The sequence below is a fragment of the Hydractinia symbiolongicarpus genome, chromosome 14 (genome assembly GCF_029227915.1).
Source record: "Hydractinia symbiolongicarpus strain clone_291-10 chromosome 14, HSymV2.1, whole genome shotgun sequence".
Classification (NCBI taxonomy): Eukaryota; Metazoa; Cnidaria; class Hydrozoa; order Anthoathecata; family Hydractiniidae; genus Hydractinia; species Hydractinia symbiolongicarpus.
Genome location: NC_079888.1, coordinates 17,877,860 through 17,987,963, shown reverse-complemented (window position 1 = coordinate 17,987,963; position 110,104 = coordinate 17,877,860). Strand labels below are relative to the sequence as shown.

Below are 110,104 nucleotides of genomic sequence, written 5' to 3'. Positions count from 1 at the left end.
TTTCACAGATGCCACACAAAGATAGCGTCAGTTTTCTTCATACTATTGCAAAAAACTGACGCATATCGCGCCTTTACTATTCGTGTCAACAAAAATGTATTTCGGCGGTACGGTTGCAACGTGACACAAACATACGAAGCGAATTAAAAGCATGGTGAATCCAATTATGCTACAGGACTTATTGGACGAAATGAATCTCGAGATGAAACAAATATCTTTCACAAACTTAAAACGTCCAAGACCATGCTTAGATAGACTTCAGCCTAAAAGACATATCAGAAACCACTAATTTCTACCTGTTCTATAAATTCAGCGAAAAACCACATGTCGCAACAAAGGGGATAAACATATATCTCATTTGCTATTTCATGTATCAAAATACAAATAAACTCTACTAAATCTTTCCAAGTAACTTCTTTCAAATATCTTAAACTTGATTAAACAACAAAATGACCACATAGCTATCGAAGCTGTTAATTTTAAATAGCCCTTGTTGAATGCTGACGCCATTGTTAAAGCCTACGCGATTTCTTGTTTATATATCGGCCATTTCGCCCTTATGCTTTCTCTTCGTTTTTATATTTTAAAGATGGCGTATCCAATTTAAATTTAAATTGACATATTCTTTATTTATCTTTTAATATCCAAACAATATACAGTCCTAATCTCACAGCCCTAAGTGCGTACACAAAGCATCTTATTGGTAATAACGTTTGACAACGTGAAGAAAAAAACTGGGAACCCGAGGTCTTAATTACTTAAGTCAACGAAAATAAAAAACGGATTATCGATAAAACAATATGACAATAAACAATTAGTCTCCTGCATTGAGTGGGTGGTTCCCACATAACATTGTTCTGACGTAACTAAAAAATGTCGAAATTTTATAATGTACAAGCGTTCAACCTCGTCCCAGGGCTTTTTAGGTATTTTCATTGGAACAGAACCTGAACCTTTTCAGATTCTGTCTTCATATTTAAAAGATATTAATAGCAGGACAATGGTTTTTTGGAGCTCTTGTTGTGTGCAATTGTAACTTTCACAATCACTACTGTATCAAGGGGAATTGCTGGGCAAAAATTTGACATTTTACTAACCCACTTTGGTTTATAAATAATTATTTTTGTAAAATTAGTTTAACTTGCGTTCTAGTCAGTTCAGTGTGCCGTAATCAAATTGTATCGTCTGATTTGCATTTTTTTATAAATGTTTTCTCCAAGGTTGGTTCCCTAACTTTCTAGAATCGTTTTTATAGGCTCGCTTTCCATTTAATATTTCTTGCATTTGTAAACCAAAAGCTTAATACGCAAAAACGTTTTCAAGGATATTATATATATTAGAATTACAATGAAATATTTTAAGATTCCATTTTACAATTCTTGATAAGAAGCCTAAATTGCTCAAAAATTTAAGCATTATCAAAAGCATAACTTTGGGAAGGTGGTGATAAAAAAGAACACGGGACTTAAAAATGTTTTATATGTAAGAAATGCGAAGATATTAAAGGGTTAGTACAGTTCCATTCAAATTTCTAATGTACCATGAAATTTAATTGTTATTTCTAACTTTTTAATCCGTTTCGATCCTACTTCTTCCGTTCGATGACAACTGTTTATCAAGACCATGTAATTTAAGTATCTTCTGATATCAAAAATGTAAACAAAGGGCCTACTTTGTTTTGCAGAATTTCACTTGAACTCAAACAGGTAGACAAAAAACAGAATCGCAAATTTTGTCAATTTCACCCAATTGGTGTAGATTGCATTTTTATTTTGTTTATCCATAAGACATGGAAGAAAACTTATATTAGATAAAGAATGATGAAAGACTAGTTTTTAAGTAAGTTGATAAATATAAACATAAATAAATAAATATACGACGTAAAAATTGTAAACAAAGGTAAGAGAGCACTTGACATAACCCTTACGAATACAACAATAATAGCGTTGTGAAAAAATGCTACAAAGCAAGATGTTTTTTTAGTTGTTCCAATACTGTTACGAAAAGTTGGTTTTCTATAAAAAGAAAAACGAATCTGTTTTGCTGGTGGCTGGCATGAAGTTGCTGTTTCTGTCTTGTTGTTTCTCCTTTGCGTTAGGTATTCTAATTGATATTATGATGCGCATAAAACTTGTTTGTGTTTTGAACACAAGAAATATATGTTTCTCTCTTGTTTCACTTCCTGTTTATTCATTTTGTTTTCTACGAAGGTTTGTTAAGTTTTTAAGATTCATACCACCATCGTGTTAATGTCCTTGAAAGTTTTTGATCAAATGCCCAATTCTTTTTTAGGTTTATTTCCTATAGTAAATTTTCATTATTCCTGAAAGTGTTAAAAACAAAACCGAGTTGGAATTAATGGAATTAATGGAATTAATAAAAAGGTTGTGCTAGATAGCATGAAGTGCAACTCCCCATTATCGAGATTTTTTTATATAAAACTTAATAAAACCACATATAACATTGAAGCAGACGAGTTACAGATAAGTGTTGCTTAAAACAATTTTTTTATACGGCGGTGAATGATGACCTCTTTTGGAACTACCTCGATTTAAAGATCTGTATAAAGCTGTCAGTTAAATTGTATTCATGTTGGAGTATTTTATTAGCAGGTTGGAAGTATGACGTCACAATATACACTGGCAGTGAGGCTTGGGCATGTTGAAAATAGGCACTCTTGCCGCAAGAACATTCTAGAACCTTGTGTACTATCTAGAAATATAAGGGACATTGGAGAATATTCCAGAAATAAGATAACTATACTAGAAACTACTAATAGTAAATATAGAACATCTGGAATATACTAGAACATTCTAAAGTATCTTATCTTTAATATATAAATAGGAGAACGTCTTGTAAATTTTAGAGTCATAGAGTCATAAAGTTATTGGAGCAGTCGAAGCAACTCTGCAAATATATAAAGTTTACATTTCAACAGGTTATGGGCCCAGTCTATGCCCAAGAAGATTGAATATTTACAGAAATAATATTCAAGAAGAAGAAGCCATCTTGTGTGTCCGACGAGTTTGTTTTGATTTTGGTTTGGATTGGTGTAAAGTTCGCACGAAAAATCGTATTGTGGAAACCTGAAACGGATTATCCGGATTAGTTGAATACGGAACAAATGGCGATGGAAAGCACCAAAGTATTGATAAAACCATTGAATGGAACAAACTATGCTACCTGGAAGGTACAGTGTAGACTGGCGTTAATCAAAGATGGACTTTGGGGAATTGTTGATGGAAGAGAAAATGCTCCAACTGAAGAGAGAGAAATTCCGAAATTTAATTTGCGTAGAGATCGTGCGTTAGCAACGATTGTTTTGTCGGTGGAACCAACGCTGTTATACTTGCTTGGACCAGATCCAGAAGATCCTACTGAGGTTTGGAAGAAGTTGGCAGACCAGTTCCAAAAGAAGACATGGAGTAATAAATTGACACTACGCAGGAAGTTGTATGACTTGAAGTTGAAAGATGAGCAATCTGTTCAAAAGCACGTTAAAGCTTTGACAGAAATTTTCGATGAACTTGCAATTATTGGAGACCCGTTGGATGATGAAAGTAAAGTTGTTCATTTGTTAGCAAGCTTACCAGACTCGTATGATATGCTAGTTACAGCTCTGGAGGCTAGTGCTGAAGTACCGAAGCTTGAAGTCGTAACTGAACGATTGTTACACGAGGAAAGCAAGCGGAAAGATAAGGACACTTTGGAAACGAATGTCAAAGCAATGACATCGAATCATGGAAAGCCAAGAAAGGGACCCAAATGTTATCACTGTGGAAAGATTGGTCATGTGAAACGATATTGCAAAGAATTAACGAAGAAGTTCGAGAGACAGACTCCTTCGACGTACGGTAAAAATCGAATGAAGCCGCAAAATGTGTGTACGGCTGAAGAAGAAGAAGATGATGACGAAGAAATCATCAGTTTAGTTGCTGAAAATACTTTGGCAGTCAAAGGAAAAAGTAACTGGATAGTTGATTCAGGCGCAACATGTCACATGTGTAACGAAGAGGAATTGTTCGAAGAAATTTCGTCACTTGAAATACCAAGATATCACTGTCGGTGATGGATATTCAGTACAAGCAATTGGAAAAGGAACAGTAACCTTGGAAATGAACATTTCAGAAAACAGAAACGTTGTATGCAAGTTATCTGATGTCTTATTTGTACCACAACTTTCGTACAATTTACTTAGTGTATCAAAAGCTGCAACAAATGGAAAGAAGTTTCAGTTTGAAGATTTCAAATGTGACATTGTGGATGCGAAACACGGAATCATTGGTACAGCAACAAAGCATGGCAACCTTTACCATCTCAACTGTAATGGATTGAGAAATAAGAAGAATCACACAGTTATGAAATGTGATAATAACGCTACAACAAAGGAAGAAATTTGGCATAGAAGATACGGTCATCTCGGTGTGCAGAATCTTAAACGATTGGCAAGGGACAAACTTGTTAAAGGGTTTGATTATGATGCAACAAAGAAACCGACATTTTGTGAACCGTGCATTGATGGGAAACAAAGCAAAATACCGTTTCCGAAGACAGGAGGAGATCGATCGAAAAATCTCCTTGGTATAATCCATAGCGACGTTTGTGGAAAGATAGAAACAAAATCACTTAGTGGTGCAGAATATTTTGTTACATTCATTGACGATAAATCAAGATACGTATGGGTATATGTCATGAAACACAAAAGTGAAGTGTTTGAGAATTTTAAAGAATGGAAAGCAACTGTGGAAAAATCGACTGGAATTCAGATAAAAACGTTTAGAACTGACAATGGTGGAGAATATACATCCAAAGAGTTCGAAGACTATTTGAAGAAAGAAGGTATTCATCATGAGTTGACAATTCCGAAAACACCGCAGCAAAATGGAGTTGCAGAGAGGATGAACAGAACACTCATGGAATCTGTAAGATCAATGTTAGCAGATTCAAAGTTACCAAAACGATTTTGGGCCGAAGCCTTGGCTACAGCAACGTACCTTCGTAACCGATGTCCAACGACAGCAGTTAAAGGGAAGACACCCTTTGAAGTATTAACTGGAAAGAAACCAAATGTCGAAAATCTACGAATTTTCGGATGTGATGCGTATGCTCACGTACCAAAAGATGAAAGAAAGAAACTTGATTCAAAAACCAAGAAGAGTGTATTTCTTGGATACGGTGATGGAATCAAGGGATATCGTCTATATGACAACGACAAGAAGAGAGTCTTTTACAGCCGAAATGTGACATTCAATGAAATCTGTGGTGAATTGAAAGACGACCGTGACATAGACGAACCAAAAGTAGAGATCGAATTACAACCTCGTGAAGAAAACACAGATAATCAAATACAGGAGGAGCAAGAGCGACAAGTAAGAGAACGACGGCCTCCTGATCGTTACGGAGAATGGGTATACATCACTCAAGAAGAAGATCCAAATACATTTTCTAAAGCAATCAAAGTGGAGATATGATCGCAGATATAATGACGAAAGGAATCGGACGAGTACAGTTTGATAAGTTGCGAACGATGATCGGATTGAAGAACCTTACGGACTGCGAGTGAGGAGGAGTGTTGAAAATAGGCACTCTTGCCGCAAGAACATTCTAGAACCTTGTGTACTATCTAGAAATATAAGGGACATTGGAGAATATTCCAGAAATAAGATAACTATACTAGAAACTACTAATAGTAAATATAGAACATCTGGAATATACTAGAACATTCTAAAGTATCTTATCTTTAATATATAAATAGGAGAACGTCTTGTAAATTTTAGAGTCATAGAGTCATAAAGTTATTGGAGCAGTCGAAGCAACTCTGCAAATATATAAAGTTTACATTTCAACAGGGCAGGTACTACTTCGTCAGTCTTCATCAATCTTCGTGGTGTGAAACGCTGCTCGTCGTGGATAACGCTGATTTCCACCAGAAGAAATTTTCAAAGAAATGGGTATTGTTGTTTAGTTTGGCTAGTAAAGACAAACAATAACAACGAGAAAGCAGTAACATTAAGTCTAAGATAAAAAAAAAAAAAATCTGTTAACGAAAATGTTTTCTTGACGTAACTCAGTTTTAATTTCGTCCATTTAGTGTCGACAAATTTGTAATCGATATTCCACAAGATCTAGGTCCTCTTACGCGTTTATATATTGGACACGACAATAAAGGAAAGATTGGTCCAGGATGGAAATTAAATAAGGTAGGAATGAAAAACCAAACTTACACAGATGACTAGTAGAATTATGGTCTCATTGTATTTATGTGAAGATGACTGACTCTATTTTGAAATCTGTTGAATGGAATTTTGCGCTTTAGTTGGACATACAAATATTTACATCGACATGGAGATAAATTTTCATTTTCGATAACGGCCTACAAGAGAAAAATTAACATTGCTTGCAGCTTGATTCACTTTTCTTGTCAACAACTCAAAAGTATTACAATATTACGATAAAAGAATCTTTTATACTTTATATCTCATAACTTTTACGCAGTTTTTAAACTTTTAATTCAAGGTTTCAGTAATGCTGATGCAAAATATTGGAACTCTTTTAGAATTGCAAAATTGGAACATATATCAACAGCAATTAAATTCAGTTTAGGCAACCCCTGTTTTTCTTTTCGTTTAGCTATATTGTAATTAGATATTTTCCTGCAACAGGTGGTTATTGAAGAAAAACAAGCCAACAAGATATCTGAATTTATAGTCCACAAATGGCTGCGTAAAAAGACTGGACAAACAACATACGTATCAGTAGAAAAGAAGATAAATGGTAATTGTGGCAGTGTTTCTACCGTAAGAATAGTTAATGGGAATGTTGCCAAAACTGGTCAGTTCCCTTGGCAGGCACAGTTAGCAATACCGAAACAGGATCTGTATCATATATGTGGAGGAACTTTGATCCATCCTTGGTTTGTGTTGACCGCAGCCCATTGTGTTAATAAATACGATAACAAAGATATGGTCATTACATTGGGAGAGCATGATCTATTTAAGTAAGTCATTATCCCGTGTTTGTCATAATTAAAATTGCTTATGTGGTTGTGTCTTGTAATTCCTACCTGCATTTTTTTTAAACATAAACTCCTCTTTCACGATTTGTTGCCAGACTAACGCCTTATTTCTATAAATCTTTCTTGCAGCACCATTTAGCGACATTGTATTGATCCTCTCACTTTAGCGTAGTTATTTGACGCAATTGCAACATTAATTGTAAAGACAATATATAGGCAATTAATATAAAAAAACTTTAAATTTTGACTTCTAAATGCTTCATATAATAACATAAACTGCATTCATATTAAAGAAGAACTACTTTGCTCATTACTAACATACTACCTGGCAGCGAGTGAATTCAATCTGCTGTCCCCAGAACTGGAATTCGCAGACGAATCCACTACACTGCGGCAATATGAAATCAGATAGTTTATCGCAATATTGTGTATACATCTTTATTGTAGCACATTCGTATTTTTAATTCTCAACAGAGATTATTGTGAATGTAAAATACGGATGATATGAACTGGATTGTTATTGAATTACTTTAACATATCATACATTATAGCCACGATGGAACAGAACAGAAGTATGGCGTAAAAGAAGTCATCATACACAGCGAATTCAGCGCTGATACTTGGGACGAGGACATTGCCTTAATTAAACTTGACAGACCAGCTATGTTAACATCAGCTGTAAAAATTGCTTGCTTACCATATCAAGGTTACCACCTCCAATCAGGTTTGAACTGTTTCGTTTTAATATTCTGCTTATCGTAAAATGAGGTAGAAAGGAAAATTTATTCTTTAATTTACAGGAAAAACATGCATTATTAGTGGCTGGGGAAAACTCAAAGGTGGAGGAAGATATTCCATGAAATTACAATATGCAGCCTTGCCTACAATTGAAAACAGCGTGTGCAAAAAAGGTTTGCAAGTTTTTTTATGCTTTCTCCTTCAGTGTTGTTGTTTTATCTGCTCAAAAATTATCTACGTAATTTTGTTATTGGCTTTAATTATACTTAACGTGGCGTGTGTTCAACACACCGTGTCCTATGATTTTGCCGAAAATATAAGACCCTAGTTTTCACCATTTCTGCTTGAAGTTTAACCAGAACTAGAGCTGTAGAAATTTTAACACTAAAAATATCTTAATTACTTCTTATTTTAGCAATGAAGGATATTAATCCAAATGGAGGAGTTACTAACAACATGCTTTGTGCTGGCGGGAACCAAAAATCAGGTTGTGAGGGAGATAGCGGTGGTCCGGTCGTGTGCATGAATTCTGGTGGTCAATATATCTTACAGGGTGTGGTTGCGTGGGGCAGTCCTAAGTGCTCTCTCGCAAAGGACCGATACAGCGTGTTCACACGCGTGGCTAGATATATCGATTGGATCAACTCGTCTATCTACTCAAAATATATTCGGGCATTTTAATACATTGTTTTCGTAAATAAAAACTTTATAAAGATTGTAAGATTTGCGAATAAATTGATTAAAATTATGAGTTTATTTCTGTAGTTCTTTTTATTCTTCGAAGTTCCATTCCTCTCTTTATTTTAAAGAAAGATCGCATCTGTTCTATCAAGTGGAGCAAACAAAGCAAAATTGTCTTTTAAAAATTTTGTTCTATCGTTTTATCTCTATAATAATAGTCGTATTTTTTCTGTCCCTGCACGGATCCCCCGCTGAGGTAGAAAATGATGCTACGGAAACACGAATATCAAATGCGATATATTTTTATCCACTTTGTCGCGACGAGTAAATATAAAGGACGGACCAACCCGTGGATTTTTCCACGGGCAACGAATAGTCTATATTATAATACCCGTATACGTCTGTCTGTCTGTTTGTCACGCAAAATGTTAGCTTAGCTGCGCAATAGCGAGAAACATGCAATGCGGTATAAAAAGGACGGGCGAACCCGTGGATTTTCCACGGACTAACGACTAGTCTATATTATGATACCCGTATACGTCTACCCCAAGTAGCGAGACGCGCTGAAGGTGGTATAATAAAGACGGGCGAACCCGTAGATTTTCCACGGGTCACCGACTAGTTTGTAAAAATATCTTAAAAAAAGTAACTAAACTGTTATGTGACATCTGTGAATAATCTCTTTACGCATGTTGGATTTAAAGCAGTGTGCGGTGGAATGCAGAAATGTAGTTTTCATTGGCGAAGGAAAATAAGACACAGATAATTAGAAAAATTTAATTATCTGTTTTGGATTAAATTTGACAAGGAATCATCCGCTGTTAAAAACTGCCACGGGTTTGCCAACAAATGTTTAAAATAGCGAATGTTAAGGGCATTATATAAGTGAAAGTGCCTGAAAATGGCCTAAGGGGCCTTAAAAATTGCTGCACATATTTGAAACTTTTCTATATTATTAATTATTATTAAGACCTAGTTCAACAGCCCGTGGGAGAACTCACAAGATTTGCGAAGCAAACTGTTACATAGATATATCTTGATGATTTTATCATATACAAAATGTTGTTTTAAAACTTTGTTAACGCGTTGCTTTTATTTTGTAGGTCTTAAAATGCTGATCAAAATAATGTATTATGCCATGCAAAACGAATTTTCGTGGAACTGAAAAAAACACGGATTACTAACTAGTCTTCAATAATATTTTACTTTGTTTTTTTAGCATGAACGACATACAGTGTTTACCATGCGTTATTATGTCAACCTTACTAACAATCACCCAGTTAGCAGGCAGACCACATGTAAACTATTGTGGTGATATTTTTTTTGTGAAAGTAATGTAAGCGTTCCGAAAAGGTGGAGGTGTGACCACGAAAAGGATTGTAGCAATGGATCTGATGAGAGGTGTTGTGCTGAAAAGACATCATTCTACAATCCAATTGGTAGGATACAAATTATTTGTCTCTTTGCATCAGCACTACAATATGATCAAAAAAAGATCTGTACTAACAAGTTCCTGGCTTACGTATTTCCAGCCGCTTTCCTATATATAACTTATTCGTGGAAAAAAAACTGCTAGAAAAATTTGTGCGAGGTCAGATGCTCGCTTTTCGCCATTCCGCCAATTTAATTTCCGCAGGCTAAATTATGAAATATTCAGCTCGCCTCACTTTTCAAGAATAGACGCTTGGATGAAAGATTTTGCGAATTGAATTTTCGCTTAAAATGCCAAAAATCGCAAATAATTGCAAAAACTTCTTTCGTGTTATTTTCTGGGGTTAAAGTAATAACTTAAGCAAGTTTAATGACAGTTGATGACTGTTGATTCCGTGGTAACATTGTGGACAGTTCCAGGTTATTTTGACCCGCATTACGTCCGTAACACTGTCGCAGGAATAAATAACTTAGGGGCATGGTGTGGAAATTCCAAAAGTGATCAAAACTGGATTCAGTTGAACTTACTGAAAAAATACAAAATAACAGAGGTCGTGAGAAAGGGTAAGCATCCTCACTATTAGCGCAAATAATCTCATATTTGAATTTCAGGAAAAGCACGATTTTCTATAATCCAAGCCATTTTTGGGATCAGTCATATGGTTTTGAAGTTAAGCACAGAGAACTTTTTTTGCGATGTGTTTCTTTTGAAAAAGATTTCGCCCTAGTATAACCTGGAAGGTTGCCAAAAGAGGGAAATAATGTGAGGCCTAAAGGTTGCTAAGCATGTTGCTAGGTTGCTTATAAAATTACGTCATAATTATTTGATTACTGATTTTAAAATTGAGTTTATATTATCTATATAACAGTCTGTGGAAAAATCCACTCAGGCAGGTGAGAACCATTACTTCAATTTTGACCCATCAGGACACAAAAAAACCTTTTTTTAGGGAATTTGTATACCCGTTGCCTCGTAGAGCTTGAAACGCTGATAAAAATAACGTATAGAATCATGTGCTTTTGACGAACGCCTAAGAAGATAAGGGTGTTAAAATCTTGCTAGGTTAAATAACTTGGAAACAGGGTGGTGACGTCTATTTTTCACCGCGTGGGTAATTAGGGATACCCTGGATCAAATTTTCCAAACCTAGGACTGAATCCGTTTTGGAATGGACGGGTTGTTGGTGTCATTAAAAACCCTTTTCAATATCTCTGCAACCTGGAAAGTACACGATGCTATACATTTTCTTGATCAGCGTTTTAAGATACTATGATACTATGAAGGCAACGGTTAATACCAAATACTTACTGACTGCACCAAAATGTTTAACGTAAATGTCAGTTTACCAGATCGTTAATTGTACATGTTCACACATTTTGATTAGAGTTTTAACTCTTTACAACAGATGCTACGTGTTGTGAATATCAACGGGTCTCTGTTGATGTCTAAATGCAACTCCTTTCTATTTATCTGCTTCCAAGTGGATTTTTCCACGGCCCTTATCGACTACTGTAAAATAAGAATTAGTGCCATAAACATGTTTAGATTTGGTGAGATTTTAACCAACTTACAAAAGATAAAAACAAAAAAACGGATACAGTTTTTTGAAAATGTATTCAAGGTCTCTCAATTAAGGTAAATAAAATCATTACAAGATTGAAAGTAGTGTGCAATCAACTACATTGGTACGACGCTTTCAAATACTTAAATACTCCCTTGCAGTGGTCACGAAAAACTTCATTTGAAGCAGAGATGGAACAAGAAGATCTTCCATTGCATTTTCTTGCGACTATAAGAAACGATGAAGGGTCTCTGCAATTGGTGGTGCTGCGAGAATTTGAACCAGGACAAATAAATGTCGAACGTCTACCGTAATTAGCAGATGTAATCATAATATTGGAGTAAGGAGGACAAAATAACTTTAATTTTCGACCTTCACAAGCTGTTCTAGAACGACGAGGTAATCCTTTAAAATGAAAAAACAGTAAAATTACAAAATTCAAATTACTTGGTAAGGTTACTGGATAAACTATACTTACTTGCACATGAAGGTGACTTTCAAGTACTTGAAAACACCATAACATGGATCACCAAATATTTCATTTTTTGCAGGAATTCTACACCATCGTTTGCCATTACAAATCGCTTTAACTATACTTAATGATGACGGTGCCTTACATGTGGTTGTACGTCGTGAAGTGGGACGTCGTTTGAAAGTCGTCCGTAGTTTGCGGATGTTATTGTAATAGTTGTTCTGCGTGGGCATGTGATGCTCAAAGTTTTGTGTTCGCAGACAGTAATGCCTATGAAAGAGTTAGTTGTCAAGTAACATGTGTAGCTAGGGCAACTTTTAATAATTTCATCGTTTTTACGTAGGAATAAAAATACCTGACACAACGTAAAACATCGAATACAACGCGATCAAGGAAGCTGAGGTCTTCATTCTAAAAAGAATTTAGTCGATTGATTTACGTTTCTAAATTTGATGAAACTTTAAGCTAATTCATTTTAATCTTTTGAATTTGCCATCAAAGACAGCTGAAATTATGAGGAAAACATACTTCCTGGTTTCTCAAATAACTTGCTTCTTTGCTTGAAATACGAGAATGACATATTCTGATAAATATTTACCATTTATAGATAGCAAAAAATGTTCCGTTTTTGACTGCAGGTCGTTAAAAATCTCTGCAGATTCTTTAGTGCATTAATTTATAATAGTTTTTATATGGTGTATGCTTAAGTTTTTTACATTTTTACTACTATGATGTTATAGAAATTCTCAAATCATCTGTTAAATTAATTACCCGTTGACTGTCTGTGAGCCAATTAAAAAATAGGGGGGTTTGTAATTGGAAACACCATTATAATCACACCTATAACCATAGTAACAACCGCCGTCCAAGTAAATCTCAGTAAGGATCCACGAAGTATGTCTGAAATATATACGACGGGCGAATTCCCCTGGAGTTCTTTATAGGCTAACGACTTGTACGTATTTGATAAGGCTGATTCACAAGAAAAAGCCTGTGTGAAGACTTTCGACCCATAAACGCAAACATCTAAAAAAAGCTCCACTCAACATATTAAAACTTTTAGTAAAGATGCACGAAATAGTTATGACATATGTACGACGGGCAATTCCCCCTGGAGTTCTCCATAGGCTCTCCACAGTCTATTAAATTAACAAACCGGAACAACATATGCCAAAAATTTATTCGATTGTTTGCCACGGTTACATGTTCTCAGGAAATACGCTCAATGCCAAGTCAAATTGTTGAACAGCTTGAGCGATTAAAATGCATGTTAAACTTTGAGACCAAATAACTTGGAAACGGACTGTTAAGTTCAGTCATTTTTAAAGCTTTATGTCTTGGGAACAGCTAAAAATAACCGCCGTTATATTCCGCGACGTCAGTTATTGGGTAATTTCCCTAAAGCTGTGTCATACCATTTGTTTCAGAACAGACGGGTTGATGACGCCTTCAAAATATCTTTACACCACATAAAAACTTTTCATATTTTTACGTTTGCGTCTGCGCTTCCAGGACAATGTTGGTAGTGCGAACCAGAAAACGAAAGTAAACACATTGTCAATGATAAAAAAAAAGAAAAGTGTTATTTGAAACCAGAAATATTATAAAAATACGGAACAATTAATTTCTTCTCTTTGTTTTTTTTTCACCCATATCTCCTAAAACTAATTCCAACAAACTTCTTGATAAAATTGTGGGGTAATATAAGAGAGTGATAACGTTATGTTTTGAGAGATATTCGTTACCAATAAGTACAAATCTGTTGCTAAAGTAAGACTTTTTTTTACCCGACAGTCTCTTTAAATGCACATGAATTGCACATTTAATAGCTATCAAATGAGCGTTCTCTTCGAGCACTATTTTATCAAATGAGCGCCCGCTCGTAATACCATTTTACTGAATGTGCGCCCTCTTTGGGCAACATTTGCCGAATGTGCGCCCTGTCTGAATACTCGTTTACAAATAAGCCCCCCTCACCGAACACTATTTTACTGAATTAGCGCATTTTTCTTAGAAATAGGAAGCAAGACGGTCGTTCATTAAGCAGAACATGTGTTCTATTGAAAAAGCTGAATTAAAAGGAAAGTAACGGGAAAGAGTGAGAGGGTAAGTTGGGCGGGGTTTGGCTCTGTTGAGGAAAGTAAGTGCGTGCTGCGCTTATTCCAATGAATACTGTACATAACGGTTTTAATCTTCGTCTATTGTTAAAACTTAAAAACGTTAGCCTTTTCCACGTGCTAGGGAGGAAAGTTTTTATGTTTACTTTCAGAAGGTATGTAAACTTCATGGGTAAACAAAAGCAAACAAAAATAAAGCCATCATATATATGGTTTCTATGCACCTCCCTATAACTTCTATACCACGAAATAAAACATCTGCAAAACCAAACATTTCTCATTTCTCTGTTACTGAAAGTTGAAATATCTTTAAAAGTGAAAAGACTGTTGAAGACAGACAAAAAGGCCATACACTTTGTGCAGAAGGGCTGACATTAGATTGATTTTGTAGATCTCATTACATAGGAATGTAAACAAAGATATTAAACTTCTAGCCATTATATAGAAACTGTGTATGATAAGGAAACGCAATTCGTCTAGGTAGAGCAGAAGATATGAACTAAACTACTGGCTAAATTACATATCCACAGAAATTGCTGCCAGGTATTAAATACATTTTATTTCTTTTTCCTTATGTTCAGTGTAACTTTATATATTGAAGTGATATGATACGAGTAGGTGCTTAATGTTTCAAAGAATGTTCTTAAAATTGATAGTCCCTTCTTACATATAACAATAAAACATTATAAAAATAACAAGATAGTATCAGCGCCTTATAAATGTGGTCAGCTTATCGCGAACCACTTGATGTGATATGCATATGAATTAGGTCATGAATTTTGTGTCTCTCTGACGGATGTTATAACTACAGTAAATGACCAATTAGACGCCCAGTCATTAAATAACCGCCCGCTCGGAATAACCACCCACCTTAAAGCTAAATACACTCAAAAATCGCCTAGTGTCCGAATAACTGCCGGTCCAATTTAGCACTCATGTTATTCGGCTAGGTGCATATTCGTAATAAATAGGGTAGCCATGTAAATCATAACATGCAGCTTGTTTATAGGTAAACGATCGTTGCGGCGATCTCTTGAATTCTCAGGTCGAAATCCTTACTCGAATTCTAATACATTAGCGCTTCCACCTCTAACATCGCAAAATTCATCGCTCGTTTACGGTACAGTAAACTTCTGGTAATAAGAACGTTTGCAAAGCAAAAAAAAAACAGCTTGGATTTTTTAACAAAGAAATTTTCATCTTGCAAAACTGCAACTACCGTGCGATAACTGTTTTGTCACAGACGTGAGATGTTTTGTTTAACGACAGCTTTGTTTACATAACACATGTCATGCGACTTGTTTACAAACATTTGTAGTTCTAATTCGAAAGTAAATATATATTGTGTGAAAAATAATAAAAAGCTACAGAACGTACTTGTAGAGCGAGAAAACGTTTTTCCAAAGCACATATCATACTTGTAGAGCGGGAAAACACACATCCGACAACATAGTTCAAAACTTGTACGACAAGTGTTTACAACCCGTCGTCAGATTGTCGTACGACTGTAGCGCGACAGCTGCAGAAAAAAGCTTTGTTGTTGGAAATCAATTCTTGTTAAATCAGGGTTTTTTTAGGGGATTCTAAGTCTGGAGGAAGGAAGGGGTGTGTGAATTTTTGTTCAACATAGCCCTAAACCTTTTTTTTTGTTTTGACAGTCATTGGCAAGTATGTTCTCCTAAAACGTCTGTTACTTAGCTATTATGTTGCATATATAATAAACCTTCAATAATAATAGTTTATTGCAAAAATTATTTTGGCAAGATGTTCTCACAACTATATATGAAAATTCACTTGGAACGGGGCTTACCCTCATAAAGTCCTTTCCCTTTTTTGCTCAAACGTCTTATCAATAAAAATTTGATAGAAAAAGCACAATATAAAACTAATATTAAAACGATGCTCAAAAAATTATCTTTTCATCAGATAGTCTACTGGATAAGAATCACTAACAACTGTAATTGGTGTCACTCAAGGTGCAACTCTCACATCTAAAATCATCAAAGCACTCATTTTCTGTTTAACGATTACTCTTGTAAAATAAAAATGGAATTAAGAAACCCTTACATCTATGTGTGAGAAATTTTCAGATAGAATTGTATCCGATATTGTCTAAAATAAAACACCTTTGCCCCAACTTTGACTGACATATGAAATCGTATATCAGGAATATTAATTTTGATTTTTAGTAAAAAAATATAACATAATGGCGTTATCCACTGTATACAAAATTTGGTGTGAAAACATAGAAGATGCAAGTAAAACTCCGACAAGGTGGATATTTTTTCATCAAGTTTGTTTCCGTACAGACATAATTCTTTACTTGCGTTTTTTGCTGCAATTTCCTAATACCAAGATGTCTTCTTTTTCTAAGTTGTTTTATCAAGCAAAAGTCTTTTTTTTCTGAGTTGTACGATCTATTTATCGCCATTGTTTGTCTGCGACGAAAATTAGCGCAATAAGTCGAAGAAGAATTATTTTTTTACATCAAAATTGTTTTCAAACGTACTAGTGGTTTCGTTGACGCTATTGTCGTTGGTTAATTTAGTCTAGTTTTCTCGCCAGGTGTAGTCTGGAGAACATATCAATAAATTGCACCATTTTTGTTTGTCTTTTTTTATTTAAAATTGTTTTTTTAGAATCAATTGCATCGAATTCACTCCAGACTCAGATAAAATACTAGTTGCTGCGGGAAAGTTGATTTTGGTATCGATTTGAGATTTGTGCATAATCAATACGTGTGTTATTATTGAGCTGCATTCTGTTACTTTGCATGTTTTTCGTAGGTGTATGACGTCGATGGAGATTTGATGGAGATGTTGAAAGGACATAAAGATACAGTGTTAACAATTAGTTGGTCAAAAGATGGTATGTACATTGTTGATAGCCCTTCTGTTATTTGTGTTTTTGTTAATTTTCTTGTTGTTATTGTTCTTGTTGTGTTTTTTATTGTTATTGTTGTCGTTGTTGTTGTTGATGTCTTTGTTGTTGTTGTGCTTGTTGTTGCTGTGTTTGGTTGTTGCGCCTGTTGTTGTTGTGTTGTTGTTGTTGGTGGTGGTGGTGTTGCTGTTGTGGTTGGTGTTGTTGTTGTTGTTGGTGGTGGTGGTGTTGTTGTTGTGGATGTTGTTGGTGTTGTTTTCATTATTTAAGGAGGTATTTAGAAATTTTTTAATGCTAACTCAGACTTCAGATTTAGGTGATGTAAGATAAAGCGGATTTTTATCAGAGATTCTTGCTGCGATATTTGTTCGAGGAAAAGCCACTGTTGCCCTACTTGCGCAACCTCGTCCCCAGTGCAATAATATTTATGTAAGGCTAACTTTCAAAAAGCTCTATTTTACCTATGGCAACAACAAAATAAATTGTGAACGAAGTTTTTCAGCATTGTCGAATACTATCTTTCTGGTATTTAACATACCATATTGCCACTACTTATTATTTTCGATACACATTTTCGTTAAAGGATTTTCACCCTCGTCCCTAGTGTTTTTTGCCTTTTCGATATGATATCAAAATGGCAAAAAACACCTGGGGACGAGGGTGAAAGTCCCTTTTGTCTTTCTGATATCATTCGTACTCGGAAAATTGTGATATTCGTCAAACAAGTAACCGGTCAGGATCAAATAATCAACGGATCTCTGTTTTAATTTTTTATGGTGTGGAAAAATGATTGGTGTCTACCACCAGCGTATAAATACACACTTGGATCTCAGGCTTTTGAGTGTCGGTCATATCAGAAGGTTTCTAGGAGTACTGTCGCTATTTTGTATATTTTGTAATCAGGAAAAGAGAAAAAAACCCACATTAGAGCCCTTCCACAATCCAAGTTAAAAAAATGTTGAAACTCAACAAATATACAACCCTCTACAAAATTAACTGAAACAGGTTTTCTCTTACAAATTTGAATAAAACTACACAAAAGCCCCCTCCCCCTTCAATCAATGTTGTGATGCATAATAACTGGTGGAACGGTCATGCAATAGTCTAGCTAGCCAAAAACCAACAGCAAAATTGAAATAGGGAGGAAGGGGGGTTTGTCTCTTTAATCATATGGAGGAGGGTTGAAAGGTCGCTGACAAAAGGGTCCCGGTGACTAAAGTGTCGAATTGCGTAAAATAACTTGGCAAAAGACTTCGCGTTGCGCTCCTCTATTCTGTTTATGTTGTTATGTCTCGCTTACTCGGTTGTAACTAATTGAGACAATGCGAGGATTCTTAATGATCAAGACAAACAAATCGAGATAATGGCGGCCTGGTTATCCTGTCGCGTTCTAGTTCAGACATCAGGCAATATTAATTCTTTTTATCTGTGTCTATATTTGAATTTTTGTCTTCAAACTAATCTACATAAATGGTTGAAAACTCTTTTGTTATCTCGGTAAACTGTAGCAAAGAATTCTCCAATACAGCTAGCTAATTGATACCTTTCCAACAGAGTCTATTGGTTTTACTTTTAGAGTTTTTCTCACCCAATTAACGGACTACTTCTCTGACGTGCATACTTTCTCTGCTCCGTACTTTTAGTTAGTTTTTGTTGATATTTATATAAAATCATATATATCTTTATTTTTTTGAAACAGGACCTGTGTGGGCTGTTTGATGTTCTGTGTGGGCCGTTGGGTGTTGCCAGGAGTTGTCTAGTAGAGAGCGGCCCTAATTAGGTCTGCGTAGCTCAAAATGAGCATTAAATACTCTAGGTCTCTCCATCTAAGCCATGGCTCCTCCTGGAAATAATAGACAGGGTTTGATATTTGTGAGGCTAGATAGCCATGTAAAATATGCACATCTATCGCACCGTGGCTGGTTCATAATGGGAACAAATATATTTTTATATGTTATTTATATATGTTAACTTCCAATATTCTCAGATCCAAGGTTAACGTCATCAAATTTCAAAAGAATAAACAAAACACTTTTGGAAAAATGACATATTTTTGGTTTTATCAACAAAAATTATGTAAGCTATGAAATTTTGAATACCATATGATCACATTGAAACAGTATTGCATTTATTTTGATTTAAAGTTTTTAAAGTTTGACAGTAATATTCAACTTTAGTGCAATTGTTTAATTATGATGCTGAATTTAAATGTGTTTTTCACAAAAATGATTAAAACATTTTAAACATGTTACCTCAGATCTGAGTATTATTTGTGCTGTCAGAGGATATATCATTTAGTTTGTTTTGATTTAAGAATGCATACACTTTTTTATGGCTTTTTTTGTTTTTTGTTTGCCAACTATCATTAACTCTGGAAAATGGCTAAATTTCCTGCAGGATGATTTTAAGATTACTGAACATAGCCAGCCTAACTAGTCTATTTCTAGTCTAATTAGCCAATGCAAATACTTTTGATGTAAACTTGCTTGGACAAAGATGACTTAGCTACAAAAACTACAAAAAAATGTGACAAAACATGCAACATGACTAGCATGACTAAAACTGTAAAATTATTATCACAAGAGAGCCCAATAACGAAAATTACATACCATGCTGGCAATACAAAGCCAAAGTAGTACTCACCTGATTAAGACATGGCTTACTTGATTGAGAAGTTGAGGGCTCTTCAAGCGAAAATTCTTACCTGTTTGGGCTTAAGTGCTGTACTTCATCGTTTGTGAACTAGCCACAATCTGAACATCCAGTTCACGTATCAAAAAAATATAGTACTGTAGTGAATATACTAACCCATATTCGCCACAATTCACCATTTTCATGGAGAAAAACACATCCATTCACTTTAAAAGCCTGTAGCATAAATAAAGTATGTTCCTTTTGCGATTGGTACATATATTACATTACAAAATCCACCTAACCTAGCTCTGCAAACTCTCCAGCAAGAAATATTGTTTGAACTGACCTAATTTCGCAACACAAGCCAAGAAAACATCAAACTGTTGTAATGTGTCCTGAAGTGCCCTTAACACACCAAAGCCTGCATGGCGAGTGATCAGGACAGCACATCATAAAAAATTTCTATGTTTTGACTTTATCACCCCACTTACAACATTATCATAACATTATCATTTCCAAAACAGAACCCTATGGCGTACGATAAATCGCTGGTCCGAGCTTTGATAATTTTAAAAGCGTAAGCATAGAAATTGAGAAAAAAGTTTAAAAAAGTTAAGTAACAACTGTAAGTGGAGTCATTAATTAAACTTTGTAACTATTTGTGGAACAAAAACATGTAAATATCTTGCGCAAAGTTGATTGGTGGCTTATGATGACAACTGTGATGAACTTCCAAAAGACAACCATACTAGCGCTTAAAATAACGTTTCAAACCTGACAATCATAAAATCGTTATTTTCTAAATCCTAGCAGTCATACTTTTCTAACAAACATAATGCAGCCTGGTGGTGGTAAACACATATTCTCTGAACCATACTCAAAGGATTACATTTCTTAAAACAATTATATAAATTGAAAGAAAGTATTGAAAAAGAAAAAAAATCTAACAGTTTTTTTACAGTTCGATGCCACAAAAAAGTATTGAATTAAATAAATTTTAGCGCTTTCCACAATGATTCAGTTTAAGTGGTTATGACTGTTGTTAATGATGTAGTTAAAGTGTATATATTACTAAATTTATTAATGTTTGTGCAAAATGTCTTTTCTTGTGATTGGTTCAAAACAAAAGTTGGAAATTATTTTTTAGGGATATACACGTACATGTTTCTTTATCTGAAATAGCTATTCTAGTCAGAACAGTTGTTCCAGATTTGTTCTGTTTTGCCATAATTTGTTTCGTTGGTATATAATTCTGTTGTTTCATTATTCCTGAGTTCCGTGCTTTACTATATGCCTAGTGAAAGAAGTCATTGCATAGTTTTAATAAAAAGATGTCATTTTTTCAATTTCTTGTAATCAAAGACACTGCCTGAATATTTTTTATTTAGTAAACCTGTATTTGTGTTAAAGAGATTTGTATTATCAATTTTTGATTAACCATCTTTTTATAATATGGTTGATGGCTACAAGATAAATCTTCATTAATGTAAAAGTTCGAAAAGCTTATGCTTCATTTTAAATATATTCACTGTTTTAAACTAATAAAAAGAAATGGTTATCCATAACATTTTTGCAATGTTTTTTCACTATTGTTAGTTGAGTATCAATTAAGATTCAGTTATGAGAGCTATACCAACGTGGGTTGATAAAGTTCATGACAAAGATCAAGCTCCTGTCTGGTAAGGTTTTTGTTTATACCATCAACATAAATCCCTTATGAAAATAAAGACTTCATGTTTAAAATTTTGATGTGTTTGGCAAAAAGGATGTGTCAGCTGCTTTGAGCAGGCATTAGACAACATTTTATGCTCATATGCATAATGACGTCACCAAAAGTTTTAAGATCACAATTTGAAACTGTTCCACTTCTTAATAAGTAGATTCTTTCATGGGGCTTGCAGTTTATAAAGTTTGACTTTGCATGTGTAATCTATGGAATACGTTCATTTTAAGGCATGTATCTTTAATCCTTCTCCATACTCCACACAATTTTCATGTTACATTGAAATATATTTTAGTATTTATGACATTGCCTTTAATCCTGATGGTTCACAATTGATAGCCGCATCTGGAAATAAAGTTCTGGTAATTTTCTTTTCTTTTCACACTTTATCAATAGTTTTTGAACATTACCTCAATCTATATCTACAGTAAAGGCTTGATTAAGCACTCTGGGTAAGCAACTTGGGTGCTGTATTTCAGAGTTGCTTTCCAAAAGAGGACACTTGTTTGAGAGGGGCGCATATTCTGGAGTGGTGTTTAATAAAAAAATCCATTTTTTCACTCTTACAATCTTTTCTCTTTAAATACAAGTCAATAAACTAAAATTAGCGTTTTCTTAGTGATTTGATAACATGCTCAAGAAAGAGCCACTTCTTTTGAAATTGTTCTTAAAAGGAGAGCTTAACAAAGAGTAATATCCAGAAGGGATGCTAAATGAGACATCTGTGATATTGTTAAAGACAATATTTTGCTTACATTTTGTGTGTTATATTTGATTCTTTTTAAGGAATGGGAAGTTAAATTAAAAATTAAATATTACAACAAGTATCAACATTTGATTGACTTTTTGTATTTTAATCATTGTAGTTTTTTTATTGTAGCTACATCAATTGCTTTTTTATACCATGATTATAAATTCACTTAATTACTGATCTTATCACTTGACGAGTTCTTGCAAAATAAAAATGGCTAAGTTTCAGATTTTATAATGTAATAATATGTTAATAGTAAATATAGTAAAAAATGTATAATAAAATATTAAAGGCTACATGTACTTACCAAATTTTTTGCAGGTGTATGACACAGCTGATGGCTCACTTGTTCGAGCTTTAAAAGGTCACAAGGAAACTGTTTATTGTGTGGCATATGCGAAAAATGGTACTGGTTTTTTCTGAAAGTTATGCAAATTCAAATTAGAAAACAATTTTTTCTAGTGTTTTCCGTTAATGTTGTTGTCGTTATTGTTGGTGTTGCTTATTTGTTTGTTAGTTTATTTGTCTGTTTGTTATTTTTGTAACTAATATATTTTCTATCTGTTTTTCATTTCTGTTGCATTCTATTTTATTTTTTAATGTTTTAAACTGTAGTTGTGATGCAATTGAATGTGTTTTTTTGTGTTTTAGGCAAAAGATTTGCTTCCGGTGGAGCTGATAAATGTGTTATCATTTGGACAAATAAGTTGGAGGGCATTTTAAAATACACGTAAGTTTGTACAAATAAATCTGTTTTATGTAAATCTTGCTACTCTTTAAGCATACATGCATAGTTTTCCCATGTTTTTTTAAAAATCCAGGCATAACAATGCTATACAATGTATTCAATACAATCCAGTAAACCATCAACTCGCCAGTTGTACTTCAGATGACTTTGGTAAGTGATTAAAATCATCTTTTTTCCTTGTTTTAGAAATGTGTATATAAGTGGGCTACTTGCATATTATTATTTGTTTATGATATTTTGTTTTGTTCAAATGTCAAATAGAGGGTTTTGGCACGAAACAGTAGGGTACACATTCTTATTTATTCATGCCCTTCCACTAAAATATAATGTAAAACGTTACTTGGAAATCCATGTTCATTGCAAAATGATTAATTCTGCAGTTGATTCTAAATATATTTTGAAAAAGTTTTATTCATGCATTTTTCAATATAAACAAGCCGGAATCTTTAAAATCACCTGAGGATATAGATAGAGAGATCTAGAGATAGGGAGATAAATAGAGACAGCACAGCAAATAAGGGTTTCTTTCATAAATAGAGTAAATAACGCCAAAATACCTGGTGTTATCGTCACGTTAAAATAAAACAAAAAGTAATGATAATAGCGATAAAACAAAACGTAACGATAGTAGCGATAAAAACAAGACGTAACGATAATAGCGATAACACAAATAGTAACTATAATAGCGATAAAAACAAGAAGTAACGATAATAGCGATAAAAACAAGAAGTAACGATGATAGTGATAAAAACAAGAAGTAACGATAACAGTGATAAAAACAAGAAGTAACGATAATAGCGATAACACAAATAGTAACTCTAATAGCGATAAACACAAGAAGTAACGATAATAGCGATAAAAACAAGAAGTAACGATAATAGTGATAAAAACAAGAAGTAACGATAATAGTGATAAAAACAAAACATAACGATAATAGTGATAAAAACAAGAAGTAACGATAATAACGATAAAAACAAGAAGTAACGATAATAGCGATAAAAACAAGAAGTAACGATAGTAGCGATAAAAACAAAACGTAACGATAATAGCGATAAACACAAGAAGTAACGATAATAGCGATAAAAACAAGAAGTAGCGATAACAGCGATAACACAAATAGTAACTATAATAGCGATAAAAACAAGAAGTAACGATAGTAGCAATAAAAACAAGAAGTAACGATAGTAGCAATAAAAACAAGACGTAACGATAATAGCGATAAAAACAAGAAGTAACGATAATAGCGATAAAAACAAGAAGTAGCGATAACAGCGATAAAACAAGACGTAACAATAATAGGAGATGTCTAAAGCAGTTGTTGATTTCTGCCCGAAACTTATCCAGACTAAAGCCTAAATCCTCGTTTTGACAGATTTTTTTCTGAGAACGAGGCTAAAATGAGTTTTAAGTCAACAAGAATCCTAACAGTGCATCAAATTGTTTTATTATCCATTGAACAACACTTTATTTTAAATTTATATGCTATCGAAAGTTAAAGCTCATGCTGTTATTAATATCATTTGCTTCTGTACAATTTTCCAAGCACGTAGACTAAAGCTATATTAGGCAGAACTAATTAATTATTCATGATTTTAATTTAAAGAGGAATTGTTGAGGCTAAATATTTTTGGTGAAAGATAATGTATTATAGTCATAAAATCGTGACAAGTATGTTATAAAAGAAAGAATAAGCATATGTAGTCTGAAAATAACCTTTCGTAACTGATTATGGGAAAAAAATTTGCTGCCACCTTAAAGATATTTTCCAAGTTGTTTTTCAGAGAAAAGGGGAAAATAAATAAATTTTCAACCTTGCCGTTGTTCTTATTTTGTTTTTATTGTTCATCAATTTTCAGGTTTATTATTTTTCTTTTAAATTTTTTCTTATATAGAGAAATGAAGTTTATGTAAGTTAAGTTAGCTATGATTTCCAGTTACAATAATAATCAAAAACTTAAATATAAAATTTTAGAATATTCAATGATTTTGTTCCCCCATATTACTCAGTCCTCTTCACAGTTCAGTACTTTTGTAGATTATTGCTAATGGCAGAAATCTTTAAGCCGCAGGGCTTCTTGTTTACCTGTAAAACTTCTGTTCAAATTGAAAATTTGAAATTTCACCCTTACTATTTTTATTGGCTGCGAAATGCGGTGTTAGGCCACAGTAACTGTTGTTGCGGGTAACAACAGCTTGTAAACATTGTGTTTTTCAGCTAAAGTTATGAGAAAGTTGTGAGCGCTTCTCTTGATTTATGACATCGTGTATACCCGTACTAAAACTCTCCACTTTAGCGTGTCACACAGTTTGCGGTTCTTATTAAGCGCTCCTTAGAAAATCACATGCAAGTTCATACGGTCTTGCATTATTTTTAATGATTGTGCCTAATACTGAAGGCCATGACTTTTCTTTACACTCTCCATATATTTCTGTAGGTTTATGGTCCAGTGAGCAGAAGTCAGTTTCCAAACATAAACTTTCATCAAGAGCTCTTTGTTGTTGGTGGGTTTATTGTTGATATTCTGTTTTGATGTGTTTTGTTGCAATACTCAATTTGATGTATATTTTATCTTAACATTTTCAGCTGGACGAATGATGGACAGTATTTAGCTCTTGGTTTGTTTAATGGTATTATTAGCATTAGAAACAAGGTAAAAAATCAACTATATTTCTTCTTTGTAAACACCCATTTTACTATGCGCTGTAGCAAGCACTATAAATTTACTTATCTCATTTTAGTCTGGGGAAGAAAAAGTTAAAATAGAACGGTCTGGAGGTTCACCTGTATGGACGATGTCCTGGAATCCGTCTGTGTAATTATCTATCACTTTTTGATATATAACATATTTTGATTAACAATACACTGTATTTTGTTGTAAATTTTTTAGAGATGAAACAACAGACATCCTTGCAGTTGGTGACTGGGGTCAACGTCTGTCTTTTTATCAGTTAAGTGGAAAGCAAGTAAGCCGACAGTAACTTTTCATCCTATATTTCTCAAAAAGATCCCGTTTTCACTGCATATATTAATAACATTCTCTTTAAAGATTGGTAAAGACAGACATTTGGGCTTTGATCCATGCAGTTTAAGTTATTTCCCCAAAGGAGAATTTTTGGTGATTGGAGGATCTGACAAAAAGGTGATGAGGCTAAAAGATGAGCTCATTTACTGTACATGTGTTTGTTTGTTTTCTTTCTTAAGATCTTTAATATAAACATTTTATGTTTTCTTATTTTTAGTGCTATTTGTACACCAAGGAAGGTGTTCGACTTGCTGTTATTGGTGAACTTCAAAGTTGGGTGTGGACGTGTAAAGCACGACCTGAAGGAAACTATGTAGTACGTAACAAACGTGAAGCCATTCTTAGGCCATTCTTAACTGACTACTCATTTGCTGTTTTCTCGCTCATAGTTTACTTGTAATGTCAATTGATAGACAAATTTTATTTTCCTCTTTTTTGTGCAATGTAAAAATAACATTTTGCAATCTTCTCCAACCTTTTTTTAAGCCCCACTTTAGTAAATACATAGCAAATGTAATAACGTTTTTAAGTTAATTCTTAATTATTTTTTGTTCTTAAATATGTTGTTTTGTTCGTCTTTCCCCTGTCATTTTGTTATCCAATCTTCTAGCTAGATTTATTTTTTATACTTTGTATGTAGCCTGACTCGTAGACCTTATCTTTGTATTGTTCTTCCCTACATACTCAAACTGTACCCACTTTAGGTGCACCATCATAGCATATTGTGGTCTGAATATCCTTATCGATTGGTTTGCTACATTGTGTATTTTTGTGCTTGTAAAAATAATATTTGACTGTACCAGGTCCGGAATTAATGAACTACTGAAATGGCATATACAAAAATAAAAATAAAAGTTTTATTTTTTGCAGGTTTGTGGCAGTGATGATGGAACAATTGCATTTTACCAGCTTATTTTTAGCACTGTACATGGTTTATACAAAGACAGGTATCCTTCTTTCTCTCTAACTTTTTTTCTGTTATGAAATTAATTGCAACAATAGTATTTAAGGGAAACTGGTAACTTTTTTTTGTAGTGTGCTATAAGGCATTAAAATTAGGGTCGAATTTTTGCAGTATAATTTAAAAAAAATTTCTGTTACTTTAAAACCTTTCATATGAGGCCAAACTGAAATTGTACACTGCAGTGACTTTTGGGCTGGATGTAATATCAGGGATGGGATGTGAAGGGTTGAATTATTTGTGTTTGTGCTCTTCGAGAATGTGCACTGACTGAAAACAGTACTTCAATCTGTGGTGATGTGTTTACATTGAAATCTTGCACTAGTTTAGAATTTCAATTTAGTAATTTGACTGAAGTGATTTAGAATTTGTTAAAGTGATGAAAACTAAAAAGTAAAGAAATATACTATAGACCAAAGTGGCTCAAATTAGTTTGAGTTCACATCAGTCTCATTAGTCTCATCAGTCTCATGTTTATGGCTGTATATAAATTAGCTTTAGATCAAGTATTTTTGTAAGATAATTTTTTATAGCTCGATTCAGTTTACAGGAATTTTGAGAAGAAGAAGAGAGTATGGAAGTATGGCATATCTCGAATTGATGTATGCTCCTTTTCAGACATTTGCAGCACAAATGGAGAGGATAGTTGCACCAAGCCAACCTTTGTAAATACTGCAGTTTAGTTTACCAATTTTCAAGTAGTTTAGGTTTGCACGAAGTTTTCGGACAAATGTTTTTGCATTGCCGACATCAGTTTTTGAAAAAAAACAGTTTATAATGATTTTATGGGTTTAAACAGAAAAGATGTAGTTGATACATAACCCTACTGTTCATATAATTATCGAAACTGGTTTTTGACTTAATTCTCTCTCATAGTTTTTTATTGCTAACACAGATTTTGAAAGTTACGTTACATGCATGCACTACTGGAGTTGCGTAGAAATCGTAAAGAGCATGATAGACTACACACACTTTATCATTGTTTTGCATTGCATTGCAAGCCAACAGACTTTAATCTTTTGATAGGAAAAAAAATTTATTCAAGCAAAATGTAGTGAAATTACTTGCGAATTCCTAAACACAGTGCTTGTGGATGAAAAAACTTTTAAATATACCGTGGCCCTTTAGAATGATTAGATAGTGATTTCTATTGAATAAATACTTCTAGCATGTCTCTTGTTTTAGAACCGTTGTTGGCAAATGTAAAATGTGGATTTCTTTTGCATTCTTCTTTGTTATGTAGGTATGCCTATCGTGATAATATGACTGATGTGATTATACAGCATTTGATCACTGAACAAAAAGGTATATAGAATCACTTTTCTAGGTTTAAGTAGATGGATATTTATTCTTTTATCACTCTGTTTTATTACTTTAGTTCGTATAAAATGCAGAGAGCTGGTCAAAAGAATTGCAATATATAAGCATAGGCTTGCGGTAAGTTTTACAAATTAGTTATACTTTTGGTTTTAATTTTGGTGTTGCTTTGTATGTATATACAACTAGGCAAAGTTTACATTACAAGCTAAAGTTATTTAAACTCTGGGATAATTATTGATCAACAAATTCTTTAGCTATATTTTTATTAAGAAACCCAACAGTCTAATATTGTCACATGTGTTCCAGAGGTCTGGCATGTGGGTCCTAAAAGCTTTATTTATTTCCGTGGTCTGCAGACTCTTAACTTTCGAGGGTTTCGTAACCGGCACAAGATGATTCTTTCCATATAAAATTTGGCTATGCTAAGCTAATAAGTGCTTTAATTCCAGGAAAGCTTTTTTCATTTTTTTTACCTTACATTCATTTTGTATTACAAAAGCTATAGGAAAAAAGGGTGATATTGAAGTCAATTGAGTAAGTCATTCAGCGGTTATGGATTGTTAAAAATGTGTTGTGAAATTGTCAGTTTTTCTCTGAGACTATAGAGATGGCTGAAAGAGTTAAAACTAGAATAATTAAAAAGGGTGCACTAAAGATGTAGTAATTCATTTTTAATATAAAAGCACATTTTTAGGTTCAAATGCCAGAACGTATTGTGATTTACGAAATCTATTCTAACGATGCAGCTGATATGACATATAAAATCAGAGTAGGTAATTTATTTATGCAAGGTGGAAAACAATATCATATATAATTCTATTAACACTTCACTCTTCTTTTCAGGAGAGAATTAACAAGAAAGTGGATTGTAATTTATTGGTTGTTACTGGAAATAACTTGATCTTGTGTCAGGTATTAAGATGTAGGTTCTTGATTTGATTTACCATTTCTTAGAAATGTTTGCATTTAATTTTTTTTTTATGTTTTAGGAGAAACGTTTACAGTGTTTAGCATTTGACGGAACTAAAGAACGGTACTTATTTATTTATTGCTTTTATCACCTCAACAACAACCGCATTTCCATTTTTTTAGAGGCATTTTAGGGGTATCAATTAGAGGGGGAAAACGCGCGTGTGTGTGTGTGTTGTAGACTTTCGTAATTTTTATTTTTGCAAATTAATTTCATTATTTTTTGCATAATATCCATGTTGTTATCAATACCGTGTTTGCCCATTATATTAAAAGATTGTACAGTATTGACCATCTTTTTCCCCTATTTCAAATAGGTTTTTAGAAAGATCATTATGGATGAAATTTAAAATATGTATTATGTATGTTTCAGAAAATGCTCCTCCTAAATGTGGAGTTTATCGAAACAAAAATATTGATCAAGAGTCGCTCTCATCAAAGAGTTTGTCTGATAGAAGAGTTTATTTATTGAAGCATTGCAGTATTTGCCATACCTTGCACCTAAAGCGGATGTTGTTAGGCTGGCACCAATCAGTTTATGTCCATTGTTATTTGGACAGAATTTATTTATTGCAACGAAAGCTTATTTTTACTAGTGCGTGTAAAATAAAATGCGGTTATATTTTGTAGGGAATGGCAGATGGAATCTTTGATCAGATACATAAAAGTAATAGGAGGCCCACTTGGTAGAGAAGGACTCTTGGTGGGACTAAAGAATGGTCAGGTTTGTGGATAAAAATCATACTCTAACATTGCTTCATGTCATTTTGACATTGTGTTGTTCCCAAGATTTGTTTTGCGGTTGTTTAAGCCATCGGTGATATAAATAATGACTTCCTCTATGTTTAGATTCTGAAAATCTTTGTTGACAATCAATTTCCAATACTTTTATTGAAACAACAAACCAGTGTGAGATGTTTGGACATGTCCTGCAGGTTGATAAATCCACAGCATTCTTTTTATTTTGTTTAAATGCAAATCCCTGCTTTTGAGTATTCATCCGTTGTTTTTTAGTGTAAAACTGTCAAAAATGTCCAGATTTTCTTGTACCAAAACTCTTTTTTATTTAGTCGCAAAAAATTGGCAGTTGTTGACGAAAATAACACTGTTCTTGTATATAGTCTGGAAACTAAAGAGTTACTATTTCAGGTAAAGAAACTTCCTTGTTTTCAACCTTCAAGTTTACGTTAGAATTTAGTTTATTTGAAGTTATTATGCAGAATCGTTATGCATACTGAGAAGTTTTTTTACATCCTACATGTCATGTGTCAGTATTTCGTTTTGGCTTTACGTTATCTTTTGATTACATTTTTTATATTGCTTATAGTATAGTAACTGGGAAGTGCGTAGTAGAGACAAAAGAGACAGTGTTGTATATGTTAGTGATACTGGAAACATCCAAGGAAAGTTCAAAGTGAAAAAAATTAATCAGATTAGTGAAGCAGCGTATGAGTTCTTCAAAAAATCTTCAATTTACTGTGCTTCTGATGAAGATGCCGATGTGTTTTATGGTTTTAAGTTTAAAAGAGATGATTTTATTCCAGTAAGTTACACATATAGCTATATGCATTCAGAAAGTGAAATTGCATTGCTGGTACTAAAAATACTTCTATTCTTAGAGATACTATATATTAAAATTAGGAGAGTTGTTGTAGATTGAAGTGAAGTGATTTCAAATGTCAGCAATTTATTTGCTAATTGTAACGGTGTTGCTTGAATAGTGGTGGTGGAATTTTTGAAAAAAATGCTGCTATTAAAAATGCTTCTAATTTTCTAAATTTTCTAATTTTCTGCTAGCATCCTGCTGTAGAGTAAAGTGTACTTTAAGGGTAGAAACTTTTTGCCTAAATCGTAAAAGTTAGGTCCTGTGAAATATTTGATTTCTATAAAACGCAAAATATATAGTTTATTTCGTTATACCCATGAATTAGCGAAATTTAAATTCTCGGAAAAATTCAAAATCAGCAAATTTCCGAAATTAGCAAAAGTTTTTTGGCTCTCAAAACAAGGTTTTGCGAAAATTACTACTTTTAAAGTAGATGAAATTATATTTTGAAGTGTCAGCAATAAATATGTCATTGGTTTTTGCATTGATAGGAGCCTAATGGGAACAGCGTTGCTTGGAATACACACAATGATGTAAGTTTCTTCATTTCATTTTAATTTGCTTGCTTTAAACTTTTTATAATTACACGCTATTAACTTATTACATCTAGGACATGTTATGTTTTTCTGGTGGTGGCATGTTAAATATAAAGGCTGGCAGCTTCCCAGTGCACCAACAGAAAGTTCCTGTGAGTGGATCTAACTTTACAATACTACATTCTTATTAAGAAGTGCCAATTATTTATATCAGTTAACCTTCAGTATCCCTAATTCCTGCAATTAAAGTCAATCTTATATCTTACTGTTCTTTTTAGGGATTTGTTGTTGGATTTTGTGGCTCCCGTATTTTTTGTCTTCATGTCTACAACATGTCCTCTGTTGAAGTTCCACAGGTAACCAGTTTAACCATGAAATGTTTTGTGACATTTACATAAATGTAAAGATGTGTTTGAAATACGGTAACATAAATACTGTATCATTTAAAGAAAATGATTTATTTTTAGTCCACTCCAATGTATCAATATTTGGAAAAGAAAATGTTCAGGTAATATCTTTCACTTTGTTGCACCAACGTTCACTATCATTACTATCATTAAACGAATATAGCTTTAGACTTTGGCTTTATTTAGTAGTTGTCGTCAAGTGCATTTTTTATATGGTAGACATTTGAATGAGTCGATATATTTTTTAATAGAGATGCTTACAGGATTGCATGTCTTGGTGTTACTGATGGTGACTGGCGTGCATTAGCAATGGCTGCTCTTGAGGTTGGTGTCCTTAACAATATTTTTTAATTCACTATTCCATCTGACTTCTTCGTATATTCCACCTGTTTCCATTTTTTTGCTGTTTTTCTTTATAGTTTTTACTTTTTAATAATTTTTTTTAGGGTTCAGAATACCAAATTGCAAAACTTGTAAGTTGATATGTTAGATATAAAGTAGTAATGTTTTAAAACTTAACGCTTGTCCAAATTTATAAACCTCACAAAAATGTAATCTGGAATTTCAAGAATCTTTGTTTCTGTAATAAAAATGAATTTCTTCTTGTTCACCTCATTTTTTATTATAATTCTGGAGTGTAAATATTACAAATAAAGACTCGAACAGTAACTTTCCTGTTTTTGCTATTGTTGTAGGCGTTTGTTCGAGTTCGAGATCTGAAGTTTTTGGAACTCATTCACAGTATCGAGGTTTGACTTTAATTCACAAATTTTTAAGCAAAAGATGCGAAATATTTACGACTTTGAAAATTAGTATTCTTTGATGCTATTTTTGTAAATCTGTATGCTTAGCCGGGTGGTCTTACGAATATAAGATGTTTTCGGCAAAATAATAGTACTATGGCCCAAGGCCTTGAAACGTTATAATGCGCTTTATATTATGTCAAGTAGAAGAACTGTAGAATGTTTTTGCACGTTACTATAATTTAGTACCTTCATAGGCTCGCCATTAGTGTCATATACTGACAACTTTTTTTTTCATCCAGGAGAGACGAAAACGTGGTGGAATCAGTAATCATGTCTTTTTAGCTGACATATATGCATATCAGGTAGGAGTTGATTGTGGATGGCGTTTTTTTTGTGTTTTAAGTGATGGAATTATTATTACGACTTTATACAATTTTTAGGGTCGTTTTCATGAAGCAGCTAAGTTGTACAAAAGTACTGGTAACGAGGAAAAGGTAGGCTGGTTTATAATGTTTACTAACCGCCGAGTTGGGATTTTTTTATTTAACAAAATTCGACAAATTTCCATAATAAGTTATTCCCTTGTTTATCCCTGCTGCTAAGACAACATGTACAAATGTAAGAACTTTTGTATATGCAAATGGTTGCATACAACTTCATAAAATATTAAAGGATTTCTTCTTCTTTCTTCTTTAAGGCCTTGGAGATGTTTACAGATTTAAGAATGTTTGAATACGCCAAAGAATTTCTTGGTAGTAGTGATCAGCGCAATGTGAAAAAGCTGATCAAAAAACAAGCGGAATGGTGCAAAACAACAAACGATCCTAGAGCTGCAGCGTGAGTTTTTTCATTCATTTCTTGTTTTTTATAGCATCTCTTGCCACAATAATATAATGTCTGTTGTGTCTCCATTTCAGTGCACTTTCTTTGTACCTAGTGTTGCCAGTCTGAATGTTTAGAAACTAGCGTTAGCGAAGGTCAATAAAACTAAAGGACAACATTTACATAAATATTTTAAAGAATTTTAAGTTTTTTAAGTTTTATATAGAAAATCTCTTGAAATAATTTAAACTCTGTGTGAGTTTTTACGTCTTAATCGATGAAGTTTCACATTTATAATGTGATCATTAGACAGAAACGATTTTGCGCTTTAACGTGTTTATTTTTACACTGTTTTTAGTCTCGCCTCCTTAATTTTTATTATTCTAATGGTTTTGTACGTACTAATATGAACTGAGGAGCCTGTCCTGGGTAAATAATTTCAATAATTATAACTATGTCATCATATTTTTTCAGTGATATGTTTATAGCAGCTGGCGAGTTTTTAAAAGCTGTTGAAATTCTTGGAGAGAATGGTTGGAGCGAAAAGTAAGGCAATTGTTTAAGTTGACTAAATTACCCAGTTTTCTCAAATATGTTTTTGTGTTTTTTATATATGTTAACTGTTTAGATTGGTTGAATTGGGACGTAACCTAAACAAAGCTGATAAAGAACCATTAACAAGATGTGCGCAGTACCTGCAACAACTTCGTCAGGTAGGTGAAATCATAACTGAAGTGTTTACCAAAAGTCACTATCACGCTTTATGCATTTCTGTTGCTTTCACGGGAGAGGAATTTTACACTTTAAAGATCCTCTTCCCCACACTTTTCTGTGTGTTATTCACTTTAAACCTGGAGTGTCCATGTTCTTATTTAGACGACACTACTTTTTCCAAAGTTTCTCCACGGTCATGTGATCAACTACACCCTTGTTTATATAGGGTATAAATATGAAAAATTTTAAACTGAACCTTGTTTTAAGAATAGCGGATAAAATCCTTGTTCCATACCACCGAATGATCAACACGTGAAAACGAGGCTGCTATCTTTGTTTTTAAAGAACAGAAATTTCTTGAATTTAATTTTTCAATTTAAAGGCTGATCGAGATTTCGCAGTAAATTTTGTGGCGTTACAAAAAACCTATGAAATTTCTCGATGTTAACTTGCCCAAAAGACGACAAACCATCTTTGTGAATGTCTTATTCATTTTGATAAACTTTTTTTTAGTTTAATTATGCTGGTGAAATGTATTTAAAACTTGGAGATACGAAGCAGTTGGTCAAGTTGTATGTTGAATCATTACAATGGGATGAAGTAAGAACGTTGTTTTATTCATTTTTTAATGACTCTGTTCTTTTAAAGAACACTAAGTTTTGGTGATCCTTTCAGGGTATAACTATGCAGAGTCTGTAAATCTAGATGTTCTCATATTATTGACAATCTAAAATTCTTTGCAAATTGAATGTTGGCCATAAGAAAAGAGAAAAAAAGAATGACTAATCTTGATGATTTTAGAACAATTGTGCAAAATCAATTTTGTAACAATGTTATACTTCTTTTAAATACACAAAGTAACCATACATTGGACATAGCTGATGAGCTAAAATATATCATGACAAATTGACAATATACTTTTCTTTTAGGCTTTCCTTTTGGCTGAGAAACATCCAGAATTAAAGGTAGGGGTATTTTGTTTATGAATAGTTCCAAATATATCTTTATATAGATATATGTATTCTGATGGGTTACGCTTACTCTAGGATGAAGTTTATGTACCGTATGCAAATTGGTTGGCTGAAAATGATCGTTTTGATGAAGCTCAAGCAGGTAATTTTTTGTACTTTGCTACAAATGATGACTCTGCAATAGTATTATATTGCGTGTAGAAGCAGACACGTTATCCATCTTTATTTTTTAAAAATAATCAGTTATTGCACCCAATTTTTTGCACTTTTGAGGGAAGGGGACTTTGCTAACCTCAGAAATTTTTTAAACCTTTATATATCCTTAAGCGTTCGTCAAATGATCCTATACATTTTCTTCATCAATTTTTGAAATTTTTTTCAAACTTTTTGTGTATTGACTCCAATGTACTCTTATTTAAGTGGATTTTTCTACGGGCCTGATTGTAGCAAAGCAATTTGACGTTAGAGCCGTGTGATCGTACGCGCACGTGCTAACACACGCGCAAAACGTCTGATCGACTCCCAATATAAACAAAAGTTCGGTTTTAGCAATCATAAATTATTAATTAACGATGAAGTTTTTAGTAGATCAGTTTTATGAACTACTGTTTCTAGCGGAACTTGTTTAGCATGACAACGATTGTACATATTTTTGGATCTGACATATGTGGCGCGTGGTCTTGCTCCGAAAACGTTTTTATTTGTCACTGTAGTTTTAATTCCGACGTTTTAGTGTTTTTTAACAACATTATTTGTTCGTTTTTTAAATTGTTGTTAACTTTTGGGTGGTCTAGTGCTACACAAATTGTATTTATTCAATATAGCATTCCACAACGCTGGACGCAGAACTGATGCCGTAAAAGTGTTGGAACAACTCACATTAAATGCTGTCGTAGAAAACAGGTAAGCTTTTCATGCAGAATTATTTCTGTCACAATAATCAAGAAAGGCATCTCTCCATGCGAAAAAAAAACACCAATGTTGTCTCTTCACAAACCTAAACAATTTCATTATTGTACAAGAGACAATGCAACTGAACTAAATGGAAATGGAAATAAGGCTTCCTGTAGAAAGATGGCAATGATAAAATTTATGAACAGAAATAGAAAAAAAAATGAAGGACTCTACCGTCCGGCCTTGCTCAGCCCTTGATGATGCAAGATGTATGTTTGTGTATTTTAGATTCAACGATGCAGGGTATTATTTTTGGCGACTTTCCATGCAATGTCTTGATATCGCTGGTCAAAAACAATCAGGTATACCAATGTTTTTTTTTGTTTTAGCTAAAGCTTGTTTTCCAACAAGATTTGTTATTGCTTTTGCAACAGTTGTTGACGGAAGAGATTCTATTTCTGCAACATTTTTTGTGCAACATCTCTTATTTCACATTGTTGCACAACATAGAATAGAGATTGAATATTTGCCGATGTATTATATTATTGTTGCATTTTTTTGATTTACTAACAATCACTTATCCTCCTTTTCAGGTGAACTGAAAGATTTAGAGGATAATATTCTAGAAAAATTTTATGAATTTCAAAGGAAAGCTAGTATTTATTACGTGTATCACACTATCCAACGTTTTATGGTATGCAAACCTCTTACTTCTTTATATTTAGTAATTTTTTCAAACACTTTGACAGTATAGTTATAAAAAATGTTGCTATGGTGAACAAGTTATTTCATAATGTTTTATTAACAAAAGATATATCACATGTGTTTTATTTGTAGGAAGAACCATTTACATCTCAAATGCCTGAACCACTCTTCAATATGGGCAGATTCTTATTGCATTCACTGATTAAAGAAGTTCCACATGGCGTTTCCAGGGTGTATCTTTTCATACGAAATCAACGATTTTTTGCCAGTTTGCAGAATTCGCAAAAATTGGGTTCACCTGCGAAATTAAATTCCTTTAAAGGATCAAAATTGCGTTAATAGGACGCCATCCAGGGAATATAAATTTGATGTTGTCTCATCCAAACAAATTAAATGGAATTCAACTTTCCATAAAAATACATACCTATTTCACATTTACTTTTTTATTTATCAATTACTATTTCTTTAACGTAAATATTAGCCATGCTTTATTTGCTGTTGCAAAACAGGGTAAAAGTCTTGGTGCATACAAACTGGCAAGATATGCTTTTGATAAACTGCAGGTACATTTCCTTATATCTCAAAAACACACTGTCTCAGATGTTAAATAGATCAATGTTTGGAAACATAGCCATATATGCTTTGCTTTCTCCATCTAGACACTTCGTATACCCGATAGATATCAGGAACTTATTGACTTGGGTAGCATTACCATTCGATCAAAACCTTTTCAAGATAGCCAGGTTTGTTTTTAAGTTAAAGCAAATCTAACAAGTGTTATTAACCTTCACTTATTTTTAACGTAGTAGATGTCACCTTACTGGAGTGCAAATGCCACAGGTGTTATTTAACTTAAACGAAGCCTGCATTTATTTATTTTCAACAATTGTATGTTGAGTTGTGAATGAGTTGCAATTGTGTATCTACCTACAATTCTTCTTTCTAGGACCTTCTTCACATGTGCTACAGATGTTCAACAACCAACCCTCTGTTGAACAACAAAGGGAATCAATGCATCAATTGTTCTCAACCTTTCATTCATTCGTTTATTGGATTTGGTTAGTATCCATGATATATGTCTTGCATAGAAAAAGTTGTCAGAATGTTAAGCAGTTTAAAAAACTTGGGATGCTTAAGGGATTGTTTAAACGATTTTCCATTTGGATCAATTGTCTATTCTGTTTTAGTTCTTATGTAAATGAAATATAATAATGTATCTTTCGATATTTTAGAAACGTTGCCATTGGTGGAATTTGTTGTCGACGATGACATAAGGTAACTAAGATTTATCTTCAAGTTAGGACGAAGTGTGAGGAAGGATGTTAACTTCAATTATTAAATTCTTTTGTCCCTTAAAAATTAGAAATTATCGAGAGCTAAGGCTTCTGCAAATGGTGAAAAATATTAGTCATTTTAATTTTGTCGCTTGATTCATCACGTATGTTGCTTGGGTTAGCGAGACATATTGCTACCTTATTTTTTGTTTCTTTTCTCCCTTACTAACATTTGACCCTTTTTTAACAAATCGAATAAAACGAAAAAATTTTCCATGTAAACTATAGCGAATAAGTCAAACTAATTTTTTATGCAATAAGCTTTCGCGAAACGACCTGAAATTCGCGAATGTTTCCATCCGGATATGTTTTATATCTTCAAGTATCTATTCTTGTTTTATTTCTGCTGCCGAATATTTCTGATGTTAAATTAGCTTTTCTTATGTTATCATATAACGTCTATCTGTGTTATTATTGCAGCGACGAAGAAGCCATGAAGTTGATCAACATGGACACCCTAGTTGATGCATCACCTGATCGATGGCAAGATAACACCGCTCAGCAAGGAAGTAGGTCTCCTTTGAAGTTAATTGTGTTTTTGTTGTTACTCAGAAGTAAAATCGTAATGCTTTATCACGTAACATGGCTCATTTGCTGGGCTAGAGTTGGCTTTGAACTTCAAACCTTTGAAGTCGGAGTTGATGATATTGAAATCCATTACACCAGCAGTCGATCGTGCTACATGTCACCAGACTCTTCAATGCACCTATGGACAGCTATGTGTAGTTAGAAAAATCATTTCTGTCAAACTGTACATAGTCTAACTGAGCTGTATTGTGTAACGTCCATCTTTGTGCAGCGAATGAGTGAGAATCTACCACCTGTTTTACAAGCTTCCAAACGCAGATAATTATTAGCTTATTGGATTTATTATGTTGTTATTGGTTGGTTAAAAGCTGTGTGACAAATGTTAGTGAAAAAACGTAGCCTCATAAAATCATCTTTCTAGAGGAATCATTTTGCATACAATCGAACGTACAACGAATATTTTATTTATACCGTATATTTCCGATCTCGAAATATTTTCTTCCAAAACGCATGCCTTTTAGTGAGTTAAAAAACATGCAAATAGAATTGTCATTATGCGGTATAAAACTGTTAAAAACCTTGGCGTGTACTTCGAATATGCATATTTTAAAATTTCCTATATATTCTTAAAAACTTGGTGACCCATGCGGATAGTTAGGCCAACATTTCTCTTTACTTGTGAATTACTTGTAAATAAGGTTTCGTGCTTAGTAGTGTTTTTTTATTTTTTTTAAATCTTTCATTGCTGTTGCAATTTTTAGATTCTCAATCGCTACGTATGGACGGCGCAGACTCCGGTATGGACGAAGATGACGATCCTTTCGCCACAAAGCTAATGTCATTTGAGCAAGGTGGAGGAGAGTACACACCTCTCGTGATTGGTCGACCAACTTTGAGAAAAATACCTCGTACATCAGTGTTTGTGAAAAAGTGGCCTTCACCATTGAGATATCAATTCTTTCGTAATATACTTGATGACATCTCCATCACAATGTGTCAATCATGTTTTAATGTAAGTGATGATTTTTCAATTTATAGTGCCGTGTTCACCTGCTCTATTTACACTTGATTTTTTTCAATCAGAGAGAGAGAAAAAACACTAAATCTCGCAAAATTTTAAGATTGGTAAATAAAACAGAAGAAGCTTTGCAAAAAATGTGTTTCGACATCAACAATGTCATCTTTGCTAGCTTTATACTTATTTTGTGTTACTTGTACGCTCTAATTATTTGTCTAATAACTCCACAATTTCAATTAGAAAGTTTACTGGAATTAATGCAATATATTTATCTAGGGAAATAGCATGGTTGACTGTCATTGTTTTATCTTATTAACACTTGTAAACAAACAAACAAACAAACTGTTTTGCATTCTTTTTTTCCGTTATAGTTGTTCCACTCCGAAGATTTCGAACTTTTGGTCTTGCAACAAGGTTACTGTCCATTCTGTCGAGCGAAACAAGATTTTATTTAATATATTGTATAGATAAATTTTTTAGCTTTATTTATTGTTTCGTAGCATTTGACAGTTTCCGTAGCTGTCAAATAAATATGGAAAACTAGCAACTGCGTTTTTATGGTCTGAAAGCTGAACAAAACCCCTGAACAAAAATTGGCTGAGCTATTCTAGTGTTTAAAACATTCCAAGAAATATCAGAAAAACGCATGTCAAGTCACACATAACTTAATATATATTGAAAGAATTTTAATACTACAATCTTAGATAAAAGTTTGTGGATTACTTTTAGTTTTTTGTGCTATTTTTCTAAACAGACATATAGCATCAAATGTAGCCGGCTACTTCTACTGATCCTAGACCAGGTAAGCTCTGCTCCAAACACAATGGAGCATTCTGTTATGCGAACACAGCACAAAAATCAACGTTACGGCTTGTAAAGCTCTTTGAGTTTGGACAAAATAGTTGAATCAAAAGGGTCGAGAAGAATAACCTAAATTTTCTTTTAACTTTGAAGCTTAAAATTCTTTTGTGCGGAGCTTAGATTTTTTCTGTCTATTCACAAATATTTTGTCCAGGATTGTAGCACCCCAAAGTTAATATTTAAATTCGCAAAAGAAGGTGTTCAATGTTTTCAGTACCATTTATTATCAGCTATTTTTTCAAATTTGTTGGGTCAAACTCAAAATGACTCGTTTTTTATAAAAAAAGTGTTTGAGCATGAAATCCAACAACATAATCGGTGCTTTTAAAGAATGTACAGTTTTTATCGATTTATTTGTTTCTTTTTGGTGATTTTGATTGTATATATTGGTTAATTTATTACGTTGTAAATTTTTAAACTTTTTCGTTGTCTCTAAAAATTTGTCTCTTCTTACTTTTTTGGTGTTTTTCTACCCCTGTGTATAATGTTTAACTCGATAAGTCAGGTAACTATTAAGAAATATAAAAACTTTGAAGTCTTCAGAAAAGGTTGGATAAGTCAAGATAACTTTAAGATTTAATTTAATTTGGGTTAGGGTTAGGGTTACCGTTTTGATATAAAAAAAACATCGTTTACCAACATCCATGTATCCTTTAAAAATACTCGTCAGAATAATTCATCTTTCTTGTTACTATAGTGGCTTTATATTGAACCTAAAACCCTTTATTTTCAAAACAGAACATATATTAGAAAGGTAATATGGAACTGTTTGAAGAGAAAGATATTGTTCGCATTTGCGCTCCCATGGTGAGATATTCAAAGTAAGAGAATCTCTTTCTCATTGTTTACTGCTCTCCTTAGTTGATACTTTTTGAATCGTAATATTGTTTTCTTTTATATTTAGACAAGCATTTCGACATTTAGTACGGAGGTGAGTTTTCCTTTACACAATAATTGATTCCCCATTATTTAGTTTCAATTTTAATTGGTTTACAGGTCTGTTTGTTTGTAATTTATTATTTTTAAAATTATGAACACTTAATTTATCTTTAATTTCTAAACCCAATAAGCTGTCATTGTACTGAAACATATGCTAGTATTTTATTTCGAATATAATTGCTTGAGCTCCCCAAGACACTTTATTTCAGATACAGCTGCGATCTAGCTTACACTCCGATGATCATATCTGAATCCTTTGTCAAATCGAAACATGCAAGAGATGTCGACTTCACAACTAATCCTAGTACATAATTTCTTTATACTACTTTTGATCAAAACCAAGAGAAAAATCTGCACTAAAAACGGAAATTGCTAACAAGAAGTCGGGGCGACTAATACAATAAATGCAAATATGATTCTCAATGTTAGTAATATAATGGAAAGCCGTTGTAGGCTTGGATAGGGCTTCTTTTCTGAGTCTATTCTTGTATATGTAACCTTGATTTTAAGTTCATACAAGACTGACGTATACTGTAAATCAATACGTCTTCTTATTGACGCCATTTATACTTAAATACTTACCATAATAGTTTACATGAACTCTAAAACATCTAATTTTTGTCTGCATAATCCTAGGTGTTCTTTAAATGAAGCATGTTTTCCCTTTTGTTGTTTGAGTCCGTGTGTTTGATCAACAATGCATCCTTTTCTTCAAATGTGATTGATGTTCTTCACTAATATGGCTTGCATTTTACATTGACTGTGGACTAGCTTAATTTTACCTTCTTTTCATTTATAGAAGACAGACCTCTCGTGGTTCAGTTTGCTGCAAATAATGGCAAAGATCTTGCTGACGCTACAGAGTTGATACAGCCGTAAGTTACTGAATGATATGTTCACAAATCAATTTTATAATTTTTTGTTTTGTATAATAAACAATTTTTTTTAGATATGCTGACGCTGTTGGATTAAATTGTGGATGCCCACAAAGGTTGGTAGTTGTTTTTTTGTTTAAATGTTCTTTTTGGAGGTAGGGGGACCTGTCGTTCGTTCAATTTAACGCACTATCAATTTTAGATTTGATCGATGTTGTTTTTTTAGATGGGCAATGGCAGAAGGTTATGGCGCTCATTTAATTAAACATCCTGAGATGATCAAAGATATGATTTTACAGACAAAACAAAGAGTTGGCAGCAGCTTTCCTTGTGAAATCAAAATAAGGATTCACAAAGATATAAGGTTAGCGTGATCTTTAAAAAATAAAATAAAATATTAAGCGTTTACTTTTATCATTGTTAACCGTCTGGATTTTGCAAGCGGGCAATACGGGTTTTTAGGCATTCTGGTTGGCTTAGCGCAATTGACGACGAAAATTTCGTCTGGATGCTTCTTCGACATAGCTAGTCAACTAGCTATGTTGTCCATAAAAAACGATGATCTGATATCCAGTTTTATTAAAAATACTAAATATAGGATGACGATATTATAACAAATACGTCTCCACCCATTTTCAGACTCCTTTCTTCAGATTTTTGGTTACTCAGTCAATATAAAACTCGCTAAAGCCCATGTTATTCTTGGCTAGCTAACTTGCGTAGCTAGTTAAAAAAATTACTTCAATATTCGCTGTAACTAAATTTTAGTTGCACATTTGAAAGTGTCAAGCATCGTAATGTTCACAAAGATTTAATTTATAGGGACTTTCGAATTCTGCATAGAATGTTTGTTTTTCGATTTTTTACCTTGAGTGTTAATAATCCAATAATTATGTAATCATAAATAATAAATAATATAACATCCAAGAATAATATAATCCACTAGCACTATGAAAATTATAAGAAGTAAACAGGAATTCTTATTTTTTACTTTTTCTAACTTAGTTAACAAATACAATAATAACCGATTACTCCGTGCTGTACCGAGAATATCGCCCTCAGTCATTGCACCGACCTCGCAAGCTCGGTCGGCACTTAAACCTCTGGCGATATTTTCCAGTACAGCCCGGTTATTACTGTATTAGGGTTTACCAGAATTTTATCGATTTTTTCAGAAACAAATATGGTACTGTGTTCATCCGTACAAAAGGATCAATTTTACAAAAAATATATTTACTTTAAAGCTCTTTTCAAGATCTATTGATTAGGTTTTGGAGTAAAATTTAATAATCGATGCTGCTTGAAACCATAGCTCCTGCACGAGCGGTGTTTGACCTTTGTGTATATAAAAACGACATTTTTTGCGACGTTTCAGGTGGTCATCCATTCATTTTCCAACTACTATCAAATTTACAATTTTTGATTTATATAACTAGACGTAACTAAATAATCATAACGTCATAAAATCATAATTCTTCAAATAAATATAATGCCGCTGATTTAATGCTAAAATTCGTATGTGCTCACTAACGTGCTGCCTGTTGGTTTGTCCGTAATAGGTAACATTACATCCACAATCTATAAACAATTCCATATGTTAGGTCCTTAGGAGTTCTGAAACGCAGCAGGTATGAGATCACAACATTTAGGCGTAGAGCTTTCTGTAACTTAGTACTTGTTTGTAACGATACAAAGCCTAAAAAAAGGAACACAATAATCAACTTGTTTTTCTTTTCTTCAACAGACGTTCTATGATTATACAAGTGTTTCATATTTTTACGGAAACATTTCTCAATAACATTAACTGGGTATTAAGCACCTCCTTTAATTTACAGAGTTCACAGTGAAAACATTCCTAATTAGAACAAATCCTGCAGCTATCAAAATTTGCACTCCACCAAATGTAGGTTTACGGTAAATTGAAGTTGTAAACTTACCATTTTCTCAAGAAATGACAAAGTTGTTATTTTCTGTTTCCACTTTAATGTTGGGATGACAATCATTTTTGAACTGTTAAAAGAAAGAAGAAATATGTCGTCAACATATCTCCTATAAAATAATGGTTTAAAATCGCGGGGACGGGTAGCTAGTTTGGTATTCTCAAGATGGTGTAAGAATGCATTGACCAATGTGGCTTCCTAGGGGTTATTAAGAAACATGACTCATAAGTTACTGATTCAAGTAGCTTAGGAAAATCATTCTTGTTTAGCCCATCAATGACATCAGTATTTTCATAGAACAAATCAGTACACAACCCTACAGTCTCGGATTAGGAATGTTGGTAAACAAAGAAGTGAAATCTAAGCCAGCCATAAATGACTTACCATCGTGTTCACAAATTTTGTCAGAACATTGAAAAGAATCTTTAACATTAAACTCATCGGCACTTAAACAGGACAACTTAGGAACTGAAAATTTAGCAAGTTCATACACAGGAATACCAATCACAGACAATATAGGTTATCAAGGTGGATAAAATCAACACATGCCTTATGTACTTGACATAAATCGTAAGCTACACCTACACGTGCACTCACGAGTTTAAGTTTCTTGTAGTTTTCTTTGCTCAACTTTCCGATTTTCATTAACTCTTTATAAATGATATCGAGTCTTTTCTCTTAGTTGATGTTTTAAAAAGATTTAAAAAGTGGTCATTAGTTACGTTGATAGGTTTGAACTTGATCAGTCAATATTTGTTCCATTTTGAAAACGTAGACTTCTTTATCCACAATTACATCTGAGTAACCTATATCAAACTTTTGAATAACTATACTAGAGTCCTGAGAAGGCTTAAATAGAGAATCTACCCCTTTATTAGGCAAATTCTTAGGAAGCTATTATTGTTATAAGCTGTAAGAAGACAGTAGCGGTATCCTCAATCTGGGTCTTCACAAAATCAAGGTCTTCTTAGCTTAACACATCCAAAATTTTGATTTCAGCACTAACAAATAAATCTAAGCCAATGTAATGCTACCAACAGGGACCTTGGCACCTTGGCCTCAGGGATAAAGGGGAGTTTCTCCATAATGAAAGATGAACAAAAAAGCCTGCATTGAACAAAATTGTGAAATCAACACCATTATATTTATTTAATGCATTATAATTATATGATTTAATGATAAATAAATACTTTTTGTTATACAAATCAAAAATTGTAAATTTGTTAGTACGGTTGATAGCGAGTGGTTGACCACCCAAAACGCCGCAAAAAACTGTCGCTTTTATACATACAATTTTTTCATTTGAGTTGACTTATATGAAAGATATTCCACCTGTTTGTGGAGAAAGATTTGTGTTCTGTTATTTTTTATGCTTTCTAGTGCGTCGATTGACGTATTGATTGATGGTGATTAAAGAAGCTTTTACTGCTAATATGGGTTGGAAAGAGGGAGAAATAGTTAGATAGGAGTTAAAAAAAAAGATTTAAACTATGTGTCAGGGAGACCACTCACTGAACTTTTTTCAATATTTTGTTGTTTACACTTTGTTTTGATCGTGTTATTTCCAGGAAGACAGTGGATATGTGTCAACAAGCAGAACATACGGGAGTAGCTTGGATTACTGTACATGGAAGAACAATCACACAGAGGAAGGAAGCTGTAGATTATGAAGCACTGAGGATTGTATGAAATTTTAATTACTTTGTTAACAGTAAAAAATAATAGCGCATTACTTTTGGTCTAATAATCCACGAATAGATGTTACTGCTTTAACCTTTTCTTAAAAGTAATGGAATTTTAAAAAGTCACGGCCTGCAACGTTTAGATATGGATGAAGGATGTTGAGTGCCAACTAAGTTTCACGTTATAATTTCGCGTAAATAATTATAGTAAACGCAGAAAGCAGATAAAATTAAATAATTTTTTCTATGAAAATAAAATATGTATGAAGCAAACGGGGGCATTATGATTTTATGAAATAATTAAAAAAATCTGAAGTTTAAAATACTCCTCAATGTTGCCAAACACTGTGATACTTATGACAAGGTGTTGGATGTAAAGTTAGAACAAAAAAATTGTTGTTTGTTTCAGTAGATCAAAGATAGTGTCCAGATACCTGTTGTTGCTAATGGCGACATCAAGAATGAAATGGATGTTGTAAAGGTAAAAGAGTTAACAAATGTTGATGGTGAGTTAGTAAGCGCGGCTTTTAAACGCCAATTTCTTGAACGCCTCCGCCTTTTTGCCTTGCTTTTAGTCTGAAATACTTGATCAGTTTGATGTTGTTAAAATAAGCGTTAACTAACGTTTGACGGTAAGTTAGATTAATTCCCGCCTTTCAAACGACCGTTTTTCGAGCGCCCCACTTTAGGGCAATTATTTTACATGACAGGTTGAGACCTGCATGACCAATAGGTTAAAACAGATTGTGCAATTTAAAAATCAGGACAGTGTTGTTGTGTTACCAAACATACGTACCAGGGGGGGTGTATGACGTTACTACTGGTACTGATGACGTCAGTAACTAAATTTACTTTGAGACAAGGGTACACAGTCTAAAAAACCCTAGATAATAAGTTAAATTTACGCCTTATAAATGATTTTTTACGCTTTTATCAATTAAAATAGTTTTGATAGCTGACCGCTCTGGTGATAATTTTTACAATTTTCGAATTTTAGGTGTCATGGCGGCGCAGGGTATGTTAAACAATCCTGCAATGTATGCTGGTTATGATGTAACACCTGTTCAATGCATTAAAGACTGGGTAAGGAACTACATATTTTGTACTAGTCCCAAAAAAATGTTCCTTTGACGGCAAATTAATTTACACTTGAAGGTCTTCGCAGTACTTAAAGGTAACAAATTTTAACAGAAAAAAAATTTAGCGATTTCGTCTTTTGCGAAATTGAATCCTGACATTTTCTTAATATATGCCAAATTAAATTCACTAATCCCGCAGAATTTTCATTTTCACCAAATTTTCTTTCCGCCAAATTTTGCCCTTTAAGTATTAGAACGTCCAATAAAAGTGTACCCTCCGTCTGTTTTAGTTGGATATTTCGATGAGTATTGGAACGTCTTTTTCAACATTTCATCATCATCTTATCTACATGACAGAGAAGTGGCACACAAAACCAGGTGCGAATATTGTTTTGATTTTTAGGTTTACCCGGGTTTTACATATCGTTCCCTGACAGATATTTCTCTATGTCTATCTCTATGGTAACAGGAAAGTTCCTGTTGCCATAGAGATAGAAATTGGGAATGAATTCTTGTCAAAATAGAGATAGGCATATAATAATGTTCGTCTTGTTCTTATTGTTGCTGGTGTTGTTGTTGTCCTTGTCGTCGTTGTCGTTGCTTTTGTTGTTGTTGTTGTTGTTGTTGTTGTTGTTGTTGTTGTTGTTGTTGTTGTTGTTGTTGTTGTTGTTGTTGTTGTTATCGTCGTTGTTGTTGTTGTTGTGTTGTTGTTATTGTTGTTATTGGTGTAAAATAGGTTTGTAACACACAAACAACAACAATCACGAACTTCATTGGAAACCAAGCTTTCGTTCCTGTTATTGATGTTTGCTCGATTGCGCATTACTATTTTATCATTGTATAATTCGGTTTTGACTTTTTAGAACGCCTCTTATTCAATAATTTATCTTCGCATACGGCTGTTCTGGAATTTTTGCAAGAAAACTACGACATAACGTCGACGTGACGATTACTAAAGTAGCCAATATGTTGATGTCAGATTCCAATCAATCCATCTGTCTCCACCTGGTCATATATTCAAAGATGTGTTTATAATATCTGGCAAAGTTTGCGCATCATACTTAAACTCTTGGGAGAACATATTTTTTTGTTGAAAACAACGAACAACAATGTGTTGTATTAACAATAACGGTTATAAATTGGATCATTTTTTAGACAATAAAATTGACCAATCAAGTTATCTTTTTCTCATTCCTTCTTTTAAAATAATGGCAGATTTTTTTTTTACTTTGTATTATTTTTCAAAGCAAACTAAGACCCGACATATTAATTAATTATGAATGGTATTTTTTCATGATTTTTGTGTAAGTTAAGGTCATCGCGTAACGTGCAAATTAAACGACATTTTGTCGTAAAATATATCGCAACCGAACCGTAACAGTGATTTGCGACATTAAAATGCATTTTGATTTGCACGTTTTGTAATAACGAAATAATTTTTCATTTTTAAACTTAATTGCTGAGGGTAAAAATGAAAGTTTATTTATTTATTTAGAAACAGAATTCTCATCCTCTGTTTCGTAGCTTCTTTGTTGATATTATAAGTCTATGTCTCAGTTGCTCAACTTGTCACATTTTAAGCATTGCCAGTCGCTTAGAGTTTGGTACATATTCCAACGAGGATCCTGCGGGAGGAGGGAAGCTTAGTCATTTACGTTACGTTTAACGTTTGGTTATCTTTTTACGACATCGGAAGCGACCGAAGTGAAAATTGTTGTTCAACTCTTTACGTGTTTACGACATAGAGAGTCATTTTTAAGACTTCGAAAGCCACCGAAAGAGACGAACCGAAAAGAGGCGCAAAGAAGTTGTGTACAAGTCTTTACGTTTTTACGACATAGAAAGCCACCGAAAGAGGCGAAAGTAAGTTGTGTTTAACTCTTTACGTTTTTACGGCATAAAAAATCGAAAAGAGGCGCAAATAAGTTATTTCTATCTCTACATTTTTACAATTTCGAAAGCCATTGAAAAAGGCGAAAATAAGTTGTGTCAATTTGTTTACATTTTTACTTCTTCTTCACAGTAAACAAAAATAATCGAATTAAAATGGAAGTCGCGATTAATTTGAGAAGATACGTCTCTGTGAACTCATTGTTCGAGTTCAAAGAGATAATAATCTAAACAAAATTCCATTGACCTCTTCTTCAATATGAGAGTAAACAAGAAAATTTATGATTTCAATAAAAACTGAAAATATCAAACAGCAAGAAAAGAGATTCGATAGAGTTGTTTTGTTTTTCATTTTCATGCTGAGCATCACGTCTATGCATTAATAAATCAAAATAAATTTATTAGAAAAAATATTCCTAAAAAGTAAGTAATTTTTCTTTGACTCTTTTTTCTTTCTGCGGTTTTATAAGGCTTTTTCAAAGAGGATTCCTATTCATTTTGCTAAAGCTTAAATCCGACTACAGAAACAGGACCAGCGTCCAAGTCACCAGTCCTGTTCTTATATTGAGAGCTACGTCATAGGTATGAATTTGTATTTATTTAGCTGACATTATGAATTGGCCTCTGTTTTAACCTCTGGTATTGGGAGTATAATTACTTCACAACTACTTTAATCCAACATTCTTTACGAAACCTAGTATCGCGAAACAATGAACATTAGCGAAGGTTTATGGAGTTCAAACTTACTAAATTGTCTGGTGCAAGTTTATTCACCGAAATTTCAAAAGAAATTTCTGGTTTTATAAGCTGTTTCTGCTTTGGAATTGCCAAATATTTTAATTTCTACGCTGGAACTTTCTGAACTCGTAAATAGAAAATACGGAAATAAAATTTGCGTAGGATTTTAAAATTCTAAGAAGAAGTTAATTAATCCTTGTAGTGCGGTCCGTTCAAAAAGCACAATTTTGACACAACTTTTATTCCAACATGCTTGTGCCGGAGCTGGGCGGGCCTCTAAGGCGCCCTTGACTATCACGTATATACCAGGAGCCGCACCAGCAGGGCGAATAACAAATCTGTGGAAATCAGTTTTACTCATTTTTTTCATGAGCAATAAGTGCTAATTTATGTTAAGTACGAATAAAATGAAATTGGTTATTTGTAGCTTATTTTGTTCTGTACAAACATTTGTTTTGGCACCAAAGATAAACTAGTTTCAGCGCGCAATTTGAAAACATCAAATTGACAAATCACGAAACTTAATCTTATGAAAATTTTCCCATTTCAGATATTGCGTTTATCACACCTAAATTTTTTAGTTGGTTAAATCGCAAAAGTTTGTCCGGTTAAAGTATGATTGACCAGCCTGATTTCGTAACTTTATTTAGATAAAATATCGCTGGAGAAGTTTTATTGAAAATTAAAATATTAAAACAAGGGATTTCATTTGACATTGGAATGTTAGTTAATACAACACAAAGATGGTCTTTTTATAATAATAATGGTATCTAACCGCAACGTGTGAACATGGTCTTATCATATTAATAAGGTTTCCATTTCACTTCATTTTCTGATATAGCGAAGAAAAACTCAAAATCATTCTGCTCTCAAGTAGAAATCAATTTCCATTGTGCTTTGCTTTCGCGCGGAAAATGAAATCCACAAGTTAATATGGCGGTGTTGTAAACAGAAGCTTGTTGTTTTAAGCTTGAACTTGCTATATAAATGAAAAAAAATACAAGCATATTGTATCTAAGAAAAAAGAGCTATTCGTATGGTTTAAAAATCCTTTAAAGAGGTCCGGGTAAAACACATCTTATGCTGTTCGATTAGCAGTAATAATTTTTAAACCATTTAAAATTAAAACGTATGGTTTTGTAAAAAATATTATTGATAAAGCATCAAATCTTTATTATAAACTAATAAATTTAACTTTGTCATGCATACAGTCGATATATTCGTTGTCCGCTATCTTAAAATATAAAATATTTTTACCTGCAATTTTTGCTGTCAATTTAAGAAATTACATGACAAATTAACATACTCAAATGTTTTCAGCTAATTTTTGCCAGGTAGGAAAGAGAGTCGCCAAAAGTAGAGTGAATCTGACTTTGTCTGTTGCTCTAATCAGCGGTAGTTTTGTCAAATTGCGCATGATCTTGGGCTTTTTGTCATACAATAGAAAAGGCAGTCAAATAGAAATGGGCCTGCAATTACGTGTTGCGGAGTGCAGTTTGATAAACAGTTTAGAAAAAACTTTGCCCGCCTGTGAGGCGAAAAAAATTGCAATTTATAAGCGAATCAAAAATTAGGGACAATAAAGTTACTTCGCGCCATATAATTACCAGCTAATAAAAGGATTCGAAGGATATGTCCTTAAAAACGACCAATAAAAATTTGCTATTGTGATTTTCGAGCACTGCAATTCCTAGACATTAAATCAAATGACAAATCAGAATATGTATTGAGTCAGGTTTAGACGCGGCTAGAGGTTTAATTTCGTAGCGGATAAGTTGTCCATTTACACGAAACCGCATAACTTCGTGTCAATGCTGAAACGGCATCATGCTAACAAAACCATTGAAACAAAATGGCGACATTAAAAATGGCGACAGTAAAAGGTAAACAAACGTTCAAGAAATGATTTCTCTCCGAAATTGTATGTATCCGCAACGTGTGAACATGGTGTTGTTATAATAATAAGGTGTCTAAAACGGCAACGTCTGAACATGGTTTTATGACAATAATAATGGTATCTATCAGCAACGTGTGAACATGGTCTTAAACCATTAAATCGTGAGTTTTATTATTTGTTGTGCTAACAGTTGATTTTTTTGTGATTAGATGTCAATTTCATATGGAAAAGGCGCGAAAAAAAATTAAAGAGTTAGAACAATAGACAAGATGAAAGTCGCTAATTCAGTCGTTTGATTGGATGCTGCTCAGATGTACATCAGAAATAAGGAAGTAAATGCAAAAAAATTAACTTTCTTTATCTACTTTGGCGTTTCATAAAAAACGCTGTTACGGAATAATGTGCGCCCTCCTACAGAGAGCAATTTCAAAAATATCTCTCAACCATTCATGTGTTTTAAATCGCGTGTTCACGTGTGTATTAAATTTTGCACATTAAGCAGAATTTTAAAGGATTACAGGAGTATATTTTTTTTAAATTGATTTTTTTGTGATCAAAACTTGTGAAATCTACCTTCCTATGTAAAACTCAAGAAAATCTTTATTCGTACTAATTTTTGCGCGAATTAATTTTCCCATCAAATAAAAAGGAAAGCATATAATATAAAATTAAGGTTTTTGGCAAAACACAGAAGTGTTTTTTTGTGTAAACTGTGGAGTTATTCTGTTTATGTAATTCTGTTTTTGTTACGAAAAAAGCAGGGAAAATGCATTAATAAAACAACTTTCCACATTCAGTTCGCACTGTATCATGGCTACCCTATCGGTTAAAATTTCGTCGGTTAAAAGTGACGAAATTTCCTAAAATCTCCTTTTTATGGTTTCAAATATGAGGGTCTGTTGACTTCAAACACGAATAAAAACACGTAAAATAGAAAATTCAATTTTGGTGAAAAAATTTCGTCGGTCAAAATTTTAGTCGGTTATAAAATTACGCCGGTGAAAAGTAACGAAATTTGTTTCAAATTTCCACTTTTTTTCACATACGAAATTTTAACCGATAAGGTGTATATTTTAATATAAAAAAGATACCAAAAAAAAAAAACTGCAGGGTACGGCAGTAAATTCAGGGTTAACAAAGTTGAAATTTAAGCTTAGATGTCAGTTCTGATCAAAAGTGAAAATATTTTGGTGCGTTTCAAGTTCCCAAACATGATGGAATGAGAGGCCTCTCGCTGGAAGGCGAATTTCTTTAATCTAATAGATTTGAGGTGGTAACTGTATAAGAAATGGTCAAATATTGCTATTTTTTATATCTATTTTTGGAACTAAATTCTTCTAAGTATTATGGAGTATCATGATACAATGTTGCTACATTCGCAAACACACTCAAAAAATCAATTCAACGCCCATGGCACCCGTTATAGCCATTTATATGCAGCTTTAGCTTTATGATTTGCGTTTACCGCCTAGCGATGGTAGCATAACAATTCCTGGCGTCTCAGGATAATATCTTTACTATTGTGAATATTAAATGAGAAACTTGTCGCTTTACCCTGTGAAATAAACTCCTCATGAAAATAGATCTTAGGAATTAGGTGCTTGGCAAGCCAAAGTGTCCTTTACTCATTCAACAAGCCATGAATTAAGGAAAAAGAAACCTTAAACGTGTATTTCGATCCATCTAACCACGCTAACAGAAAATTTCAATCTTAGCGGTTACACACTGAAATGTAGTTTACAATATACAACTGAAACGTTATTTCTCGGGATGCACCAGGAAGAGAAACATCCAGAAACGAGTTTGGTTGTTTGAAGAAAAGCATAAGACGTAAGCATTTTTGTTTTTGTTTGTTTGTTGTTGTTGATGTTGTTGTTCTTTATTGTAATTTCCTAAAAACAGTTTTACTTTTCGGCTTTTTTTGTACAGCATTTCATAAGTTTGAATGAATTTAGTTACATGAGAGTCACTAAATATTGCGGGATTTGAACTCATGTTCTAGGTATATCATTAAAACTAACGTTTAAGAGCTTAACTCCCAGCGCTTAAATATCAGCACTTTATGCCACCATCTTTGTCTTAGTGCGCATGCGCACACAGAAAAGCTTGTAGATTTTTCACGTGCCATGCAGTTGAATCGAAAATAGCCTTTTATGCAATTGAAATTGCTCGATTTCAGTTATATTTATATATATATATTTTTTATCCAATATTAATGCAGGATTATATTAAAAATGGCTGCCTTTTCTAAATTTTTATTGGTTGTTAAAAGAGTTCTCTGTCTTCCAACGCTTGGGAATTGACTTTTCCTAACTTCCTAACCTGCCAAAATACAAACGTCGCTGCCAGAAAAAATATCTAATACGCATTCCCAGATACTGAAGAGCTGCAGCAAAGGACTATTTTACGAAATGTGTTCACATTTAATAGTTCTTCTCCAACTTGAAACCTAGTCATTGTAATATGGCTTTTCATTATGGATAAAATGTTTATCAGCTGCTTATCGAACCGATTAGCTTGCTTACAAAAAGACAGAAAGTTGAACATATAACACCTTACTACACTATCAGCATCTTGGGATTTTAATCAGTACAAAACTCAATAATGTCTTATCAAGATCAATAGCTACTCATAACTTATTCAATTTTTTCAATTCACTTTAAGATTGCTTCTGAACAAGTTTGTTATAAATCTGTATAAACAATCTTGCGTTTCTGTTTCAAAACCAAATTTGACAGGTGTCTTATTGTTTCTATTCTTCTACAATGTTAAATTAATTTTTGCATATTTTTCGTATTATACATACTCTCTCTATTTGAGTTTAACAAGTAGTTGTTAAACTTTTATGAGAAATTGCCAATTGCATAAATATCTATAAATTACTTCTGAAAGAAAAAGTAACTTAAAAAATTTGAGTATATAACATTTTTTTGTTTTAGGAATGTTTTAGTTGCAAATAATCAGTTACTTTTTTTTTGTAATATTTGGGTCTAGAAGTGTCTCAATTGGTAACTTAGCTGACTTATCTTGTAGTGAAAAGAGAAATAGGTAGCTGTTTGTTTTGTTTAATTCAGACTCCTGTAAAAAATTAATATTTAAATATATCTTCTTTGCTAAATAATATATTGAAATTGCCTATAACGTACTAGTTTTAAAAAAAAGCATTTATTTTCTTTTTCTAAATTGTTTTATAACGGGTACGAGTTTGTTTAGCTATAAACCGATTTCTTATTAAAAGCACACACAAAAACCTAATTGTTTTAATAGCCAAAAGCAATCAAATCAATTTTTTTTTCATTTAACTTTCATCTAAATAAATAAAATAAATTTCAAATTAAATCAAAGCACAGGTACAGTGTAATTCTCAATAGAAACGCATCAGTTCTTAACTTTTTAAAAAAACAACATTGTTGTGGAGTTTTCTGGGTAGTTACGGTGGCTATTGATTTCTAAGTTCTCTCTCAAGTTCAACAACTGAGGGTTTAACTGGAATAGCTTGATAAGCCATTTTTTCTAGTATTTACTCATTTTAAGTACAAAAATACAAACAGTAAATAAAAACATGAGTGGAAAATAAAAAAAAAATAAAAAAAAATTTTTTTGAAGTACGAACAGAAAGTGGTAACCGCACTTAATTGCATGTGGAGTAAGAATGTAATAAACATAAAAGTATCATTTTTAAAACCCTACGGTGGATCAATATTTGCGCAACTGGTACTGCTTTTAATGGTGAATTAAAATGATAGATAAAATCTTTATTTTGTAAAAGAAACGCACGAGATGTATTGTTGTGTAATATGGTTGTAAGAAAAGAATTTAAAATACAAGAAGTAATCAATTAGTCGGCGTCGGTGATTTGCGATAGAAGTTGTTGTTTATTTCATTGAAATGCGCTTTGATTTTAATTTAATTTTATCAGTTTGCAGACGAACAATCGCGTCAGTTCGACAACACAAAAAGGGGTGAAATATTAACGTGTAACTTCAAAATTATTTCTTAAAATAAGAAGAATATTTGCTTTATTTTGGCGTGGTTTGACTATATTACATAAGCTCTGGTTTTCTTTTAGATGAAAAAAATATTTAGATGAAAAAATTTAGATGAAAAAAACCCTAACCTGAAATTTCAAAGAGGGTGTATCATTTTCGGCATAATTTGTAATCTAGTGAGAGTAAAAAAACTAAATAAAATGATAACTTTAACTTCACACCGATCTGTTCAAATTGCTCTACATTTCCAATTGTTTTTTATTAATATGTATTCGGTCATTACCACAGTTAGGAATTTTATCTCCATCTTTTTTAGGTAAACCAAGCCGTTAAGATGTAGCTAGCTAAGTTGAATCTTTAGTACAATCCAATTTGAATCTTCCTTATTGTTTTTTATGTTTTTGGTGTGCTGTAACATTTACCATACTAATAAAACCAATTGGAAATGCAGAGTAGTTTGAAAGCTGAAAATACAATTTATGATACAGTTGTAATTGAATGACAGCGATAAAACTTAATTAATTGTAAGAACAATTTGCTCTTTGTCTTCTTCGAAAAAATAGATTTCCTTTAGGCATTTTTTTTTCTTCGCTCAGAACACAGGCATTCTATCTGAAAAAGCAGTATTTTGTATTTATCGGAGTTTTCCGCTCGAGTGGAATTTTCCATATAAAAACCGGAACCAATCTTTATTAGATTGGTTCTTATTTTCCGGTAACATAGTTATGTACCGAAAGAAAGTATTGTGTTTTATTACAATATCATTCACAAACTTAAATTTTGAATACCTTTACATAGCTATATGATTCTCCGTTTCAACGTATTTTAACATCGCAAACTTAAAAAACGATTTATGCAGTAACGTGACACAGCTTAACAACGTGTAGCTGGATAGACAGATAGCTAAGGTAAAAACAAATGACTTCACTAAACAGTTAGGATTTTAAAAGTGGAATGTTTTGAAGTTTTAATTTCCTAGAAAAATAATATTTCACTTTCGTTGTTGTCAAAAAATATTATTGTTAACAACAAAAATGGCAAAATTTATTTAGCATTTAGCTAAAATAATATGTTTCCCCGATCATTTTTAATTATAAAATTGATTCACAGCAAAAGTTATTAAAGATCTTCTCTTTAAAAATAGTTTTGTTTTTCGTTGTTAGTTTTAAAGATTATGAAAGTAATTAGTAGCCACGTCGTTTGGCATCAACAGTTTTGTGTTTAACAAGAAAACATGCAAGAACTGAGACATATAAGTTAATCAACACAAAACAATAACCAACATCATTACACAGTTGAAAAATGTCAACAGAAACTGACGTGACTTAAATATAATAACAAATATATATCTTTCGTACTGCCTACGTTGTTTTGTTGTCAGCTAAGCTCGTAAAAACATACAAAACATGTCCAGACAGCTAAAAGATGTAGAAAAGAAGTTTATATCTTGTGACTTGATCAAAGTTTTAACAATTATTATGTTGTGATAATTTATTCAAGCAAAGTTAATATAACATTTTATCAAAACCTACATTTACTGTGTTTTTTTTTTTCGTTTAACTATGCTAAAAACTACATCTCATTTTAGATATATCATTTAACCAATATGAGTTCGGCGACTGCTTGTAATACCACGCATGGTGAATCAGCTTTATCCTTCTTTTCAACCACCGTATCTTCTGTTCTTCTCGTTACCACCACAATACTTAATGCACTTATTTTGTTGGTGTTTATTCGAAACAAGAGACTTCTGAAAAAATCTATCTTTTACAAGATGCTATTTAACATTGCAGTAGCAGATTTTCTAACAGGTATATTTTCTGATCCAGTTTCCATTTCATTCCATACAAAGGAAGGCTTGGAGAAACATATTTCGAAAGCAGAAGTTATTCTCGTACATTACACTTTGTTTTCTTTTAACGGAGTGTCCATTTTAACAATGTCTCTGTTGTGTATCGATCGAATTGTTGCATTGCTGAAACCATTGAAGTACAGAAATGGATTAAAGAATTGGAAATGCTATTTGATGATATCTTCAACATGGATTTTGGCAAATTTGTTACTCATACCATATTTTGAAATTGGATATATCAAATATTTGACAGTATTTTCCTATTTCACAGTGGCTGTTACAGCTTTAAGTTTAATACTTGCAGCTATTCTATACAAAATATATTTTGTCCCCTTTAATACGTCTGTTACAATATCTAAAACGAAAAGAGATTTGCAGGTTTATCAATATGAAAACGTGGATAGAAAAGGTAGCGATAGGAACTTGACCGTACCAGCGAATGAAACAGAAAATGCATTGACTGTTACAAAGGACAGCGGAGGAAAGTTAGCAGATCCAGATGAGCCTAAAAATTCACAGCGTACAAAGAAAAAAATGTCGTCGTCGGAACGCCGAGTAAACAAATCATTTATCACGTTATTGGTTGTGTTCTTAGTGACGTATTTACCATCTGTTATCATGACAACATATATGAATTTATGTCAGAATTGTAACTGCATGTTTATTCATGCGTTACGAGATTTGACATTCCTGTCAATATTATCAAGTGCCTTATGGAGACCACTTAATTTTGTTTTACGCTTGAGAACAATACGAAGAGAAATGAAGAAATTACTTGGTGTCACAAGTTTATCGGTGTTCTCTGATTCCAGTAAAAATGAGTTAGATGAGGGGTCAAAGAGCAGGACGAAAAGCTGTATTGCCACACAGAATCACACAATGCCGAATCTGAAATAATCCTATAATTTCTAAATGGGACATAGAGAATGAAGTTAAAGAAAAGTCAAGACAATTTTTTATACAAAATGTAAAATAATTAGAACTATTTTTTCGATATTTAAGAGAAAATGCGATTAAATATGTTTGTTTTTTGTGATTATGTGGTCCTATATGTACTTTGAGAAAGGTCTTTTCGGCTTTCTGAGAGGTCACGAAGAATTTCTAAAAGATACAGGAGAGGGTACACTTCTTTGTAGGTAACGACGTGTGGTTGCTGTAGATGTTTGGAAGTTAATGAAAACAATTTGATAGTTTTGGTCAAGTCATTGTTCTTTAATAACTTTATTTTTTTGTATGAAAACTGAAAACAACTTTTGCTTTGGCAAATGAATTAACTTTTCTTTTAATGACTACACTTTAAATGAATAAGTAAAATAATTGACAGGTAACAATAGGTAATTCATTTTCATAAGCGAAATTTGTTTTTTTTTTGAAATTTTAAGTAAGTAAATCAATTAACGATCATCTTAACGAAATCATTATAACACATAGTAAGTAAGTAACGGAAGTTTTAACGTCCTTGGGGATTCCATCGTAACGACTGGCTCCCCCCCCTCCTCCGACTGTAACTATGTTAAAATACTGCAAAAGATAGGCATAGCATTGCTCTAACTTACTTGCCTGCCACAAAGCCAATTAGCGGTCAGTAGATGGCACCAAATGGGATGACAAAACTACATTTAAGGTGCCCTAAACCTTAAGCCTTATGATTACAAGCCAAATGCGCTACCACTACACCATCTCCGCTAGTGACTTTACTACGTGGAAACACATTTCTTTTCTTACAAAGTGTGCGTGTTTAAAAGAATTATGTGTAGAAAAACGGGTTTTTTCTTACGCACTTTACATAAAACTTTGTGTTGAATATATTTAGACCATCAATCACTTGCACAGGTACTCTACAATTTGGAACTTTAGAGTGCTTCTTTTTCTAAATATCAATTTTTCTTTTAATCGGTTTACCATTGAAACTTCCATCAAAATTGATTTGAACAATGCTTAAACGTAGGTGATACTTGCGTGTGTTTTAGAAAAAACTTATTAAGCTGTAATGATGTAAAACTTTCTTCAGAAAAACTTTAAAATGCAGCAAGTACTCATAAGCTTCATGGGGATTCTGCTGATGATAATGTCAATATTTATCACAAATTATTTGGTCAATATTCGATCAGGTACTCAAACTCTCAGACAATACCTATGCGGCATTACTTTTGGTTAATTATTATTTTAGTAATATTATGGGTCAAGGTAATGGAAAAGAATTACTTTATTTACAATATTCTTTCCTGGTTAGATTTTCCCATTTTTTTTACCATACCTATAAGAAGCGTATATGGCTTTTGTAAAATATTATTGGAACAACCAATGGTTAGGTTTATCCTATCCTAGCTTTTACTTCCCGCCAATTGTAAAGTTTTATTTTTGCGCGTAATACTAGTTACTATTTTTTTCGTGAAAATGGTGATTTAAACCCGATTCGTCCACCATTGAGAAATTCCTAAAAATTACAAATCACTAAAAGGGAAAGGATATTTTGTCTTAACACTTCAACAGTAATCAGCCTTACTTAAGTATTAACGTTGACACTAAGTATACAGAAAGTGGTGTGACTTGCCGTAGCATTAGATTGGTCTAACAATATTCCGACAAAAATGATTGCCTCACAGTTGGACCGACTAACTCATGGGAATTAGTTGTACTAAGAATGGGTGGGGGGATACGCAATTGGGGTAGGCAAAGCCACAAATCTAAGCCACAAACCTCTGCTTAAGAGCCAGAAAGCTAGTTGTATGTTGACTGAGAAAAATATTAGCTTTTTGAATGATTATGCATTATTATGTAAAGGTATAAACTAATTCCAGGTTCATTGGACAAAAAGGCAATCCATCTTATTCAAGCAATACTTTTCACGCTCTTTAAGGAAACAAAATATCATGCAAAATAGATGCATCCCATTGAAAGACTTTTCAATGATTTATTTTTACGCCTGCCATGTTTAATAACGCAACCAGCTTAAACACAAAAGTGTCAACGTGCCCATATGGTTAGACGAACTTGCATTTGTTAAATTGCGTTCATCGAAATACTTTCTAGGCTGATAGAAACTCAAATATTATACATTTTAAGTTTTATATTTAAACATATCAAATAACAGATGGTATATTTTAATACTGTATTTTTTAAGAAGTCGATTTTTTTAAATTGTAATTGAATTTATTGTATTCAAAGTTATTTCTTTTAACGTCGATACTTAAGCATGGTCAGTCAAATCTCTAACTATCACAAAGTTAGTGTTATAATCATATCTTAGAAGTTACAATTAATTGATAACGTTACATTGAAGAGCTAGTCTGTTATATCATTGTTATCTGGCGGCTCTTAACGAATTTGTATAATAGTTATTTTATGAAATAGATAAATGGGTTAAAATATGTTAAAAGAACTAATTGTCGTGAGAACTACTTTTTACGAAATTTATGCGAATACCAAGTTTTCCCATAATTTTAGCGGAATCTTTTTTTTTTCGCGAAAATTGCCAAACACTCGCAAAATTCGTTAATCATGTATTAACAGTCAAATATTATTAATTTTCACAATTTGCAAGATATCGTACAGTTGCTTTAATCAGTAGTTTGCCTGTTCTATCATCGTTATCCCCTTGGTATGCCTGCAGCTACTACAGTTGACGTATCTATTGTATTCTATTTAGTTTCTTGCTTTCAAAATATGAGCTCAGCAGCTGCTTGTAATACCACACATGGCAAAGAAGCTTTATCCTTCTTTACAACAACAATATCTGCAGTGCTACTTGTTACCACAGCAACCCTCAATGCATTCATTCTGATGGTATTTATTCGAAATAAGTCTCTTTGGCAGAAATCCGTGTTTTACAAGTTGTTGTTAAATATAACAGTCGCAGATTTCTTAACAGGCGTAATCGCTGATCCAGTCTCCATCTCATTCCATACAAAAGAAGGATTAGAGCTGCATATAACGAAAGGAGAAATTATTCTCGTGCATTACACTTTGTTTTCTATAAACGGAGTTTCCATTTTAACAATGTCTCTGTTGTGTATCGATCGAATTGTTGCATTGCTGAAACCACTGAAGTACAGAAATGGATTAAAGAATTGGAAATGCTATTTAATGATATCTTTGACATGGCTTTTATCAAATTTATTAGCGATTCCTTATTTTAAAATGGGATATATAAAATATCTAGCCATATTTTCATATTTTACGGTTGTAGTAACAGCTTTAAGCTTAGTACTTGCAGCAATTGTATACAAAAAGTACTTCGCATCCTTTACTTCTACTGTGCAACCGTCTTCACAAGATGGCAACAACTTCAGAATAAGCAGAAAGGAGGCATCTAATAAAAATATGACCAATGTAAAAATTATCAATCGTCACATTAAAAGTGTGAATTATCCAAATAACAATGCAGAAAATGACGGTGATGAAAATGCTAATGACAAAATTAAAGAAGATAATAAAATCGTAAGGAAACCAAAAATGAGCAAGTCAATAAATAATGTTGTAAGAAGCAAAAAAATGTCCTTATCTGAAGAGCGAGTAAACAAATCATTCATTACGTTATTGGTTGTGTTCTTAGTGACGTATTTACCATCTGTTATCATGACAACATATATGAATTTATGTCAGAATTGTAACTGCATGTTTATTCATGCGTTACGAGATTTGACATTCCTGTCAATACTATCAAGCGCCTTATGGAGACCACTGAATTTTGTTTTACGTTTGAGAACAATACGAAGAGAAATGAAGAAATTACTTGGTTATAAAAATTTATCTGTTTTGCCCGATGAAAGCAAATTGGATAGTATTCCTGAGTCTTCGAAAGCATAGTGGATGTACGTGTGTGATCACAATAGAAAATTTGGCCAAAACTATTTTTTCCATGTCCGTGAAATTAATTTTCAGCAAAAATTATTTTCTTTACCGCCTGTGAATCAAATTACCGCCAAAATTAATTCATTTTTCGCCATCACTGAATTATTAAAAACAATAAATCTAACACGTGCTGTTTTATGATGATTTCAATAAGCCCATTGATTAACACGCTTTTGCAAAGACTTTCTTTTTAGTTTACAGTTATTTTTGTGAAAAACTGACATTGTTGCGTGATTTAAAAGAAACCCTTGCAATTTTTTAAATGATTTTTTTGTTAAGTTTCTTTAAGTTATTGATTTTTGCAAAATGTCTTCGTCATCCGCTAAATCTTCTTTTCACCAAATTTCAACAGGTATTCTTCTTTGCTATCATATTTCTTTAAATTGTATGTATTTATATTGATAAAACAGTATATTTCGTTGTTTATAAGTAAAATACTAATATTAACCACTGTATTTTTAAGTTCTTTTAAATAAACACCTAGAGGTACTGAGTTAGTCAATCCCCCAAAAAGGGTGAAACACAAGAAGTGATGTGTAGAAATTCAAATAAACATTTTATGTTATGCTTGCTCCATTTAAATCTATATTATAATACCCGTATACGTCTGTCTTTTAGTGAAATACTGCGTTACACAATCCAGGCTGGGGAAATTTTATTTACCCGCGAAATTTTATTTAACGAGTCATTTTTCTGAAATTTTTTACGGCTCGACTAATGTATATTAAGTACATGAATTAGAAGATCAAAATTTAGTTTTGCATTCGTCGTTTGAAAGTAAATCAAGGTCAAAACTTGAAAAATCCCAGTAAGGTAAATCTAATTTTTTCGATCTGTTTAAATTACATAGAAGTAAAAAATCTTCATCGTTTAGTAGAACTATAAGCCTCCAAAATAGCAAATCTATTTTCTCGAAAGTTAAGCATCCTCTGCTTTCGTTTTCACCGCCACTAAATGAGCGCGTCTTGATGTTGGTACGGAAAATCAGCATTCACCCAACTGGAACAGAGACAACAACCGCTGGTACTACGTTGCCGTCGCCGTCACCGTTGGAACTTTAAAAACTCCCTAATGAGCCATACAAAACAAGGTCAGGACGTTATTATTATTTCACTGCGCATGTTCAGATCAGAGTCCACCCTTAGAAACAAAGTTCTGTTCTTCCTTCGACTTGAAAAGAACCATTTTGAGGTTGTGGGTACAATGTCAAATACAATATATATGACAAAAACACGCAGAAAAAACGAAAATAAAAGTTTTTTTCCACACTTTTATGCTTAACTACCTGCTGTCAGTTTCACTTTGCCAATTTCTTTATCAGCTTCACATACTTTCTAGTTTAAAAATAGCTACATTTTTTTGTAGCGTTTTCACTTTTGTTTTGTTTTTCATAAGAACGGCTTTCATTGAAAAAATGTTGTTAAAACCGCCATTGCGCGTTGCTTACTAAGGTATAGTATTACTTTGAACCAGAAAAATGGGCCTCGCCAGTTTTGTTATGATCATAGGATTTAGGTTACTTTTTTAGTTGTTTCTGGTCAGAATATATGAAGAAAGCGAAAAAGATGAGAATTTTGTTGAGTTACCTTATCATTTGAGCAAGCAATTTCAACATATAAAATTTCCATAACCTCAAGCCGTAAAGCAGATATAATACTTTTCGTTAAAACACATATATAGAACTCAACAAAGAAATGTTGACATCAGCATGTTAAATTTAAATTATCTTCAACATTAAATGGACTATAACTCTGCAACGCAGGAAGTAAATGTCACCTGGCTTGCTAAGGTGTTACTGCAGCGCAACTACGCTACGCTGCAAAGCTATCAGCTTTCGTACTCCTCGCTAGGTGTGATTTTTACGACTGACACGCTCAAAATATATACCGCAGTTTTGTTTCTGACTACCTGTATATAAAAGGGGCTACGAAACGGTTGTTGGTTTCTAACTTTAGTGATTTACACGAAAGTCGAGCTTATGGCGGTGGAAAAGTTTATAATCACCAAGGACAAAACAACAGCTTATATCATCTTAAATATATTACTAGGAATTCAAATCTAACATAACTGAAAATGGCAAAAAAGTTCCTTACTGTTGCTTAATGGATATTCAGACTGTTAGACAATAAATTTTAAATGAATATTACTACAGGACGATTCAAAAGGGTTGTAAAGAACCTTCTTCTTGAAAATGGGAATGACGTTACTCGATTTTTTAAACATTATGTCTTAGTGTGATTTTACATTTTAAACAAAATGATTTGAACTGATAATAGCGCAACTATGAACGTGGCTTGATGATAAGACAATTTGCGTCTTTTACTTGCTCCAGCCATCTATTTGTAATTTTATTAGCATTTTACTTGTATTCTTTTTTAACGGCGAAATATGTCTTTTCTTATCTTATCTTCAAAATTTTGCATAGAAATATTAAGTTTATTGTACACAAAACAGGTCTAAGCAACAACAACGACTTTAAAATCTTTTTGGAGGTATAAATTACCTTCTTGAAGCTAGTAACATAGTATTTTTAACAAATAGAGTTTCTCGTGTTCTTCGTTAAAACAAACTTTCGATTTACTTATATTTAACATATTGTGCAGACCGTAGCTTATTTTACCGCCAAAAAAATAGTGAAGGAAAAGTTTTTCTTTTTCTGGAAAAAAAAAGTAGCATATTCATTACAAAGATTAGTTATTCATAAAAAGGTTGTGTAGACGTGTATGTGGTTTTAAAGTGTGTATAATCTCTTGCACTTTGACCTTGCCAGTGATCCATTTATTACACGTCATTCTTCGGAAATTGCGGGGATCGAACTTATTGAATCGTTTCGTAGCCCCTTCAACCCTATTCCTGCTGGGCCCTTTAGGGGCTCCTCAATGCTGATGGGGGTGGGGGGCCGATTCGTGTCTCCCCTCCCTGTGTAATTTCTACAATTGTTGTCCGTTGGGCTTGGAACTTACCACAAGTGTTGTGCAGGAATTAATAAACAATTTTGTGACAAAGAAGTTTGATGACGTCAGCATTTTTAGTGATGACGTCATCAAATTCGGTGACATATAGAAAAAAAGCACTAATTTCGAATTTTGTTAACGATTATAAATGTTGTACATGTTGAGATAGATTTAGTAACAATAATAATAGAACCACAAAATAATATAAAGTATAAAATGAGAAGTCACATAAAGCTTTTAAAAACATATAAAAACATTTTTTAGTAAAAATTTTTCTTTCAGATTTTTACTCAACAAGTAATTTCGAAAAAATTGTTTTTGTAAAAAAAAACCTAAATAAAAGAAGTCACAAAATTTGAAAGTGTAACTATACACACATAAAAAGTTATTAAAAAGTCCAATATCCAAAATATTACTGTTATTTTCTTTTTATATACAAACTCACTCCGTTCAATCGTTTATAACTTCATGTATTCTTCATTTAACAACATTACAGTCTGATAATTTGATCAAGAATTAATAAACATAGATAAGTAATAATAAACATATACTTTCCATAGCTTTCAGAGTTTACATTGCTTGTGAATGTTTCATGCATAATGTATTTTAAGCACCCAAGTGGTTAGATGAAACTGTACACCTGCACTCAGCTCACCATCCGAATATGCAGCGTGGTTTGCCTATACCAAGCTAGACTAAGCTCTTAACCCGCCGAGTCTCTTTTCTTTCTTGAATTAGATTGGTCTAAAACACCCCGTAAAAAAGTAGGTAAGTAAATAAATTTTTGATTTTACGCAATGGAAATTGAAACGCACATCCATGACTGCACTTCAAGGTCAAATTAGTGAAAACCAGGCACTGTTTTGACTCCAACACTGACTGTTCAACTTAGCCACTCATTCATTTCCAAGATTGTACAGTATTCGTAAATCGAATTTCAAGGTAGATCGGACAAATCAACTACCAAAATCCAAGAAACTGTCTGCACGGATGCTTTTTAAATGGATACAAGGCCAGCTACCATTTTTAAAAATTCGCGAGCTAAACGCGCATTTCGTGCATATCTTACACGACATCAAAAGTAAAAGTGATTAATGAAACTTGTACAAGACAATTCTTAAAGTCAAACTAACAGTTTTCGTGTTTTATTAAGAAGCCCTTGTAAGTGGAACAAGTTCCCGTCAAAAATATATTTATCCCAAAGTAGAAGATAAGGTGTTGCACAATTAAGGCCACAGTTCACGAAAACGTGTGTAGTAGAATGTGCGATATCGTGTGTGATAATGCGTATCAATATGGTAGCGTGTAAAAAAATATACCCAGTTACCCTTACGTTAATTTAGTTTGACGTGAATTATGATTTTTTTGTCCTACGTTGTAATTGTCATGTCGTAGAGTCAACATTATTGCTGTTGTAATTGAATTTCCGCGCCCGCAGGCGTAGGAAATTCTTTAAAACCGTCGTTTTTTTCTTTCGGAGCATTTTTTGAGAAAAAATCGACCCTGGGATTTCACGTTCCTCCGTCACAGATTCAAACTTCTTACCCAAGCTCCCTAACTACTGGGAAGTCATCTAAATGACGTTTCAGGCCAAAATTGGTATTTGTTTTCGACAAAATTTGGCACAGTTAACAAAAAAAGTGTGCTAAACATAATGGTGACATAATAATTTTGATTTTTGTCACCTAAATGTCATTTTAGGCCAAAATTGGTCCAAAAATTATAACTACTTTATTTTAAACAAAATTTGGCACAGTTAATAAAAAAAGTATGCTGAAAATGATGGTCACATCAAAATTTTGATTTTTTGTCAACTAAATGCTGTTTAAGACCATAAACGTTTCAAGCGCAAGACTTTCAACTATGAATGATAGGCTGTAATTTTGTTAGCAATTTCTTTTAAAATGTGAGTTTATTATGACACGTTTCGTTTTGTTTGCGTTTGTTGTAAGATATAATGTCACATGTGTGCTTTATCTTCAGAGCTTCATGCACCAAACCTCTTCGAATGTCTGGCACGATAACACAACGAATTAGCAGGTTGTCATCAAATATTTTGGTAGCGAGCGGAAATTCTTAGAGCCCCCAGGGCTTCTTGTTTGATATTAAATTTATTAAAATCTCAAACATGTGATGACGTAGCTACAACAATAAAATAATATTTCTTTTCACACAAACAATAAAGTTATTAAACGACACTAATTTTAGAAAGTCGTCATTCTGATGTTGTTATATTAAAAGCAGTTTCACAATAACTTATCTTATCTTTTTTGTTTCTTTAATCGGAAATTATTTGCAGAAAGTTCCCAGAAAGGTGAACAACATCCTGTGCCAATGTAGGTTATGGTTAGCTACACCGAAACTAAAAAAATAACACATTCAACTTTCATTTCCTCTTTCGATTAAAATTGTAGCTACATTTGAAATAATAGAACAGGTTTACCATTGCGTCTAAAAACACTGTAATGTTTTCTTTTCATTTTGCTATCTGTGTAACAATTCTTCAAATCCACCAACTACAAGGCAATATAAATTTAAGTTTTGTCTTTTAATTCTTATCTAGCTCAATTTAAACCAATCACAGACAAGCATGCCGCATCGCTTTTTTCAGTTCTCGTTGTTTTTAAAGGTAAAACAATTGGCGGATTATAGTCAAATTCACCATTTTTTTCCCTTACTATTCATAAACACAACAAATGCAATTTCACTCAACCATTAAAGGCGCTTATTTCTGAAGCCACTTCTATTGAACGTATTTGTGGTCACACACTCTATATTCTTGAAGACTCAGGAGAACTATTCAATTTTTTTTCATCGCGCAAAACAGATACATTTTTACAGCCAAGTAATTTCTTCATTTCTCTTCGTATTATCTTTAAACGTAAGACAAAATTCAGTGGTCTCCATAAGGCGCTTGATAGTATTGACAGGAATGTCAAATCTCGTAACGCATGAATAAACATGCAGTTACAATTCTGACATAAATTCATATATGTTGTCATGATAACAGATGGTAAATACGTCACTAAAAACACAACCAATAACGTAATGAATGATTTGTTTACTCGACGTTCCGGTGACGACATTTTCTTATTTGTATGCTCGACATTTTTGTGGTCATCAAGAATCTTTGATCTTTCCTGCATGCTGTTGCTTTTAATTGCTTTACTTTCTGATTCATTCACTTGTACGGTCAAGTTCCCGCCGCTATCTTTCCCATCTACATTTTCATATTGATGCAAGTCTCTCTTTACTTTGGAAGCTGTACGAGCAGATGCGTTGGATGGAACAAAATATATTCTGTACACTATAGCTGCAAGTATTAAACTCAAAGCTGTAACAACCACCGTGAAATAGGAAAATACTGCCAAATATTTGATATATCCTATTTTGAAATATGGTATCACCAGTAAATTTCCAAAAATCCATGTTGAAGATATTATCAGATAGCATTTCCAATTCTTTAATCCATTTCTGTACTTCAGTGGTTTCAGCAATGCAACAATTCGATCGATACACAACAGAGACATTGTTAAAATGGAAACTCCGTTTATAGAAAACAAAGTGTAATGTAAAAGTGCAGTCTCTTCTTTTGATATATGCTTTCCCAAACTTTCTTTCGTAAGGAATGACACAGAAACTGCTTCAGTAAGGATGGCTGTTAAAAAATCTGCTACTGCAATGTTAAATAGCATCTTGTAGAAAATGGATTTGTGCAAAAGTTTCTTGTTTCGAATAAACACTAACAAAAGAAGTGCATTAAGTATTGCTGTGGGAACAAAAAGAACTGCGGATACGGAGGTTGAAAAAACGGTTAAAGCTGTTCCACCATGCGTGGTATTGCAAGCAGTTGCCGAGCTCATATTGATTAGCTCTCTAGCTTTAATTAAACGATATATTTGTAAATAGTTAGTTTTTAGTACAGGTGGATGAAACAGTTAGTTTATCATGAATGATTACGTTAATCTTACTTCTTAATGTTTGGTTTGCAACAGCATGGTATTCTTTAAAACTTTCACAACATCTTAGAGTACAAACATTTCCTTTTTATCTCTTTGCAGTTAGATCTATATGTTTATCGAGTCTAAGTCGAAAGTAAAACAAAATCGGCAAGACGAAAGATATATTTATCAAAGAACACGTCACTTTCTATTGAAACTATTAGTATTGACAGTGGTTCTTGTCTTCATATCATTGTTTACGTATTAGTGTTTTTGTTTTATCCAATACACACACGGTTGATGTGATTAAAAACTTTCTTCGTGATCATCGAAAATAACAACGAAAATTTTTCTTAAGTAAAAGTGTAATTATATAATTACTTTCGCTCTGCATCGCTAATTAAGATACTGAAAATTAATTTCGTTATCTCGTTACTAAATATTTATGACGTTAACGTGGTGAAAGTAAAAAAAATGTTTCTAGGAAAAGTTCAACACCTTTTTTTTGTGACGTCAAATATTCCTAATTCTACTTTACTTTAGTTGTAGTGGTACCGTTGTCAACGGTTCTTGTCCCCACTTCGGGTTTTTTTAAACGCAGTGTTGTCAGTGAGGCCATTTGGAGCCATCAACTAACCGCCAATTGGCTTGTGTGACTGACAAACCAGAGCAATGCTATACGTATCTTCAGCGGTAGATAAGTTCTACAGTCTAAAGAGCAATGACCTTCTTGAGTAGTTCAGGTTAACCAAGCAAGACTCGACAAATAAGAATAGAAGACAGCAACCAACGCGAGAATCTGTTGCTATTATAGAAATTGGGAGAAGATATAATGTCGTTGCCCACATTGTGGGACAGTACAATTGACTTCAAAGAAGACAATAATCTTTATTTTGTTGCGGTCCCATTTACGTTTTGTGTTTATTAATGTGTTCCTAAATAAACGTAATGCTTGTTTACATTCTGACAATATTCCTTCTACGGCTGGTAGTAACTTCTGATTTATATCTATGACGTTTTCAGTAATTCATTGGCATAAAAGATGATGATGCAAGGATGATACCTACACGGTGTACACAACAGCAGATGGATTGTAAATCTTTTCAACAGAGAACTTACGATAGACAAGATGAACTTTCTATCGAAAGGAATGAATTTCTGTATGACGCCAGCTTCAATTACAAAGAAAGAAATAACTGCAAAAGTGGAAGAGGCAATTAAAGATTTACTAAAAGAAGAGGCAAACGCAGTAAAAACTAAAGTAAACCTGCAGACAAACGCTACAGAAAAAACACCAAAGGACAATTTACAAATTTCTCACTGCCATTGATAATCTAAAGAACGGCAAAGATGTCATAATCCTGCCGACTGACAAAGAAAGAACAATGGTTATCATGAATACATATAACTACATCCTCATTGCAACGAACACATCAAAAACAGGCCTTAAAAACTTCTCAAGAAAGATTCTAAAAAAGTTATAACACAAGAAGCGAGGAAAATTTAATGAAGTTAAAGAGAAAAGAATACATCGACGATAAGCAGTATTACCGACCACCACCTCGATTGTACGGACTACCAAAAACTCATAAACAGTGAAATCCAATTTGTTGTGGAACTTTGTAACTATTAAGATGTGTTTACAAAATTATTAATGATTTATAATTTCTTCAAAAACTTTAAATCCACCTTTTCATCAAGTCACGACTTATCTTCCAATTCTTTTATGGTCCAAATAAGCTTATGCCAAATAGGTTTAAATTTGACTTATTGTTCAGCCATAAAGTATCCTGTTATTTTTACTATGTTATCTGCATTCAGTTATCTTTTTAATAATAACATGTGGTGTCAGGTCGTAAGTATCTTGAGAATATCTGCATTTTGTTCGCTGTATACACCTTTAAAAAAAAATTAAAAAAACCATTCATATTTACAATGATTTAAATATTTATTATATATATACAATTTGTGTAACAGTTATTGGATTTTTTTGAGTAAGACCCCTATACGCCATTTAAATCTAATGTGACTTCTCTCATGTGGAGCCATCTAAAGTGCAGTTGTATAAGACTGTCAATTATTTGGAAAAATTGATAAAGTCACTAAAATAATTTGTTTGGATGTTCTTGAATTTTTTTTGGCATTTTGCGTACTTTTTCATATTATGCAAGATTATCCAACAAAAAATTTTTTTTAGAACTGAAAATTTGTGAAACGTAATAAGTTCTTGCAAATCTGATAAAAGAAGAGTGAATACAAAAAACCTATTGATAAAAAATACATGAAGAAAGTGCACTGAGCTGGTATGTAGCGATAAAGCTACATCAACGCCATATTTACTTGACTTAAAAAGTTTGATTAGAGATATATACAACAAGAAGTAGCTAATTGATAGTAGTTAAAACATTTTTCTGTGTAAAAAGAACTCTTATACTTTATTATACACGACATACACTGATGTGTTCTCATTTCAATTCTTTATCAATATTGTTAAATTGATTTGTAAAAGAATATGTCGTAACTGTCTTCGTTAGGACGAACAATTCAGTAAAGTCGATATCTCCTTTCGTATGGTCTTCAGACGAATCACAAAATTCAATGGTCTCCAAAGAGCACTAGAATATATCGAGACCAATGTCAAATCTCTTAAAACGTGAATAAACATGCAGTCACAATCTTGACACAGGTTCATGTACGTTGTCATAACAACCGATGGCAAATACGTCAATACAAACACTACTAGCAACGTGATGAATGATTTGTTGACACGTTTTTCCGATGACGACATTTTATGCGTCTTGTTATTACTTTTTGTTGGCTTTAACTTACACTCATTGATATCTCCATCCTCTTTATTATTAGAGTCATTCGTATGTTCATGAACTACGTTTTCGTCTGTTTCTGTATTTCTTTTGAATTCATTGCAATCATGCGGCCTTACAGTTTTATTGAAGGAAGTGAAATACTTTTTGTATACCATAGTTACAAGTAACAAACTTAACGCTGCAAATGTTACCGTAAAATATGAAAATATTGCTAAATATTTGATATATCCAATTTTAAAATATGGTATCACCAGTAAATTTCCCAAAATCCATGTTGAAGATATCATCAAATAGCATTTCCAATCTTCTAATCCATTTCTGTACTTCAATGGCTTCAGCAATGCAACAATTCGATCAATACACAACAGAGACATTGTTAAAATGGACACTCCGTTAAAAGAAAACAAAGTGTAATGTACAAGAATAACTTCTTCTTTCGTCATATAGTTCCCAAAGCCTTCTTTTGTATGGAACATTATAGAAACTGGATCAGCGATTACACCTGTTAAGAAATCTGCGACTGTTATATTCAACAGCAACTTGTAAAACATGGATTTCTGCCAAAGAGATTTATTTCGAACAAATACCAACAGAATGAATGCATTGAGGGTTGCTGTGGTAACAAGTAGCACTGCAGATACTGTTGCTGAGAAGAATGATAAAACTGTTTTGCCATGTGTGTTGTGGCAAGTGGTTGCTGAGCTCATGTCTAACAATCTACACTAATTAAAACAAATTCAATGAAGTAATTTTTTACACTATAAATTTTCAACTTTTTTATGGTAGGAAAATAAATATTACGTCTTGTTGCGTCGCGTTCGGCTGGGTTTAATTGAGTTGGATTGCTTTGTGGTGTGTTATCTTAGTGCAAGGAAATTTTAAAAGGTTGTGAATAGGTTTTAATTTCGAAAACCTGAATCGTTTATTTAAAATCTTATATATCTTGACAAAATTCATTGATACGTGATGGACAAGAAGTTATTAAATATTTCATTTTTAATTATGTAAATTGATCTGCAACCTACATTCAAGTTTCAATAACATTACAGATCTTGATATACGCTTGATATCCATGAAAACTTATGACGACACATATGTTACCATAGGGACTCGTCGGTAAACAAGTCAGACATTCTTTTATTTTTTTGAATTAAATGAAATATTAGTAATGTAAAGTTACAGATAGTTTAGGCTTTCCCAAACTCATTCAGCTACTTATCCACGTGGCATGTAAGACTTACGCTTGATTCCAGGCATTAATTTCCAGCACGTTACAATTTTTTTATACCTTTTATATGTTTTTTATACCTTTATACCTTTAAATTTTATGTTTACGTAATTGTGAAGTTAATAAGGCCCTGTTTTTTCCTAACAGTATCTAGTAAGCTAAAAAATATTAGATGTTTGTGCCCATACAAAATTCTCTACGTTTGAAAAGTTAGCTTTCAAGATCCCCTTGCTCAAAAAGTATAGTTTTGAAGTTCTCTCTATATGAATACTATTACGTGTACATATAAAAAAAATTCTTTTGAAACAATGCCACCTGTCTATGAAGAATTTCTACCACATTGATTTAACATCAATAACAAACAAGCACTTGGAAAAAAGGGGGTAGCAAGCAGTATGTGTAAATTTGTGGAAATAGAACGGAGAAATAATAACTTGTATTTTAAAACGAGACTGATAAAACTGACGATAAAATTATTCAGCTGACTTAAAATTATTAAAATTATCAAAAAAATTCTTTAAAATTAATGTATATACCAACCTTCTCGAGAAGTGTTTTTTATCAAAAGCAGTTCTAACGTGCATGAATTTTATTTACAAAGAAAGTATGAAAATATATCAAAATAGTTAAACATTAAACACCTAATTATACAATGAATTATTATATTTCATTCTTAAAGAAAGAAAATTTGACCTCTTTTTTATTTAATAAACAAATCGTCTATACAAACATCACAAAAACAAACAAACTAATCAGAGAAAAAAATGGAGTGTATAGAAAATGTTATTTAGAAACAAAACGTTGAGAAAGAGACATTTCAGATAAGACTTTTGCAAATAAAATTGATATATTAACTTTTTGTATTGAAAGTCTATAATGAATTAAATAATTTAGTTCCTTTTTTATCTAAACATAAAATGTTCATTCAAAGTTCATTCCGGCAAGTAATATTAGACTCTCAATGAACCTGACATCAAATATAACAGTGAACATTGTTTTTTTTCGTTTACAAACTAACTCGGCACTTGTTATGAACAGGACCAAATTAGATCGCGAAAGCGAATAATTCGAGATGGCGGAGTTCAAGATAACGGGACAAATTTTAATTAGCGAGATTGCAAATGCTGACGGGACCAAGGGTTTTGTTTAAAATAGAGATTAAAATGGAGATTAATATTATTTACCAAGAATAGATTTTTTAGTTCCTAATGGTACTGTTATAAATGAGGGTCATGCGAAGGTTGTCTTAGTGCATTTACAGCTCCTATTTGAGCTAGTAAAGTCGGGCAAGCACAACAATCGCTTAACTAGACAACCGTCCAAGATCAATCTTATTCTTATGCTAAACGTTAAGCAGAAAAAGAAAACACTTTTACCGTCTCTGGCATGACTCAACCCGAATTTGAACCCAAAACTTTCGCACTGAAGCCACCAGCCAGTAGATGAAGTGCATATTCGAGATAATAGGAGTCACCTCACCTGCATTTCTAATAGAAGATTTCACAATTTAAACTTTTTAAAGTCCATTTGTAAATGTTGACAAGGTGTTAATTGTTTTCATATAAGCTTGTCCAATTCTTTAAAAATTTTGGGGATTTTATGTGCATTGAAATTAATATCTCCGGCATGAATATTTCCGACCTGAATATTTACAAATGTTTTAAACTCTTCTACCAACTCTGTAAATTAGCCAAAAAATTCCAATGTCTCACAATTTTAACGGAGAGTTGTAGTATCTCAAAAATATGTCAAGTTGTTTATTAAAATCTATCTCTGCCATATCGTCACTTTGCTTTTAAAAATAATGTATTCATGGAAACGCCTACGTAATGCAGGTTGTGATTTAAATACAGAAAAAAAACTTACTGTTCTACGGCTTTAGGCGGTAGAATTTTAAAACGGGCTTCTGTTTTTTGTCGCCGTTTTTACTATCGAGACTAGTGAAGCACGGAAGAGTACCAGTCTAGTGTAGCGGTACGTATATTATTAATTTTTGCGTGTTGTTAACAGAAGTACCCTGTTGAACGGTACAAAAACCTATTATTTTTACAAATAAATCATTTTGAATTATTGTTTTATGTTCAGTTGGTTTCGCCAGTTTTACCAAGCTACAACGGTCGTTTGTGATCTAAAATTTTATGATGTTAGATTTGTATTTGCTTAAAAGGTGTTTTAACAGGCTTTCTTTTTAAAAAACAAAATAAATCAAAAAGAGTTGGTTTTTTTTATTTTTACGTTTCATCTAGTTTTCCTAAAAAACAAACTTGTGGTATTCCGAAGAGACATAGACATCCAACATGCTCCGCCGTTGTTCGGCAGAATAGCGCGTAGGCGTGCGACCTAGTTAGTTTAGAAAGATGGCGTCTTTCAGTACACATGTATTTTGTTTTTCCCAAGATTTCCATGCTTAATTAGAGATATAAAAACTGGCGCTGCGAGTATCAAAGATACCTACGTTGATTTTACAGTTTTTATTCAAGTGTTTACAAGTGTTCAAGTGTTTAAAATGGCGAACATATTAGAAATTTCTGCACCCACGTGTTTCAATGTGAAAGGGGTCCAAACAGCCTTGGTTCTCGATGGACAAAGTGGGTATCCGGTTTCAAGACATACATTGCTGCTGCAGGCGTGATAGATGATAATCAAAAGAAAGCATTACTAATACATTGCTCGGGGGAAAGTGTGCAAGAAGTTTTCAACACCCTTCCAACCACTGGGGAAAGTTTTGATGAGGCACTTATTGCACTTGATGCATCTTTTAAACCCAAGCAAAACAAACATTTCGAAAGACACGTGTTTCGTACATGCGCCTAAAAAGACGACGGAAACATTGATACTAACATCACTAAGTTGCGTTCGTTAGCAAGAACATGTTAATTTCACAACAAGGACGAACAGATCATGGATCAAGTCGTTGAAAAATGTCGTTCGCCAAAATAACGCAAGCGATTGCTGAGGAAACCAGAACAAACTTGACTTCCGTAAAAATGAAAATGCAAAAGTCGGAAATCAGTCGACCAAGCCGCCAACAACAAACACTAATGTCCCGAGTATGCTACCGTTGCGGCAGCAGTTCCCATATGGAAAACAAAATGCGGGGCTACCAGAGGAAAAACCTGCAACAAATGTGGAATTATTCGTCATTTTGCTAAAGTTTGCCAATCCAAAGCTACCGTCAGATACGTCGAGACTGACCAGAGGGCTGTGGCCGTGAGATACGTAACTGCATCAGAGTCAATCTCCAGCTCAGATGATGAATACTGCTTTGCTATCCGGAAACGTGATCAGAAACCAATAATACCTATCACAATAGGCCAGATTATTGTAAAATTATTGATCGACAGTGGCAGTACCGTAACCATAGTCCATCTAGACCTCAACCAAGGATGCCACTAAGTTACATTAGATAAGGAATCCAGAGGTCTCACTGCTTTTGCTGCTAGAGATGGCATATTACGCTATGCACGGCTCATCTATAGAAACAGTGCCGCAACCGAAATCTACCAGCGCGAGATCGAGCGAGTGCTACAAGGAATGCACAAAGTACATAATATGTCTGAAGACATTATCATAGGTGCTGAAAATGAAGGGGAAATGTTCAACAGGCTCGAGGAAGCATTAAAGGGTCTCAGAGAACATAATCTCACCATCAATTTAAAAAATGTAAGTTTTTCAGGAACGAACTAACGTATATGGAGCATGTCATATCTACAGGTGGCTTGTCCCCCGACCCAGTCAAAGTAGAGACTATAAACTCCTTAAAGCAGCCAACAAATTCAAAGGAAGTACGCTCATTCCTTGGAATGGTCACATACTGTGCTAGTTTCATACCAAATCTAGCTACCATTACAAAACCCCTTCGAGAGTTGCCCAAGAAAGATACCGAATGGAAATGGAAAACAGTTTACTCATATCCGCCGGCACACTAGCCCATTTCAATCCACACGCAGAAATCCACATCATAGTTGATGCATCACCATCGGGATTAGGCGCACTCATATCTCAAAGGCAACCGGATGGAACATTGAGGCCGGTTAGTTACTTGAGTCGCTCACTTACACCAGTGGAGAAACGATATAGCCAAATCGAAAGGGATTGTCTGGGAATCCACTTCGCAATCCATCGTTTCAAGATATATCTCTACGGCATGAAGTTCACTGTCTCTACGGACCATAAGCTGCTAGTGCCCCCCTTCTGCGTTAATGCTAAACCACCGCCACGTATCAAAAGATGGATGATGTACCTAACACCATTTTTATTTGACGTTCAATACCAACCAGGCAACAACAACGCATCTAATTTCCTTTCACGTTCAAATCCATTACCCCATGATCTTAAGGACGATGGCAGAGCCGAGTCCTACGTTAACGCTAGTTTATGCTACAAAGCACTCTACCAGTTCCAATCTCCAAGTCCGAATTTAAAATAGCTTCCAAAGAGGTCAAAGGGCTTAATGAATTGAAAGATTGCATCATTACTGGTTCGTTCAAAGGCAAATTCAAGCAAGCAAGCATGCTCCATGGAAACCACACCTGTCCATCAAACGTGATGTCGTCATGTTCAAAGACCGAGTGGTCGTCCCTAAAAAGCTACGTACCAGAGTTCTTCAGTTAGCTCACGAGGAACACCAAGGTATTGTTCGCACAAAACAACGACTTTGCTCCAAAGTTTGGTGGCCAGGCATATCCAAGGACGCTGAGGAATTGGTTAACACATGCCATTGCTGTCAAGTCACTGAACCCCTGACACCCCATACACCTTTGGAGATGACAACAATACCTCGAAAACCTTGGTTTCTGCTCGGATGCGATTTATGCGGTCCATTTGCGAAAGACGAAAATCTACTGGTATGCATCGACAATATTACAGCAGATATCCTGAGGTGAAAATCCTACACAAAATTGATACACGCCATTGCAAAGAAAGTCAAGAAGATGTTTTGCCGCTACGGATCCCCAGACGAAATGGTCACAGACAATGGACCACAGTTTATAAGTGCAGGCTTCAAACGTCTGATGACCGAGTTCAACATCAAGCACCGCAAAGTCGCTCCATACTACCCACAAGCAAATGATGAGGTGGATCATTATAACCGGAAACTGAAAAAATGCATCCAAACCGCCGTAGCTGACGGTGTCGATTGGCAAATCGCATTGAAGAACTTTTTATTGTCATACCGTTCCGCACCCCATGTCACAACAGGTGCGGCGCCTACTGAGCTCTTATTCGGCCGTCCCATCCGAGATAAGATCTCTACAAATGATACATCGCATTCCGATTCGACGCGAGTGGAGAAACAAGATGTCGACCGCAGGCAAATATTTAAAGCCAAGCTGTTAAGAAAAATCGTGCCAAGCCACACAGCACTAAAATAGGAGACATCGTCCATATCGCCGACAAAAAGAAGCATCGAAACAAGCTCACTAGCCGTTGGGAACACAACCCCGCTGAAGTCATGAAGGTCAAAGGGAACGCTATTGCCCTTTGACGTAATGACAAGTCATTCATGCGAAATAGCATTCATGTCAAGCCATTTCGCAGTTCAGGCAAGAGAATCCACAAATCTGCGAAGTGGAAAACAATCAGCACCACTTCAGATAAATCAGATGTGGATCCAATTACAGCCGAAACACCAGATCCTAACGAGGTCGAAGGTAGCACTGACGAAAACGAACCTGAACCATCCTTGCCAGAGAATTACCCTGCCGAGGTCGATAATACCACTGACGAGTACGATCTCGAGCCAACGACACAAGAGAACGAACGTGAGGATGCCGAGAAATCCGATGCCACCATACCGTATAATGAACCAGGAGAAGGGGGAGACGCACTTAATACCGAAATCGCGGAACCACAAGCAGAGCAACCTCATCAGGCAGTCTGACTGACTACGTCCTTGAAGGAGACATGTGGTATTCCGAAGAGACATAGACATCCGACATGCTCCACCGTTGTTCGGTAGAATAGCGCGTACGCGTGCGACCTAGTTACTTTAGAAAGATGGCGTCTTACAGTACACATGTATTGTGATTTTCCCAAGATTTCCATGCTTAATTAGGGATATTTAATATTTTTCTTTTGTCTTTGGCTATGCCAGTTGAGAATAATTAATTATTAATAATGTGATCACTTTTTCTGCACAATTGGATATTCACTCCCCCATGGAGAATTTGGTATAAATTAGTAATACGACGTAGAACTTTCAGCCGAAACGGCTGGTTTATTTCATTTAAAAAAGCACATATTCAAAAAAACTATAGTGGCCTTGTATGATTTTAGTAAACTTGTATAATAGCTTTTTAAGTCTGAGAAAGATGTTATAAAAAGTAGGGCTTCAACCCACAGCTTCTTTCTTTCCTGCCAATTATTCTATCAGTCTTTTGATCCAATGCTATTTCTCTAGCACACCCACTTCTTCGCACCATACCAAAAAAGGCGTGGCATATGCACTTCTTGCAATATACATTTTTATACCAATGAAATATCCCCTATTTTACCTAATAAACAGCCATTACGTTTATTTTTGTTCCTACAAGCACCTTACTCGTCACCATTCCCCGCGACATAAATAAGTCTAATTACGAATCGCTTAGATTAGTTTGTGTGTAAGTTCTTTCATAATTTTACCATTTGCGAATAATACAGAAGTTGAATAGTGACAATGATAAAAATCAGGATTTTGTTTCCCAAGATACGATTTAAAAAAAATTTAATCAAAAGTTGTTAAATATAGAAATCTTAACGGCCTTCCTTTTTTAATGAATTTTACTGATATATTATAGATGATATATTTAGCAATTCAATTTGTCTCCCTTTCCACAACGGGTTTTTTTCTGCCATTCTGGTAACCCCTAAAGTAGCTACAGTATTTTTATCCCTTAATAGCAACAAACTTTTTTTATTTTTTTTAATTTTAACTACATCTGAACATGGAAGATATATGACTTAATACACCTTTCCCGAATTTATATTTTGTAAAATATTGCGTGCATGAAAACGAGGCAAATCTTGGTAAACATTATTCGCGTTCATATAAACATGGAGGAAGACAATACTATGAGAGATATTTTGCTTAAAATAAGTGAGGAAAATATAGATTTAGTCTTCGATGAAACTGAAGAAAAAGCGTGAGGGAAAACATGGAGGGAATGCCACCTTTCACGATAAAAGAAATTCAAATGCATCGACAAAGTAGTGGTAAACAGCACGGTGTGGCAATTATTGTGACTTTGGAGCGTGGCAGAAAGTTTAGGGATGAACTATACATATCTGCTGATAGCATTTTCACATCAACAACTACATTTGCTCCAAGTAAAAACAGATTTTTTTTAAAGAGTTAGTTATGGTCAGCCCTGTAAAAAGTAATGCTGACAAAAAGGTATCCATCTAACGTTACATGATCCTAGAATTAATGATAGTTTGTGTAACATAAATCCAAGAATATTAAAACTGCAAGAAGATATGCTTATGGTTGACAAACGGGTTGGTTTTGCTCATTGTATTGACAGTACACGAAAAAGAAAAAACAACATTAAATATGCGAACTTTCTTGTTCGATCTACATTGTCACACCAACTACTACCGTTAAAACATACCATCAAGATTGTTACTAATATTAATATATGTCCAATACTTCAAATAAATCAAAACATAACGAAACACAACCCTAAGAGTTTATTGATGTAAATCCTGTATTAATCCCAAAAGATTGGGGTAAATTAAATCAACATTACACACACAGGTAGCTGTTCAGTAAAGTTTATAGTATCATCAATTAGTTTTTCTTTTAACATTGAATTCATCAGGAGTGGGAAAAACCAGGTTGTTCTTCAGTGATCTCAGCAGAATCAGATGAAGAACTTTCATATGTGCTTTCAGAATCTGTTTCGACTACTACAGGAAGTGCTCTTTTTTCGGACTTTTCCTTTTTTGTGCTGTATTATTGTGTTTGAACGTAAATATATATGGCACAGAGCTATTGATTAATGTTTTCCGTTCACAACCAAAACCTAATTTTACACAGTGTACTTCAAAGTGGACTTCGCATACTTTTGTGTTCTTGTTTACTGTGAACACATCACACCTCCCCTTCTACGATATCTTGAAATGATGCTTACCCATTGTTTTCTCAAACTTGGATCCGATGGAAATGAAAACATTCCAATGCCTGTTCAACTCTGGGTTTATTAAGAGTAGAACTTTTGCATAACAGTACGCAACAAGAGTTACCAGGTCGAGAGTTTGACATACCTGGATAGATTAAATTATGATAAATTTCTTGCTGACCTTTCTGATTGCTACTCGCCATCACAAATACATATTCTTCTTTTACAAGACAAGTATGTTTTTAAATACATTATAAGTGGTTTCGTTAAGAAAAACCTGCAATCCTTTAGAAAAATACACAATAAAAGATCATTCACAACGCATAAAAGTATTACACTCACCAGCTGTATTTTTAATGTTTACAAAGTTTACTAAGAAGTGCCTCGTTTTCATGCCGATGATGTAATCAATAATTTAAATTCGGGAAAGGTGTATTAGAACAAAATTTGACTTCTTAGCTTTTCAGAATAAATGTTTGAATAACGGTACATGTAATTCAGGGTATGATGGCGATTCGTTTACTTGCGAATGCCCAATTAATCAATGGGGGCACTTTTGCAAAAACGAAGATTGAAAACGTTCTATTATAGGATTGCATTTGTTGTGCATTTCCTGACAGTTACAGATTAAATCATTTACAGCTATTTATAAATATAGAAAAGGTTTAAAATCCAATTTTACAACGGGGAAAGATAAACATGGATCCTTACATAACTTTTTCAAACTTTTTTTAAAAAAAAAGCCTTATCGTAGTAATAACCCTCGTCCAATTAAATTCATTACTTCATGTTAACGGGCTGGCATAAATACAGGAAATAGAGTTGCCAGAAACATGTACATATAATAAGGGCGGTCCCCTATAAAATTTTCCACAGGTTAACGGTTAGTTTGAGAATATTTCTTACATTTACAGAACGATCACTCATGTTTGGTGAAACAGTCATAGAAGGTGCAGAAGTGTACTGCCACAACCCTTTTAATCAATCTGGTGTTGAGAATTGATCATGGACACACCATCACGTTTCACTGCAGCATTGCCATAGTGCGGCACAACAGAAAATTCCTGCAAGCTCTGGTTTATCTGTTTTATAATATTAATGACATTTAGTATTACTTCAGATACGAATGAAGCAACTGAATGTGAAGCCTATTCCACAAGTAGAGGTGCATATCTCGCTGCGCCCTAGCTAACTCAAATCCACTGAGATAATCATACTTAAAATGAACGGCGTTAAATGGGCGGAAAAGCAATAAGAAGCTCAAACTTGTGATTAATGGTTGAAGGTGAAAGTAAAGCTATTTTATTCAATGCAATATGTTCTATCACTAAAGTTAAAAAAATTTCAGGGCTCTACGGTTCGCAGAAATTTTCGTGGCATAATGGAGAGTAATCCTAGATGTTTAAGTTTTTGTACTGAGAACTCCTTATAACTTCTTGATTTTATTTAAAAAAGATTCCTTTAAATTTACACTATATAAAAAAGGGGAACCCTATCTAAACAATGTTGTTATATGTATTTCCATACGTTTTATCCTGCTGTAATCTTAAAATATTACCTTAATGGATTTATTGACAACACATTCCATCCTCACACTTTTCCATTTAATTAATCCGTACAGTGAAACAGTGATGTAAATCAATAAATGTCGCGTGTTCTTTTGGAAATTACAATAATAATGTCGCGTTCAGTAATGAACTTTATTGTATCTGTAAGAAAACATCATGTAGAGAACTAAAATATTTTCCTGGTCAGCCCATTTCCCCCCCAAACCCTTTAGCTAAGAACTATTGTTTAAGGTTCTGTAACGAAGTAAAAATTTCCTGGGGACAGGTGGGTTTGTCATAATTTTTAGTTCATCTTGGCAAAACCAATTTGAAAACCAAATAGAGAATACAAGATTTGTCCAAGAAACCAAAGAGTATATTTCTAACAATTTGTCATGTCGCTGCATCCTTCATTTAATTCAACAAATTCATCAAATGATACTTGTCGTGCAACAGTGCAGAAAGTAAATCAAGAAATAAGCATTATCCTAGCAGTTGCATATGGTGTTTTGATATGCCTAATACTTTACTTCAATTCTGTGTTAATCCAATCCCTTAAAAGACAGCAAAAGACAAGAATTGGGAATTTGTTTCTGATATTAAGTATATCTGATCTTGGTGTTGCATTAGTTTGCGCACCTGCTGCTATACTAATTCTTCTTCTTTCAACTAAAGGCTTATGTCAGTTCCAGCCGTATCTAGCCTTCTTCCTTACATTTCCAATTACATTTTCAATGATCATGACAATGATCATATCCGTTGACAGATGCATGTTGATAACAACTCCGAATTTACATTCAAAATTTGGTAAACGTTTCTTTATGTGTCTCATACCGATCAGTTTTTTTGTTTCTGCCACTGCTTGTTGTTTGATGGGCATTAATGCGTTCAACACTGTAAGTTATATTCCAGTGGTTGCAGCTTTAGCTGTGTTGATGTTGTTAATTGGTGCTACTCAGTTTTACTTAATTTGGTATGTTCGAAAGAAAATGGCAAGAATGGAATCTAGCCGTCATTCAAACATTGATTATAATAAAAGGTTGACGGTGACTGTCGCAATGATGTTCTTCTGCGCTTTTTTGTGTAACATTCCATGGCTACTGTTATTCAGCGTAGCAACCCTACATACGTTTGATGGTCCAAGCAAGAAAATAATACACACCCTGACTAATTGCACCTCGTTAGTCTTTTACTCAAATTCTTTTGTCAACGCAGTTATAATTTTGAAACGAAGTTCAAAGTTGAATAAAGCGGGGTGATTGTGGCGATACTGTTTCCAAATGATTTTAAAACTGTATTAAAGAAAGAAAACAAGAAAATTAACTTTAGAAAATTACTTTTGTTTTTAACTACTGTAGTTAATTGTTTAATAACTCAATCACGTCAGGCTGTTTTTGAGACAAACTGGTTGTTGATATTGTGACATTGTTAGCCGGACATGTCAGCCAAAAAAATAACAGTGTATATATTTATTTTTAATTATTATTTGCAAAACTAGCTTCATATAACCTTGATGAGAGCTTAACTTAAAAATCCATCTACAATCTAGGATAAAATGTTATTTGAAAATACAGTTTTTTCTCGAAATAACTAAACCGATAACCTTGCTAAAACTCCGACGAGCTGCGAAATTTTTATTTTCATAGATGTGTAGGTCAGGTAGAAAAATTAGCTATTCGAAGTTCTGCCCTGTTTGCATTACGGAATAAATGACGCGACCGACCGCTAAGCTCCGATATATTGGGTCAGGAAAACGTAGCAGATTATAAAACTGATTAAAAGCCCTAAAATCCTTAGTCTGTTTGCGAGGATTAAAAACCAACCTTGACAAGTCTGTAGTGCGTGTGTCTTGTACAAAAGGAGTGTTCCTGCACTCTAAATGACCGCACTCGGACATTGTTAGAAAATGCAACGGTAGAAGTTCGATCTGCTCGTTTGGTTATTTTTGACTTTCAAGGAGCGTTGTTATTCTTATTTCCTTGCACTGTGGTAATAAAATATTTCTTGTGGAGCGTTTACTTGCGGAATCTCGGTGTTAAAAAGCAAAAAACCACTTGTGACAAGGTACACGACCTTGTCACAAGTGGTTCCTTGCTTTGAACATCAACGGCGAAGATCAATGTAGAATTCAAGAACTTCTTATTGACCTTTGTGCTATCCATCTTCAATGACGGAGAAAAAACAACAGCAACATTTTTTCCTTCAAATGTGTTTATCAGACTTGTCCGTTCCGTACGAAAAATGCTGTTAGCTGTTTTCTTCGTGTTGCTGTTTTTGGAGTACAATAAGAATTTTCAGTCTCCGCTGTAGCTATCCAATACAACTCCCCCCCCTCCCTCCCTTCTAACGCAAAATATTTACTCTATGACCGAGTGTAATCTTTGCGAAGAAATATACCGTAAGTAATATACCGCTGATGTACAAAATAAAGTCTTTTATGAATTTATTACCCTGTTGCCTCTATCGTGTAAAATAGTTGATCACAAAAGTATATAAGATTATTTGTTTTAGACAAATGGTAGTTTTTGTTTGAAGGTTCTAAAGTCTCTCCCAATAAGGGTGCGTTGACCAAACGTTAGAGAACTTATCCATTCTAATTCCAGGTGTTCCTAATTACACCCGCAGGTTAATATAAGCGAACTTCAATAGCTAGACTATATTCCTTTAACGTATTAAAGTCAGAAAAATTCTTTAACGTGAGAAAAAGGGCAAATACCAAAATAGACGTAAAAACAATTTGATTTCAAAAGTCACAGACAGAGGAAGGTAGGGTATCAGCATATAAGACTATTATTAATCTACTAGTTGAAGAAATCCACGGGTTCACCCGTCCTTTTTATACCGCATTTGCGTGCGTCTCACTACCTGCGCAGCTTAGCTACAATTTTGCGTGACAGGCAGACAGACGGACAGACGTATACGGGTGTTATAATATAGATAATTCAAATACTTCAATTCTTTGATTTTTTGAGCACAAAAAAACATTTTGTAGAATTCAGTTCGTTCTCACGAATTGAGATAGTTCTTCAGAATGAAGAAGAATGGACGTTAATCTCACAAATTCAACAGAAGAATGTATTTGTATTAAAACGGGTACCGCCAGTAGAAGTACAATTAAACCTATTTTAATAATATTGTATGTTTTTTTGGCTATTGCAGTAATTTTCATCAACTCTAATATGATCTGTGCATAGAGGAACATTAAGCAGTCAAGAATGGACAATTACTTTATAATCTTATCCACATCAGACCTTGCTGTTGGTTTGGTCACTCCGGCTGCTGTTATACTTATTCGTATTGAATTTAATGCAGAGATTCTGTGTTTGATGGTCCCGTGTGTTAACTTTTTCCTTATATTTCCATATCTTTTCTCTTGGGTAATGACAATCATAATATCATTAGATCGATGCGTTTTAATGTCTTATCATCCACATATTCATTCGAAATATGGCACGCCGTTTTTAACGTTTTTCATTCCAGTAACACTTGCTCTTTCTATAACAGCAAATATTCTCATCCTTCTGCGTGAATATCTAGTGGAAGGACTAATGAAAATTTCAAGTCTGAAGAAAATTTCAAAGAATCGTGAAATTTCTTTTGGTGGAGTTGTTGTCATTGGGGCAGAAATTTTGTTTACACTTTCAGTTGGAACATCTCAAATCTATTTAATCCTTTACATTAGAAAGCGTATGGCTGAAGTAAAAAGCAATCGTCATTCGAACAACCAGAAGATTGACTATGACAGTCGCACTGATGTGTTTTATGTCCTTTTGCATGCAATACACCGCATTTAGTCAAACTTTCCTTTGTTATTATAGCGGAAGTTGATTGAGAAACGAGATTATTTTTGGCACCTTATAATTTGTTGGACTCTTATAATACTTTACTCGTATTCCTTTCTTAATGCAATAATCTTGCTTTCTAGAAATTCAAATTTAATAAAAAGCAATAAGGTTACAACGAGACAGAAAGAGAAGTCGTAATCTTCGAGAAGATCTTAATGTCAACATTTAAACTTTCAATTTTTACTTATTTTGTGCAAAACTTTTGGAAAAGCTTAAATGTAACAATATAAAAAGTGTTCTACTGAAGGAGAAATTACTCTTTTCCTTTTTGTTACAAGCTTTATTTATTATCCATTCATGTATTATGCATTGACTGCAATAAAATCCGTGTTAATAACGATCTTCCAACATTCTTCATCCATGTTTTTGTGGTGGGATTGTATCTCTGCATAACTTATATTTTGCTGTGATGTTTCACTCCGCAATTGAATTGTTAAAATGCTCACATTCCGCATATCCCGCGCACATATTAAAAATCCGGCAAACGCGTTTTGCGCAATGAACAGACCAGCGCACTTTGCTCCCTAATTCAATATTTTTTTTTGAAAAGTATATTCAAAGAAATATTTCACCGAAACTCATTCTGAATAAAAACACCAACAAGGCTGGAGAAAATAAAAATTCTAGATATATCTATACGTTCGAGTCTGTAAATTACATACATGCCGGAAAAATATCCAGTTTGTTTTTCGCTGCCATCAGCCCGACTTTCGTGTAAGTCACTAAAGTCGAAAACCAACAGCCGTTCCGTAGCCCCTTTAATATTGACAATTTGATCTAACGTTTGTGTCTTATACTTCGCATGTACTGCAAATATTTTCTATCTGGCATATTCCCTTGGACTTCCAATATTTTCTGCAAAAAGCTACTGCATAATCGCAGAAAGTTAAAATTTTTCGAACTTGTCACGATACTTCAGAAGTTTTGAAACTTTGCAAATTAATGATAAGTCATTGAAGGTTCATTTCTAAGATGGTCCATTTGAATAAGTCAATAAATCTCACGTGACCTTTTAAAAAGCTGTTAAAATGTGTTATTTAGTCTTCTACATACTTCCAGAACAAAATTAAAAACTTGAAAACTGTCAATCGTATTGGAAACGTCATAATTTGAACAAACATCGGGTTTTTGCAATCAAAATTAGTCATCAGATGGCCACTTATTGTGCGATTCAAAATTATTTGGAAATAAATTTATTTAAAAACAGAGTGTTCTTTTTAAAAAAAATAAAAAATATAATGGCTATAAAGTCATTTAAGTTTTCTTAATTCAATTATAGTGTTTGTAAACAAATGTCGCACTGAGAAATATAATACTCTCTTCACTCACTACCTTGCTAAAGACTATTTCATCGGTTTAAAAAAAATCCTCAATCATAAGTTTTTGTTTAGCTTGATGTATAAAATCACTTTAAATGATAAGAATACAAGATGAGTCCAAGAACTCAAAGAGCACATTTTATCCTTAATCTAATTTAACATATACATCAAATGAAACTTGTTGTGGTACTGTGAAATAAGTAGATTAATTATTATTATTATTATTATTATTATTATTATTATTATTATTATTATTATTATTATTATTATTATTATTATTATTATTATTATTATTATTATTATTATTATTATTATTATTATTATTATTATAATATTATTATTATTATTATTATTTTTATTATTATTATTTTTATTATTATTATTTTTATTATTATTATTTTTATATTATCATTATTTACCCAGGATAGTCTTTTCAGTTCCTAATAGAACTGTTATCAATAAGTCTCTGGCAAGACTCTGGCAAGGTTTGAACCCAAGACCTTCCGCACGGGAGGCGAACGTTCTACTACAAGGCCACCAGTCAGTTCAAGATATTAGCATTATTCTAAAAGCTGCATAAGGTATTTTAATATGTTTAATACTTTACTTTAATTCCGTGTTAATCCCCTCTCCTCTCCCAATCTCCATAGATTAATGTTTTAGTAAAGTATTAATACAACTTGAAACATCTAGTTATTTCACTTTTGCCTATAATTGATTAAGTTGAAAACATATCAGAATGTAAAAGTAACAAGAACGAATTTAAAGCGCAGTGCATTATGGTAGTTCTTTTTTTAACACTATTCAGGTCAGAAATTTTGGTTCATGCTCAGCCATTGCTTTTCAGGTCCAGTATTTTTTTATATTCTTATTACATATTTTTATATTTTTACATTTTCTAGTGAAACATGATTTTTATTTTTAAATGTATTGATCATTATGCGTTAAGTTCTGTTTTTTCTATTAAAAAACAAGCACCTGATCTGGTCCCGATTATTAAATATTTCTTTGATTTCACATGTTCAGGCCAGGTATTAATAATGACGGACCTAACTGCAGACGGTTGCACAGATGCTTCTGTCTTCCCTTGGGATGAAGTTAAGGTTGATCTGCTGATATTACTGTACACTTGCGAAAAAGCAATTACGGAGCCCATTGAAGTTTCTATTGACGATATTTTATTGCAGATGGAGTAGTTCATTCGTATTCTCGTGCAAGTTCAAACATGGACCGATGATACTACCACAATAAATAATATCGTGCAGCTAACTTAGAACTGTCTTGCAATGCGACTTCAGCAAATTGAGAGATTATTCATGCGTGATATAAACTCTCAAAATAGCTGCAACTGTGTGCAAGCGAATTATATTTCTCCATTCACAGTAACCTTGTTAAGACAAAATAAACCTGCACTTTTTACTTGTTTTCCTGGTGGATCAAATTTTGACATACCTTGTTTTATGTCGGCCAGCCTCCGCTATGTTAGACATACCTGGTTTGCAATTGCAGATAGGCTCCTAGTTTCTAGAGGGACAATTGACAATTGGTGAAAGAGTATAACTTAGAGGAAATAGGTAGACTTTCTTATATTTCCGTTGATGATTTGCGCGATATCATGTTATGGATCATTTTCCATATTGTTCAGCCATTTAAAGTCGCTTGATCGTATAATTTGACAACTCTGTATTCGGAATATTCTATCCGACTTCGATCCAGAGAATGCCTGACTACGATGGGCAATAGGGCTTTGTCATGCATGGCGGTATCGATGGATTTTCGTGATTAATAGTATTTTTACGATGTGCAAATAACAATAGAGCTAGCACCGTGCGGGACTGATATGGATGGGGAAAACTTATTTGTATGGCAGTCAATGGAAGAAGTACGAGGTGATAATCGCGGCTGTACATCTCATACTCATAGCTACAGCATCTGACGCTTAAATCAACAGTAAAATAAAAAAAACTTCCATTTTTCAACAAACTCACACAGTAAGAATAAAAAATGCAGTTAAAAACAGACACGACATTTACGTTACACTTTACCACACACCGACTCTATGTTTATTCGTCTATTCCCTTCTCTGTTTGCGCAGACACCGCACGTATTGCAGACTAGCATCAAAATTTGCTGACTACTTTTCCGCGCCATGCAGGACTGGGTACTGAGTCTGAATGGCATTCTATATGGCTGCAGAAAAACACATGCTGAATATAAAAAGACTGAACCTGAAAAGCGATAGCTAAACCTGAACCCCGATATTTTTACCTGAATTTTGCTACAAAAAACCAACCATATTGCAGATTATTATTGAACTGAAAAACGCAACTTTTTCTACGCACCCCTTTATTTGTTCAACCTAAAACCCAATTATTAATTCTTGATACATTTCCCAACCCACAAAATCCCTGTTTATTTCCAGCAACTTACATCAAAATAAGTAAAAACGGGGTACATAATAAAAATATATGCCAAATAAATAACAGTTTATATTTATTCACTCACTGTCCTCGGGAATATAATTTTGATCAGAATTGGAAATTCTATCTTGTAAAATTCACAAAAAATTGATTGTTATTTTTATTAATTTTCTTTTATTATCATGCTATTCTCTCGTACTTGCTATTCTTGTCTTCAGGAAAAATATGTAAGAAGAACATTTTGCTTCGGTATGTACTTAAAAATCGGCAACCGGCTTAAGAGATTACCGTAAGCCTGCATGGATGTTATGATAATAAATAGAAGACTGATTACAACTGGTCTTGATGTACCAAACGGAAGTTGTTATTTCATCCAAGTTGTATTTCTTTCTAGACAAGACACTATGTTACAAGAAAAAAATAATCAAAAAGAATATATTAAGAAAATGTTAGCAGTGATGAGTTGATTTCTGTGGTTGCTTATATCGCTGGGGTTGTTTTAAAAACATTAAAGTATGTCTTGTAGTCACGCTGAGAAATTTAAGAAGTTTGGAAAGAAAAATTAATGGAGGCTAAAGCAAAGGTATGAAAACTTTTTAACTGCAGAAAAAAACGTTTTTAATAATAAATCGATTCATGAAACAGAGGTCTAAAATTGTATGAAGTTTCTGCTGACATCAGCTGATTTACTAAAAATATCACGCTTGATTTAATATCGCACTCTCCCTCGCAGGTAACCACACAAAATACGTCGTATGCAGGCGCATACGCCTTAATGTCAAAATATTTTTTAAAAAAGCGTATAATAAGATAAGAAAAAAGCACGCTGGCACTCCATCTATTTATTTGTTCCTTAGTCTATACTTTTGATGTTTTTTTCTGTAAACTTTAAATTTCTTTCTGCGCTTATTCTTTTTGCACTTCTGTCCACACAACAAGTGTTGGCTTTGCTTTCCTATTAAGCATGATCCTGAGTTACAATTGTAAGAAAAACCTGGTCTAACTAACTAACTAAGTTTTGTATACTCCCTAACATACTCAATTGATAGTACGAAAAATCACTCTAGGTCTCCTGGCTAAGAAAAAATACCATAAATATGGTGAAATATATTTAAATAGCTTCGTGCATTTATTTATATTTTTTATATCTATACGAAGTAGGCATATTGCTATACGAAGTGATAGCTATAGATGCATACTGTAAATGGAACACCTGGTCTTATCTTTCTCATATGCCTAGATATTGTTCTGGTCTGGGAACAAGGTTGATACCCGTGTCACAAATTTTTGGCCCACCAACTATCACTTTCCATAGAGAAATCCACTAAAGAGTCATACTGATAATAGTTAAAAATAGGTACGTGGTCTCCATGAACGTCCCAGAGAGTTATTATATCCTCAAATTATATCCTCAAGGCTAAGCTATTTTATGACCAGTTCTCATTAATAATCCTCCCCGGCAGACAATCAACTTTTTGTGCGTCCCCAGCATTGCAATAGTTCCACGTTTTATAGAACGTCCTCACAAGTTATAGTGCACGAGCATTTTGAATTTATCAAATTTTCTATTCTTCGTTTATGTTGTTAGATTAAACATCTTGAATATAAATTTTCGCCGACACCAGATCGCCCGTTGCTTTCGAATTATTGGTCCTTGACAGCCACTTCATGGATTGTTCTATAATGCGAACCTTAAACGGTGTTGATCGTGTTTACACGTCGGATAGTCTAGTTGACTAAACTTTCTTTGACTATTTAAAAACTTTTTCTTTCATGCGAAAGTTTAGACGCAAACGAATGTGTGAGAGCAAATCCCTAATTTCAATCTCCAATGAACACAAAATAATTTCTCAGAGCAAACCCCGAATTAAAATTAATCAATAAGCACAAAGCCAGCGTGGTCACGTATCTTACCCTTTTAACAACTACAAGAATTATCTTTGTTCGGGCAAATAAGGCAGGCCATTCGGTGATGAAAAATATGATGCTGGGTCTCCTGTCTGCCTGGCAGGACTTTCTTTTTAAGTTTAGTTACAGTTAATCTCTCTTCAACTAACACTACAAGAAACGGATGATTCAAACAACAGCTATTATAATGACCCTTCAGAATACTGCTTTTAGTTATCATTCTTAAATGCAATATTCTAAGCATGAACACTCCTGCGGAGGTATGTTTGACATAAATTTACCAGGACAAGTGCTCACGAATATGTTCTTTTGTGTTCTTGATCGATATTTCGGAACATCACTTGTTGGAGAAATGGACGCACTCCATATTTCCCGTATTTGTCGGTAACGGGTTCTTCTTCTTGTGCGTTTTATCAGTTCCATCGCGAGTAACACGAGATACTTGTTCACAGCAGCCATTTTAAATAGATTGATGCATAATTTGTTTTGTTTTTAGTTACCAGCGTTAGGCCGCAAGTGCTACTACCATGCGCTAATGTCACACATTTACATAATGAATTTTCAATAACGCCAGCGTAGTTAATCTTAACGCTTTTCAGCGCTTTTTAGTGTGTACCAGGCTTGATAGTGAATTTTAATGACGAATTAAGGTGTTTTTTACAACTCTCAAAAAGTCAAGAAATATTAGCATCTGAATGATTAAGAAGAGGGATATGTTTTTTAAAATTTAGGTGTGGCAGGAAAAAAGAATGAAAAAAAAAAATGAAACAAACTGTAAGTATTGTTTATATTACAACCAAAATAAAAACATAAAGTTGTTTAAAAACATCAGAAGTAAAAGTAAGTATTCTAACGGTTATTTAAGGTTTTTCAAAAAACACAACGAAGGAGAGCAATCAGTGCATCACCTCCTTTTAATTGTTTAAGACTACATAGTGTAATGGTGCCTTTATTTTAAAACTTAGTTTTCACATAGCAAAAAATTGTAACCGTAAGGTCAGGCGCATGTAAAATTACTATTATTATCATCATTATTAACGTAAAAAATTACCCCATTAAAATCAACTTCTTATAATTTATATTATACCAAACACCCTCTCCCACCTCGTCTGGAATGTTGAGATTTAAGTATATATTTACGGTTAATATTATTTAGCAACTCTACGAAGGAGTGTTAGGACGCTCTTTAACAAAGCAAATCTAACTCTACGAAGGAGTGTTAAGACGCTCTTTAACAAAGCAAATCTAACAGTTCTCTACGAAGAATGTTAAAATGATTCTCAACAAAGCAATTCTTAACAGTGACGTTCATAAAACTCTGTGGAAGAGGGTGTTTTTACAAATCTCCACCGTATGACACAAATAAACACAAGGCTTTGCCCCATGTTATAATTTATCTACACTATCTATATATCTTTTCTTACAAAAGTGATGTACCACTTTCAAGTAAAATAAAAAATTGTGTTATTAAAATAGCCTGTCGTGTATAGAAACTCTGAAGATTGGGAGGTTAGCAAAGGTAATCGAGACAACGGGATATACAGAATTCAATCCAAGAATAAGGGATGAACTCTATTTGTGATGCGAAATAAATAGGCGAGAACAACGAGACCACGCGAGACTAAAAACGACTTTTTGTCAAAAAATCAAAGTCGCCTTAGAGATAAAACTTTTAACAGTGGTATATTATATAAAATAGAAAAAAAACAATAAATAAGTGTATAAACAGTCCCGCATTTACAGCCCCGCATATACAGTCAAAAATATGCAGCATATCAACTCGGGTTTACTCACTCCGAGTCTCCGAAAAAAACCAGAAAATCTTTATTCACGAATTCAAATTCGATTTGTCACGTGACATTGTCGAACCATCAAAATCGAATAAGTATCAACCAATCATATACAAGCATCACAAAATAATTTCCACGCATTTGATATGCACATCTCCAGGCTCGAGGAAAATCTTCACCATCTTTTTTATAATGGAGATCACCAACTTTATTAATAGAGATACTTAGACTTTCAGAGGCTTCTTGTCGTCATCTCCATATTGTCCGATGAACGAGCCATCTTCGTTAAACTTCGTATCCTCTCCATAATCGTCCAAGCTACCTTCATCGTCGCTTAGTGGTTCTTTTTGAATAGAATTCTGACTAGCGCTACGTACAGGCTCTTTATGATTTCTAAAAAAAGAAAAGCAACCACACCATGTTATGTGTTACATAAACAAAAGCAGCAAACCACTTCAAACCGCACATTCGTATAAAGTTTTGCGCAACGCCCTGTCTTACTTACTTGATAGCGTCGCCATTAACTTCATCCATCGGCAGGTCTGCATAGTCTTTCAAAGGTTGACTATCCCAGCCTCCTCTATCTTTTTCTTTTTCACCAACTAAAACAAGAGAAAAATGGGTAAAAATATGGCAATGGTTGTATTGAAGTGTGATGCTTAGAATAAGCGAAAAGCCGAAAGTACAGCCCAAAGCCTTCTAGCAGAGCAGCGAATCAACATACTTTACCAACAACAAAAGTTTTCTAAAAATTTCCAGGTATGATTTTTAAAAATCTGAATTTTGCGTGAATTTTTTTCGCGCAATATTTGTAAAAAAACTAGAGAAGAAACGTTGTTAACTGAATTGTTTTGGAAAAAATACATATTGAAAATACTTAATACATCCACAAGAATAAACAAGTACAAAAATAAATATGCTTTAGTGTAAACCACACCTAACAGTAACATGTACGAGAGAGCTTAAACATCAATCTAACAAATATATAATTGCATCCAGAAAACTCTTTTATTACTTCAAAGAAATGATAATGATTCCAAACCTATTGATTGCAAGAGCAAGCAAACAGTCTACGTCTTACCTGGATATTTCCCACCGCGTCGATTACAACAACAATATATCAAAAGAATAATTATAATCAGCAAAATGATCAAACAGATAAGAATAATAAACCAGATTTTCGCATAAAATGGATCGTCTGAACTTTCTTTGGCAGGCACAACGATTGGTTCACTCGGTGTCCCCTCCACCTTCTCGCTTTTACCACTAACACCTAGACTATTCTCTCCAGCCGTCCAAATAATGTACCTTGTATACTCCAGTTTATCTAGTTCGAGCCATGCTTTATCTGGGTAAGCTTGGGATACGTTCTTCACCACGGGGTTGTCACCTGGAAGAATATAATCCCAATCAACGGTTGAAATAGCCCGCATGATTCATAAATAAAAATAAAAACGATTTTGCACTGGTTCACAACAGGTGACTCTACAGCGAAATATGTTATATGAAATAAATTAAATCAATCAATCAATCAGTCAATGGAACGGCACTTACTTTCTTTCTTGTAATAAAACACTCGAAATTTGTTGGGAATATCACCAATGTAATTTGCAGGTAGTGTAAAGGTCACGTTAAGAATAGAACCATTAACTGCATACACAATGGGCTTTCCAGGTTTGCCAGGGGCTAAAAAAAATCAAAGTATAAAAATTCACGACACCACCCGACGAAGGAGAGCACGAAGCCAGTAGCTTGAACAGAAAACACAAAACAAAGCTCTCGGTCACGGCTTGAACGTAAATTCCTGATTCTGCCTCGAATGCCCAAAACACACTGATAATATTTGAAGGAATATGAAAGCCCAAATCAAAGTTAATACGAAAGCAGGTTTTTTTAGGCCATTCAGAAAGCAGAGAAACTAGCAAGTGCAACTTACAGTCAGGGTCTCCAACAACAATACCGTCCATCACCCATGATTTTCCTTTACCTGCGTCAGTATTCGCCACTAACTCTACAGTGTAGTATGATAAAGGGTCAAGGTTTTTTGTAATAAAAGCTTCCTGAGCATCGCCATCTAATGTCATCGTATGTTTTACTGCTGGTTCGTCAGTTTTGTACCATCTCACTGTATATGACGTCACGTCCCCGTTCTTATCAGAGGGAGGCGTCCATGATAAATGCAGACCGCTACCAAGGATGTTGAGTTTAACGTTAGTGGGAATACCAGGTACTAGAAATACAAATGAATAACATATCTCTATATTAACAGCCTGCCTTCTGTCTATTAAAAATTGTGAAGTTGAAGGTCACCTCGGAAATTAGAGAGTGAAGCGCATACCCCAAACTTTCCGTGGAAAATTTTTTGTGTGGGACATATTTTCTAACGCAAAAACTTTCGGTACTGAAATAGTCCTAGTCATATAGGGGTGACAACAGTTGGAGAAATGACAAACTAAAAATACGAAACTTTTGTGCGACGAATTTAGAATACTGACTTCAGATCATAGTCTAGAGTTGTTTTAAGCGCTTCTTTACCGTAGACACAGAAAATTTACTGAACATAATCCAGGCGATGAACATTATATCCGATAGGGTGTGGCACATTCGCAGACACCAAAAGTACCTTTCGTTTAAAGTTATGAGACATAGTCATACCTCCTATGTCGGTTTTGAACGACACTTCCTGACTTTTTGGTCCAGCTCCATTCGCATTAAGGGCTGCTACAGCAACTTTATAATCTTTGTTTGGTTGTAAACCAGTCACATTGCCACCATCTTTAGTAGTGACATCTTTATAATCAGTTCCAGGTGATTCCCTTCTTTTGCGTGTGCTAGCACTATCAACCCGGTAATAAATCTAAAAGGCATATGAAGTCAGTAGCAATGTTTTTTAAGACGAATTCTACTAGCTATCCCTCAGTTTCATCCACCCCTCACTTCCAACTGTCCTTCAGATTGCTTTTAGAAAACCTATATTCTTCTCCTTGTCTGTAAGGATGTATGAAAAACATTTTTAGACCTGTATAAACGTATAGTAACGGATGAAACAACGAATAAACCCTCAATCTTAGAGAGTAAAATTGATACTTACCCTGTATCCTGTTGCTCTTTCCACTTCATCCCATGATAAAACCACATGAGTTGATGAGGTGGAGACCACTTTGACGTTTTTAACTGCAGATGTAATTGCTACAACACGAAGTTGATAAATGATTAGCAATAACAGATTTTTAACAAATAAGGCACAGTGGATTAATTATATACTAGTCGATAAACCCGTCGCCTTTATTGTATAGAGATTGAAACGATGAAAATTAATATGGTGTACTTTTCACAGTTACAGAGATATTGGGGTTTAAAGATATTTTAATGACATCATCAATCCGTCTGTTCCTAAACGCGTAGATTGGTCCAGCTTTAGGAAATTAGTCCTAGGTGGTGCATTTCCACTCGTTTCCAAGGTAAAAGTGAGCTGCAAAGGCTTCACCAACTTTAATAATATCAATGACGTTAGTCTTAGAAATAAAATAATGTTTAAATAGGCGATAAACAAATTAGGCTTGAATTTCCGTATTCTTCAAGAGGAAAAAAACTTCTTTGAAAAGCCGAATTTTGGCATGGTTCGGTATTTTCAGACAGAGACAAACTTTTCGTATTAATTTAAGAGATAAAAAAAGATGTTGATGTACCTTTATCACCAGACGTCATCACTTCAATTTTCGACTTTGGTCCACTGCCGTATTTATTTTTTGCTTGAACAAACACCTCATATTTTTCGTTGGAACCTGGATCTGGCACAACAAAACTTGTCTGATCTCCAGGTAATGTTGCATTGACGAATTCTGATGGTGGCTTTGTTACTTTACGGTAGCCGACAACAATCTTATAATCTGGTCCTGGTTTGTGCATTTTATCTAATGGCTATAGGAAGAAAATCAGACACACAGGTAAATTGTGTGTTTTAAAAGAGTAGTTTACTGGAACCAATAACAGCTTTAGCTGACGCATGGTTACGGAAATTTAAAGAAATTTCCGAAAGTATTTTTTATCAATAATGAATACTAAACTGTATTAAATTTACAGCATGTTTAAAAAAATCATGTTTAAAAAAATACAAGTGTCACTCTACCCCGATATTTTTGTAAAAACTTCTTCACGAATCTTGTTGACTAGACAAAATTTTTTAATAATAAATATGAAAGTATTTCTGTGTTTTGGATATCACGTTAACTTCAAATATATTTAAAATCAACAAAACGTTTTCTTGATCACACAATAAAAAGGAAGACTCACATCCCAAGTGATTGTCAACACAATACACACAATAAAAAGAGAAGACTCACATCCCAAGTGATTGTCAACTTTCCATCGCCTTCAATATTACTCCTCACGTTATTCGGGTTAAGGATTGGTGCTAAATAGTAGTGTCATATCAGTAAGCATATCTTGCTGACAAATACAATGCATGAAAATATAGCCATGAAGATTGACAATGTAATTACTTACGACCACCAGGTGGAAGGCATGCTCCAGAAGCTGTAGACTTGCTTGGTGGGCTGATCAGTTTGTCGCCTTTATACATTGACACAGCTGTTACACGGAATACAAGGTCAGCGGTTGCAGCAGGTAAATTAGCTTTTAAAAGTTCAGTAGACGTATGAGATGTTTGTTCACTATCTGGATCGTATGTGTACCATTTGTCCTTTGAACTTGCTGAAGCGTATTCGATAATATAGTACTGAACAGGTGCACCAGTTGCAACGGACGCAGTCCATGTCAAGTTGACATTTTTCATGCTGCTGCAGTCACCAGATATTTTTACGTTGGTTGGCTTCAAAGGTTTGGCTAAACAATAGTATTTTTAGTTGTGAGTAAAAAACAATAAACATTTTATTATGGTACAATGCTGACAAGTTTAAAAACAAGCACCTATTATAATAATCTTCCCAACTTTTTGGTCCTCTGACACAGTTCTTGGACCATCTGTGGTATACACCCGACAAGTGTAGTTTGCTGCATCGCTTAGTTTTAAATATTTAAAAAATATGATACGCGCAATTCCTTTGTTTCTTCTTTCTTTATAGACGCGTTCATCAAATTGTAACGGTGCACCATTTTTCATCCATTCAAAATTGACATTAAGTTTCTTTTCGTAAATAGCATCACAAAACAATTGTAATAATGGCATTCCTTCAACAGCAGTACGTTCTGCGGGTGGCTTGTTTATGACAGTTCGTTCTAAAAATACACACAAAAAACAATAAATGGGATGTGGCATTCACGTTTAGGTGAAATAGGATATGTTGACAATAACCAGAATGTTTAATGACATTTGTGGTATATATCACAATTATTCAAGCAGATATCCCTGCTTTAATGACCAATACACCAAGTCACAAAAACAAGGGTTGCTAATTCAATAAAAGCATCTAAAGATGCACAACAAGATTCCACAATGTTCACGAGTTTGCATCATTATTTAAACTTTTTAAGTTTCACAAAAAGAAAAACATTTCTGCTCTTGGATGTAATCAATTGTGTACACTCAAGTGGACTTTCACTAAGAGTACCTGTAAATCAAGCAACTTATCTCATCATGAAAATTCCATTAAAAAATGATTTTATAAATGCTACATGCAAATGCTGGATAGCTGGTTTACAGATTGTTTATGACAAATCTAATCTTATTGTGCATTGTCGAGTCGTTGGTATAGAGTTACTTTGCAGGACAAAGATTGTTGTTAATATCAAATGTACGTTGTTGACTGTTTTTCCAACCATCAGGAAATGTTGATCAGTGTAAATAATGTGCTAGGCCAATACATACCAACTACTTTGACTGTGGTCACACTCTCTTTTGCACCTTTAACATTAATTGCTTCACATTTGTACTCTCCTCCGTCAGTCTCAGCAGCGTTTGATACAACCACAGTAGAATTACTATGAACTGTAAAATGGTCCTTTGTTTCAATCTTGATGTTGTTGCGATACCAAGTCTTAAGAGGTGCAGGACCACCTGTAGCATTGCAATAAAGTGAGTTTACTTCTCGCTTGAAGAAATATGTTGGATTTTCAGGCATTTTTCCAAACAATGGTAGAACAGCTGCAACAAGAAACATCAACAAGGTATTGAAACAGGCATTTCACCAAAATATGATTCAGTCAAGAAAGGTAAACAAAAGAACTTACGTTCAATACTAACAAATCCTGGAGAAACTGTTGTTCTCAAATAGTTTGTCGCAAGACACATATACACACCACTATGCTGAAATTCTGGCAACAGTATTGTTAATGTGCCATTTGATATTTCACGCTCAGTGCTATAATAAAACAAGCATGGTGTGTTTCGAGAATGTTGATTAAAAAAGAACTAAACAAAAATATACAACACTCAAGCAATGCTTACTTTGAAGTGATAATAGTACCATTGTGATACCAGGTGTAACTCACAGCTGGAAATCCATCAGCCACGCATGTTAGAACCATAGGCGAGTGATAATTAAAGGATATTTTTCCAGGCAATTCCTTTTTGAAAGATGCACCATCTAATAATATTTTAGACTTTTAACTAACACTAAATTATACCAATTTAAAAATTAAAGCTGACAAAAGGAAAAAAACAACTCAAAAACACAAGCTTCTCCAATACTATATATCTACACTTCAGCTAAACTTACGATGAACGATAAGCCGGCCTTCCTTCTCATCTGATGCAAGTGGATTTTTGGCAAGGCATTTATAAATACCAGCATCGTTTTTTTTCACACGAAGTATGTCTAGTTTCATACTTCCGTCAGAAATGCGAAAGTTGTCAGCAGCTCCATCAACAAAACCTTTATTAGCATCATAGATTAAAGTACCATCCTTATACCATGATATTTTCGGCACTGGTCTAAGATTGAGAAAATGAAGAATTAACTTCAAGTATTCAGAAGAGAGTTTAAGTAATATTTTCAAATAACTTAACATCAGTATGTTAACTATATGTTAACTTTTCCAAGTTTAAGTTTGTCCTCAAAATTAAAGAATTAACAAGTTAATTTTCACCTTTTTCTAAATAGGAAAGAGATGACTAAGTATGCATTATAAACAGAGAAATTTAGAACAAAATTTTACTGAAAAAGGCCGCTTCCTTAAACTTCAAATTTTTGGATTTTATCATTCTTTTTTACTTATTTCGGACTTTTAAATGAAAGTGAAAAATCGTTTAAATTACAATTTATGCTGCATACAATTTAAAAAAAATTTTAAAATGATTGTAACAATACCTTCCAGTGGCTCCACATACAATATTTTTTATAGTGTTCTCAACACCCACAAATTCTTCATCCATGTACGAAACTAACTTTGTAGGAAATGTTTGGTTTGTAATATCTAAACATACATAGAACCTATGAAAAGCACTATATGCATAAAAAATAGTACAGCATGTTAAAAAAAAGGGAGGGTGCAGTATTGAAAACTTCATTAATTTAGGGTGGAAAATTCTACACTTTATTTGTTGTAAACTTTCATGGCAAGTGTATTTTTACATGTGTCAAAAATAAAGAAATGAACGCTAGATTTTACCAATTATATCGGAGAAAGCCATGAAACTCCTTTTGTACCAGCAAGACTATTTAAACCACACAATAATATGTGGTATGTTACGTGCTTTGCCATGTTTAAATTTCGTAAAAATTTAAATTCTATGAAAAGACATCTCAAGTGAATAGTGTGTATGGAAGAATCCTTATGACATGGGTCCACCCCTTTAAAATGTAAAAAAAAGTCATTATTTTCTACTTTTTTAGCTATGAAATTCTAATCTATCACAGTTTCTGAAAAACTTTTTTTGTACCACTTTTAGGGATTTTTTAAAGGTTTTTCTCACCTTTTTTAGTGGGTTATCACTTTTCTAGGATTTAAGGTATAATTTTATAGTCTTGAAGTGTAACAACAGCAGTCTGTTTGTAGAAGGTTAGGTGAAACAACTATGGCGTGTAAACTGAAGAAAAAAATTTTACAACAAAGGACCAGTCAACTTTAAAACTAACCTTCACCATATTCGATTTTATAATTGACACTTTGATGTGCTTCTTTTTCATTATACAGAATGCAACTAATTCCTCCAAGCTTGTTAATTTTTTCAACATCAGATTGTTTAAGGAACGCAAATGAAATAGCGCCATGTTTGCCCACAAACATATGTGACAATGGCGATCCAGTATCCCAGATTATTGGTGCTTGGTTAGGTTTCATAACACCCCAAAAGTATATTTGTCCTCTTCCTTCAGTGTGTTTGGGGCATGGTATTTTGAAAGGTGCTCCAAGCTTTGCTTGAACTGTTTTCAGTGCAGCAGTAGATTTAAAACCTTTATCAAAATCTCCAATGGCTAAAAAATATTGATGTACAACTAAAAAATCATTCTGTCCTACAAAGCATGGATATTACAAAAATCATCATACTTATCATGCTATTATTATACAAAGTCTAAATCTTGTTATAAAAATCATTATAAAATCATTATAAAGAATCAACACAAAACTCTAACATTGGACTAAATAAGCAAACTGCAAAAATATGATGTACTGGAAAGATTTAAGGTCTGGAATAGTACATGTTTAACAAATTTAAAGAAAAATAAGAGCAAAACTTTCATAGTTTAAGTTACGTGCAGTTTAAAAAAGACAAAACACATGTTGGCGCCAATCAAATTTTTTTGCTAAAATGTTGGCATTCTCCTTGGTATTTGTAAGGGCATGAATTAGAAAGTACGGGCATGAATTAGAAAGGCTGTGAACGGCAGTACAAACACAGTACACTGTAAAAAAACATGACAACACATAACTTACTAGCCACTCTTAATAATAATTCTCCAAAAGTTGTTCCATAGTCATTCTTTGCATAGCAACGATACACTCCTGCATTGTGCATTTTAACTGAGTAGACTGTTAACCTGGAATTTCCGGATGAAATTCGATGTTGGTCATCATTTTGAATTTCTGTCCCGTTAAATGTCCATCTTAAAGTTGGTTTAGGATCTCCAGTAGAAGAACATGTCATTGCTACATTATCTTTGCCTGAAAAATTTACCAGTGGAAGGGACTCTCCATGCTCAACGCTTATGACCCTTGGAATAGCTAAATAAGAAATAAAAAATTTTTGGAAGATAACAGTATTTCCATAAAAAAGAGAAATATTTAAGGAGGTTTTAATGGGAAAGACACAAGCCAAACACAGATTATATCTGTACCTATGTTATATCTTCATGCATTTTGAAAATAAAAACATGTGATGTTAAAAATCATATAGCCTTATAGAAAGTTGTTCAAAGTCTACTTTTACAGGCGTGGAAACAAGGCGACAATCTTTTTTCTAGTTGTTTTGTCTATTAACTCTTTTTTCCCATGTTGTTTTAATAACTGAGCTCTGCAAGTGAAGCAAAAATTGTGGAGCATGTTTGCTACATATTTGCTAGCATATATATACCAACAGTTTGGTTGAAAAAAAGACGGATAGTTTAGTTGGTAGAGTTAAAGTTTAAACTACGTAAGTATAAATGTTTTAAAATGGCAATAAATGAGAGCCTAAATTTTGCTCATAAGTGCGTTTGTAAAATTTCGAAGAAAATCAACGTGGTCAATTTCATGCTAAATTAACACAACCAAAATGGAGTTTACATGGATGGCCTAAGGCGCATGGAAAAACATGACCAAGATTAGATATGTTTCATGCCCCTAGCACTGTCTTTTGTGTTATAAAGAAGATTTACAGGCATTCACTGTTGACAAATAAAATCAGATCATCTAAAACATTAAGCAAAAAGTGTGTCACATGCCACAGCATAATAAAAAGACCACAGATCTATGACTTCAATTTTGCATGCGATATACAATGTGGACATATTCCATCAATTTGTGACTTCCAAATGATTTATTTTTCCTCAAATGTTTTTTTCTTCATGATTTTGTAGGAAATGGAATTGAATAAAACATGCAATAGATGTGGCTATGCGCACTCCAACATTTATTGGTCTATACATTTCTATATCACTGTATATTATTTTATACATAATAATTTTGAGAAAACATACTTACACCACTGCAAACTTTGGTGAATTGACAACAGCAGTATCGTGCATATTAGATAATAATTTGCTAACATATTTATAGTAATACTAAAAAATAAAAAAATAGAACTTTTAATGTTTCTGTTGATGCAATGTTTATTAGCAAATTTACACATAGAAAAACAAAACAAAAAAGGCTATTGATACAGAAACAAATTTAAACCTTTAAATACTATAAATCTTCAACACTGGTTTGAAACAAGAAAATATCAGAAAATATCAGACATAAATATCACAAAATCCAATTCTTCTAATCAATGTTTTCCTCCTTAGTTTGTTTGACAACTTTTGAAATTGTGTTGAAAGTAGGAAGTGATTAGACATATAATTGTCTTGATCAAAACTATAATTAAAGCCCTATCCATAGAAGACTTTCAGCATGTTTCTACTTTATATTTTGTATATATCTAATTAGTGATTGAGAAATGTGATAAAATTAGAAATTTTAAGAGAAATTTGCCCTTTTGATTACTGTCTGTAAAATTTGTTGCATTTTCACATGCATTTTTAAATTCTCCGTGAAAAACTGAATAAACATGTTTGTTTTCATCATTTTCCTACAAATATTTTTCCTAGAAAATTTATAAAGTGGATAAGCCTTTATTTACTGACATCTCCAGAAACCCTGGTCAAAATAAACGTATTAATTTTCATATGGTACGTTTTTTATGGGATCATCTCCACAATAGTTTCAAAAATAATCTTTTCAATTCGTAAAATTTTTTAGAAACAATCTCTATACGACTTTGAAGCGATTTTAAAATATTTCTTTGCCAAAAAAATCGTTTCAAATTTGATTCAAATCGTTTAAAAATTATAAAAACGGGATCGCAGGAAGCGAAAAACATCACAGTAAATCATTTAAAAATTATCAAAACGCAATCGTAAGAAATAAAACATTGCCGTCGATCGTTTAAAATTTTTCAAAACGGAATCAAATATAGCCATAGTTGGTTTCGAAACTACGTAGTTTTATCATCCCATTCAATGAATGTGAGAAAGGAATGTCTAAAAATAGTTTCAAGCAATTAAATTAAATAAAAAATATATATTCCTGAAATATCAGTACTCCTAGCTAACAAAAAATTGTTAACATTATTCAAAAGTTAGGGTAATGACAGGGTAACAAAATAATCGTTACTCCCAAATTTGTGGCCTGTAATAGTGGAAATAATTCTTATTTTTGTGAACTTTTTCCTCTCTAAATTTTTAAGGTCAAAGGGTACCATGGTTGCCAGTATGAAAGAATGTAAAACGTTATCCTGCTTTTTTTCTTGTACTGAAGAGAAAATATACAAACAATATTGATTATTATTTGTAAAAAAAGTTCACATTTTGTTTAAATTAACATGAAAAATACAACAATAATAAACATGTCTCGTTGTTATAACACATTGATATTTATGACGTTGTTTATTTTTAAGCAAAGATAACCATTATCAGTATGATCTAAAATTCTGTGCATTTAAAAAAACAAAAATTCACTCAGGTATATTTTTTGTCTTGTTAAATTAAAGAGGAACAACAAATTTAAACAACTAAATTATTAATGGTAACCAAGTTTACAAAAAATCCCCTCACACATTACTGGGAGGGTTCTGATGTGCATTCTGTTACCCGTACATATGTCGGCCTGCTTCACTATTAAATTAAAGGATTATATAATTGTAAAAGCTAGGAGTTGTGATCGAAAAACATAACAACCACAAAGAGCTAGACACACAAAACGAACCCAAGAATTATTTCTCAAAAAAAAACCCATTGTATAAACTGTACAAACAGGAAAATAAAAGCAAAAAAAGAGCCATTCATTAGAATTGTGGGTAAACTTTTTTAAATTAACCAGACTAATGTAGTAATTAAGCTTATTTTCTGTGGTAGATAACGCAACTTTAATGATTGTATGATTTCAAATTACAATAAGTCCATTAAGACAATAAATGATGAACCACAATTACTCTATCAGTCAATATATTTTGGCACAAGCTATACATCATAACACAACATGTGATTGTCACACCAAAGGTAGTTTTAAAGGTCGATATTAACAGGAAAAAAAGATAACAAGGTTGTTTTGTAATTTACGTCAGTAATGTTAACAAAACAGGGATGTAAACAACATATCATAATGCAAGTAATTGCAGATGTGAACAAACTTGAATTATGTCATAACAAATTTCTTTTTGCCATATACCAAAGGCAGCAGACACAAGGGTACTAAAGTCAGTGACAAAAATAAATGTGTAAAATCAAATATATATAACACAAAAAATATTGTTGTCATTATGGATAAACAACACTGGTTCAGTTGAAAATGACTACATACTTGCGTAAACCTTTTGACAAAAAGATTTTATTTTAGTCTAGTTATACTATTTACCACTGCTTACTTCTTATAAATCGGAATTTGCCTTAGCTAAACTATCTTGCTATCTTATAATTATATCCACAATCATGGAAAAAGCCCGAAGGTTAACAAACATTTAAATAATTTGACTGATTCTTGATTGAGTGGTTAAAACAAACTGTATTCTGATCCACCCATTCGCAACATTCAACATTCCACTCAAGTGGCATTATTCCTAATTCTTTAGTGGGTTAAAAAATTATGCTAGTATGGGAATTTAGAAATAATCTAGTTGAGCATGATTTAGTCTTTTTACTGAGAAATTTTTACTACTTACAAGATCTTAAATCTTGTTTCTATAGGCTTATCCAATTAACACATTAATTACAATCTTTTTAAGTTAAGATAATTTTATAAAACACTTCAAATATAAAGAAAAAATATGAGTTATCACTGTGAATGCAGGAAAAAACAAAAAAGTTTGAAGGATGTAAAATCGTGAAATCAGAATTTACATCAGCAATCAAATTTTTGTTATATACAAAAACTGCAAATTACAAAAAGTATCCTTTATACATTAAATTAATAAGATGCATAAAACATTTAGGGGTATGAAAACACGGGAACAGGGTTGAAATTGGGTTTGAAAGCATATAAACTATTTAGAACAGCAAAGATTCATACTTTTAGAATCAGCAATGGCAACCTTATTTTTTCTCCAATATAAAAATGAAATATTCTGTAACTTCAAATTTGTTTTCGTGTTTATGCACAAAACATAATTGTGAGTTGCAGACAATTCCAAATCTCCCCTATCTTAAAAACAACCTTTTTATTAGTAGTAACCCCTCCCTTTTTGACAGTAACCTCCCTTTTATTTTGAGGCCAAGCTATTATCTTCATCCTTTAAAAGATTTGTAATACAAACACCCTATTTATTTGAACTCATATTAAAAAACATTACAAAGCTACTTCTATTTGTCTATTATGTCTTTCATAGACACTTAATGTGACTAGAAATACCTGGTACTTTTAAAACTTTTAGCAAACTCATTAATGCATAGAAAAGTCAACTTTAAATGATTTTTTCTATTAGGTTTTGACAAGCAGAAACATGAATTTAGATATATTAATGACTAAACAGGATTTGAATTATTAAAGAAAGAAATAGAACCTGCAAACTATACAAATTAAATTAGAAGCAATAATTTACTCTGAAATATAGAGCAACACCACCATTTTTTACAACAACCCTGTATTTTGCTCAACCCCATCCTTTTTACTGGGAAATTTTCAACTTTCCCTATTTTTGCAAAATTTTAGAAATCTGAACCTCTTCCCTTTGTAAGAACTGTGCAAGTGCAATTTATGGTAATGTAATCAGGTAGAAGTAAAATGGGCCATTACCAAAATGGTTAAGACTGATGGCCTCAATGTACATGTTTAATGTATATGACAGGGATATTTTTTGTTATTTCTATGGTTTGTAAGTTGGCTCCATTCATCCAGATCTACCTAATAATAGTAAACTTAGTTTGCCGAAATAAGAAAATAAAATGTACCTCTTAGAAAAAACAAACAATTCAATATACACATGGCATAAATAATTTAATTTGTATTTTTTCGTTATTGTTGTTTTTGTCTTTGAAAGTACTTGTAAATAAATGTTATACAAGGATTAATAAATAACTGATGTTCAATAAATTATTGAGGACTAAAAATGTAAAAAAAATATTAGAGACCAAAAATAGGTGTGCAAATTATAGAAGGGCTTATAGTGTTTTGATCAACCAATGTTATTTAAACAACAAAAAAAACCTGTAACGCTACATATACAGTTAGTGACAAACTTAATGCTTTAAAGCTTTGACAAAACAAACAGTGACAACAAATCAAACAAATTTCATGAATTCATGAATGTGGTGTTTATATAACAAAACCAGGTGACGTTTTAGCAGCTATGTGCCACATAAACATTTATGTCAACATAAATGAATGTGACAAACTATTTTGTGGTTATGAACAAACACATTTAACAGAGCAGAGTATTACATCACTGGCACTATAACTTTAACTATAGGAAAAATATTTAAACAGTTTACATGTACTACAAAAAAAATAGAACAAAACTAAGGTCTTTAAACTGTTTTTGAATACAGTCTCATGTTAATCACTGTTAACCTGTTGAAGAAAGATAAGTGTATAACTATAAACATAATGTAGAGAATTTATTTTTAAAAATGGCACAAGTCTAATATGCAGTTTAATATGCAATAGCTTATAAATCGCCACAATCAAAACAAATAAGGAGGGAAGATTCATCCTACTTGTCAAACAAGAGATAATAAAACACAGTTAAAATGTTTTCATTAACCTGCTCAGACTATCAATCTTTACACATTATACTTTACCATGATTAATTTAAAAAACAAACTAAAAAGTCTCATTCTTGGGTTGCATTACATTATTAAGTAAATTCATAAAAGAATATGTAATAGGAAAATATTTTAATGGTTAACAACTCATTAGGTCACTAGCTACCACAGTAAGCAAACAACAGCAAATTAATCTTAATAATTAATATCACTTTGACTATAATAACCTTAATAAAAGTAAATTGGACTCCATGGATACAAAATGCTGACGGCCCATTATAAAATGAAATACATATATACTAGAATTGATGAGCCACTGTCAAAAAGTACAGTTAAATGTCATTTCTACTTAGGGAGTGGCATCCTTGCCTGATTGGTCACAAAAATATGTTTCTCCAGTCTCCAGCAATTTTTCACGCTTAGCTACCAAAAGCACGAAGATCAAGATATATATATTCGAAATCAGGCAGCATATTTTTGTAAGTTGACACAAAGAAATAATTGATAAATAGTCTGCATCAAATATGCATGAAATTCGGTGCTTCTGTAAAATGACTAGTTTCTTAGTTCGCCAGAAAATTCACACCTGAAAGTTTTAACAACTCTGAAACCAACATTTTAGTTTATTTTGCGATCAAAGGAGGTCAAAATCACACTTTCATAAGAATTTATTAAGGAGAAAACACGTTCTTTTGTGATAACTTTTCTAGCCATGTTTTATTTTGAATGAAAAGTACACATAAGTTGTATCTTATTATTATTAATGATTCCTGAAAATTTTAAAGAAATTGATACGACGGAAGTTAAAAAACTGGAGAAAACACTCTTCAGCCTGCCGAAAAATCCACAGGTTGTTGGTTCCCAGATATTTCACCTGTTATACTAAAACTGCAAGTAACCATTTTTAACACACAAAATATGGCTATTATTGTGAGATATGTCATGAAGTTAAATTGCTATTATTCAACATTTAATTTTTTTAGGAAAAGTGGGTGTGTTTTTTTTTCTTACGAAAATGGTTCTTAATAGAAATTACCACTTGTATTACCTAGACTTTATAACATATCTAACTTAACAAAAGCATAATACGTAAAGCTACCTATGTACTTTATTAAAATAAGGTAGCAGAAAACAGTGGTATTTATTGATAAAATCACTTCTATGCTAGCTAGCTACATTTGGTAAAAATTAAAGCAAAACAAGATAAGAGCTAAAACATAGCGGGCACACTTAAAAGAAAAGAAATAAACTTTGTTATAATAAAATAACTTATTTATTATCTTGTCATATATCAGTCTAACGATGAATCTTTGATTTGACGGATTTCAAGTTTTCCATTGATCATTTTGTAACAAACGAGGTTTGTTTACTACTGGAAATATCCTATTTTAGTCCTCGCCATTTATTGATAGGGCGGCATTGGCCTTTGACTACGCTGGCTGTTATACGATAAATATTATTGCTTTACGTTACCAGACCTAATTAT

At 33.3% G+C, this 110,104-nt stretch overlaps 9 protein-coding genes and 1 long non-coding RNA gene across 12 annotated transcripts; 6 read left to right on the top strand and 4 right to left on the bottom strand.

The window, feature by feature from the left end:
• The first annotated feature begins 5,467 nt into the window (after positions 1 to 5,467).
• Positions 5,468 to 8,509, top strand: LOC130625243 (elastase-1-like). The gene is made up of 7 exons (XM_057440298.1): positions 5,468 to 5,559; positions 5,850 to 5,951; positions 6,092 to 6,200; positions 6,663 to 6,997; positions 7,567 to 7,739; positions 7,816 to 7,926; positions 8,169 to 8,509. Exons 1-7 carry the CDS (start codon positions 5,468 to 5,470, stop codon positions 8,432 to 8,434), a joined length of 1,188 nt encoding a protein of 395 aa, XP_057296281.1. The 3' UTR covers positions 8,435 to 8,509.
• Positions 8,510 to 11,289: 2,780 nt separating this feature from the next.
• On the bottom strand, positions 11,290 to 12,444 carry LOC130626134 (uncharacterized). The gene is made up of 3 exons (XR_008981812.1): positions 12,255 to 12,444; positions 11,906 to 12,169; positions 11,290 to 11,655 (listed from the first exon to the last, which is right to left on the bottom strand). It is a non-coding gene; the product is annotated as an uncharacterized LOC130626134 (long non-coding RNA).
• A 3,771-nt stretch (positions 12,445 to 16,215) lies between these two features.
• Positions 16,216 to 17,864, top strand: LOC130625350 (uncharacterized). The gene is made up of 2 exons (XM_057440429.1): positions 16,216 to 16,290; positions 16,656 to 17,864. Exon 2 carries the CDS (start codon positions 16,827 to 16,829, stop codon positions 17,163 to 17,165), a length of 339 nt encoding a protein of 112 aa, XP_057296412.1. The 5' UTR covers positions 16,216 to 16,290; positions 16,656 to 16,826; the 3' UTR covers positions 17,166 to 17,864.
• A 3,241-nt stretch (positions 17,865 to 21,105) lies between these two features.
• On the top strand, positions 21,106 to 40,620 carry LOC130625347 (intraflagellar transport protein 122 homolog). The gene is made up of 46 exons (XM_057440427.1): positions 21,106 to 21,209; positions 21,549 to 21,615; positions 22,326 to 22,410; positions 22,656 to 22,734; positions 22,826 to 22,902; positions 25,188 to 25,254; positions 25,337 to 25,403; positions 25,492 to 25,565; positions 25,641 to 25,716; positions 25,800 to 25,892; positions 25,993 to 26,091; positions 26,646 to 26,722; positions 27,980 to 28,041; positions 28,115 to 28,173; positions 28,751 to 28,825; positions 28,900 to 28,968; positions 29,046 to 29,089; positions 29,656 to 29,749; positions 29,875 to 29,960; positions 30,096 to 30,174; positions 31,123 to 31,164; positions 31,242 to 31,319; positions 31,446 to 31,523; positions 31,635 to 31,675; positions 31,826 to 31,898; positions 32,021 to 32,047; positions 32,270 to 32,323; positions 32,620 to 32,682; positions 32,761 to 32,814; positions 33,018 to 33,157; positions 33,617 to 33,688; positions 33,771 to 33,855; positions 34,370 to 34,456; positions 34,786 to 34,821; positions 34,903 to 34,969; positions 35,652 to 35,730; positions 36,010 to 36,083; positions 36,315 to 36,415; positions 36,559 to 36,659; positions 36,908 to 36,989; positions 37,086 to 37,169; positions 37,373 to 37,484; positions 37,659 to 37,701; positions 38,181 to 38,269; positions 39,050 to 39,300; positions 39,678 to 40,620. Exons 1-46 carry the CDS (start codon positions 21,151 to 21,153, stop codon positions 39,759 to 39,761), a joined length of 3,585 nt encoding a protein of 1,194 aa, XP_057296410.1. The 5' UTR covers positions 21,106 to 21,150; the 3' UTR covers positions 39,762 to 40,620.
• A 264-nt stretch (positions 40,621 to 40,884) lies between these two features.
• Positions 40,885 to 47,858, top strand: LOC130625349 (tRNA-dihydrouridine(20a/20b) synthase [NAD(P)+]-like). The gene is made up of 11 exons (XM_057440428.1): positions 40,885 to 40,988; positions 41,072 to 41,098; positions 41,316 to 41,410; positions 41,906 to 41,981; positions 42,056 to 42,097; positions 42,208 to 42,345; positions 45,490 to 45,604; positions 46,016 to 46,109; positions 46,601 to 46,686; positions 46,973 to 47,060; positions 47,546 to 47,858. Exons 1-11 carry the CDS (start codon positions 40,927 to 40,929, stop codon positions 47,626 to 47,628), a joined length of 906 nt encoding a protein of 301 aa, XP_057296411.1. The 5' UTR covers positions 40,885 to 40,926; the 3' UTR covers positions 47,629 to 47,858.
• A 1,003-nt stretch (positions 47,859 to 48,861) lies between these two features.
• Positions 48,862 to 72,436, top strand: LOC130625414 (uncharacterized). 3 transcript variants are annotated; one of them, XR_008981704.1, is made up of 3 exons: positions 49,018 to 49,154; positions 60,698 to 62,254; positions 69,821 to 72,436. XR_008981704.1 is itself a non-coding variant. In XM_057440509.1 (2 exons), exon 2 carries the CDS (start codon positions 60,715 to 60,717, stop codon positions 61,855 to 61,857), a length of 1,143 nt encoding a protein of 380 aa, XP_057296492.1. In that variant the 5' UTR covers positions 48,862 to 48,995; positions 60,698 to 60,714; the 3' UTR covers positions 61,858 to 62,391. The 3 variants fall into 3 exon arrangements, 2 of the variants coding, with proteins under 2 accessions (XP_057296492.1, XP_057296491.1); XM_057440509.1 differs by lacking the exons at positions 49,018 to 49,154; positions 69,821 to 72,436 and adding an exon at positions 48,862 to 48,995 and having other exon boundaries at positions 60,698 to 62,391; XM_057440508.1 differs by lacking the exon at positions 69,821 to 72,436 and having other exon boundaries at positions 60,698 to 62,391.
• Positions 54,474 to 58,298, top strand: LOC130625415 (octopamine receptor beta-2R-like). Its single transcript, XM_057440510.1, has 2 exons — positions 54,474 to 56,700; positions 56,785 to 58,298. Exon 2 carries the CDS (start codon positions 56,803 to 56,805, stop codon positions 57,943 to 57,945), a length of 1,143 nt encoding a protein of 380 aa, XP_057296493.1. The 5' UTR covers positions 54,474 to 56,700; positions 56,785 to 56,802; the 3' UTR covers positions 57,946 to 58,298.
• LOC130625416 (cholecystokinin receptor-like) lies at positions 65,948 to 69,587 on the bottom strand. The gene is made up of 2 exons (XM_057440511.1): positions 67,300 to 69,587; positions 65,948 to 67,218 (listed from the first exon to the last, which is right to left on the bottom strand). The coding sequence occupies exon 1, from the start codon at positions 68,717 to 68,719 to the stop codon at positions 67,628 to 67,630; it is 1,092 nt and encodes a 363-aa protein (XP_057296494.1). The 5' UTR covers positions 68,720 to 69,587; the 3' UTR covers positions 65,948 to 67,218; positions 67,300 to 67,627.
• LOC130625417 (cholecystokinin receptor-like) lies at positions 70,646 to 72,905 on the bottom strand. The gene has a single exon (XM_057440512.1). The coding sequence runs from the start codon at positions 72,327 to 72,329 to the stop codon at positions 71,328 to 71,330; it is 1,002 nt and encodes a 333-aa protein (XP_057296495.1). The 5' UTR covers positions 72,330 to 72,905; the 3' UTR covers positions 70,646 to 71,327.
• A 20,729-nt stretch (positions 72,906 to 93,634) lies between these two features.
• On the bottom strand, positions 93,635 to 104,001 carry LOC130626076 (fibronectin type III domain-containing protein-like). Its single transcript, XM_057441183.1, has 19 exons — positions 103,865 to 104,001; positions 102,620 to 102,907; positions 101,821 to 102,159; positions 101,053 to 101,158; positions 100,462 to 100,676; positions 100,191 to 100,329; positions 99,974 to 100,104; positions 99,612 to 99,887; positions 98,714 to 99,022; positions 98,291 to 98,629; positions 98,128 to 98,198; positions 97,474 to 97,705; positions 96,876 to 96,973; positions 96,440 to 96,641; positions 95,721 to 96,014; positions 95,339 to 95,470; positions 94,866 to 95,174; positions 94,290 to 94,386; positions 93,635 to 94,177 (listed from the first exon to the last, which is right to left on the bottom strand). Exons 1-19 carry the CDS (start codon positions 103,929 to 103,931, stop codon positions 94,009 to 94,011), a joined length of 3,813 nt encoding a protein of 1,270 aa, XP_057297166.1. The 5' UTR covers positions 103,932 to 104,001; the 3' UTR covers positions 93,635 to 94,008.
• Between the last annotated feature and the right edge of the window lie 6,103 nt (positions 104,002 to 110,104).

What these genes read in the sequence shown, in the direction of transcription:
- LOC130625349 (XM_057440428.1), top strand. Translation starts at nt 40,927, where the DNA reads ATGGAACTGTTTGAAGAGAAAGATATTGTTCGCATTTGCGCTCCCATG. An exon ending in TTTCGACATTTAGTACGGAG is followed by an intron (nt 41,099 to 41,315) that starts GTGAGTTTTCCT and finishes ACTTTATTTCAG; the next exon opens with ATACAGCTGCGATCTAGCTT. An exon ending in CGACTTCACAACTAATCCTA is followed by an intron (nt 41,411 to 41,905) that starts GTACATAATTTC and finishes TTTCATTTATAG; the next exon opens with AAGACAGACCTCTCGTGGTT.
- LOC130625417 (XM_057440512.1), bottom strand. Translation starts at nt 72,329, where the DNA reads ATGAGCTCAGCAACCACTTGCCACAACACACATGGCAAAACAGTTTTA.
- LOC130625416 (XM_057440511.1), bottom strand. Translation starts at nt 68,719, where the DNA reads ATGAGCTCGGCAACTGCTTGCAATACCACGCATGGTGGAACAGCTTTA.
- LOC130626076 (XM_057441183.1), bottom strand. Translation starts at nt 103,931, where the DNA reads ATGTTAGCAAATTATTATCTAATATGCACGATACTGCTGTTGTCAATT. An exon ending in GTATGTGGAGCCACTGGAAG is followed by an intron (nt 100,677 to 101,052) that starts GTATTGTTACAA and finishes TCTCAATCTTAG; the next exon opens with ACCAGTGCCGAAAATATCAT. An exon ending in GGTACTATTATCACTTCAAA is followed by an intron (nt 100,105 to 100,190) that starts GTAAGCATTGCT and finishes GTTTTATTATAG; the next exon opens with CACTGAGCGTGAAATATCAA.
- LOC130625414 (XM_057440509.1), top strand. Translation starts at nt 60,715, where the DNA reads ATGAGCTCAGCAGCTGCTTGTAATACCACACATGGCAAAGAAGCTTTA.
- LOC130625347 (XM_057440427.1), top strand. Translation starts at nt 21,151, where the DNA reads ATGAGAGCTATACCAACGTGGGTTGATAAAGTTCATGACAAAGATCAA. An exon ending in TAGCAATGGCTGCTCTTGAG is followed by an intron (nt 31,899 to 32,020) that starts GTTGGTGTCCTT and finishes AATTTTTTTTAG; the next exon opens with GGTTCAGAATACCAAATTGC. An exon ending in AGAAACATCCAGAATTAAAG is followed by an intron (nt 34,822 to 34,902) that starts GTAGGGGTATTT and finishes CGCTTACTCTAG; the next exon opens with GATGAAGTTTATGTACCGTA.
- LOC130625243 (XM_057440298.1), top strand. Translation starts at nt 5,468, where the DNA reads ATGATCGCAGATATAATGACGAAAGGAATCGGACGAGTACAGTTTGAT. An exon ending in CAGGATGGAAATTAAATAAG is followed by an intron (nt 6,201 to 6,662) that starts GTAGGAATGAAA and finishes TTCCTGCAACAG; the next exon opens with GTGGTTATTGAAGAAAAACA. An exon ending in GGAGAGCATGATCTATTTAA is followed by an intron (nt 6,998 to 7,566) that starts GTAAGTCATTAT and finishes CATACATTATAG; the next exon opens with CCACGATGGAACAGAACAGA.
- LOC130625350 (XM_057440429.1), top strand. Translation starts at nt 16,827, where the DNA reads ATGGAGATGTTGAAAGGACATAAAGATACAGTGTTAACAATTAGTTGG.
- LOC130625415 (XM_057440510.1), top strand. Translation starts at nt 56,803, where the DNA reads ATGAGTTCGGCGACTGCTTGTAATACCACGCATGGTGAATCAGCTTTA.